This window comes from Eumetopias jubatus, unplaced genomic scaffold (assembly GCF_037043125.1).
Source record: "Eumetopias jubatus isolate StellerSeaLion01/CBP00866 unplaced genomic scaffold, mEumJub1_p1.0 scaffold_12, whole genome shotgun sequence".
NCBI lineage: Eukaryota > Metazoa > Chordata > Mammalia > Carnivora > Otariidae > Eumetopias > Eumetopias jubatus.
Genome location: NW_028274818.1, coordinates 94,237,096 through 94,373,778, shown reverse-complemented (window position 1 = coordinate 94,373,778; position 136,683 = coordinate 94,237,096). Strand labels below are relative to the sequence as shown.

The window sequence follows — 136,683 nt, the reverse complement described above, 5'->3', positions numbered from 1 at the left end:
AGTGTGCAAAGGGCTTGGGCGCACCTCGGACCTCACCCAGCGCCTGAGGACGCTTCGCCGCCAGAGGCCCCGGCCGCACTGGAGTGCGGGGTGGGCGCCGGGACCGCAGCGGCCACCTCCTCCCGCACCAGCGCGCCCACCCCCGCGTCCGCCGGCCTCCAGCCTCCCGCGACACCCTGGCCGGCCAGCCCTGCGGCCGCGTCGCCCCCAGACCCCGGGAGGCCCACGCACGCGCGGAGACCCTGCCCCCCCCAGCCACCGAAACCCCATCTCCGGCCCCAAGCCCCATCTCCACCCCCACCCCAAACCCCACCTCCCCCACCTCCTCTGCACCTCCCACCGCCACCCCAGCCTCACCCACGGCAGGCCCACGGAGGCCGGGCCGCGGGCAGGGTTACCTCAAGCACCAGAGGACGCGCTCCAAGAGCTTCTACCCGGTGCCAACCTCACCAGTCCCCTGGGAACCCCTGTGGGACAGAGGCCTTTCTGCCCTGGCCCCCGCCCGCCTCACAGCCTGGCCCCGCCGTCCTAGGCTAGTGGGGAGGGCCTGAGGCTTCTGACAGAGCCCAGAGACCTGGAACATCCTCGCCTGGAGAAGGCCAGGGACACATGAGCCCTGTGAGTGGTTCCAAGGGCTTTCACCAAGCTCTTCCTTCCCAAGTCCACTGCTGGGCTTGTCATATTAGGAAATTATGTCTCCCGTTTATTGAGAGCTTACTCTGTGCCAGGGATTGTGATTTACAGCGATGATCTCATTTAATCCTCACAACATCCCAGTGACACCGGCGTTCTCATTATCGGCGTTTTACAAATGGAGAAACTAAGTCTCAGAGAGGTTAAGGGACCTGCCCAACCTCACACAGCCAGTATGTAGGGAAGCAGCTCACAGCCCCGGGTGGGCCTGCCTGATTCCATGGCCCGGCCTGCGGCAGCGCCCCTGCTCATACAAGAGTTAAAGGTGCAGCTTTGACAGGGCATCCAATTACGGAGCAATTACATAAAACTGTATACTAAAATAAGCACTCTCTGGAATGAGATTGCATAAAATTTGAGCCTTCAGATAGTTCACACTGAGACCAAAGCTTCAGGCTCAGCCCATGGATCCCTGAAGTAACCTTTTCTCAGACCTCTGCCTTTAGAGGGATGTTGGCCAAGGAAGCTCTACTCCAGGACCTGCTCCTGTGCAGAGACTCCCTGGAAGCCAGGAAAGATGGACTCTCCATAGTTTGCCATCCCACTGGGCTGCTTGGGAAGTTCATCCAGTTCCTCTGGGCTAGGGTATCCAATTTCCCAACAGATACTCATCTTCAGGATTTGGAAATGAGAAATTGGAATTCTTGGGAATTCCTGAAATCATACTATCCTGTATTTTTCATAACTTTCTGTATTTTTTAATAAATAAGAGTCGTTACAAAGAACTGTAGGCTATAGCAAATATTAAAAAACCGAAAAATACCAGAGAACATTATTGGGTAGCATTTGAGTAACAAAATGTTTAAATCTTCAACAAGATATCTGTACCACACAGCAGTATGTGTTGAAATTGCCAATTTGAGGACTAGTTTGTTTCCAAAATTAGATTCTTGTAACATCATTCATAGGATTTGTATGAGATATATGATGCATGTAAACAGATTAATACTGTTTGTGAGAATGACTGTTTACAGCAGATAGGGCCACAGATCCACTTGTGATATGGCAACAGCTATGAAAAAGAATGATTAGACTGTGACCACTTCTCCTTTTTAAACAAAATATTTATTTATTTAAGTAATCTCTACACCCACCGTGGGGCTCGAACTCATGAAGCTGAGATCAAGAGTCACACACTCCTCTGACAGAGCCAGCCAGGCACCCCCACTTCTCTCCTTCTGATCCAAGTCCCCAACATGTTTACCTTAATCTTGGACTCCGTATATCATCATTTCCTTCTCATGCTTTCTACTTGATGTCAGTGATTCTTTCATACCAGGAATGCCTCTATGTTTACTGTTAAGCATGAATTCTCACAGGAGAATTATAACACTTTTCCCTATTTTCCCAATCTCTTGACTGATTGGTCTTGGGACTCAGAAAAACATAGATTTCCCAGAAAATGTCAGGAAGGACTTCCTGCATAGAAATACTATTCCGGGCTGAACAAGACTGGCAAGGCAATTCTGCTACAGAAATAATTACCTAGTATCTCCTCAGACCCAGTCACCAGTGCTTCCTGGTTTCAGGGGCCTCAGAGCCAGAAGATCCAACTGTGGATCTCAGCTCTGCCAGTTTCTGGGTGTGAGACTTTGGGCAAGTCCCTTTATCTCTCTGAGCTTCCATTCAATGGATAAGATGGTGCCTGGAAATAATATACTTGTTTTGTGAGGCGATATTGTAGAAGGGTTAAAAGTGTGGCTTTAGAGTCAGATGGTCTGAGGTTTGAATCTGTTACTTACTACCTCTTTGATTTGGGGCAAGTTCTAGCCACTCTGAGCCCCATTTTCCTCCTCTGTAAAATGGAAAAGCTGAGCCTACTTCATAGGATTTGGGTGAGTTTAAATGAGATCACGTATGGAAATGCTTCACACGGAGCATGGTACAGTGTAAATGCTTGATAAACGAGGAGCAGAGTAGTTATTGTCTGCTGTATCTACCTCACAGGGCCGTTGTGAGGACAAAAGGGGGGTTATGTTGTGGAGTTGCTTTCTAAGCTGTGAAGTGGTGTCCACGTTCTTTCCTTTCCTTCAGAGATGGGATGGTCAGAAGCTACTGGCAGATATTGGAGCTATCTCCAAGTAAGAGGCCTGGGGCTACTTCCTGATATCCACGGAAGATATCTGTATGGGGGAGAGGTGTTACCATGGTTACCTGAAAAACAGGGTTTAGTTGCGATCAAGCGGGCAAACTCTGGCATCATCTGACTTGGGGCACACTTGGGGGGCTCGGGGGGAGGATGATTTTCAGAAAGAGGCTTTGGAGAAAGGACTGTGTTAAATGGAGCCTGCCCACTATAGGTTTGTTTAATAGGGATTGGATCAGGGGAAGGGGACGTGGAAAAGAAGGTGGCAAGGGGGCTCTTTGACTATTGTCTGAAGCCCTGTCATTGACTAAACCCAAGAAACGATCCTATTAGCTGGAACCAGTGCATCCTGCCCCTGCTGTGCATGACCTATGATGTTCATTCATCCCTAAACGGTAGACCAAACATGGATCAAAGGGCTTTCCAGAGATGAGCTTCTGTAATCCTGACAGCAGCCCTGTAAAGAGAATACTAGCACTACTCCCATTTTGCAGACGGGGGCTCGGGGTCTGGGAAAGTTAAGTCCATTGCCCAAGGTCACACAGCCTATTTGTGGTTGAGTCAAGATTCCTCTTGTCTTGAGACAAGAGTCCAAGCCCTTAGTCCCCACCAGGCCACCTCAGCTCATGAGATGCCAGGTGCTGAGCTTGAACAAGGAAAAAGGAAACACAAATGTATGGAGTTTGGCGCCTAACTGGCTTCCTCGCTTATCTTCTGTGACAACTCTCTCTCTCTCCCGATATTACTCCTACTTTTCTGGACACTGTTTCTTTGCTTCCAGAGACATTTTTCTCTGCGCAGCCCTGAAGTCTGGGTCCTCCCTGCCCCATTCCCTGGACTCTTTTCTCTTTCTTTTGCACATACAGGTCTGTGAGGGATCTTCCTGTTGCCCACAGCTTCAACTACTGGTCATCTCTTTAATCCAAACTGCCCCTCCGAGCACCAGCCTGATCCAGCCAACCGCCTCCTTGACATCCCCCTCTGAGGTTCCAGGCTCTCAGCTGAATTCTTCATCTCTCCCTTAGCATAAGTCTTCCCTCTGAGTTCCCCTTCTTCCTTACCACGGCCTCTTAGTTTCAAGTACTGGTGTAGCGATAGGGAATCCAAGAAGCCTGCACAGACAGCCTCATGAATCTGTTCCTGCAGCTAGACGTGGACTGTAAGGTGTGTTCTCTGAGAGCTGCCAACAATTTAGGGGTGCACTTGGAGAGTGGAATTCATCATTTAATCCGCTGTGTCCTAAGTGCCCAGCAGTGTGTCAGGTCCAGTAGCGGGGTAGAGGATACATTCAGAGGTGAAACAGATGGGGTCCCTGGGTTTAGGGAGCTTTCAGGCTACTAGAGAAGATGGGCATTAGGAATCCTCCCAAAATACGAAATCTTACAAACTGTGATAAGTAACATGAAGGAAAAGTTCAGGGAGCTACGAAAGAATATAATAGGTCTGCATTAGGTTCGAGTGGGGGTCAAAGGCCATTTTGAGAAATGATAATTACTATATCCTTGAGAACTGAGTTGGGGGGAAGAGAATTCCATATAGAGGCAATAGTAGGTGTGGGCATGAAGACCCAGACGTGGGCAAGAACTTGGTATGTTGGGGAAACTGTAAGGCAGCCACGTCAATGGAGCTGAGTATGCTGGCCATGAGGACTGGTCAAGATAAGACTGGACAGTCTGGCTGGGGGTGGTGGCAGGTGCCTTGTGGGCCATGGTAAGGAGCCTGGATTTTTTGGTTTGACTTTTTATTTGGAAATAATTTCAAAGTTATAGAAAAGTGAATAGTACAATGGACATCTGTCTGTCCTCTATCCCAAATTCATGTGTTAAATTACTAATTCTTTATCTATATGAAGCGTTACAGGTGACTTATTCTGAACTATCTGAGAATAAATTGCATAGATCACATTCCTTTACCCCTAAACAGTTAACAAAAACAGTTATCCACTTCACTAAATTTAACATTAATGCAACACAGTATCTCATTTACCACCCATTTTGTCAATTACCTCAATAATGTCCTTTACATAGCATTTTTCCTCTAGTCCAGGATCCAGTCTAGAAATGAAGTGATGCATTCCACTGTCATTTCTGTTTAGTCTCCTTTAATCTGGAATAGTGTCTTTAATCTTAAAGATAAATCTGGCTTTGTCTTTTATGACATTAACATGATGGAAAAAATCAGTTTTCCCCATTAAGAGACTATTTCTCATTTTGGGGCTTGTCCTCTGTTTCTTCATCACACATCCCTGCTGGGAGATGACATAAATGTTATTGTGTCTTTCTCACTGAGGCAACAAAAGGCACACACTGCCTATCTCCTCCTCCTTGGTGATTTAAATATTGTCTGATTAATCTATAGTTACTGTTTTTCCCTTGTCACTGATGAGCAATCAGGGAGATAGTTACAGCCATGCAGATATCCTAGTCCGGAGATTACTAAATAGATGAATTTTATCATCCATCAAGTCCTCTTGCCTAAAGAAAACCAGTGTCAGGAGGGTTATAGAATGACTTAGCTCTCTCTCCCCTTGACATTCTCCTGCCTATTTATTTATATATTTATTATTAGCAGGAAATTTTGGGTTTCCATTTTCCAATAATTTTAGTTATTAACCTTAATTACTTTGGTGCTCAAATTATCCCAGATTTGGCCAGTGGGAGCCCCTTAAAACTAGAAGCCTGGATTCTATCCCAGCTTCACCGGACCGGCATGGTTCAATTTGCATATTAGACTGTGTGTGTGAGAATGCATTGTACGGGCACAGAGGAGGAAGTAAGGAGACCTGGCAGGTGGCTCTTGTGTAGTCCAGGTGGGAGATGTGGCTTAGACCAGGGAATTAATTTGGATGTTCAAGAAAATTTAGCGATACAATCAGCGGGAACTCGTGGTTCAGGAAATGTGCAAGCAATCAGAGAGGGATCAACCAGAGTAGCTGGGTGGATGGTGGAGATATTTACTGATATGGGGAAGACAAACAGAGTAAGGGGGTCAGGAGAGATGGGTATTTTAGACAGTTGAGTTTGAGATGTCTTTGACATCCAGGTGAAGATGTCAAGTAGTAATTAGATATGTTTTGTTCTGGAGAGAAGTTCAGACCAGAAAAAAATTTAGGAGTTGTCACATATGGATGATTTTTGAGTCCATGGTCCTGGATGAAAGGCTGAAAGGGGAGAGTGTGTGGTGAGGAATGAGAGGGGCCAGACTGGGAATCCTAAGGGAGTTCACTGTTTGGGGGCATGTGTGTGTGTGGCAGGAGATGGCAATGGAGAGATGAGGGGCCAGGTCATGGAGCCTGCAATGTCAGGCCAAATCCTGAGGGCTATGGGGAACCACTGAAGGGTTCTGAGTAGGGGAGTGAGTGCCAGGGTATGATCTGAGTTTTAGAAAGATTGTTCTGACAGCTAAGTAAGGATGATCTGGAGAGTCATGGAAGTGGCTAATGCCATGGTTCTTTCTAAAGTAAATCTGCTATCCTCTTGCCACTGGAGATTGCTCAGATGGATCCGTGTGTCTGGGATGCCCTCTCTTTACTCACCTGGGCACAAAAAAGATGATCAACACATCTGCCTCAGCTGCACTTACCAGCCTCCGGTAATGAGAGCAGACCCCATCTCCCTGCCTCATTTTAGCTGGAGAGGCACAGCTTGCTTCTGGAATCTTTTCTTTCTTTCTTTTTTTTTTTAGCCAGGTGCATTGTAGGTGGGAGTGTGCACGAGCTGGTCCCTGAGGTTTGTGAGAATCTGGCCACTGTGATCCTCTGCCCTCGCATGCTTTGAGTTCAGTGTGGTCTCTGCCAGCCAGGCAACTGCCCATTCAAAGTATGTTGTCCCCTCCACACCCCTGCTCATGCTAAGGAAAATGGGTTGAGTCTGGATAAACATTCTAGTGCATCTTTCACTTACCAGGGGTGGTGCTATGCAGGAGGCCCGCAATCTTGTCTAGAGCATGTTGACAGCCCATTGGAGACACAAGCAGAGTCAGAATTTCTAGAGACCACAGGGAGGGGCAGATGTTCTGGAAGCCCGAGAAGGCAAGACTGTTACTAGTTGGAGAAATGAGGGAAGGTTCCCTGGAGAAGGTGGCATTTGAACCAGGCCTTGAGGACAGAGAGGACTATTTTCCATTTCACAAAGGAAATATTTGATTATTCAAGCAGAAAAGAAAAATAAGGAAAAAAATTAAAGCCCCCCTTCCTCACATTTTATTGACATTGTCCACACGATCGTTGTTGGTTATGTGAATATCCCATTAGGGATAGTTAGCCCTCTTACTGTTAGAATAATTCATTTCCAGGCCTCAAGACATTGGCTTGGAGCCTGTGGCTGGGCAGTGGGGACAGAAGCAACCCCGGAACCAAACGCAACTCAGGAATCAGTGCTTGAGCCCATCCACTCATTCCTTCATTCAGCAAACGTTTATTAAGGACTCACCTCTCCCAGGCCCTGAGGATACAATGATGATCAGGACATAGTTCCTGTCTAGGAACTCAAGTCTAATAGCACGGGAACCACGGGTGGAGAGAATTTATTGTAAAGCACATGAAGATGCCCCAGGCAGGCGCATTGTGTTCAAGATGCGGTGCTGACATAGAGACACTAGCTGGGGGCACGGAAGCCTTGGTGGTAGAGGAGCGCATGCGCAGTGAGAAGGGGGAGGCTTGAGGACACCTGTCAGAGGACCAAGTTCCCGCGGAGCACCGCAGCATACCTCTGTCCACAGGCTGGAAGGCACATCTCTCCTACTCTTATGCTTCTGGGTGTTTGCTTTTTTCTGTTTTCTATTTTAAATATTTCCTTTCTCCTATTTTTATGGGGGGGGGGCTATTTTTATGCTCTTTTCCAAAATCTCAACTTCTGTGCTTCATTCATTCATTTTATTTTTCTCTTTTTGACCCTAAAAGCATTTAAGGCTGTTAATTTTACCTCTGCAGATAGTTTTGACTGTATCCTATTTTTAAAATTATTTTTTAAATAGTTTGTTTTTTACTTTTGGTTTACTTCTTGTCCTAAGGGTAATTTGATATGCTATTCATGTTTTCCCATTTCGAAGTGGCATGTTTTATATTACTGTCATAGCTGTATTGCATTTGATCAGAGACTGACTTTTAGAATTTCCACTTTTCAAAATTTACCAAAATATTCTCTGTAGCTTAATATTTGTTGAATTTTGTCACTGTCCATGGAACTTGAATAGAAGGTACACTGTTTGTTTTCAGGTTAAAAAATTTTGTATGGTCATATCTTCTATGTCCTTATTTATTTTTTGATTACTTGTTCAGAAGATGTGTTAGAATATTTCCAATAAAACCATTTTTCATGTTTCTCCTAGTATTACTCAACATTTTATTTCATGGATCTTTGGTATTTAACACATGAGAAATTAATTACATTGTGGAGTCAAGACAGCCTGGATTTAAACCCCGGCTCCATCATTTATTCACTTAGACTCCTTATCCAGAAAATGGAGATAATAATGGTATCTCCCTTGTATAATTGTTGGATTAGGTGAGGTGAATGTAAAGCACGGCACATGGTAAGTCCTCAATAAAGCTAGAATTTACTGTCCTGATCATTGTTATGGCCTGGCTGACCGTTGCTGGCATTCGAAGCCTCTGCTATGGAGGCAGAAAAGGCCTTGAAGAACCTCTTTCTTTTTCTCTAGCCAGTGCACATTTGGTAAACAGAATGCCCCATGCAGAACGTTAGAAGTCACTGTGGAAAACGGAGAAAGCTGAGAGCTTCCCAGCATGCGAACACAGAATGACACATATTAGTTTTGATGGTGGGGTCACTGGGTCAGCCTGTGCATGGACATGTGGGTATTAACGGCATTCTCCAGCCTTTCATGCGGGGATGGGGCAGGTGGGATGCCAGGAAGAGGGAGAGGGCCCAGCTTTCCCCAGATGTCATTTCAAACCCTGGGTCCTCCACCTCAGATCCTCAGGTCCCTTTACCAGCCCCGCGAGCTGGGATTCTGTAGGTTTCCCTGCCAATGGCTAACACCGGCAACCTTCAGAGGTTCACTCTTGGACACTGGAGGCATTTATCCATGGGAACTTTGATGTCCTCACACCCTCCCTGCTCCAGGGGGCCTTATAGTCAGTGATTGGTGTGTCAGCGCTAAAGTCCAGCTCTTTTGGCTGGAGCAGGACAAATTTTGCAGTGCTATTTATACTCCAGAGCTGCTCCCACACTGGCTAGTCTTCTTCCCATGCTTACCTTGTTCACCTACTTCATTCCCTTAATGGGTTTTCCTGAGAACACTTCTTTAATAAATCACTTGCCTGGATTAAGCTTCTGGGAGAATCTGACCTAAGACAAACTGCTTCACTCTTTCCTGGCAGGAGGAATTCTGATAAGGACTGAGCATAGTAGTGAGTTCACGTCTTATTCTTCTCCTTTTTTTTTTTTTTTTTTTTGAGTTTATGTCCTTTTGGTTGCAAGAGACATAAATCCAAAGGTGGTAGCTTGGACAAGAAGGTCAGAAGGATGTGGAGTCTCCCAAGTCATCCCAAGAAGGAAAGGAGTACCCCTGGGCCACAGAGCCATCTGAAATCAGGGCATTCTTTCCCCAGTTCTTTTGATGACTCAGGTGTGCTTTATTCCCTGAAAGCAGTATTTCCAAATAGCTGGTAGTAAGGCTGCAAACAGTGGCCCTACCTCATCTTCCTTAGCTCTTCCCTGCTTTGTTCAGTTTGGGACCAAATGGCCACAATTGGGGCAAAGGAGATATTTAGCACAATGGGGTGATTCCTGACTCTAGATTCTCTTCTATTCCTGGTGAAGGAGGGGCTGTGGCAGAAGGGAGGGGTGCTGGACAGAAAAAAAAAAAAGCTGATGATCACCACATAATTCCTTTGATGAAAAGAGCAGTGAACTTAAAAAGGCATGGCTTACTTTTACACCCATGTTCATAGCAGTACTATTCACAACAGCTAAAGGCAAAAACAACTCAAGTGTCCATCAACAGACAAATTGATAAACTGTGATATATATATACACACCAAATGGAATATTATTTGGTCTTTAAAGGGAAGGAAATTCTGACACATGCTACAATGTGGATGCACCATGAGAACATTATGCTGAGTGAAACAAGCCAGTCACAAAAAGACAAATACTGTATGATTCCATTGATATGAGGTAACTAAATAGGCAAGTTCACAAAGACAGAAAATAGAATAGAGGTTACCAAGGGATGGTGGGAACAGGAATAGGAGATTGTTGTTTAATGAGTACAGAATTTCTGTTTAGAATAATGAAAAAGTTCTCAAAATGAGTAGTGGTGATGATCGCACAACATGAGAATGTATTTAATGGTCAGTGGATTATGCACTTAAAAAGTGCTAAGTATTAGAATTCTCCAGAGAAACATAACTGATATATATTATGAAGAGATTTGTTACAAGGGACTGGCTCTTGCAATGATAGGGAAGCTAAGAAATCCCAACCCAGGAGCCAGGGTGATGTATGTTTCAGTCTGAGTCTAAGAACAAAGGAAGACCAATGTCCCAACTCAAAGAAGCCAGGCAGAGAGAATTCTTTCCTACTCAGCCTTTTATTCTATTCAGGTCTTCAATACATAGAATGATGTCCACCCACATTAGGTAGGGCAATCTGCTTTACTCAGTCTACCAACTCAAATTTTTTTTAAAAGATTAATTTGTTGGGGCACCTGGGTGGCTCCGTCATTGAGCGTCTGCCTTCGGCTCAGGTCATGATCCGAGCATCCTGGGATCGAGCCCTGTGTTGGATTCCCTGCTCAGAGGGGAGTCTGCTTCTCCCTCTCCCACTCCCCCTGCTTGTGTTCCCTCTCTCACTGTGTCTCTCTCTGTCATATAAATAAATAAATCTTAAAGATTTATTATTTATTTATTTATTTATTTATTTATTTGAGGGAAAGAGAGAACATGAGCAGGGGGGTGGAGCAGAGGGAGAGGGAGAAGCAGATTCCCACTGAGGAAGAAGCCCGATGTGGGACACGATCCCAGGATCCCGAGATCATGACCAGAGCCAAAGGTAGATGCTTAACCGACCGAGCCACCCAGGTGCCCCACCAACTCAAATCCAGAAAAATCCTCAGAGCCATAACCAGAAATAATGTTTAACCAAACATCTGGGCCCCCCAAGGCTCAGTCAGGTTGACACATACTAATTAACCATCACAATTGGTAAAATTCATGTTATGTATATTTTACCACAATAAAAAACAAAGGCATTGGCTTAATGTTGACCTGTGGCTGAAATGGAGTAACTGGGACCAGGTTACCCTCTTGCCTGAGATAACAAGGCAAAATACACAAAACAATGATTTTCAAGACACTGGACATGACAAGGAAGGACAGTGATCCTTGATGGCCTCACTGGTGAATTCTACCGAACATTTATTTGTTTATTTATTTGTGTGTGTGTGTGAGAGAGAGAGAGAGCACAAGCAGGGGAAGTGGCAGGCAGAGGGAGAAGCAGGCTCCCCACTGAGCAAGGAGCCTGATGTGGGACTCAATCCCAGGACCCTGGAATCATGACGTGAGCTGAAGGTAGACGCTTAACGACTGAGCCACCCATGCATCCCAGTCCATCGGACATTTAAAAAGAATTAACATCAATTCTTCTCAAACTCTTTAAAAAAACAGAAGAGGGAATACTTCCTAACTCATGAGGCCAGGATTACTCTGATACCAAAGTCACACCAAAACAACACAAGAAAAAATTACAGACCATTTTTACTTGTGAATATTGATATAAAAATCCTCAACAAAATACTAGGAAACCAAATGCAATAGTATATTAAAAAGATTGGGATGGGAGTGCCTGGGTGGTTCAGTCAGTTAAGTGTCTGACTCTTGATTTCAGCTCAGATCATGATCTTAGGGTCATGAGATCTAGCCCCATATTGAGCTTTGCACTGAGTATGGAGCTTGCTTAAAATTCTCTCTCCCTCTCCCTCTACCCCTCCCCCCACATGCTGCTCTCTCTCTCTCTCTCTCTCTCTCTCTCTCAAAAAAAGGATTGGGGTGCCTCACTGGCTCTGTCTGTGGAGCACGTGACTCTTCATCTCGGGGTTGTGAGTTTGAGGCCCATGTTGGATGTAGAGATTACTTAAAAATAAAATCCATAGATAAATAGATAGGTAGAGATAGATAGATGATAGATAGATAGATAGATAGATAGATAGATAGATAGGGAAATAGATTAAACACCATGACCAATTAGGATTTATCCCAGAAATGCAAGCATGGCTTAACACACAAAAATTAATCAGCATAATACAGCCCACTAATAGAATAAAGGGAAAAAAATACATGATCTTTTCAATTGATGTTATAACACATATGACAAATTTCAACACTTTTTAAGATAAAAACATTCAGTACACTAGGAATAGAAGGGATCTTTTTCAACATCATAAAGTGCAGTTATGAAAAACCCACAGGTAACATGGTGGTGAAACTCTGAAAGTTTTCCCTCTAAGGTAAAGGACAAGACAGGGATGCCCACGTTCACCACTGCTATTCCAAGTTCTAGCCAGAGCAATTAGGCAGGGAAAAGAAATAGAAAGCATACAAATTAGAAAAGAAGTAGAATTATGTCTATGCACAGATGACATGATCCTATACATGGAAAATAAATCCCAAAGATTCTACCAAAAAGCACTGGAGCTAATAAACAAATTCAGCAAAGTTGCTGGGTACAAGATTAACACCAAAAAAAAAAAATCAGTTGTGTTTCTATAGATCAGCTATGACCCATCCAAAAGGAAAATTCCATCTACAGTAGCATTAAAAAGAATAAAATACCTAGGAATAAATTTAACCAAGGAGATGAAAGACCTGTATGCTAAAAATTGCAAAACATTATTGAAAGTAATTAAGGAAGACCCAAATTAATAGAAAGACAACTTGTGTTTATGGATTGAAAGACTTAATATTGTAAAGATGGCAATGCTACCCAAAGTGATCTACAGATTCAATGCAATCCCTATAAAATGCCAATGGCTGTTTGTTTTTTGTGTGTGCATTTGTTTGTTTTTGTTTTTGTTTTGTAGAAATAGAAGAGCCAATCTCTAACTTATATGGAATTGCAAGGGGTCCTGGAGAGCCAAAACAATTTTGAAAAAGGAGAACAAATTTGGAGAATTCATACTTCCCAATTTTAGAATTTATTGCAGTGCTACAGTAATCAAAACAATATGGTACTTGCATAGAAATAGACACATAGGTCAATGGGATAGAAATGAGAGTCCAGAAATAAATTCATACATCTGTGGTCATTTGATTTTTGTAAGAGTGCCAAACCACTCAATGTGGAAGGAATTGGTGCTAAGGCAACTGGATATCCACATGCAAAAGCATAAAGTTGGACCCATACCTATATCATATATAAAAATTAACTCATAACGAATCAATGACCTAAATAAAAGAGCTAAAGTATAACTCTTAGAAAAAAATAAAGTGGTAAATCTTCATGACCTTGAATTTGGCAATGGAGTTTTAGATATGATACTAAAATCATGAATAACAAAAGAATAGATAAATTGGATATAATGTAGGCACTTATATCTATAAATTTCCCTCTAAAGCGCTGTGTTAGCTGCATCTTATATATTTTGTATGTAATGTTTTCATCTTCATTCATTTCAAAATGTCTTCTAATTTTCATTTTAATTTCTTCTTTAATCCATTGGCTACGGTGAAGAATATGTTCCTTAATTTCCACATATTTGTGAATTTCTCAAATTTCCTCCTGTTACTGATTTCTAATGTCATTTTATTTTTGTCAAAATTGTGTGATTCATTTCACAGTGTATACAAACACCAAATCATTACATTGTACACTGAAACTAATATAATGTTCTATGTCAATTATACCTCAAAAAGTTGTTTGATTCAATCTTTTTAAATTTACCGAGACCAAAAATAAATAAATAAATAAATAAATAAATAAATAAATAAATAATAAATTTACTGAGACTTTTTAAAAAAAGATTTATTTATTTCAGGGGCGCTTGGGTGGCTCAATTAAGTGTCTGCCTTCAGCTCAGGTCATGATTCCAGAGTCCCGGGATTGAGCCCCACGTCAAGCTTCCTGCTCAGCGGGGAGTCTGTTTCTTCCTCTGCCCCTCACCCCACTCATGCTCTCTCTCTCACACTCTCTCTCAAATAAATAAAAATCTTTTTTTTAAAGATTTTATTTATTATTTGACAGAGAGAGACACAGCGAGAAAGGGAATACAAGCAGGGGGAGTGGGAGAGGGAGAAGCAGTCTTCCCGTGGAGCACGGAGTCCGATGCAGGGCTCGATCCCAGGACCCTGGGATCATGACCTGAGCTGAAGGCAGATGCTTAACGACTGAGCCACCCAGCCTCCACCAATAAATAAAAATCTTTTAAAAATACTTATTTCTTTGAGAGAGAGAGAACATGAGCAGGGGGAGGGGCAGAGGAAGAGGGAGGGAATCCTGGAGCAGGGTCCCAGTTGAGCGTGGAGCCTGATGTGGGGCTCGATCCCAGGACCCTGAGATCGTGACCTGATTCCAATGGAAGAGTTGGATACTCAACCGACTGAGCCACCCAGGTGCCTTGAGACATATTTTACGACCTAATGTATGGTCTCTCTTGGACAACATTTCATACGCACTTGATAAAAAAATGTGTATTCTGCTGTTGTATGGAGTGTTCTACAAATTTCTGTTAAGTCTAGTTTGCTGATGGTGTTGTTCAGGTTGTCTATTTCCTTGTTGATCTTCTGTTTAGTAGCTCTATCAAGACTCCAACTATTATTGTTGAATTGTCTACTTCTTCCTTCAGTTCTGTCAGAAAATAAACTGTCAACCAAAAATTTTATACTTGGAAAAATTATCCTTCAAGAATGAAGGAAAAATTAAGACATTTCTAGGTAAATGAAAGCTGAAGGAGCTCATTATTAGTAAACCTGCCCTGTAAGAAATGCTAAAGGGAGTTCTTCAGGCTCTAATGAAAGGACACTATGACTCAAAGTCATTAAGAAAAAAATTAAAGTTTAACACTAGTAAAGGTAATTTCATAGATAAATATAAAAGCCAGTATTACTGTATTTTTGGTTTGATTTGTAACTTCTCTCTTTTTCTTGTATGATTTAAAGGAAAATGCATAAAACAATAATTATAGATCTATGTAGATGGCCATATAATGTATAAAGATATAAACTGTGACAATAAATAAATAAAAGCCAGGAACAGAGATGTGTGGGAGGAAAATGTTTGAATAGTATTGAATCTAAGTTGGTATTTTTCAAACTAGATTGTTATAAGTTTAAGATGGTAATTGTATGCTGTCTACAAGAGATCCCCTTTTTGGTGCCTGGGTGGCTCAGTTGGTTAAGCGACTGCCTTCGGCTCAGGTCATGATCCTGGAGTCCCGGGATCGAGTCCCACATCGGGCTCCCTGCTCAGCAGGGAGTCTGCTTCTCCCTCTGACCCTCTTCCCTCTCATGCTCTCTATCTCTCATTCTCTCTCTCTCTCAAATAAATAAATAAAATCTTAAAAAAAAAGAGATCCCCTTTTTTTCCTAAGATTTTATTTATTCATTTGAGAGAGAGCGAGAGCATGAGTGGGGGGCAGAGGGAGAAGGCAAAGAGGCAGAGGGAGAAGGAGATTCCCTGCTGAGCAGGGAGTGCAACACAAGGCTCCATCCCAGGACACCAGGATCATGACCCAAGCAGAGAGCAGATGCTTAACCCACTGAGCTACCCAGGTGTCCCAAGAGATCCACTTTATTTATTTTTTTAAAGATTTTATTTGTTTATTCACGAGAGACAGAGAGAGAGAGAGAGAGAGGCAGAGGGAGAAGCAGGCTCCCAAGGAGCAGGGATCCTGATGCAGGACTCGATCCCAGGACCCTGGGATGATGACCTGAGCCGAAGGCAGACGCTTAACCATCTGAGCCACCCAGGCGCCCGAGATCCACTTTAGATATAAGAACATAAAGAGGTTGAAGGGTGCCTGAGTGGCTCAATCAGTTGAACATCTGACTTTAATAGTTTTTTTAAAAAAGATTTATTTAGGGGTGCTGGGGTGGCTCAGCCGGTTAAGCATCTGCCTTTGGCTTGGGTCATTATCCTAGGTCCTGGGATCAAGCCCCATGTCTGGCTACCTGCTCAGTGGGGAGCCTGCTTCTCCCTCTCCCACTCCTCCCCACTCGTGCTCTCTCTCACGTGCTCTGCTCTCTCTCTCTCTCTCTCTCTCAAATAAATAAATAAATAAATCTTTTTAAAAAGGTTTATTTCTTTATTTTTACAGAGAGAGAATGTGTGTTTATTGGGGGGGGCAGAGGGAGAGGGAGAGAATCCCAAGCAGACTCCATGCTGAGCTCAAAACCGAGGTGGGGCTCAATCCCACTATCCTAAGATCACAACCTGAGCCAAAACCAAGAGTCAGAGACTTTAACCAACAGCACCACCCAGCTGCCTCGAGTGTCTAACTTGTTTCAGCTCAGGACATGATCTCAGGGTCATGAGATGGAGCCCCGTGTCAGGCCCTGCACTCAACACAGAGTTTGCTTGTCCCTCTCCCTCTGCCTACTGCTCCCCCTGCTTGTGCTCTCTCTCTCTCTCAAATAAATAAAAAAAATCTTAAAGAGGTTGAAAGTAAAGGAATGGAAAAAGATAATCCATGCAAATAGTAAACAAAACAGACCTGGGGTGGCTAAATTTCTATCAAAATAGAGTTTTTATTTATTAGACAAAATAGACTTTAAATAAAAAAAGATGGCAAGAGGGGCGCCTGGGTGGCTCCGATGGTTAAGCGTCTGCCTTCGGCTCAGGTCATGATCCCAGGGTCGTGGGATTGAGTCCCGCATCGGGCTCCCTGCTCAGTGGGGAGCCTGCTTCTCCCTCTCCCTCTGCCTACTGCTCCCCCTGCTTGTGCTCTCTCTCTCTCTCAAATAAATAAATAAAATCTTAAAAAAAGATAACAAGAGACAAAGAAGGATATTATGTATTGATAAAAGATTCAATACAAGAAAACATAATAATTATAAATGTATACACAGCTAATAAAAGAGCCTCTAAATATATGAAGCAAACATTGACAAAATGGAAGGGAGAAATAGACACTTTTATGGTAATAACAGTTGGAGATATTACCCTACTTTCAGCTATGGAAAACAGTTTGGTATTTCCTTAAAAGGATAAACATAGAGTTACCATATGATTCGACTATTTCTTCCTTCCAAACAACCTGAAAGCAAGGACTCAAGCAGATACTTGCATGCCAATGTTCATTGCACCATTACTTACAGTAGCCAAAAGGTGGAAATAACCCAAATGTCCATCAAAAGATAAATGGATAAACAAAATGGTGTATGCACACAGTAGACTATTTTTCAGCTTTATTAAAGGAATGAAGTTCTAATACATACTACAACACAGATAAACCTTGAAAACATTATGCATAAGTCAGATGCTAAAGAACAGATATTGTGTGATTCCACTTATATGAGCTATCTAGAATAGGTAAATTCATAGAGACAGAAAGTAGATTAGAAGTTACCAAGTGCGGGCGCCTGGGTGGCTCAGATGGTTAAGCGTCTGCCTTCAGCTCAGGTCATGATCCCAGGGTCCTGGGATCGAGTCCCGCATCGGGCTCCCTGCTCCTTGGGAGCCTGCTTCTCCCTCTGCCTCTCTCTCTCTCTCTCTCTCTCTCTTTGTCTCTCATGAATAAATAAATAAAATCTTTAAAAAAAAAAGTTACCAAGTGCTGAGCGGAGGGAGAAAAGAGCAGTTATTACCTAACAGTTACAGGGTTTCCGTCTGGAGTGATGAAAACATTGGAAATAGATAGTGATGATGGTTGCACAACATTGTGAATGCAATTAATGTCACTAAATTGTACATTTAAAAATAGATAAAAGGCAAATTTTATGTTATATATAACCAAAATTTTATTTTTTAAAAGATTTTATTTATTTATCTGACAGAGAGAACACAAGCAGGGGGAGTGGGAGAGGGAGAAGCAGGCTTCCCACTGAGCAGGGAGCTGATGTGGGGCTTGATCCCAGGACCCTGGGATCATGACCTGAGCTGAAGCCAGACACTTAACTGACTGAGCCACCCAGGCACCCCACAATTTATATTTTTAAAGTTGTATTCTGAGACCTTGCTGAATTCACCGATTAGATCTAGGAGTTTGTTGGTAGATTCCTTGGTATTTACTCTGTAAACAATCATGTTATCTGCAAGTAGTGACCATTTTGTTTCTTCCATCACAGTCTGCATGCCTTTTATTTTCTTTTCTTGCCCTATTGCATGAGTTAGAACTTCCATTATTTTGTTGCATGAGAGGAGAGAATGGACATTCTTTAAATTTTATTTTCCAAATGTTGCTAATGCTGTACAAAAATTACAGCTTAAAAAAATACAACTGATTGTTTTTATTTTTGACCTTGTTTCCTAGACAGAGCTAAATTCATTTATCAGTTCTAGTAGCTGTTTTACTGTTTCCTTGTAAATAATGTCACCTGCAAATGGAGACAATTTACTTCTCTTCTGAAACTTATGCCTTTCCTTTTTCTTGTCTTATTGCACCAGTTAGTATCTCCAGTATAGTGTCAAATAGATGTGGTGAAAGTGGTCATCCTTGGCTTGTTCACAATCTTAGAGTGAAAGTATACAATATTTCACCTTTAAGTATGATTTTGGCAATAGATTTTTTCTTTTTTAAAAAATTAATTATTTTTTTAGAGAGAGAGAGCATGTGTGAACAGGAACAAGGGAGGGGCAGAGGGAGAGAGAGAGAGAGAGAATCTTAAGCCGGCTCTGCACTGGGCATGATCTCATGACCTGAGCAGAAATCAAGAGTCAAATGCTTAACTGATTGAGCCAGCCAGGCACTGCAAATTCCCATCTATTGAGTTTTTAATTTTGGTTATTGTATTTGGCTATTTGTATTGTATTTGTATTCTATTTGTTTTTTTTTTTTTTTTCAAATCCGCTAGGTCATTTGGTGGTGGTAGTGGTGGTGTTTGCTGCTTCTTGCAATTATTTTTCAAGTTTATGTTTTATTTCTTTAAACACAATAATCAGGGCGCCTGGGTGGCTCAGTTGGTTAAGCGACTGCCTTCGGCTCAGGTCATGATCCTGGAGTCCCGGGATCGAGTCCCACATCGGGCTTCCTGCTCAGCAGGGAGTCTGCTTCTCCCTCTGACCCTCTTCCCTCTCGTGCTTTCTATCTCTCATTCTCTCTCTCTCAAATAAATAAAATCTTTAAAAAAAAAAAAAGAATAAAAGTCTAGAGTCTGAACAGGATGCTTCTCTCCTGGGCGCCTGGATGGCTCAGTTGGTTAAGCGACTGCCTTTGGCTCAGGTCATGATCCTGGAGTCCCAGGATCGAGTCCTGCATCGGGCTCCCTGCTCAGCAGGGAGTCTGCTTCTCCCTCTGACCCTCCCCCCTCTCATGTGCTCTCTCTCTCTCACTCTCTCTAATAAATAAAATCTTAAAAAAAAAAAAGGATGCTTCTCTCCAGTCCTGTCACTTGATGGCTGATTTACAACTTGGGGGAAATAATTGTTCTACAAGAGGAGCCCTTTACTAGAGAGTAGATATCCTTCCCGCCCTCCTCCTCAACCTCAGTCTCCACTGATGGACTGACCGCGTGCCCTATGGCAGCCACCGCTCCCGCCACCCCTTCCAGCCCCAACCAGTAAACAAGAGTTGGGGGAGTAAAGATTGTCTCAGTGATTTCATTCATTTATTTATTTATTTAGAGAGCACGCGCAAAAGCGGGTGGAGGGGTGAGGGTGGGGGAGGGGCAGAGGGAGAGGGAGAGAGAGAATCTCAAGGAGGCTCCAGGCTCAGCGCAGAGCCTGACACGGAGCTCGAGCTCCCGACTCTGCGGTCATGACCTGGGCCGAAATCAAGAGTCGGACACTTAAGCAACTTGAGTCACCCAGGCGCCCCTCTTAGTGGCTTCGACTGAAAAGATTTCCCAGGTGATTCTGATAGGACCCTATCACTCATTAGAGACTCACGGGGGTAACTCTTGCCCCTTACAGAGGTGAAAGGAAGCCTTCTTGACCTTTGACTAAGTTACCAAACCCTGTTCTGTGCTCTGGTCCCATCCGTGCTTCTCTGATTGAAACACTCTCCTTGTGAGGCGCCTGGTTGGCTCAGGCGGTGGAGCATGCGAACCTTGATCTCGGGGTTGTGAGTTTGAGCCCCACACTGGGTGTAGAGATTACTTAAAAATAAAAAAATCTTAAAAAAAAAAAAAAGAGGGACGCCTGGGTGGCTCAGTCGTTAAGCGTCTGCCTTCGGCTCAGGTCATGATCCCAGGGTCCTGGGATGGAGCCTCGCATTGGGCTCCCTGCTCAGCAGGAAGCCTGCTTCTCCCTTTCCCACTCCGCCTGCTTATATTCCCTCTCGCTGTCTCTCTCTGTCAAATAAATAAATAAAATCTTTAAAAAAAAAAAAGAAACACTCTCCTAGTAAATATTGTAAACATTTATTTTCCCAAGACCTCAAGGCTGCTCCGCCCCCAGCCTTTCTACCTCAGGTGATGGCAACTCCTCTTTCAGTTGCTCAGGTCAAAAACCTCAGAGTGATTCTTAATTCGTGTCTTTATAACCCATTTCCAACCTTTTGAGAAATCCTGGGGGCTCCACCTTCAAAATATATCCAGAATTGGATATCTTTCACCACTTTCATCACCACCACCATGGTACAAGCTACCATCATCTCCTACACAGTGGTATTGCAATAACCTTCTAGCAGGCATGCCTGCTTCTGTCCTTGTCCCTCTGGTTAGTTCTCAACCTAGCAGCCAGAATGGTTGTTTTAAAATGTCAGACGATGTCACTCTTCTGCTCAAAACACACAATGGCTCCCTATTTCAGAGTAAAAGCCAAGCATACAAGACCCAACAAAATCTGCACACTCTCTCTCCCCCCAGTCGCTTCCCACCACTCTCCCCTCACTCACAATGCTCCACCCACACTCTTCTCCTTGTTCTTCTTCAGTAACACCAGTCAGCTGTTCCTTCTGCCTGCCATGCTCTTCCACCAGAGAGCCCGTGGAAGCAGAACCATCTTTCCTCCTTCAATTCTCACTTTCTCACTTGTGTGTAATCTGGCCAGACTTGCTCCCTTTACCTTGCTCTACAGTAGTGCCCCCATAGCCATGGTTTCACTTTCCACAGTTTCAGTTACACACGGTCAACCACAGTCTGGAAACAGAGAATTCTTCTGAAGGTCAGTAGTAGTCTACATTGCAATGCCTACTCATTCACCTCACTTCAGCTCATCATGGAGGCACATCATCATAAGAAGAAGGGTGAGTACAGGACAATAAGATATTTTGAGAGAGAGAGACCACATTCACATAACTTTTATTACAGTATATTGTTATAATTGCTCCTTTTTATTATTGTTGTTGTTAATCTCTTACTATGCCTAAATTATAAATTAAATAGGAAAAAACGTAGTACATGTAAGGTTCAATACTCTCTGGGGTTTCAGGCATCCACTGGGGGTCTTGGAACATATTCACACACACACACACACACACACACCTACAGGTGAGAGGAACTACTGTACTTTCCCCCCCCCCATAGCCTTGTCCCATCTTCTAGCACACTACACAATGTCTTGTCTCCCTTGTCTAAGCTACAAGAAGGCAGAAATCTGTTTTGTTCACTGAGTCCAAGAACTTAGAACAGTGTCTGTCACAGTGGCAGGTGCTCAATAAATGTTAAACGTAAACTTTTTTTTTAATGTAAACTTTAAATGCCTGTATTCCTCGCAAAACTACAACTAAGAAGTATGACTAACAATATCAGGTGATAGGACCCAGGGGTTCTCCGACTCCCACTACCTTCACCCGCACCTAGGAGGCGGGCAGCTACTTTGAATTGGAAACACTGAATTTTCAGTTCACCAAAGCCCTTTCTCTGCTCGGCTTCTGCAAAGTGTGCGTCCCGGGCTCCCCTTGTCCAACCTGGGCGTGATTCCTCTTCTCCCAGCGCCAGGGTCATTCATCCAGCCAACCAATCAAAATCTCCGTCCTTTTGCCCCTTAAAAGGACTTCGCTTTCCGAAAGATTGTGCCAAGAGGGGCGGGACGTAGCAACTTTAGCAGGTGGGCAGGACGCCCGGGCGGTTGCCTACATCACCGCGGAGCCTCACCCCTCGGCGAAGAGAAAATGGGCGGGGTGTGGAAGCGGGCTTCCCGCCCCTATCACGGCGCCGCTTGGGATTGGCTCGCCACTATCGGGCCACGCCCCCAAGCGGGCTCTCGCCACTCCCCTAGCGGTTAGCTGCCGGGGGCCAGATTCCGAGGCTCCCGCCTGGCGAGGAAACCTCAGAGACCGGGACACAGGCGCCCTTCCCCGAGTAATCGCCCCAGGCCGGCGCGGGGAGATGTGCTTCAGCACCCGGGACCCTGCGATCACAGGTTCCCCGGTTATTCATTCAGGCTGCGGTCCAGCCCGTACCGTCTGGATCCAGGGCCAGGAAATTGCGAGAAACCTCGGCCCAGGGCCGGCATCTCGCCTAAACCGCTATTGAAAGAGGGATTGGATTCAGTAGATGATCTCCAAGGAGCCAACCCCGTCGGACAGATCCTTTTCTTCACCGAAGTCCCCGGGCTTCTGTGGGCTTTGGCTTCCGCAAGTGTAAATGAATAGGCATTGGGAAACCCAGAACTGGCCCCAGCTCTGGCACTCACTTGCTGGGTGACCTTGAACAAGTCACATCCTATTTGTAGGCTTGTTCCCTCATTTCGCTGTGAAGGGGATCGGACTCGATGTCCTCTAAGGTCCCTTTTCGTTCTTCCTAGTTACGAAGCAGCCTTGATAACACGTGTGAAGTTTCTTTGTAAATGTTCACCGTGTAGGGGCACCTGGGTGGCTCAGTCGTTAAGCGTCTGCCTTCGGCTCAGGTCATGATCCCAGGGTCCTGGGATCGAGCCCTGCATCGAGCCCCGCATCGGGCTCCCTGCTTCTCCCTCTCCCACTCTCCCTGCTTGTGTTCCTGCTCTTGCTATCTCTCTCTCTGTCAGATAAATAAATAAAATATTTTTTAAAAATGTTCACCGTGTATACATATTGTCAGCGATTCACATTGCTCTCTGCTCATCCTCCTTCACTTTCTGTGCCCAGAAGTTCCAGGAATGAAGGGAAAAGTCTTGAATGGCACCTAAAAATAAAATAGGGACTGTTAACAGATACTGAAGGAGTGAAAGCCTGCAGCTCAGGAGATGATGCTGGAGAGGAAAATGGAATAATCCTTTATACTTTAACCCCTTCACTTTACAGAAGAGAAAACGATGAGAGTAGCTAAGTCGGGCTGCTAATAGGAAGAACGCAGGTTGTCTGGTTTGACTGCATCATCAGTCCCTTTACACATAGTGCTGGCAAACAGAAGGCATAGCCATGTAAAAGCAGGTAAAGAAATTGTCCACAGAAATAAAAGCAATTTAGTTTGTAACTTTAACTTAATTCTTTTCAATTTAATTAGAAACTTCCCACTTTCGTTTACTTAAGATTTTAATCCTGCCTACATCTGGGGTGACCTACAAAGCAGAAACAGACAAGTAAAAAATAAAACAGAAACAAGTCATTTCCCTCTTCTGCTTTTCCTTTTTGTCACCCTTATGTCCCCAGAAGAGCTTCTCAACTTCTGATGTTCCCAAACCCCCCTCTGTAGTATTCTTCAGTGATCATCCACCTACCTTCCAAAAAAAAAAAAAAAAAAAAAAGCCAACTAAAGCCAAAACCCAGGTGTGACATTTATATGAAATGTCCAGACAAGGCAAGTCTTACAGAGACAGAAAGTACATTAGTGGTTGCCCAAAATACGTATGTGTGCGTGTGTGTGTGGAGATTGAGAGGAAACAAGAAGTGACTCCTAATAGATATGAAATTTATTCCAGGAATGATTAAAATGTCATAAAATTATGGTGATGGCCACACAACTCTGTGAATAGACTTAAAAAATCCCTGGATTGTGCATCGCACTATAAGTAAGTGTACAGTATGTGAATTCTATCTCAATGAAGCTGCAACGAGAGACCTACCAGAAAGCAGTAACAGGGGCGCCTGGCTGGCTCAGTCGGTGGAGTGTGTCACTCTTAATCCTGGGGTTGTGAGTTCAAGCCCCACATTGGAAGGAGAGATGACTTAAAAAATCTTTTAAAAAGGCATCGGCGGAGGGGGGATACACATGGCAAAATAGAGGTGAGTCTCACGCGATACTGAAGAAGTGAGATACTGTCTAAGAGAAAATCAGAAAGAAAGGGAATGTTGAGGAGGAAAAGAAATCAACGCTGATCTTTTGTGATTTTTTTCCCCTTCCTGGGCTACTTCAGAGATGGCAGACAGTGTGTGAGTAGCTTTCCTCCCGGTCTGGGCTGTCTTCTTCCTGGAGGAGTTCCTGGAGGGAGAAACACGTGGTGGGTTGTTCACATCTTAGAGAAGTCTCCCCTGGCCTCCCCATCCAAGATTTCAACACCTTCCCTGTCCTGAGCGCTTCCTCCGCTTGGTTTTTTCCTTCTTATTACTTGTCTGTCTTCCTTAGAATTTAACCTCCGTAAGGACAGGGATTTGGGGGTTTGGGTATTAATTTTTAGCGGTTTTGTTCACAAGTGTATCTACAGTGTCTAGAAGAGCCCAGAGTAAGCCCTCAATATTTAGTGAGTGAGTAAATAAATGAATGAATGAACTACAACATGGGGGGAAAATCTTAAAAGAGTATGTTGTAAGTCTGACAGATTCATAGCTGAGGCAAGGGACAGAAAAAGCCTTTTTTTTTTCCCCTCATTTGGACCCATCTTAAAGTGTGGACATGTGCGCGCGCGCACACACACACACACACACACACACACACACACACACACACACCCCTCTAGAGTTCAAGGAGAGAGGTCCAGAATGACATCTGAGTGGTAAGGGACTAGCATGATGAACTCACAACTCATAAGTTAACAGGTTTTTTTTTAACTGGATCATCGATATAGAGACAGCAGAGAGGATGAAAGCCATTCACCTTTTTTTCTAATATTTTATTTTTTAAAGTAATCTCTACACCCAATGTGGGGCTCAAACCCACAACCCCAAGATCAGGAGTCGCATGCTCCTCCAACTCAGGCAGCCAGGCACCACTGCAGTCACCTTTCTGACTACCAGCACTGGTTTCTGATCCAACTCCAGCTCTCAGAATCAGTTTAACGTCTGCAAAATTTCGTAACATTCTAAATCTTCACTTCCTTCTTTCTGCACAATAGGATAATACCTTCCTAGTTGTAAGAATTTGGTGACATAAATTATGAAAGCAGCTGTCAGTCCCTGGCAAGCAGTAGGTGTTTGATTAATTATTGCTTTCTCTCTCTGCCTTTTTTTTTTTTTAAACTACTTTTGTCTCCTGTGAATACGGGGCTTGTTCCTCAAGAGTTTAAAGCTACATTGTCAGTTTGATTTTTTTTTTTAATCCGGGTTTCGCTTTGGACTTTAAGAGTTTTGAAGATATATATTAATTCTAAAAGCATAATTTTTAATTTTTTTCCTTTTTTTAAAGATTTTATTTATTTATTTGAGAGAGAGGATGAGATAGAGAGAGCATGAGAGGGGAGAGGGTCAGAGGGAGAAGCAGACTTCCTGCTGAGCAGGAAGCCCGATGCGGGACTCGATGTGGGACTCGATCCCGGGACTCCAGGATCATGACCTGAGCCGAAGGCAGTTGCTTAACCAACTGAGCCACCCAGACGCCCGTAATTTTTGATTCTTTAGGTAGGGAGTTAAAGAAGGATGTGAGAGAAAGTTAGTGAATGGGGAGTTGGGTTTGGCATTCGCTTCAGCTCTACTACTTGGCACATTACCCAGAACCCTAAGAAGCAGAATTCAGAGTCCCTGGGCCCTGCCCCAAATCCCTCTTTAGCCTGAGTTTTGTTTTTGTTTTGCTTTTAAAAAATTGAATTAAAGCACACATAATATAACATTTGCCACCCGAATATTGTCCAGTGTAAAGTTCGGTGGTATTAAATACAGCCTCGGATGTTTGGAAGGAGTACGGAGCCAAGCGTGGGAGACTGGACTCAGCCCGCATGGACTTGAACTCCTGGCTCAGCCCATTACTAAGTGGTCTTAGGCAAGTAGCTCAGCCTTAGGGCCTCAGCCTTGTCATCCGCAAAGGGGAGATACTCACAGTATTGACTCCACAGCTGGAAGGAGGCCACGGGGATGAAGCCCTTGGCAGTGCTTGGCTCAGAGAGTGCCTCAGTACATGTGAACCATTGTTGTTATTTTAGAGCTTGGAATTCAGAATCAGAATTAGATTGGGTTTCACTCACAAGGGCACATGGATACAGCTGGGTCCTAGACGCGGCTTCAGCTGAGTCCCGAGCAGAGCCTCCAGGTTGAGGGGTCTGTGAAGTGCTCCTCACTGTCAGGACTGAGTAAGGCCTCTGTTCTCTGTTCTCTCGGGGCTGCCTCTCCATTCCTCTGCATCACTCAGGGTTGAGGGGGGAGCAGGGGTGCCGCCTCCAACCGCAGGACTGGACTGAAACTCGGCATCTATTGCCTGTCTGGGGCACCTCCTTATGGAACGTATTTCCTCAGATCCTATGTGCCAGGCAGTGTGCTGGTCACCAGGGCAGTGCCAAGATGGATCTGATCCGGACCCCTCCCTCCGAGATCTTACAACAGAACTAGGGGGATAAGATGGGCATGACTATGCCACTTACCTAGTTATTAAGTATTTATCGATCACCTGCCATGTGTATGACATTGTATAAGATATTGATTGAGTGAGAGTCACAGAAATCCACAGGAGGGAGAAATGATGGTGGTTTGGTCATAACACAGCTAACCCACAGCCTGGCATCCAAAAATGCTGATGCGATGGATGCAGGAATGGATGGAGGGATGGATGGAGTTGGTTAGATGGCTGGTTGTTAGGGAAGATTTTACATGGTAGGAGACCGAGCCAAGGACCTTGTGGAATGGAGGTAACTCACTGGAGAAGATGGTGCAAAGATACAGTCCTCAGGTTCATTTGAGAGTCTGTGAGGCCATTAATCTCTGAGGGTTCCTTTAGGGCCTGAGTGGAAAATTCAAATGGCTATGGGGTCCAGGAAAGAACAGGACGTTCGCGGAGGCTGGGTGCTTAGTCGCTGGTGTCTTTACACCCGAATGCCTCTTGGCTTACCTTCCATTTGTGCACTTTGATAGAGACACAGGAACCAAAACCTGCTTCTCTTACAGGAAAAACATCAGCACAAGCATGGCAGCTGATCCTCAGGCTCAGAGACAGGGAGGACTCGGGAGTGGAGGGTGAAGCAGGGGGTGCAGTCCTCCTAAGGGGGGGCACCCACTTCTCAGTTTGAACCAGTTGCCTAGTGTAAACATGAGCGAACTGTTTCCAGCTCTTCTCATGCATCAAAAGCTAGAAATGTGGTTGTTACTCTTTTTTTTAAGATTTTATTTGGCAGAGACACAGCGAGAGAGGGAACACCAGCAGGGGGAGTGGGAGAGGGAGGAGCAGGCTTCCCGCTGAGCAGGCAGCCCAATGTGGGGCTGGATCCCAGGACCCTGGGATCATGACCTGAGCCGAAGGCAGATGCCTAATGAATAAGCCACCCAGGCGCCCCTGGTTGTTACTGTTTTAAAACTGAAATCTCCCAATTCTAAAGTAAATATCAACTCGAATTTTTGAAAGAAATTGCCCGCCAGTTGAAAGACACTTTGGAACTGTAGCTACCAGTCTGTAACTTCTACTCAGGTCACTGAGACAGAGATCAAGGTAGGGAGATGGGCAGAAGCTAAATTTTAAGGGGGCTTGAATGCCGTGCTAAAGAGTTTTGACTTGAGCTCACAGCTTCAATTTGGCGCTAAAAAGGTTCTCTGAAGAAGGGTGTGGCTTGACGCAAAAGTTTGGGGACCGGTGGGGTGTAGAGTGGCATATGAAATAGCGAGGAAGCAGTCAGGGTTGAAGGTTTCTGCAGTAAGACAGGTTTGTGACAATGCGACTGAAAGACGGTGGCAGTGGGACCGGAAAGATGGAGCGGACAAGAAAAAGATGAAGGCCAAAAGGGTACGGAGAGGATGCGGGGAGCGGCGGGGAGCGGCGGGGAGCGGCGGGGAGCGGCGGGGAGCGGCGGGGAGCGGCGGGGAGCGGCGGGGAGCGGCGGGGAGCGGCGGGGAGCGGCAGGAGAAAAGATAAGCGCGGTTCCATCAGGCCCCGCGTCTCCCGCCCGAAAGGGAAGAAAGGGAAGGGCCGGCCAGGTCGGGTGGAGGGCTGCCGAGCTCACGGACGCCGGCCCGACGATCCGGCCGTCGCCCCGCATCCCAACCGGCCAGGAGCGCCAGGGCCCAGCCAGCGCCGCGCAGTCCAGCTCCGCTCCCGGCCGGCGGGGCGTCGGGGACCGGCCCGTTTACAAAGCAGGCGTCCTAAGCGAGTCGCCCATAAAACCGGGATGATGCCACCGGCTTCTCGGGGCGGCCGTGGGGACCGGGAGAGGCGGGCGCGCCGGCACCTGGGAGCGGGCGCTTTCTGAGCCGGGGCTCTGGAAGGCTCGAGGTCCCTCGGGGGAGCAAGCTGCCCGGCCTCCCGCGAGCACCGCCCGCCGGGCCTGCGGGGAGAGGCCAGGAGCCGCCTCCCCCCCCCGCCCGCCGGCCCCCGGCGATCACGTTCAGAGACACCTCTCCCCGCACGGCCCGGGGCGCCCCTGCCCCGCGCGCGGCGCTCGTTCTCTGGAACTCGGGACGCAGGTGCGCTGGGGCCCCGCCCTCTGCGCCCCGAGGCCGCCGCCGAGCACCGCGCGCCCCGAGCCGGCCGGCGGGATGCCCGGAGTCCGGCCGCGGCCGGAAGTGCGCCTTCCTCCCTCCGCCCGCAGGGCCTCTCTAGCAGCCGCGGGCGCCGGCGTCTCAGTGGGAATAACCCCTTCGGCCCCAGCGGGCCCGAACCGCCGCTGGCGGGGGGGGCGGGGGGCTTCGTCCGCTTTTCCCCGCCGAGGGCTGACTTGTCTTGTGTTCTCCCCGGGCGACGGTTCGGTGACCCTCGTGCCCGGATCAGGAGGACAGCGCCCAACTCGCTGGGTTCGTGTGCCCGCTCGGCTAAGGTGCTGAGCCGTCTCGGGCGGGTTATTGAACCTCTCTGAGCCTCGGCTTTCCGATCTATAAAATCACCGTATCTACCTCAAAGGCTTGCGTAAGGATTCAGTGAACATGTAAAGGATTTAGAAGAGGGCCTGTCGCCCAATAAGTGCTCAGTAAATGCTAGTCGTCATTGTTAGGATTTTTACTGCTTCCTTTTGAAAAAGGACAGGTGTTAGAGGGTCAGTTGTGTGACACGAGAATGAAAAACGTGATAGACATGATGGTAAGAGCGGCTATTTCCTGAGGGCCTTCTTTGAGCTAGGTTCCTGACACAGCCTTAGGGCCATTCTGGGAAGGCAGTATTATTTATTATTCCCATTTTTATAGTTGGAGTTAGGAACTGAAGGGATGTCAGCGTGGGATTTGAACTCAAGGCCCTCTGACCCCAGGGCACGTGCCTTTTCTTCTGCTCCACACTGCAGCACTGATTTTATTTTATTTTATTTTATTTTTAAAGATTTTATTTATTTGAGAGAGAGTGTGCATGTGCAAGTGCCGAGGAGCGGCAGAGGGAGAGGGAGAAGCAGACTCCCCACTGAGCAGGGAGCCCAATGCGGGGCTCCATCCCAGGACCCTGGGATAGCGACCTGAGCTGAAGGCAGACACTTAACTGACTGAGCCACCCAGGCGCCCTGCAGCACTGATTTTAGAAACCTTTTCTGGGAATTCTGAACTGAAGCATCAAAACCAATAGGGCTGTCAGACATGGATGTCCCATTAGTCCTGTGCAAAGCTACCCAATTCCTACACCAGGCTAACACTCAATAATGAACAACGCTGCCCCAGCATGGACGCTATCCTTGCTTAAAGACAAGCATCCTGTGACCTTCAAAAGAAGCAAGTTGCAGACAACCAAAGAGAGAAAGGCACTGAGTAAATATATATATATATATATTTGACAGAGAGAGAGACACAGCGCGAGAGGGAACACAAGCAGGGGGAGTGGGAGAGGGAGAAGCAGGCCTCCCCACGGAGCAGGGAGCCCGATGCGGGGCTCTATCCCAGGACCCTGGGATCATGACCTGAGCCGAAGGCAGACGCTTAACGACTGAGCCACCCAGGCGCCCCATGAATAAATATGTATTTTAAAGTTTATTTTTTAGCAATCTCTACACCCAACTTGGGGTTGGAACTTAACCACCCTGAGATCAAGAGTCAAATGTTCTTCCAACTGAGCCAGCCAGGCGCCCCTATTTTTTTTTAAAGATTTATTTATTTTAGGTGGAGAGAGAGCGCAGGGGTGGGGGCAGAGGGAGAGCGCTTGCCCGCGCAAGAGAGAGAGAGAAAGAGAGTCTCAAGCAGACTCCATGCTGAGCAGGGAGCTCCACGTGGGGCTTGATCTCACAACCCTGAGATCATGACTGGAGCAGAAACTAAGAATCAAAAGCTTAACCGACTGAGCTGGCCAGGCGCCCCCAAGCACCCCTATTTAAATAAAGCCATGTTTTCATGTGCAAAACCCATCACCAGTCCCACCTTTGACACAACCTGTGGAAACCTGGGGGACCGGTCCGGCCAGCCATTTCTCCCTGCCTCCACTCTCAGGGTCCCTCTGGCCAGTTTCCCCTGGGCTCCAGCGTTTAGTACTAAACGCCCTTCCTTAGAGTTCGTGGAGCCTGGAGGATACGGTCAGGCTGTCCTTGCCTTTCATTCCCTAGGGATTTAGCAACTGGACAATCATACAGGAAAGCAGCCAGGGAGAAGGTAGGCCCAGGACCTGTGAGGGAAAGGGGTGGGCGGCCACGGGAGACAAGGAACCAGAGACTTTCTCACCTCCCCACCCTTGGCCACACTGCTCCCTCTACCTGGTTTAAGCTTCGGGAGGGCAGGACCTTGTCCATCTTGTCTTCTGCACCCTAATGCCAAGAGAGTGTGGGGCTTTCCCGGGTCACTCCACAAGTTAGTGGTTCGGTCAGAAAAGGGCACTGGGCGTCTCACGTCATGTACCCAAGGGCGGGATGTGTGCGGCGCCACCCCGGTCTAATGACCATACACGCTTTCTCCAGCAAGGAAGATCATGCCCTTACAACACAGGGTGGAGGTTGTCTAATAAGACTTCTTTTACATTTTTCCCTTTCACTTCCTTTTATTTATTTTTTATTTTTTTAAAGATTTTATTTATTTATTCATGAGAGACAGAGGGAGAGAGAGAGAAAGAGAGAGAAGCAGAGGGAGAAGCAGGCTCCCAAGGAGCAGGGAGCCGGATGAGGGACTGGATCCCAGGACCCCGGGATCATGACCTGAGCCGAAGGCAGCCGCTCAACCTCTGAGCCACCCAGGCGCCCTTTCACTTCCTTTTATATTTGGGGGGAAAAATTCATACAGTATAAAAAGACAAAAAAGGAAAAGCAGGCTGCCCTCCTGTCTCTGCCTGGCCCCAGCCCCTGTCACCATGCCCTGAGCACTGTGACGGATTTCTTGTGTCTTTCTAAAGGTAGTCTATGCATGTGCAAGTGTCTCCTTCTAGGAAAACACAAATATGATAATGCACTGTAGTCACTTGCTTTTCCCCTTGCTTCTTTCATATAACAGCATATTTTGGAGAATGTCTCACATCAGTCTGTACATATCTGCTTCCTTTTTTTTTTCACAGCTGCTGAGTATTCTGTTATATGGATATGCCATAATTTATTTCATCGACTTCCTTGTTAGTGGACTTGTAGGTGATGTTCAGTCTTTTGCTATAGAAGGAATATTTGGCTGAAGAGCATTGTGCCCATGTGCCACCAGGCCTGTAGGATCTAGAAGTGGAGTTGTTGGGTCAAAGGGTGTGTACATTTTGAATTTGGATCAGTGTTGCCAAATTTTCCTTCCCCCCAAAAGACAGTGCAGATGTATGCTCTTACTAATGATATTGGAGAGTGCCTGATTCTCCACATAGTCTATAAGCAAACTGTATTTGCAAACCTCTTAGCTTAAAGATAATATTTCATGGTTTTTATTTGCATATGAGATTTCTTTTATAACAAACACTGGTAAGAAGAAATGGAAACCTGACATTGGAGGTATAAAAATTTGAAAAAACATCGTGCTACTTTGAATTGATTCTCACCTCCTCATCTGACTTGGAGAAGTAAAATGAGAAAAATTGCCAACGAGCAGTGCTCCAAGCCACCTAACTCATTGGAGAAGAGATACAAAATCTGGAGACAGACGAACGAAGTCCCAGTTTTCAAAACAAGGGAAAGATATTAATAACACAAACCAAAGGCCAGAAAACTTGATGCCTAACTCAACTGGAATCCTAAATCAAACCATTGAACAGATGATTTTCAAGATGGCTTGGTGCAGGGAAGAATAAGAGTCCCGAGTCCTTACAGGATGGCATTAAATCTCAGTTCTTACTAGCAGGGTGCCCTTGGGCAAGTACTTCATATATCTCTGAACTATTTTGTCAGCATAAAACAGGGGCAGCAATAGCCACCTGCCAGAGTTATGGGAAAACTATAAATTAACTCATGTCAAATGCTTGGCACAAAAGATGTTAGTTAAAACGGAAGGAAGAAGGTCAAATCCAAGCCCTCTGGGGTTACAGGTCCTAGACCACTGAGAAAAAGGAAGAAGGTGACCTGGAGACAGAACAGCTGGAAGCAGGCACAGCTTGATTGCCCCTGTATATCTTTTTTTTTTTTTTAAGATTTTATTTATTTAAGAGAGAGAGAGAGAGGCATGAGTGGGGCGGGGGAATCGGTGGGAGGGAGGACGCTGACATGGGGCTCGATTCCAGGACCCTGGGATCATGACCTGAGCCGAAGGTAGACACTTAACCAACTGAGCCACCCAGGCGCAGCCTTGATTGCCCTTGTAAAAGGCGGCCTTGCTCCAAGCGGAGTGGTCAGATCTCAAGGGTGAAAAACCAAACAACAAAAGCTCCTATATTAATCCCCCTTACAATGTTGAAACAAAGCAATCTTCTTGCTAGTTGTGTATTTCCAGAGCCACCCTGTTCCATTCTTTGTGAAGGGCTCCTGGAGATACTGTGTATCTACCAACCCCCAGAGCCGAAAGATACATGTTGTAGCTAAGCCCCTTATTGGGACTGCTTAAGGCTGGGATGTGTGATTTGTAACAGCGGCTTTAAAAGCGGACTGGCTGAGCTTAGGAATTTAGCACAGCCATGATCCATCTCCCACCACACTGGGGCTTTGCGTGCCCATCTGTCTGTGTTGGACTGGATTCAGAATTAGGGGATGGGGTTGAAGACATGGTCCTATGCATCACGAAATGTCATTTTGATGAGGACTCCCAGAACTTTCTCCCGGGCCTCCCATGAATTACGTAACCAACATTTGCTTGGGCCTCTAGAAAGCTCGGCAAATGTGTGCCTCGCTTTCAGCCGTGGTATCCACAGACCTTTACACCATATGTTTTGTGTACCGACCCTGGATTCATGTTATCATTTTCCCCTTTGTTTTCCCTTTGCCTTTTCTGTTTTTGGGGGTTTTTGTTTTTGTTTTGTCTTGTTAATGACACTTTACGACTGCGGCTATTATCAGTGATAGTGGCCAGTGCTGAGCAGCTGCGGGTCTTACTAGATGCCAGGCACCTGTTGTAGGATATGTGGCTCTGTAAAGGCCTACGGTCCTTTTTGAAACTAGGCAAGGCATAAATAAAGAAACAAACAAGCCCAACTGCCAGACTCACTCATCTCCTTTATGGTACCCACTTAAAGGTGTCTTTTTAATATCTGATTTAATATCTTTTAAATATCTATAATATCGTATATACTAGAGAAAGGCTGCACATCTTTGACTGCACAGTTCTCTTTACGGACCTGTATTTGAAAACGAACAAGTGTACAAAGCAAAACCGAACCTCTTAGCAAACAGAAACCATTAGTCAAGGGGCTCAGTCAGTTAAGTGCCTTCGGCTCAGGTCATGATCCCGGAGTCCCGGGATCGAGCCCCACATCGGGCTCCCTGCTCGGCAGGGAGTCTGCTTCTCCTTCTGCCTCTGCTGATCCCCCTGCTCATACTCAGTCTCTCTCTTTCTCTCTCAAATAAATGAAATCCTTATTAAAAGAAGAAGAAGAAGAAGAAGCCATTAGTTAAGGGATGATAACCTTACAAGAGTCAAACCCTAAGAGTCTGGTAAGGAAAGCAATGATCCTTAGAGGGCCCAGAATACTCTCGAATCCTTTACAGGGAGAAAACAAGAACAGGAATTGACTAGTCGGTCAGGGGCTCACTAATGCTGGGCCCTGGTCTGAGCGGTCAGGCCACGATGCCTTTAATCCGCACATCCACCCTATGAAGTAGGAATTATTTTCTATGGTTATAAGGTTACTTACTAGGTTCACAGACCAAGGACATTTTCTAGATTTCATTTAGTTGGATTTCAGCAAGGCATGTAATCAAATCTCTCCTCACATCCTTTAGACAAGACAGAGACTGAATATCCTGCACTTGGAGTCACAACTAATTACAAGGTTATGCATCACTAAAGCCAGGGAAAAGCTCCTAGATTTGACCCAGTATTTCTATTTCTGGGACTGTCTTTTAAGAAAACAGTCAAGGGTGCCTGGGTGGCTCAGTTGGTTAAGCGACTGCCTTCAGCTCAGGTCATGATCCTGGAGTCCCGGGATCGAGTCCCGCATCGGGCTCCCTGCTCAGCAGGGAGTCTGCTTCTACCTCTGACCCTCTTCCCTCTCGTGCTCTCTATCTCTCATTCTCTCTCTCTCAAATAAATAAATAAAATCTTTAAAAAAAAAGAAAACAGTCAAAACATCAGAGATATATACTCTGAGGTGTTCACCGGTTTTATTTATAAGAACAAAAATGGGAGACAGTGTAAATATTCAACAACAGGGAAATGGCTCAGCAAAATATGGTGTATGTAGAAAGAATTCTGTAGACAGCCATTAAAATTATGGCTGTGAAGACAACGAAGCACCAAAAACATATAACTAAGTTAAAAAAAAGAAGCTTAGAAAAAAAATACAGGAAGGAAATACAACGAAAGGCATAAATAGTTGAACTAGGAGTAGATGAAAAATGTGTAATTTCATTTTTTAATATTTTCGTTAGTATGGGTATATCATTTTTCTAGTGTAAAAAAAAAATGTATTTAAGCCAAAGATGAAAGCTGAAGCTAACTAGGGGGAAAAAAACCAACGGTCAGTGTGGGCACACACCTCATTCCGTCTTCACCCTCTGGAGGCGTTTCCCTATTTTACAGATGAGGAAACAGAGATGCAGAGAAGGTCCAGGAATTAGAACAAGGTCTCACAGCTGAATGTGATAGAAACAAGAACTGAGGGCGCCTGGGTGGCTCAGTTGGTTAAGCGACTGCCTTCGGCTCAGGTCATGATCCCGGAGTCCCGGGATCGAGTGCCACATCGGGCTCCCTGCTCAGTAAGGGAGCCTGCTTCTCCCTCGTCAGAGTACTCTCCCCTCTCATGTACTCTCTCTCTCTCATTCTCTCTCTCTCAAATAAATAAATAAATCTTAAAAAAAAAAAAAGAAAAGAAACAAGAATTGAAACAAAGTCTGACTGGCGGCTTTCCAGGTGTCTCACAACAGAGGAGGGCTGCCAGTCTGTGGAGCCTTCGGGTGATTTACGGGAAGGTGCCCGCCCCCACCCCCACCCCCGGACAAATTGCAGAAAGATCCCTTCTCTGGGCAGGTCACGTGGCCTTTGGCTAGTGGATTAAACCTGGGTTGAAATGCCATCATTTCTGTCCCTTGTAGCCCAGCACCTTTGCATATGATGTAACCTGCACCAGCACCCACACGGCAGGCAAGGTGGCGCCCAGGTGATGTCAGGGTCTCCGCCAGTGTGCTGAGACCTCACCAGGAGAAGGGTGGTCCTTCCTGTTCTCCTTCCCAGGAGAACCCTTTGAGTCCACCCAGGGGAGAGTCTCTGGTTGGTGCGAGGCCTTAATCACCTCTAAACGCCCGCTGTCTCTCTCTGTCACTCCTCACATACACACAAAATGAGCCCCTTAGACCCAGAGCCTTGTCCTGATTGTGCAATAATGTATCAGTGGCATTTATTAACATAATTTAATATTAGTTGAATTTTGAAAAGATGTTATTTATTTGAGAGACAGATTGAGCACAAGCAGGGGCGGGGAGGGGCAGAGGGAGAAGCAGACTCCCCCCTGAGCAAGGACTCCAAGGAGGGGGCTTGATCCCAGGCCCCTCTGGGATCATGACCTGAGCTGAAGGCAGACGCTAAACCCATTGAGTCACCCAGGCGCCTCTGATTGAAGTTTTTATTGTAAAATTCACATAACATTAATAATTTCAACCATTTTGAAGTATATAATTCAGTGCCATCTAGTACATTTACAATGATGTGCAGCCATCACCCCTATCTAGTTCCAGAACACTCTCATCACCGCAGTGGAAGTCTTGTACCCATTAAGACGTCACTCCCCATTCCTCCCTCCCCTCAGCCCCTAGCAACCATTCATCTGCTTTGTGTCTCTCTGGATTCACCTGTTCTGGATACTTCATATAAACAAAATCGTAAAATATGCAGCCCTGCATATCTAGTTCCTTGCACTTAACAATGTTTCCAAGGTTCAGGGCGCCTGGGTGGCTCAGTCGGTTAAGCTTCTGCCTTTGGCTCAGGTCATGATCTCAGGGTCTCCCACCAGCAGTGTATGAAGGTTGCAATTTCTCCACATTCTCACCAACACTGGTTACTCTCAGGGTTTTAGAAAGTATTATTATTATAACTGTCCCTGTGGGTGCAAAGTGGGATCTCACTGGGGTTTTGATTTGCATATCCCTCATGGCCAATGATGTTGAGCATCTTTTCAGGTGTTTGTTGGCCATCTCTAGATCTTCTCTGGAGAACTGTCCAAGTCCTTTGCCCATTTTTTAACTGGGTTGTTTGTGTTTTTTGTTGAGTTGTTACAGTTCCTTTTTTTTAAAGGGGGGAGGGGCAGAGGGAGAGGGAAAGAGAATCTTTTTTTTTAAGATTTTATTTATTTATTTGATAGAGAGAGACACAGCGGGAGGGGGAACACAAGCAGGGGGATCGGGAGAGGGAGAAGCAGGCTTCCCGCGGAGCAGGGAGCCCGATGCGGAGCTCGATCCCAGGACCCTGAGATCATGACCTGAGCCGAAGGCAGACGCTTAACGACCGAGCCACCCAGGTGCCTTAAGCAGGATCCACGCTGAGTGGGGAGCCCGACTTGGGGCTTCATCTCACAACCCTGAGATCATGACCTCGGCCGAAATAAAAAATCGGACCCTTAGCCGACTGAACCACCCAGGCGCCCCTACAGTTTTTTATATATGCTGGGTACTAACTAGTGCCTTATCAGATACATGGTTTGCTAAAGTTTCTTCTCCCGTTCTGTGGTTGTCTTCATTTTCTTGACGGTTTCCTTTGATGTACAAAATTTTTTTAATTTGATGAAGTCCAATTTACCTATTTTTTTCTTCTGTTGCTTGTATTTTTGGTATCATATCTAAGAAACCATTGCCAAATCCAAGGTCATGAAGATTTTCCCCTAAGTTTTCTTCTAAAAGTTTTATAGTGTTAGGTCTTTGAACCATTTAGAGTTACTTTTGCCTTGTATTTATTTTTACACTTATAATTAGCAATTTTCTTATTTTTTATTTTTTTAAAGATTTATTTATTATTTATTTTGAGAGAGTGAGAATGAGAGAGTACATGAGACGGGGGAGGGTCAGAGGGAGAAGCAGACTCCCCGCTGAGCAGGGAGCCCGATGCGGGACTCGATCCCGGGACTCCAGGATCATGACCTGAGCCGAAGGCAGTCGCTTAACCGAGTGAGCCACCCAGGCGCCCAGCAATTTTCTTATTTTTTAAGTCTTATTTGTTTAAGTAATCTCTACACCCAACGTGGGGCTCAAATTCACGACCCTGAGATCAAGAATTGGATGCTCTTCCAACTGAGCTAGCCCGGCAGCCCGGTAACAAGCAATTTTTAATTTATCACACTGACATTGAGTTTCCTTCTCAGATATGTTTCTTTCCGTGAAGAAAAGTGCACTGAAGAAAAATATCAGCACTATAGAGGGTACCCAAATGTGGCCAAGATGGCAAGTAAAACATAGAAATCCCTGGGCGCCTGGGTGGCTCAGTTGGTTAAGCGACTGCCTTCGGCTCAGGTCATGATCCTGGAGTCCCGGGATCGAGTCCCACATCGGGCTCCCTGCTCAGCGGGGAGTCTGCTTCTCCCTCTGACCCTCCCCGCTCTCATGCTCTCTCATTCTCTCAAATAAATAAATAAATAAATCTTTAAAAAAACAAACATAGAAATCCCTGCAGTCCGAGTGTGGCAAAAGGGGAGGGCGTTTCTCTAGGAGACAACGTCCTCTGGGAAGGGAGGGGTGGGATGTAGCGGGATTCTGAAGGGTTTCTGACCTGCCGTCCGCAAATCCAAGGTCCACAGATCCCAGGTTCTCACAGTTACTCTGTGACCTGAACGTGTCACCTGTCCGAAGTCCTGTTCCCTCAGGAGTAACGCATGAGGATAACTGCCTTGTGTCACGAGACACAAATGCCTTCATGTGAATGAAGGGGTATGTTATAAGACACTCAGCGGGCCTAGACTTAAGTTGGCTGGCGTTTGAACAGGACCCTGAAGGCCGACAAGATTTGCCTGTGTGGAGAGGAGACCGGGAAGCAGTCTAGAGGGAGGCACAGGGAGCCACGCTTGGTGAAAAGCCCGAGGAACAGGGCAGTTCGTGTTGGGGGGGAGGGTGGGGCTGGAGCCTGTGGCCTGCATGACAGTGGGGGTTACCTCAGGGGACACTGAGTGAGAAGCCAAAAGGCTGGTTTCAGACAGGACCTGGTGCTCTGTGTGGCGTATACACTTCTCCAGCCACAAGTCCTTGGGGTCCTTGGGGTGTGGCAACGGTGCAAATCAGGCTCCAAGTGTCTGGGAGCTTACCGGTTTTTTTTTTTTTTTTAAGTATTGTAACCCTGTGTGACAATATAATCCTCTCTTCCATCTGTCTTCAATCTCCTTTCCCATGCTTAGGCCGCCGTAGAGCACCTGTTCCAGGGGAAATGGGGACCTCTCTCGGAGGTTACTCCACGTGTCACATATGGGTAGGAAATCAGTTGAGTAGGATTTAATGTGACTTGGATCAGGACAAACCTGAAAAGGAAATCAACGTGCTGTTGATCTCCACTCCATCCTTATCTACATATTTACCGTTTAAAAAGGGATTTTTACCAATTGGAAATCAGCAAACAGAACCCAAGAATCCAAAGTTAAGCCTTCCTCTTATCTCAGATCCTCAATCCTCCCCAGAAGCCACTGTCCTTTCCAGGCACTTAAGTATACCCTCCCCAAATAGTCAGATAGACAGAAGAGTTTTCCATATGGCCAGACCCTTACTGTTGAGAACATTTGATCTGACGTGTCGTTTTGTAGATGAGGTGACTGGGCCCCAGAAACGTGATGACTAGAGCTATTTCAGTTCACACCTTCATGCAAATACTTGGTAACAAAACAGTATACATATATTTTATTTACTTTTATGTTTTATGTATTATTTTTTTTTTAAGTAGACTCCATGCCCAACGTGGGGCTTAAACTCATGACTCCTGAGATCAAGAGTCGCATGCTCTACCAACTGAGCCACCCAGGTGCCCCGACGCCATATTTACTTTTATTTTTATTTAAATTATACATATCTACATTTACTTAATACATAAAATTATTTTATTTACCCAACTATATATGTGGCTTTCTTTTTTTTTAATTTAATTAATTTATTTATTTGACACAGCGAGAGAGGGAACACAAGCAGGGGGAGTGGGAGAGGGAGAAGCAGGCTTCCCGCGGAGCAGGGAGCCCGATGCAGGGCTCAATCCCGGGACCCTGGGACCATGACCTGAGCCGAAGACAGATGCTTAACTGACTGAGCCACCCAGGTGCCCCCCCCTTTTTTTAAAGATTTTATTTATTTATTTGAGAGAGAGAGAATGAGAGACAGCACGAGAGGGAAGAGGGTCAGAGGGAGAAGCAGACTCCCTGCCGAGCAGGGAGCCCGATGCAGGACTCAATCCCAGGACCCTGGGATCATGACTTGAGCCGAAGGCAGACGCTTAACTGACCGAGCCACCCAGGCGCCCCATGGCTTTCTATAGCTTAATCAAAGTTATAGTCAAAATATAAATATATACAAGTTCTTAGTTTTCAAAAATTAAAAAAACAAAACAAACAAACAAAAACTTCTCTGTTGATGTTGAGGATGGAGGAGGTGTTCTGAGGGTGAACACATTGGTGCTTTTTGGAAGAATCACGGGGGACCAGACAGGTGAGAAGAAGCCAAGGGGGCTAGAGGCTGGAGAACCTGTCAGAAAGTCACTGTGGTCGTTCAGGGATGAGAACCAGGGCGTGACAGTGGCCTGGGGCAGGGCGAAGAGGTGGGCAGGCTCGGCAGGGGTGCCATAGGCCTGAGGACCTACTGACAAATGTGGTGCAGAGGAGGGCCCGGAGAGAAACAGAGCTGGTGAGCCTGGATGACTGTGATGTGGACAGGTCTGTTAGGCAAATGGACAGAAAGAACAAGGCCTCAAGGACAGGGACAAGGCTAAGCAGCTGACATGGAAGGATTTTTGGAACTGAGCACATGGAGCAGGAAATGTTTGAGGAAGAGAAGGTAAAGGAAGGACGTGGTTCTGAGCCTTAGGGACACGGTGGTTAGGAGGAACCAGGAGGGTAGGACTCAATGTGAGAAGTCTTAGGGAGCCACTGTAGGTTCTCGAGCAGAGGAGTGACTCATCCTGGACTCTCAGAGGCAGAAAGGATCGCCCAGTCCTGGGACCCTGCTCTTGTTCCACATCTGAGGACCACATTCCTAAAAAGCAGCCCCTAATACACCCTGTGGGCATGCACATCTCCAGGGAAGAAGGCGCATCCTGTTCTCCTGGCACCAGCAGGAACCCCCCCCACCCGACCCCGGCCCCCTCCCCTTCCTATCAGTAGGCAGCTGTCCTCATGAGAAGGGTGGGGAGGTAAGCAGCCTTCCCAGGCTGCACCTTCTCAGCTCTTGCATCCTGCCTGAGAGCGTCCCCCACAGAGCAGAGGGTTGCAGTCTCAGGTCACGGCCCCAGGCCCTCCCAAGTTACACACTCCCTGTGGCTCTCGGGACACGGTTTCCAGGCTCCTGGCTCTCCTGCCCACCGGGCTGAGGGCTGTGCGCTCTGATGAGAAAGAATGAGGCAGCCCCAGCTAGAGTTGGTCCACTCTGAACTCCCATATCATCTCATTTAACCCTCCTGTCTCTTTGGGAACCAAGGCTCATCCCCTTTCCAAAGAAGAAGCCAAATCTCCAAGAGGCAAAGTGAGTTGCCCAAGACCACCGAGCAGTGAGGACAGAGCAGAGTCCGGACCAGGGTCCACCTCTAGGACCTCACTGCTCTCACACAACCTGGGTCTTGGGACACAAGGGTCTGTGTTAAGGGGCCACGTGGAAGGCTGCCGTGCGGTGGCTGAGAGGAGCATGGCAGTGGGCTGTCTGTGAAAGCCAAAGGGGGGACAGTCCTCATCTTTCCAGGAGGGTCTCCTTTCTGGCCCCCGTGCCATCTGACTGTAGGCAACAGGACAGCACGCTGTCACCTACAGAGTGCCCTTTGCTTCTCTAGGAGCAGGACAAGCAAACAGTTGCTGGAGAATGGCTCAGCCTGAGCAGGGGCACTCCACCCTTGCCCATTCCTCTCTCCAGCTCCTGGAGCAAGATGAGGGAGAGGATGGCAGAGCGGCGCTCTCTCTGCCCCCCAGACACACATGAGCCATTCTGAGAGCTGTGCTTAAGAGCCGTGTGGCTCTAAAGGCAGGATGTCTGGATTTGAATCCAGCTCTGTCACTCTGGATTTGAATCCAGCTCCGTCACTAGTTGGCTGTGTACAAGTGACTTACTCTATCCTCGGGATGGTAACATTGGTGCCGTGAGTTGTCGTGAAGGTCCATGGAGCCCTTGGAACAGCGTCTGGCACATAGTAAATACTCAATAAATGTAACTACTCAGAAGACATCATCCTTATACTTGTTACCCTGAACCTGGGGGACACACCAAGGGGTACAGAATCAGTACTACCATTAACTGGGTGTTGGAGCACCCAGAGTGGATGATCACAGATATACTGAAACCACCTCTCAGCCTCAGGGTTGGAGACACAATAGAGCGACAGGGTCTGGCACACTGGAAACCCCTTGTAAGGAAGGAAGCTACAGCCCAGCCAGTGGCTGCCATGTGAAATTTGGGTCTTGTTGCCACATCTTTGGATTTTCCAAAGAAGTGGGAAATTTGGATTTGTATGTGAAATGTACTGATTTTTAAAGGCGGCGATTAATTCGGCTAAACACACACACACACACCACCACCACCACCACCACCACCACCACCAAAAAGGGTGTAGGCCAAATTAAACTCTTTTGTAAGCCTCCAGGGTGCAGTTTCCCTATCGTCCCCTCCCTGCCCCCCCCCCACCTCCCCCAGACTTACTGCCCCCAGGCCAGGTTAGGCTTTTGCAACCATTGCAGGGAGGAGACAGTAGTGAGGGCCGGGTCAGATCCCAAGTCTGCCTCTTCCTCATCTGTCCCTCAGAGTGAGGGGTGGACAGCGGGGGGTGTCTGAACTATGAATGTGATTACGCAGCCAGAGCCCAGCTTTGCCCAACTTTGCCACATCTGTCCCGCCTGGGGGTTGATCCAGAAATGGATGGATGAGGCAGGAGGATGACTTCATCTCCTGCACTGTGTGAACTGAGCACCTACTACATGCCAGTCTGTTCCAGGAGCTGGGGAGACAGCAGTGAGTCCAAGAGGCGCAGACATTAAGGTGTGTGCATGCACGTGAGGAAGGCACGGGTATAGGCAGACAGACGGCAAACATGCACATGTTCGTCAGGAGTTGATGCGTGCTGTGCTGTGAGAAACAGAGCAGAGAAAGGGAGAGCAGGAGAGACAAAGGCCCTGAGGTGGGAGTGAGGTGTCAAAGGTAATGGGAGCCAGAAATAAGACGGGGATATGTGTGGCTGGGAAGCTGGGTGAAGGAGACAGCGTTCTCAGGATTTTAAGGGTTTCTCCTGCTATGAGCCAGGTACCTCCTGAGCTGCCGGGAACAGCCGTCCCTGGTCAGGGAAACACCCCCCCCACCCCGACTTCCCTCCTGCCACCATGGCAGCTCTGAGGAGAGCTAATGGGGGAAGAAGCGTGCTACAAATCCATCCTGGCTGCACTGGTCCCCTCAGCCCAAACTCTGGCTGCCAGGACTTATTACTTCATTTAAGCCATTCTCAGTCTGTAGGATGTTCCCTCTCGGCACCTGCCCAGCCAGTCCCCGCTCCCACCCCACAACCCAGGCATCTGAGCCCCATCCCTGGGTCTCAGTCCCAACAAAGGCAGGCCCCAGGGGACAAGCAGCCACCAAATCCGAGATCAGGCTTGAGGCTGGCAGAGCCCCTTTGGGATGGAGAATGGCCAGCAATCCAGAGACCCTCCACTGGCATCTGGGCTTCCCCCCCGATGACCCGCTCCCGTGGGAGACCGAGAGAGGGGCGTCTCAGCCACCTCCCCGCTCCCCATGCTCTTTTTTTTCCCAGGCTGCGGGAGGCAAAGGGTTAAATCCCATAGAGCTGATGCTCTGACTCCAGGCTAGAGGGGCCCGGGAAGCTGGGGTCACTTCCTGCTCCGTCCCAGTCACCCTGAACTGGTCCCCGGGTCCTCAGCCTGGGATCACCCCTTGAGAAGGACCCCAGAGTCCTCGGCGTCCAGCCCGCCCCCCAAGGCAGGGCATTCAAGGGGTTAAGTCCCCTGGGGCTGACTGCCTTCCGGCCTTCCCCAGACCCCAGAGCCGTGAGTTGGGGACGCCTGGGTTCCTGGGGGGTGGCCCGGAGGGCCCGGGACGGCCGTCGGGAACAATGGGGCGCGGGAGGCGGGGGCGCGCGGGCCTGCGCCCCCTCCCCGCCCCGGGCGCTGGTGGGGTGGGGGCCGGGCAGGGGCCGCGAGGGGCCGAGGATTCTGGGAAGAGCGCGAGGGTCTGGCTGTGGGGGAGGGGAGGGAGGGCGTGAGCATTCTGGGAACAGGGAATTGGGCGGCCGGCGGGGCCGGGCCGCCGCGGAGCGCCGGAATCCTGGGGGCCCTGGGGGCGGGGGAGGCCAGGATGCGGGGCTCCGGCCCGGGAGCCGGAAGAGGGTCGCGGGGACCGGCCCGAGCAGAAGTCCAGGGTCTGCGCCGGTGCGGGCGTGGGGGGCGGGGGGGGGGGGACGGGGCCCGGGCGGCTGCATTCCCGCAGCTGCCTCCATGTCAGGTTCACCCTGGGCCGCTCTCCACACCTCTCTGCGAGGCAGCCTCCTCCTTCTGTCCTTCCCTCCCACCTTCCCTCCGCTGTGGGGCCGGCCCGAGGTCCAAGGCGGGTGCCCCGGGGCCTGTTCCTGGGTGGGCTCCCAGCACTTCTTGCCTCCCTCGGTGCTCCCACTTTCCTACTCCATGGCGGCCTTGGCTTTAACCCTTTCCCTTCTGCTCGGGACCGCTGAGCTTGAATTTCTCGGGACAGTCAAGGTACATAAGCTCTTACCTGTCCTAGGCAAGCCCAGCAGGCCTCTTCAGAATAGGCAGCCCCCAGCGCGGCGGAGGCCTCTGCTCCCACCGCTCCAAGGACACTTACAGATGGGGGAGGGGGCATTTCATACCTAAAGAGCTGCAGAGATGAAGAAATTAATTTACTTCCCAAAATCCAACTCCCGTCTCTCCTACCGCTATTTGGCAGGGTTCAGCTCACGCCTGCTTCACTTCGGTTGCTTCCTAGCTGCCTCCTCGTGAGTCTTGGCCTTGTCTTCCTGCACCACTGCCCCCATACACACGGTGCCCCTCCCACACAGCCGCTCGAAGCCCGGACCCTCCCCAGGGACTCTGTTAAGGCTCTAAACATCGTGGAAACCTAGAATTTAGCTCCTGAGGCCTTATTCCCTCAAGCTGGAATCCTATCACCCGTTTTGGAGTGATAGCTAGGTGTAGCTAAGTTTTACCAGGAGGCCACTCTGAATGCCTGTTCCTTTGGTGCCAGCCTCTTGCAAACTGACCTTTAAAGGCATTAGACCAGATGGGTTTTCCAGGAACGAGGGGCATCTCACTCATTCACCTTCATTCACTCAACAAAATGTGTAAGGCACCTCTTAGGTGTCAGGCACCGTCCTAGGCATGGGATATAGCAACAAGAAAATAAACGAAATAGAAGAAGGGGTGCCAGGATGGGAGTGTTAATGGGGGGCTTCAGCGGGGAGTACAGTTTTGAGGTCATCCGCGCAGACTGTTAGGCCTAGTCACTGGATGCAACAAGCCAAGGAAAGCGGATGGTCCTGGGAATTTCTCTGCCTCGTGACCAGCAGGTTCTGTCTGAGCTTTCCTCATCACCCGTCTCCTGCCAGCCGTCCACATTTAGGAGTTTCACGTGACTCCCAAGGTCATCTCCCTTGCAGAGGCTGGGGCGAGCCAGACCCAGAACCTTGCATTTCTGGTCACTTCCCAGCCTGTGATCTGGGAGAAATCTCCCTGAGTGTTGATTTCCTGATCTGTAAAATGGACAGCCTGATTCCTGGGTCCCCTCGCAGGCCTGTGAGGAGGATCGGGAGAGAGGAGGAGGACAGCATGTGCACCAAGCACCAAGTCAGCGGCTGGGCGGTCTCCACACACTTTCCCCTTCTCCCTTTCCTTTTCATTTCCCTCTCAAGGTCATCTCTGTAGAAGCCCCCCGTGGCTTCAAGCTGCCCCCCCCCACCCCCCGACACACACACCTCTGGCTTGAACTTCTTTCTGTGCTTGGATAACGGGAAAGTGCCCCAGTCCTTTTGGAGGGCCCCCATCCCCTCAGGGAAATCTGATTGCTTTCATGCTTTCTTTTTTTCTTTTTCCTTTCTCTCTCTCTCTCTCTCTCTTTTTTTTTTTTAACTCTTCAAGCGTTCCAGGCACTGTCAGCTCTCAGGGCTCATAAGGAAAGTTTATTGGTCCCAATTAGCAGCCCCATTAAGGAGGAAAATTAGAGTCTTAATGAGCTTCCTCTGATTAGCAAAATAACAGGTTTCCCAGCCTCTGGGCATCAGAGGGGTGGGGTGAGAGCCTCCTTCCCCTGTGGGTGTCAGATACTTCTCTAGCCCCCAGTCTGGGTTCAAATGGTTATGACTGATGAGCTTTTAATTACACACTTAAATTCACCTACTGGCTCAGTTGTGATCTTAAGATCTGGAGCGGGAATCAGGCCTGCAGGGGTAGGGGGGCCACGGTGAGAACTGATGCCCGGAAGAATGGGGAGGTGGGAAACTGAAGTTCACATGAGGAGGAATAAGGCCTGGGGCCGGCAGGTGAAGGCGTGGGGGCTTGGAGAGTAAAGAAAGGCAGATCAGCTCCCATTGTGTGTTCCTCTCTTCTCCCTCTCCGCCAGGGTCCCTGGAACACTGGGCAGTCCTGAGCTCTGGGATGGAGCCTGAGTCGGCGCTGTGGGGCCCAGATCTGCAGGGTCCTGAACAGAGCCCCAACGATGCTCACAGAGGTGAGGGGCACAAGAAGGGACTGCAGTCCTGACAAGACAGTGGCCCCAGTTCAGGGAGGGGCCCAGACTCTGGGGGACACCCAGGGGAGGGAAGAAAGACCCAACCCTGTGTTCTGAAAGGAGATGGGGGCTGGAGACTCCCTTTCTCTCTGTAGGTGCCGAGAGTGGGAACGAAGAGGAGAGCCCTCGGCAGGAAAGTTCTGGGGAGGAGATCATCTTGGGAGATCCAGCTCCGAGTCCAGAATTCAAGGACCCATCAGAGATGCCCCTGGAGACACCCTCTCAGGATCCCTCTGTCCCCCAGGACTCCCCAACCCCACTGGGTCACCCCAGCCCCTTGGACCACCAGACCCCTCTGGATCCCCCCGCCCCCGAGGTAGTCCCTACCCCGTCTGACTGGACCAAGGCCTGTGAGGCCAGCTGGCAGTGGGGGACTCTGACCCCGTGGAACAGCCCCCCGGTGGTGCCGGCCAACGAGCCCAGCCTGCGGGAGCTGGTGCAGGGCCGCCCATCCGGGGCCGAGAAGCCCTACATCTGCAATGAGTGCGGCAAGAGCTTCAGCCAGTGGTCCAAGCTGCTACGGCACCAGCGCATCCACACGGGCGAGCGGCCCAACACCTGCTCCGAGTGCGGCAAGAGCTTCACGCAGAGCTCGCACCTGGTGCAGCACCAGCGCACGCACACGGGCGAGAAGCCCTACAAGTGCCCCGACTGCGGCAAGTGCTTCAGCTGGAGCTCCAACCTGGTGCAGCACCAGCGCACGCACACGGGCGAGAAGCCGTACAAGTGCACCGAGTGCGAGAAGGCCTTCACCCAGAGCACCAACCTCATCAAGCACCAGCGCTCGCACACGGGCGAGAAGCCCTATAAGTGCGGCGAGTGCCGGCGGGCCTTCTACCGCAGCTCGGACCTCATCCAGCACCAGGCCACGCACACGGGCGAGAAGCCCTACAAGTGCGCCGAGTGCGGCAAGCGCTTCGGCCAGAACCACAACCTCCTCAAGCACCAGAAGATCCACGCCGGCGAGAAGCCGTACCGCTGCACCGAGTGCGGCAAGAGCTTCATCCAGAGCTCGGAGCTGACCCAGCACCAGCGCACGCACACCGGCGAGAAGCCCTACGAGTGCCTGGAGTGCGGCAAGAGCTTCGGCCACAGCTCCACCCTCATCAAGCACCAGCGGACTCACCTGCGCGAGGACCCCTTCAAGTGCCCGGTGTGCGGCAAGACGTTCACGCTGAGCGCCACGCTGCTGCGGCACCAGCGCACGCACACGGGCGAGCGGCCCTACAAGTGCCCCGAGTGCGGCAAGAGCTTCAGCGTCAGCTCCAACCTCATCAACCACCAGCGCATCCACCGCGGCGAGCGGCCCTACATCTGCGCCGACTGCGGCAAGAGCTTCATCATGAGCTCCACCCTCATCCGCCACCAGCGCATCCACACGGGCGAGAAGCCCTACAAGTGCTCCGACTGCGGCAAGAGCTTCATCCGCAGCTCCCACCTCATCCAGCACCGGCGCACGCACACGGGCGAGAAGCCCTACAAGTGCCCCGAGTGCGGCAAGAGCTTCAGCCAGAGCTCCAACCTCATCACCCACGTGCGCACCCACATGGACGAGAACCTGTTCGTGTGCTCCGACTGCGGGAAGGCCTTCCTGGAGGCGCACGAGCTGGAGCAGCATCGGGTGGTCCACGAGAGGGGCAAGACCCCAGCCCGCAGAGCTCAGGGCGACAGCCTGCTTGGGCTGGGCGACTCCGCCCTGCTGACGCCACCCCCAGGAGCCAAACCACACAAGTGTCTTGTCTGCGGAAAGGGCTTCAATGACGAGGGCATTTTCATGCAGCATCAGCGGATCCATATCGGCGAAAACCCCTACAAAAACGCAGACGGCCTCATCGCTCACCCGGCCCCCAAGGCGCCTCAGTTCCGACCCCCCAGGCTCCCATTCGGAGGCAATTCCTACCCAGGGGCTGCGGAGGGCAGAGCTGAACCCCCGGGACAGCCCTTTAAAATGCCCGAGGGGCAGGAGAGCTTCAGCCAAAGGCTGGGCCTGCTCTCTTCCAAGTCCTACATTTGTTCCCACTGTGGAGAAAGTTTTCTGGATCGCGCTGTGCTCCTCCAACATCAGCTCACCCACGGCAACGAAAAGCCCTTTCTCTTCCCTGACTATAGGATTGGTCTAGGGGAAGGCGCCGGGCCCAGTCCCTTCCTAAGTGGGAAGCCCTTTAAATGCCCTGAATGCAAAAAAAGCTTTGGCCTCAGCTCTGAGCTGCTGCTGCACCAGAAAGTCCATGCAGCTGGGAAACCCCAGAAGAGTCCGGAGCTGGGGAAGAGCTCATCTGTCCTCCTGGAGCACCTCAGGAGCCCCCTGGGGGCCAGGCCCTACACCTGCTCAGATTGTGGGGCCTCCTTTCTCGATCGCCTGGCACTCGCCCGGCACCAGGAGACCCACACCCAAGAAAAGTCCCCCACCCCTGAGGAACCCCCTGCAGAGCCAGCCACCCTGTCCACAAGCCAGGAAGGGGAGGGAGAGGCCCCCACCCCCACGGGGGGCAGCAGCCACAGGGACGGGGAGAACCCCAAGACCCTCTTGGAAGAAAAGCCCTATTTGTGCCCTGAGTGTGGAGATGGCTTCACGGAAGTCGCAGCCCTCCTCCTCCATAGGAGCTGCCACCCAGGGGTCACCTTGTGAAATGGGTCTGGAGACCAGGGGCCTCTCTCTCCTGAGAGGAACACTGGAGCTCCCCAAAAATCATATGGGGAAAGGAGGAGAACCCTATCAGGTTGTAGAGAAGCGGAGGATAAAGAACCCTGGGTAAAAATAGTGCTTTTACATCAGTGATGAGAAACCCTATAAAATTGTTGGTGGGAACCACTTAATAAGGCAGTAGAGAAAAACTGTTGGGTTAGAAACCCTATAAATATGTAGGAAAAAAAAAAAAGCCCTTTAAGTCTGTAGCAGAAAAACCCTATAAACCATAGTGGATAAAAGCCCTATTAATTGTAGGAAGAGGTCCCAATACGTCTCTAGACAGCCCTATAAAACTGTATCGAAATCCTTGTGAAACTATAGGGTCGGGGAAGTGCAGGGAATCCAATGGCACTGACTCGAGAGGAGTGACCCTCAGAAGGTGTAGAAGAGCCTCCCATGAACTTGTTCCACAGTGTTCTCTCCCCCTGGAGCTCAGAGGGAGCCTCTCTCCCAGAAGCCTTGGACAATGACACCGAGGAAAACGCTCAGCTGGGGACTAGTGTGGGGAGAGGTGAAAAATAAGTGATGAGGAGCCCCCAGGCCCACAGAGAAGAAACGACCCAGGGAACTAGGAAGAGAAAGTTCAGCTTGCTGCCCTGGGGGTTCCTTGGGGGATGAGGCCAATCTTAGGTGATTGTGTGTTAGAGGAAGAGGCCCACGGAATTCCTTATGAGGAAGAACCCAAAAATGGGGAAGGAAAAAGAAAAAGCGATGTCAAGCCCTTTTAAAGGCTGAAGTTTGGGGTGCATAGAAACTTCTAAAGAATCCTGGAGAACCATCACAAAAAATTAGGGGGCAGGGAGGGATTTCTGTTAGAGTGCTTTGAGGAAAGCAAACCAAGGTGGAGCCGTGTCCGGATGGAACCCAGCAAACTCGGGGCTGCCCAGTCCTCCCCGTTTCCAGGAGCTTGTTAAGCTGCAAACGCAAGCAGATCCCAGCTCAGGCCGTCAGGCCCCCCCCCCCAGCCAGGCAGGATGGGGGACTTCTACTCTGAAAGGCCTCCAGGGATGCAGGGTCCCTCCTGCCCATTCTCAGGTCTCACTGTCAGGAGGTGTCTCCTGCAATCTAACTGCCACCAGTCTTGCTGCCGTGGCAGCTCACTTCCTCGAATTCTGTCCTCAGTGGAGAGGGGGAACCGCTGCTAGTCGACCTCCAAAGAATAAAGCCCTTCAGAGACTCAAGGCCTGTGTGTGGTTAAATCCTCCCTAGACTTCTCTTCTCCAAGTCAACGAGAGCCACGTGTGGGTTCTCTGTGGCAACGAGGGACAACAAGTCGACAGAATAGAGTGCTCTGATTAGCCAGCAACCTGCTTTTCAACCTCACTCTTTCATCTGAGCTGTTAGCCAGGCTGCTGGCAGGCTGAGCCAGCTGGCACGTAGTGGCGGGCATCCAAACACCCCACAGACTGGGCCATAGGTCCCTGAAGAGCATCCGGAGGCCTGGCCACCTTCCTCACCCTGGTACTTGGAGCGCTCCGAGGTGGTGATGACCCAGCCCGATCATGGCCTTGGGAGGGGACAGATCCCACCCACTTGGCTCCCCTCCTCCTTAGCCAGAAACCTTCAGAGAGCAACGGAAGGATGAGAAACCCACTCCCCTGCCAGGCCCATCTCCTGTCCTCACACACCACACGGTAACACTCTTTCATTAACCCAGCCAAACCTGCTAACATGACTGGGTGTGTGTGGCAGGGGGGAGGGAGACTGCTGCCCTAGGAAATGGTTGAGTGGAAACTCGCAACATCTGTAACAAGAACCCCGCCCCCTAACCCGGGAGACCCTTAAAGGAGAGGACTCCGTCCAGTACTGGGTCCAAAGGAAGTGCCCATGGACCCCATGCACCGGTTGTGCACTGTGGTCCTCGAGTCTGAGAACTGAGATGCCGGGTGAGGGGGCCCTTCAGGAGTCGCACCCCTGGAGAGGGCGACCCAGATTCCTCAGAGCTGTGGAAGAGACCTCTAATTTCCATGATCTAAAAGCTCGAAAGCTGAAAGCCTTTCACCTTTCATCTCTCCTGCCCCCAAAGGGATGACCTTAAATTCAAAGGATCAAAATCTAGAATACTGTAGTAGGAGGAAAAGCCCAGGCCTGGGGAGAAGGAAAAGGCAGGCCTTGGCTAATTGTGGGGAGACCCTCGTCATCATCTGCATAAAAGCCCCAGCCCACCCAAGTGCCCGGTCAGAAAGCACTACTGAGAGGGGAGAAGGAGCCTGCCTGCTGGATCTCTACTGACAGAAGCATCAACAGAGGGGGTGTCCCTAGGAGACTGAGGAAGAGGAGACAATCCTCCACGTCAAAGCAGATTTTTTTCTAAGATGGTAGTAGAAAGAAACCAGTTGTAGAGACAAACCCCTTGTAAAGCTAGAAGCAGCTCCCCTCGGAAACAGGTCGGAGGAATCTGTCTTCAGAAGAGCAGTCTTTGGGGCTCTGGGGCCAGTCCAGGGCGGGGGGGAGGTGGTCAGTGTGGTCAAAGGCCAGCCGTTGGCCTATTGAGGACTAGGGTGAAGCATATGTAGTAGGATGCTCGCATGTGTAGGGATGGGTGAGGGCCAGCAGTCTTGGCTCCGGTACTGAATGGATGATGTGGACATGATTAGTCGGGGTCTGGGGTTTCGTAGCAGGAAAGGGGCAGAATCGGAGACCTTTGGGGCGTGACCTGTTCTCTCTTGCCCACCTCCCCAAACTTCTTTACCCAGGTGCTTCCCTCCCAGAGCGAGCTACATCTTGGGAGGTACTAAGCAGGGAGCTGGCTTGGGGAGGTGGCAGTGTCCAGAGTCCCTCTGACCAGATTAGGCAAAGGCCCAGGGGATGGTCATGGCACATGCCCACCAGAATTTAGTCCAGAAGGCACAGTGTAACCAAACTCTCTTGCCCAGCTCCACGCAGGCCTGACTTCAGAAGTGCCCTGGTGGAGGAGCCCAACAGACCGGTCACGGGGTCATCGGTGAAAGCAGAGGGGAGAGTAGACACTGATCTGAGCTTAGGGTGCAACTTGAAACCTCTATGGCTCTGGAGGTCACATGGGAACTCAACAGAGATGGGCATGAATCCGGAATGGTGGGGAAACTTGAAACCATCACAACCAAGAGGTGGGATTCCATGACACCTGCTCCTGAGGTGAGCAGCCCCCAGACTCCTTTGCCCCCATTAGGGAAGCCCCACTCAACCTGACTTGTCCCCGTGAAGAGAGGCCCCACTTTTGAGTGTTGTGTGTCAATAACAGTGTTGTGTCACCGGTGGTCATGTTGATTAGTTGAAGAGAATAAAGGGAATAAGATTTCCCAGATGTTTTCTGTCTTCTCTTTCAAGCCTGGAGCAAGCTGAAGGAGCTTGTCCTCTCCCAGAGCCAGGGTCTGTGTGTCACCTCCAAAGCTCAGCCAGGCCCAGGCTCCCCTTGTACTCTTCGCTCAGATGCCCTCAAATCCCCAAACGGTGCTTGAGGGTGGGAGCCCGAGGGTTTATGGATTGCTAAAATCCATGTCCTTCAGAGAAAGGGGGAGAAACATGCTGAGATGGTGGCAGAGCCAAGGTCTTAACCGGTGCCTGGCTTTTGCCACCAGCATGACCTGCTGACTCCTGGGTGGCTTCCCGGTGATTCTGGTGCTGGCTAGCTCCGGTCCAGCCGTGCAGCCCTAGGGAGGCCTCTCTGACCACCCCACAACTGCACTCTCCCCAGACTGCCACAAGGGAAAGCTCCGAAGATCTAGTTCCAAAAGCTGGTGGCACCTCCCCTGGTTCATCTGGGGGCCCAGTCAGTCCACCGCTGGACCAGAGCCTCCTAGGCCCTGAGGAAGCATGGGTGGAGATCTCACCGCAGGAGGCAGCCCATAAGCCCTCACTGTGTGGAGAGGCTTGGAGAAGGGCAGCCACTTGCACAAGATACACAGGAAGGCAGTGAGGGAAACCAGAACGGCCGGGAGCAGGCTCTGCACCCAACCAAACCTCTCCTCCCCCAGCACTGGGCCTGCCCGGGCCTGCCCTGGGCTCCACACTGTCTGGCCAGGCGGGGCTGCTCCTGCTGAATCCTCAGTGCCAGGCTTGCCTCAGCGCCATCTCCTGGGCCTAGACCTGGCCATGGCCCCCTGAACAGCCACTTGAGATCCACACTTGCTCTAACCTGTAGCCTGCCTCTGCCCCGGCTAGGAAGCTTTCTCTCCACTCTTTCTGTGCCTCCCTGGCCTAGACTCCCAGGGCAGGCTCGCTGTCTCTCCCTCCCCTTCCCCATCGGGAAAGCAGGGAGTGGGGTGGTAGGTAAGGGAGAAGGGACTTGCCTTTCCCAGGGAGGTGAGCAGTGAAGGCTATCCTGCCTTCTGTGTCCGCTGTCCTGGTCCCAGCGCAGGAGTCTTCAGCGAAATGAGGGGACTTCAGGGAAAGAACAGGCATTGGAGCACAGTGATTGGTTCAGAGACTTAGCAGAAAAGGCTGTGGACCCAGACGTAGTCCCTGCCACAGCAGAGGGTCAGGAAACTGGCCAGAGGAAGTGACTTGAGGCAGAGGGCAGGAGCCAGGAATGGGGTGGGGGATACAAAGTACATAACATTATACGGGGTGGGCAGCAGAGCACTGAGTAGAGACTGAGGTAAGGTAGAGAACAGAAGCCGAAGTGTGGGGCATCTTGTCTGAGGAACCTGGGGGTAGAGCACCACTGCGAGGAGAGTGACGACCTTGTCCCCCTCCCCCCCCCCCCCGCCCCCATGGTGGTGTCTTTGTAGGTCTGGAACTCAGGAAGGAGAACTGGACTAGAGGAATGGATCTTAGCAGCTTAGCTATAGCCAAAGCCATGGATAAAGACACAGGGAGAGTAGTGGAGAAGAAAGGAGAGGGTGTAGCTTAGGGTTGGAGGAACAGGGACAGCAGAAGATAGTATGAGAACAATCAGGAGAGTGTAGCACCACAGTCCAAGGAAGTTTTAAAGAGAGTGGTCAATGTCAAATGCTCTACTGGACTCTGTGGCCAACCACACAGCAGCCCTAGTTCTGGCTAAAACAGGCACCTTCACCATGAGGCCAACATCTGCTCACTCCCAAGGCCAGCTAAAGTCAGGGTTGGTCCAGGAGGAACTTTGGCCTGCCCATCCTAGGGGCCCAGGGTATCACAGCCGCTGAGGCCACTTGGGGCTACTGGGGGTTATCAGGAGTCAAACCTTCTGAGTGAAGTGATGTGAAGTTACTAATATTTACTGAAAGAGCCCGTGTGGAGAAGACTGCTGAGAAAGAGGACAGTGCTCACTGAAGATTGGCTGACCCTGACTGCTCGGCGCAGCCCTCCTCTCAGAGCCTGCCCGTGTCTCTATGATGCAATATGCTGCGTTTTTCCCAGCCTGGCATCCGCTGCCCTTGGGCGGTGGACTCTTCCTCGACGGCCCGATGCCATCGCCCACCGCGGCCCGGGTCTCGGTGAGCGTGCCCACCGCGGCCAGCCCAGCGCCGGAAGTCACGGTGGCCCGCGTCTCCGTCTCCACGCCGACCTGGTCCAGCCGCTGCAACCCTGCCGAAACCCTCGACGCCAGGTGGGGCCCGAAGGCGGACAAGGCCGCGGGCCCCCGCGAAGGATCGACCGTCGAAAGGGCCGCGGGGCTCCGCGAAGGCGCGACTACTGTCAAGCCTAGGGCCGCCACAACCATGCACCCGACTCCGGCCCCTAGCCCGGTCAGTACCGGCCCCGGCGCGAGCCCCGTCACCGCCGCAGCGAAGGCTCCGCCCGCGGACCCGATAGCAAGTTGAACCCACAGACACCACTCGACACGCGGTTCCCGAGAACAGAGTTGCAATGAAAAGAAGTCACCCGCTGCGCTGCTCTAATCTGTCCGCCCGCGGAGGGAGGGGCGGGTGAAGCCGGTGGGAAGGGTCAGTCCGCAGATTGGGTCCAGGCCTGCTTTTGGCCAGCACAACCCGGGAACCAGCCCATCCCACCGAGGACCTTGTTACCCGGGGCTAACAAGGGACTACATTTCCCGGAATCCAACACGAGGCTCCCAGCATCCCTGCGGCCAATGACTGCGAGGGGCGTGGTGAGCCCGCTCGGAGGGGGCCGGCAGCGCAGCCGAAATATAGGCAGGGTCAGCCGGGCCGGGTGGGAGCAGGAGGGGCAGGCTGGCGACGGTGGACGAAGGATGCTTTCTCCCTGCAGACATGCTCCTCCCGCGAGCACAGTCTGGGATCCGAGACGGCAGTTAGATCCAAATGTAACTAGATGCTGTGGGTGGGAAGGGTGAGGTTTCTGCGCCGGCCCTTGGGGGTTCACATGCCAGCCAGGGCAGCGACCAGAGAAGTGTAGCAGCTAAAATCTGGGACCACGTTTAGGGCAGGAAGCCTGGCTACTCGGAGTGTAGGCTGAGGGTTGGATGTTTATTCATAACAATTAACAGCCTATACAAGAGATCTCTAGAGCAGGGCCTATGGGTCTGAATGGACCCTTGCACCTGTCAGCAGCTCCACCTTCCAGGCCCCTGCCTGTGGCCTTCACAACCCATGGGAGTTTGCTTGGGCAGGCAGCACAGGAAGCATCTTGGGGACAGGCTCAGTCACAGGGCGTTAGATGAAGCTCCTCTACCTGGAATGATTGGAAGTTGGCCCAGCCGCTAGTCTGTCCCTTCCCCTCCTGGGAAAAATTCCGCCTCCACTGCAGTTAAAGCCATTAGGATGAACGCAGGGTCCGGGCTGGGGACCCACTGGAGTCTTGGGAAGCATGAGGTGGGGGGTGGGGGTGGGCTAAGTGGGCTTGGGAAAGAAAGAGATGGGGGGGAGGCTGATTAGAATAGAGACTGATGATCTTCGTTCAGCACTCCTGAGATGAGGGCAAGGTGACTGCAGCAGCCAAAGTTCTCCAGAAGAGGAGGACCGTGCCCCCCCCCCCCCAGGGGGTACCTCCTTCAGCCCTTAGCATAAGAGCCAGACCAAAGAGCCCAGGGAACTCCACAGGAGGGAAGCCCCACCCAAGCTGGGAAAGTCTCCCTGGGCCCCGGAGTTAAGGGCCTAGGGAAACTGGCCCACCCCTGGTCCTCACTTGTGGGTAAGCAGGTAGTGAACGCACCTCCTCTTGGGTAGGAGGTCACAGCCTAGGGGATTTCACCCTTTGGACTAGGATGGGCCCACGGAGACAGCTGCCTAGGAGTCAGCCTGTGGCCAAGGGTTAGGGCCAGCTTCCAGGGAGCTCAGCTGAGTGCTCCGCTCAGAGCAGACCCTTCCTGCAGGGCAGGTGCCCCTTAGGCTACAGCTCTGACTGGGGGGGAAAGATGGAACTGAGCTTGACGGATCTCACCCCCACTAGCACGCACTGGGACCCCCAAACCAACTAGGTGGAGTGGGGCTGGGCCCACAGGGTCTGGAATGGAGGGTAGGGGCCACTGAACATGGGGTAGGGAGGGACTGGAGGCACAGCCCCCAGGGTCCGTGGGTGTTCCAGAGTCCCCTGAGTTACAGGTTCAGCTGATGTAGACGCGATGGAAGTCGTGGGCACCAAAGGCCGCGTTGCACTTGGGGCACTTCCTCTGGCGGGCCTCATAGCGGCCCCGCACGCACTCGAAGCAGAAAACGTGGAAGCACTTGGTAAGGACTGCATCCTTCTTGCGGGTGTTACAGCAGGGGCAGGTCAACCGCGCCTGGGCCAGGCAAAGGCATCAGCTCGGGCACAGTCCCGATGGCACCCAGACCCCAAGCTGACAGTAGGAGGTGGTCCAGGCTAAGCCCACCACATAGCAGAATCCATCTAACTCTCCCCAGAACCCTGAGAGGTGGGGCAGAGCACTCTCCAGATAAGGAAACTAAGGCTCAGAGGCCGAGCAAGCTCTCAAAACTAGAAAGTAGCAGAGTCTGAATTCTACCCTGCTCAGTGGTGGCCAGCAGGCAACATGTCCCCTCCCCTCTCAAAGCTGACAACCCACAGGCTCAGCCCGGGCTCCTCTGCCCTGGGGCTTGATCTCTCACCCTGCTGGCCTTCTCTGGCAAAATCCCAACTGTCTACCTTCTCTTCATCTGCACCTGCTAAGTCACAGATGGGCATAGCAGTGCCACTAGAAATCTGCCGTCTCTACCCTCAACGGGTCCACCCCTGGTGCCATCCAGAGATCCGGCTGGGTCCCTGGACTCATTCCTCTCTATGAAGGTTTTGCAAATCTCTCCTATCCTGAAACCTCCCACAGGCCACCAGATCTCACCTCCAACTCCAGGAGTTCCCTCAACTCCAAATTCCCCAACATTCTTCCTCTGCCCTGCTTGAAATCCCAGCCCAGCCTACTGCCCCAGCATCGCCTCTTCCCTAGCTATCAAACCACACCCATCCAAGTCCATCTCTTCTGGAGAAACCTTCCTCTCCCTCCCCACGGCTGCCCCCCAGCTGCCTCTGCTCCTTCAAGGCCAAACCACAGGCTTCTCTTCCTCTATCACTTAAGCTTTGAGGTTCCTAAGGGAAGAGAATGACCTGTCCCATGCCACAGACCCTCCCTGCGTGACCACAGTTGTATGTAGCTCCCACTGCTGCCTCTACTCATAATCCCCCAAACCCCTGTCGTCCAGACAGTCCCTCTGCTTCAAGTGCCTTCCCAGCCAGCCTCCCACAGGTACCTCATTTTCAATATCCTGGAGACACAACACTGTCCACCAAAACCTGCTTCTCCACAGTCTTCCTAATCCCGTATGTGCCACTTGTCATCCCTCGTTTCTCAAATCAGGAATGCAAGCATTCTTGGTATCTCCCTCTCCCTCACTCCATCACTGAGTCCAAGCACTTCTGCCTCCTGAGTATCTCCTGACCTCCTCTACTTGTCACTAACACCCCACGCTAGCTCCCTGTCCATTTTTGCCTCAATGACTCCAATAGCCTAAAAAATTTCTCTGCCTCTAGTCTTCACCTCCTCTGTACCAAATCTAACAGCAAATCAGACCACATCACTCTCTGGTTTAAAACCCTTTGATGTCTCTATACTGCCTATGGGATGAGCCAACATCTCCTCACCATACCCTTCAGGATCTGACACTGTCCAAGGCCCCCAACCTTCCTGCTCCCTACAAAACCCATGTTCTGTCTTCCAACTACGGTGTCCAGCAATCTGTCCTCCAGCACACCACTCTCAATGAAGGGCCTCTACCTCTGCCTTTCCCGTTGCTGGAATCCTCTCACCCTCATTCCTCAGATTTTCCTTGGATGACATTCCTTCCAGGAAGCCTACTAGCCCCCAGAGCTGCCATGCACCCCTGGCCTCTGCTATTGCGATGCTCATCACTCAGAATACTTGGCTTCCTCCTCTAACAGGCAGTCAGTTTCAAGACATCTAAGACTAAGGCTCGTTCCTAAGCCCTCCCACACCCAGCGGGCACTGTGCCTGACACAAGTAGTGTACGATACTCAGTTAGTTGTTCGATTCTCCACAACCAGGGTTCTGCCCACTTTTTGCTACTTATTTCTGGGGCCCCCAGACTATCCACTACAGCTCTCACCAACTCCCCATCTAAGATTTCCTGGGTTGATGGGGCACAAGTCGGCCCCACAGCCCCACCTTGTACTCCTTGATCTCCTCCTGGAGGATTTCATCGGCATCTGCATAAACCTCCACCTTCCTCTGCTTCTCCAGCTTGCGCCGCAGCCGTGAGATGTCCTCCTGGAGCAGGAGAAGGGCTAGGCTAAGCACAAAGGTTCTCCTCTTGCACCACCCGCCCTGAGGCCACATCAGTGACCCTGAGCCACACTGCCCCTGCCCCACAGACACACCTGAGCTCTCTTGAGGTTGAAGCTCTCTTTCTCGCGAGCAGCCCGGCTCTCCGCCAGGCAAGGCTGGATCTCTCGCAGCCGTGTCTGCACGTACTCCAGTTGCACCTTTAGATCCTCGGCCAGCTGGGCCGCTTCCACAGCCTGAGGTGGGTGGGACAGGAAAGGGGGGGGGCGTTCACCTGAGCTTGGGGAGTCAGGCGTGTGGAGCCATGGTCCACAGATGCCTGTTCAAACGTTCCAGTGACTCTTGCTCTTGGGATCAAGTCCAGTATCTTCACTGGAGTTAGTCCTGCCTCCTGACTTCTCCACCTTCACCTCCTCCTATTCTCCACAGTTCCTGACACACTCACTTCTTCACCGGCACAATGCTCTCTCCTATCTTTCAGCCTCCACGGGGCTCTTCTCTCTGCTCCCCTCAACTCCCGCAACACACTTATTTCTTTCCAGTGGCCCCCTCAGGCCCCAGCTTATATTCAGCTCCCGAGGCAGGCTCCCCTGTTTTTCTCTCACAAGACTTATTGGGATCTGCAGTAGCCTATTTTACCTGTGGGATCGCTGGCTGGTTATCTGGCCCTCAAGACTGCAGGTTCCCACTTCTGGTAAGACCCTCCTGTTCCAGGTTCTCCCCAGCACTCAGTGACAGGGGTTCATAGCAAGGGCACGAATAATACTGCCTTAACTAATGAATTAAATGGGGAAGATAAAAAGCCCAACAGGGGAATGAAAATGAAAACCAACATTGATCTTAAGCCTCTGCCATGACCTAGACGTTCCTGAGGTTTAATACAACTATGTGACAGCGACCAGCATCCCTACTTCACAGCTAACCAAGAGAGTGGGTTCTGGAGCCAAGGAGATCAGCCCCAATTCCTGGTCCAATCTTTCTTGAGCAAGTCAGCTGCCTGCCCTAAGCCTCAATTTCCTCACTGAGAAAAGCAGATAATAACAAACACCATCTCATGATTGTTACGAGACCAAAATGCAACCCAGCAAAGACAAGACTCAGCACAGGAGGGCTTCAGCTGTGAGCCACTGTCCTAGGTTGCTTTCTCCCCTTGGGCCTGGCCTCACCTTCCTCTTGTTGAGCTCCAGGGCCTGGCTGCGCAGCGTCAGCTCCTTCTCCACACCCCCAAGGCTGCCCTGCAAGGCCCGCTCTTTCTCCTCCAGCTTCTGCACGGTCAGCAGCTGGGCATCCACCTGAGGTCAGGGGTGGTGACTCAGTGCTAGGGAGCCGCTGGCCCCTCCAGCTCCACCCTGAAAGCCCAGGGTGGCCATACCTGGGACTTCAGGCCCAGAACTTGCTCGCCCAGCTCATCCTTCTCCTCCCGCAGCAGCTTGTGAATCTGGTTGGCCTTGATCCGCTCAGACATCAGCTTGAAGTTGGCATCATCCTTTTCCCGTAACTGCTGTAGCAGCCTCCCATTTTGCTCCTGCATGTCTTCAAAAGCCTGACCAGTCACATCCATCTCTGACAGCAGAGCCTCCTCTTCCTGTGGTAAACGGGCAGGGATGAGGTGGAACATGGAAGATGATCATGGGGAAACCACAGGAAAACAGGGCTGAACAGAGTGGCCCCGGACCATCTGCTAGAAGCACTCAACAGGGAGTTAAGGGAATCCCAACATTCAGAAGCCAGGGGACCACAAGGGGGTCGGCACCTGCTTGGTAGCACCCAACTTGCGCTGCAGGTGTTCGATCTGCTCCTCCGCCTGCCGAATGCGCCGCAGGGCGTCCTCATCTGCAATTTTTTTGCTCTCCCTTCTGTCCCTTTCCTCCAATTCCCGAATACGGCTCCGTAGTTCATCAACCTACAGCCACCAGAGAGTTAGCTCTTGTCACTGCTCCCCACTGACCTAGGGCTCTGCTCTGGTCAGAACTCCTCAGGGCAGCCTCTGTGCATGCCCCACAGGCCCTACCTGTCCTCACCTCAGCCTTGGCTTTGCGTTCAGCTGCCATGAGCTGCACCTTATCCCGCTGTTCCTTGGGTGCTGACTTGTACATGTCCAGTAGCAGCTTCATCTCCTTCTGGCTCTCCTGGGCCTTCCTGGGGAGGCACAGGAGGAAGGCTTGGTGAATGGGGCTGGAGGCTACTTCAATAGGGGTGGGAGGGAAACAGGAATAGGGCCTCACTTGAGCTCTGCTCGGAGACCTTTGAGGAGTTCTGACTCCTTCCTCTTGGCCTCCTCCACCTTGGCCTTCTCCCGATCAGCCCTTGAGAGAGCTGAGGCTACAGATGGGGGTCCCAGGCCAGGCCCTTCCCGCTCTCGAAGCTCCCGCTTGGGCCTGGCCTCAGGTTCTCGGCCCCGGGAGGAGGGGCCCTGGGACCCAGGAGTTATGGCCTGGGCATCTTCCTCAGAGGGCACCAGCTCCTCCTTCTTCGCTGAGGAGGTAGTAGTGGTGGTGCCAGGCACTGAAGCCATCTCCTTCCTGCCATCGGGCGCAGTGACAGGGCCCGGCCCACCCTCTTCTTTCCCTGGGGCTGGGGCACTGAGCCCAGAGTCTTCTGGGTGGCCCAGGTTGGGGATGGAGTGGGTTGAGCCGCTGGCCTGGGCCCGGAGCTGCAAAGACAGAGAACAGGGCTGAGGTGAGACAGTGCTCACCCGGTCCAGCCAAAACTTTTCCCAGGCAACCCCCTCTCACCTTGCCAATCTCCGCCTGCACTTCCCGCAGCTTCCGCTTGTACCGCTGGGCATCCCCCTTTAGCTGGTGGTTGTGGTTTTGGAGGCTGCTTATCAGGTGGCGCATCTCACGGTTGATGGGCCCTAGGAGAGGGTTGGGAAGGAGTCAGACCGGCCTCTGCATGAAGGGCCCAACCCCTCAGTGGGGGAAGAAGGGGAGCCACAGCCATCACTTCCACTGTGGACAAGAGGGAAACTGAGGCCGTACATACAGTGTGATCTCATCAAAGTAATAACCGAGGCTTGAAAAAAGCTCACCCCAAACTAACTTGAGACTGCCTGTTTGTTACTTCTGTTAATGTAGATTTTTCTAGTATTTCCAAATTTCCTTTAAAGGAACATATAACTGTAATATTCACCAAAGTAAGTTAGTCCGCTTCTTCTGTATTTTTAAGCAAATGTCACTTCTTTCACCTCTCTAGCCTTCCCATCCAGAATCACAACCCCTTTCTCCCAACACTTCCTATCTTTCTTCCCTGCTTTGTTTTTTTGACATATTTGCCACTACCTAACATACGTGGTCTATTTCTCACTTTGCTGCCTTCCTTTACTACAATACTGCTCCACAGTAGCAGGGATCGTCTGCGTTTTGTTCATGGACATAATCCCAAAGCCTAGAAAAGAGCCCGGCTCATAGGTCTTGTTCAAAAATCCTTGTGAAATGAACGACTACCTCTAAGAGAAAGACACCGTAAGGCCAGAGAACCACGGGAGGGGCCAAGAGTTCATGTTCTGGCGGTGCGTGCTCGGTCAGCCACTTCAGCTGGTTGTGACCCTCACTGTGCCTTTGAGCCACGTGGTATGATCCCTGTTTTGGCCAGGGAGAGGAGGCTGTGCGAAAGGAAGGGGCTCAACCCCTCGCATCTGGATAAGCAGCAGCCCCACACCAGGGACCAGCAATCCCAGATAAGGCCCCACCTCCACCCTGTCCTCACCACATACCTGCCTGCTCATTGGCCGCCAGGTTCTGCTCAAACTCAATGCGCAGCATCTCGTACTCCTTGCGTACCTGCGCCAGTGTGTCCTCCAGCTGGATAACCTCTGTGCGCAGCTTCTTCTGCAGCCCCAGCTCATCGCTCTGTAGGTTGAGGCATTAAGGACCCACACAACCCCTCAGCCCCCTGGCAAACTCCTCTCCTCTTCCTCCCCCACCTCAGGCCTCTGTGGCTTAGGAAGAATTTATTCCCAAGGGACCCCTGGCAGCACACAGGGCCTGCAAAGGCCAGCAACACCTTGACCCTGAGGTCTGTTCTAGGGCCATACCTCCATGTGCTCAATGTGTCTTAGGTGGGAATTCTTGGTAGCCAGTAGCAGCCCCCGGGCCTCATCAAGCTGGGTCTTCACTTGCAGAGACTCGTTGTAGAGCAGTGAGAACTGGGCCTGCAGCATTCGGTACTCCCCTGTTTCCCTCACCACCTCCTCGGGAAGGCTCCTCAGGGCAACCTAGGACCAGGGTGCCCAAAAGCGATCAGCAAGAGGATTCAGGACCCAGCCGCTACACCTCGCAGGTTCAGGCCCTCCCAGTCCTAAACAGAGCCCACCTTGAGGCGCTCATTGGTCCGCACAGCCCCCTGAAGTTCGGCCTGCAGCTTCTCCAGCTCTGCCATACGGCTGTTGGCCAATTCCTGGTTTTCCTCCAACTCTGCATTCAGCATCTCAAACTGTGGAATGGGAGGAGCTGTGGGAGGCAGGGCCAGGCCAGGATGCCTGCTTCCCTCACATCACCACCACATGTGGGCAATGATGGATTCTGAAGCCCCACGGACAAGCCAAACCCAAGCACTTTCCTAAGGGCTCCCAGGTAAGTGGGAGAAAATACTGCATGGTCAGTGCTGGGAACCAAGGCTCATAACTGACAGGGAATCAGGGGAAGCCTTCTTGAAAGACCTGAAAAGGAACCTGAAATAAGGAGTTAACACAGAACAGTGAACCTTACGGTATCAAAAAAATGTGCAATGAACAAGAAGCGAGAGAGCCCTCTGTGAGACACCTCCTTCAGCCAGCCAGCTAAGAATGCCAGTCAGCTCCAATATACTTTCATTTGTCTGTCTTTTTTCTAAGATTTATTTTCATGTGTGAGAGAGAGCACGTGTGCACGTGTGGACGAGGGGGGGAGGGTGAGGGGTAGAGGGAGAAGCAGGCTCCCCGATGGGCAGGGAGCTCGACACGGGGCTCAATCCCAGGACCCTGGGAGCATGACCCGAGCCAAAGGCAGACACTTAACCAACTGAGCCACACAGGCGCCCCCATTTGTTTCTTTTCTATGCTTTTCCTTTGGGTCACCTGTAACCACCTGATGAACTATCTTACTTCTTGTTTGTTCCCCCCACCAGAACCTAAGCTCCATGAAACCTTTGCTTTTTGTCTCTTTTGTCCTCTGATGCTTACTTCCAAGCACCATGCTTAGGACTTAATGTTAACAATTACTTATTAGTTACACAAATGAATAAAACAGAGCATCATGAACGACAAGGAAGGGACTCAGACCATGCAGATGGTCTGTCCTTAATTCTGAGGGCACTTTCATGGGTGGGGCAGAGAAAAGGTTACAGGTGGGATTGGGAAGAATGGTGCCTGCTCACCTTCTGCATGCTGAGTGTAATCTGGCCCCCCTGGAAGCCGGAGGAGCTCCCAGACACATAGTAGCCAGAGTTGAGCTGTGGAGAGACAGACCGATGGGGGTGGAGGAGAGAAGCGAGGGCTCCACGTACCCAGTCGTGGCTCCATCTGACCCAGCACCCCAGCCCCACCTGCTCCAAGGCCTCCGCCAGGTGCTTATTAAGCTTCTGCTCACGCTTGCGCAGCTTCTCTATGTCCCACTGCAGGTCCTCCACCGTCGTCTCCATCTCCAGCACCTTGGTCTCTGCTGATGTCACTTTATCCTGGAGCTCAGAGTACTGGGAACAATGACAGGGTGAGATGCTTAGAGGAGGGGACTTGGCTCCCTGAGAGCCTTGGTGCATGTCTAACCCAAACCCTGCCCTGATTTTAATCCCACCTCCAACGAGATGCGATGGTGCTTCTCTTGTAGCTGGGTGGCCAAGTCCTGCAGCCGCCGGTTCTCACGACCCAACTCCCGCGTGCGTGCCCGAGCCACCTCACCGGGGGGCTCACTGTCCCCTGAGAAGGCAGGGCTCGGGTAAGAGCCAAGTCCAGGGCAATGGGGCAAAGTACTAACTCATTCTGGAGTCTGCTATCCACCAGCTGTCTTGTCAATTTCTCATGACAAAGCCAGGAGTCTGTGTCTCCACTGTACAAAGGAGGAAACCAGCTCAGAGAGGAGAGCCATCTGCCCAGAATGACAGGACTAGGGCTGGGAGAAGCCTGTCAGCCTGCAAAGCCTGGGCCCTTGCTACTGTGCCTTGTGGGTCAGCAACTGCAACCAAAATCTGTGCAAAGGGTTCTAAAGAGGTCTCCAGCTGGAAGCCCTAGCCCCATAAGCATCAACAACTCCTCCCACCCAGCTCTCTAGAGCTCAACCCCATGAACCAAAGGCAGAGCCCCATCTACAACCTACCCCTTTCCCTGAGTAAGTGGCTGATTTATTCCTTGGAGAATTATGGCTGCCTCTGGGCTCGGGCATTGAGAGGATATAAGCAGGACACAGACGGGGACAGACACCTCTGCGGCGGGACACAAAGAACTAACCTCGGCTGTATACTCGCTGACAGAGTTCCTCCACCTGGCGCTGTAGGCGGTCTGAAGCCTCTACGACACGGGACACGGCTGCCTTGGAGAACTCCATTCGGCCCTGGAGCTGCAGCTCCACCTCCTCACTACTGCTGGCGCCCAGTGCTACCACAAAAGCCAAGGCTGGCTCACTGAGGGGGGGCCGCAGCTGCACTGGCAGGGGCTCTGCGAGAGAGGGACAGACCCTCATGAAGACCTCAGGAGGAGAACAGCAGCAGTCACCACCACTCCATAGCAAGTTCCAGACTGAGCCCTTCGACACTCTATGGCCACTGAATCAGCACAAGCAATACCCACCATCAATGTGAAACTACGGAGGCTCAGGAAGCTAAAGTAATTTCAAGGCCACAGGGCTTCCAAATCATTCCTCACGGAAGACTTCTCCGCCTTCACAATCTAAATTAGAACCACACACGAGTGCACATACACTAATTCTCTTTCAAGGGCCCCTCTTCTTTTTACTTATTGTTTAAAATCACTTCCTCCCTGATGGTAGAGGCAGTATTTCTTTGCACTTATCTTTATCTCTTCCGAGGCTGTAACAGTACTAACTACACAGCTAACACTCGATATTAATACTTTTTTGAACCAAATGAGGGTCAAACATGACACGCACTATGAACCAAGTCACTCATATTCCACAGCCTGGGGCCTGGGTTCTTACTGCATTTCGCTGTCCAAACATGAAGTCAAATATGTGTGTGTGTGTGTGTGTGTGTGTGTGTGTGTGTGTGTGTGTGAGAGAGAGAGAGAGAGAGAGAGAGAGAGAGAGAGAGAGAGAGAAAGAAAGAGAGAGAGAGAGAAGGGTGGTGGGGGAATTCAGAAGACTAATATAAAAGTTCCCTCCTCTCCAGGACCGTTCCTAGGACTTAATTAAGCTCCCCAGATCCTAGGGCTCTGGCCCTACCCCTCAGCTCCGATGTCCCTGGCTCTGTGAGAGGGGTCTCATCACGTGTTGGCCCCTCCTGGGTCCCAGGCGCCTCTGTCCCTGAAGACAGCTCCCCCTGGCTCTCATGGTGTCGGAGAAGGGCTTCCACAGTTTCATCCAGCTAAAGGGAGAAAGCACCAAAAATATTATGAATCCCTCAGGTGCTTCCCAGCATGATACTCCTTTCCCAGCAGAGTAGTCTGAGGATTGGCAGCTGGATCAAGGCCAGGTCTTGGAAAGCAGAGGGGCATCCACCTGGGCCCAGTAGCGATTGACAATGAGGAGTGTGGCATCATCTGTGGCCTGCCGCTTCTCCAGCTTCTCAATTCGTTCTCGGAGTTCATCTTCACAAGCCTGTCGCTGTTCCAACCGCTCTGCCAGTTTCTTGTTCTTGAACTGCAGAACCTTCAGGTCCATCTCCTCCTACCAAGGAAAACAAAGGGGACGAGGAGAGGGTCAAGCAGGGCCCAAGAAACCAATCACAGACAGAGACAAAAGAAAGCAACTGGAATGGAGAAGACAGTATCCCCAGACTAACCACTAACAAGATTTAAAGAGATTCAGGCACCCACAGAGAAAGCATCTTAATTGTGAGGAGATTCAAGTTCTGCTTCGCTTTCTAATTCTCAAGTCTTTGACAAGTCACACGCCCTCTGGGAATCTGTTTCCCTATCTGTAAAAAAAAGGCAGACGTCATGTCCTCGGTTTCCTTCAACAGAGTGTTCTGTAAAGTGGATCCTGCTAAGCTTGGGGGAACTGGGAGTAAAAGTTCTAGACGATTTGAGCGGAGAACAGAGATGGGAGTCCGGCAAGTTGTGAGGACTGGGGCAGGAACCCACGAACCGTGGAAGAGATGCCCCCAAGACGGATGGGCTCTATAAGCGTGGTCGTGGTCTTCTCCTCGCGGCTCAGCTTCTTCTCTGGGGGCCCTGAGCCACCGTCGCCGGCGGCGCGTTTGTTGCCGGGTCCAGACATGGCCGCGGCTACGAGGAGCGGCGCAGGGTCTCCCGAGGGACGTCAGGCAGGCGTAAGCGGCACTTCCGTCACCTGCAGAAGACAGAGAGCAGATATGTAGAGGTGGCCAGCGCTCCGCAGCCCCAAGCCTTCCCCGCACACACCTGCTGGATCCCGACTCCGCCTGCCCCTGGCCCCTCACCGGCAGCAGGCTCAGCCTAGCGCCATCTTGGACTTCACCAGACGTCACCGGCCTCCTCAGCCCAGAGCGCAAGCGCCGCAGGCAATGCCGGATGTGGCGAAATTTCATTTCCTGTTTCTATTGGTCGCGCTTTGTCCCGCCTCTCGGGCCCCGTTTGGTTTCTTCCTGAACACCACCTCTTTCTCTCGGTGATTGGCCAGCCGACAGTTCCCGTGGCAACTGACACCACACTCACATCCTCCAGCCCCGAGGGCATCGCCTGCCTCCTGTTAGCCACTTTGAAAAGAGGGCACGGGGGCGGGGCTTGAAACTTATTGCGCACGCGCATTCTCTTCTCACTGATTGGCGAACGTCCTACACTTGCTCCCTCCCTCCTCCACGAGCTCCCTTAGCAACGGTCGCCGTTGAGACGGAGGGAGACGCTCCCTGCGGATTGGCTGCACGAGGCCTCTCTGCGGCGTAGATTGGCTGAGGCGTCGCTGGAGGGAGGACTTGACAGTCGAGGCTCAAGAACCGGCATTCCCAGGACTCGGGCGGGACACAGCCTGTGGTGAGCCGCGGCTAGGAAGAGCGAGATGATCCGCCAGAAGTCCAGCCAATTCATGGCACTGAAGATACAGTCGGAGCTTGAACAGCCCTCAGAACTGCAGCGGGAACCCCGGGAGGACCTTAGCTCAGTGGATGGGTCCGTCACGCGGATGGTAACAGGTGTGCGGACCGAGTCCAGAACCGCGGCCTCGATAGAAGCGGATGAAGATCCTGCAGCCAACTTGTTCCCGGTGAGGATGGGACAGAGTGGTCCGCTCATGAATGTTTATAAAAGGGCTGCGCGGCAGGGCGTCACCCGTCGTTATGTTTATTAACGTTCAAGACATTTCCTGGGTGCCTTGGTGAAGAGGCTGGGGTGTGTGACTCCGATTGTTAAATGCTCATGAATAGTACTTAGGGCCTTTTGAAGCCTGGCCTGCCAGTGTTGCTCGTACATAATCCTTAAAATGAGAAGGCAAGTTAGCGGGTTCTCAGGCCAGCTGGAGATTCCGGACGGGTCAGGGGCTGGGGCCCGGGACGGCACAGCTCCGCCTGCCCATTCCGTTTTCTTTCCGCAGCCCCCGTTGCCCCAGCCCCGTATCTGCATGTGGTGAGTGTGAAGAATCTTGGGGTTTCCTGCCTGCCCAGTCCAAAGAGGGAGGTTGGGAAGAAGACTAAGGATGTAAATGCAGTATCAACTCCTATGGAGCACTGTATAAAGGGAGACACTGAAGCCACAGGGGGAGTGGCAGAGACAAGAACTCAAGTTTCCTAATCCTCAGCTTTATAAATGAAGAGGATCGTTAAGAGTTCTTTTAAGCCATATCCCTTATTTAAAGATGGAGAAAGTTACACCCAGAGAGGAAGTGACTTGCCCAGAGAGGGCAGTGGAAGGGCTTAACCCTCAAACTCAGGTCTCCTGGTTCCCAGTCCAGTGCTCTAGCCATCACAGCCTTCTCATGAGACTAATGTCTGATGGCCACAAACACCTTTTCTCCTCTTTTCTTATGACAGGAAGTACCTGGACATCCATTCCATGCACAGGCTGGAGAAGACAGCCAACACTGAGGAGATGAGGGAGTATGGGGGTGGGACAGGGAAGAGCAAAAGCGCTGGCTCCTGGGGAAGGCTGAGGGGGCTGGGTGGGGAAGGCATGAATGCCCGGCTCCAGAGCACGTGGTGCACCAGTGTGGGGTGGTAAAGGGGGGCTGGCTCAGGCCTGCCTTCCTGTCTTCCCTCCCAAGGGTGCTAGCTGAGCTCTTGGGGCTAAGCTATCCTGAGCAAAGCCTGCGGGATGCCATCACCCTGGACCTCTTCTCCCACGCACTCCTCTTCTGCCGCCAGCATGGCTTCTCACTGGAACAGACATCGACAGTTTGTGCCCTGCTCCAAGATCTTCACAAGGCCTGTGTTGGTGAGAGGTGGCGGCTACCAAAGGGTTTGAGCCCAGGGGACAGTGGAAGCTGGGATGGCACAAGTGACCACAGGAAGCAGTAATGGATTACCACCTGGAATCTTTGTTCTGTCATTACAAGCACTATTGTAATGACACCCACACCGTAACTTGTGTGTGACAATTTGTGTGGTGACAGCACCAACTTTGAGATTGTTCTGAGGAATACTGTAGCTAATATACGTAAATATAAAGACAGTGCTCAATAAAATAGCTCCTCCTCCACCTCCCACTTCATTCCTGGAACTGATTTCCTGCAGAATGTTTAACAAGAGCTGAAATCATGTATTTCTTGTTTTATTGTATGTCACTTAAGGGCAGGACCTCGTCTGTCTTGTTCAGTGCCTAGAACAGTGCATTGCGGTACTATCTGTTGAGTGAGTTAATGAAACAAGTAAGGACTTAAACTTAGATCTGTTAATTTCCGAGGCTCATGCTCAATAAGTAGCTGGTGAGTGAGTGAAATGAATGATTATCTGGGAGGGGACTCCCTTGTCACATCTTGCTTTCCCTCCCAGCAACCCCCTTGGGCAACGTGGAGGAGTGTTACCGCTACTTCACCAGTGTCCTTTTTTGCCACGGAGTCAAGGTCAGTTCCCCTGAAACGGGATCTTCAGTATCCCACAGAGAAGGTCTAGCCCTGTCTCCTGTCCTCTCTCACACTCATCACCCTCATCTTCCTCTGAAGGCTGCAGGGCGTAATCCCTGCTCCTAAACGGCTGGGCACTTGGAGAAAAGGTCAGGGTGCCTGGAGGTGGTCAGTCGTCTAACTCCCACTCATCCCCGCAGCGGCCCCCCTTCAGTATCAACCTCTTTAGGGAGGAACAGCTGCTGGCCCTGGCAGATTATGTGGTCAACACCTACTTCCGCCATTTCAAGCTCTACAAATATGTCTTCACACCCCAGGTACGAAAGCCACTTTTCATCTCCCCAGTTCACTCACTGCAGATGTCCTCCTCTCAGCCTCTCTCCTCCTCCCTCTTCCCAGGTGCGGCTGGATCTATCTTTGACTTACGTGGGGCTACAGCCACCCAAGCTCTGGCAAGACGATGAGACAGGTAAGGGAGAGGGCTGGGGCTGGGGCTGGGGCTGGGGCTGGGGCTGAAGCCTCCTCCTGCTTCCGGCCTGCAGAGAAAGGCGGCGAGGAGGCGAAGGAGCAGGCAGTCACCCCGCAGGAGGAACCAGAAACAGCGGTCCTGCCAGAGCCAGAGCCAGAGCCAGAGCCAAGTGAGGATGGGTTAGGGTCCCCTGTGACTTTGGGCAGGCATAAAATGAAGGGTTTAGACCATATCAGGACTTCAGGTCTGTTTTAGGTACAGTGTCCTTTCTCCAAATGATTCCTTATGCAGAAGTCCAAGGTGACAAACAGGTAATAAGAGTGCAGCTGCTGGGGGTGAGGCAGGAGCTCCAGGAAAGGATCATTATAAAACCGATGACGGGGGCACCTGGGTGGCGCAGTGGGTTAAGCAGCCGATGCTTGGTTTCAGCTCAGGTCACGAGCTCACAGCTCACGGAGTCTGCTTGAGATTCTCTCCCTCTCCTTCTGTCCCTCCTGCTCGTATGTGCATGTGCGCACACTCTCTCTCTCTCTCTCTCTAATAATCTTTAAAAAAATTAAAAAAAAACAATGACAGCCGGCACATATTTGGCAATACTGTGGTGCCAGGCAGGCCCTGTTTTAAGCATTTTACATTTAATCTTCCTTCAGGCCTAGGCACTAGGTGCTATCACTATCTACACTGTACACAGGAGGAAACTGAGGTATGCAAAGATGAAATCACCTGCTAAAGTCACTTATCTGCTGATCAGCAACCCAGAGAGTCCAGCCTGGCCAGTCCCCCCCATCTCTCTCCACAGAAGGGTTAGCTGGCCTTTCCTGAACTGAAGCTACCCTGCCACCTGTGTAGCCCCACAGCATCTCTGCTCACCTGCCCCTTGCTCCCTGCCCCCGGCAGGCCAGGTCTCCATCCTGCAAGCCTACATCAGGACCCAGATGAACAAAGAGCTGAGGCAGCTCCAACAGCTGATGGAGGAGCGGCTCCAGGCCAGCGAGGAAAGGCTCAGCAGCAAGTTGACCACACTAGAGCAGCCCTTCCAGCTACCTTCCGGCAAAGGCAAGAACAAGACCAAGTGACCCCCAGCATTTTCCCCAATAAAGGGCGGGGGCAGAGCAGCCCCATCCCCGCCCCCCCCCCCCCCCCCCGCCTCCCGAGCACCTTCTGGGCTCCCCTGACGAAGCTGGACACCAGACACCAGGCACTGTCTCCCTCCGGCATGCAGATTTTATTGCAAATGCAGCAGAGGCAGCATTGACAAGGCCAGGCATGCTGTTGCGCGCGACTGCCTTCCCCCTCAGCTCTGATCCCAAAGTCCTGGCTGGTGGGGACAGGTGTACATGGCTGGTCTTTATGGTGGTATGAGCAGTGGTGGGCCTGGCCAGGCAGGGGGGGCCTGAGGCCAAAGCCCAGAAGGGCTGGAATGATAAAAACCCTCCTCCTGGAGAGTCTTGCACTCTGGGGTTCCCCGGGGCCGAAGTGCTAGCCCAGTGCCAGCATGGCATCCTCCTCAGTGATAGCAGCTGAGTCCCCCTCCTCTTCAGGGCCCAGGATGGGAAAAGGCCCAGGGGGCTGGTGCTGGAAGAGGGCGGCTCGGTTCTGTTGCTCACCTTTCTTCACCCAGTGCCCGTAGAGCCGGAAGGCACAGCTGTCAATGAGGCGCCGCACTGGCCGCAGTGCGTAAGGGTCCCTCAGCAGTGCGCTCTTGGTCAGTGGCCGGACACGCTGGGTGCTTAAGGCCACTCGTCCAGCAGCAAGCACGGTCCACACTGCCACCTGGGGGGGGGGGGGCGGGCAGTGTGAGCTCCAGTGGAGCAGCCACCACAGGAAAAAGATCGCGGGACAGAGGAGCAGGCCCAGACCCTGATGCTCTCAGGCTTACCCGGAACCGCTGGCGAGGGGTGAGGTTCCAGGGTTGGCTGCCTTCACAGCGCTCAAAGAAGGGGTGCTGGAGGGCTTGCTCAGCTGTCAGGCGCTCCTCAGGATCCACCTGGAGCAGCTTTGAGATCTAGGGGAAACCCCAGAGCATGAAAGGCAGCTCTTGGACCTCCTTCCTAGCCCTCTCATGGCCCCAGCTCACCAGGTCTTTGACGGTGTTGGAACGGTCATCCCACTCGGGCGAACTAAACTGGTATTGGCCCTCCATGATCATGCGTAACATCAGGATCTGGCGTCGGTGCCAGAATGGTGGTGAGCCAGCCAGGAGTGTAAACAAAATCACCCCACAGGCCCAGCTGGGAAAGAGAGCAGAGTCAGGCAGGACTAGGTGCCAGGCAGATGTGTTAAAAGATGGGACACAAAGGAGGAAGAAAGTAGGGAGACCAGAAACTCACAGGTCGACCTCCTTGCCGTAGCCGGGGTGGGTTTCATCCATGGAGCATTTAAGGATCTCTGGTGCTAGGTACCCTGGGGTCCCACACAACTCTGGGGAGAGAGGGCTGAGATTGATGGATGCCACCAGCTAACTCACTCCAAACCTCTGCTGGAGCCTCAACCCTGCCAGGGCCCTAAGTGTTCCCATTCTGTTCCTGCCCGCCCTCCCCTAAGGGCTGACCTAGCCCCTATCCCTGCTGAACAACTCAAGTATGCCCCAAGGTTCCTGGAGGCCTTCCTGGGAAAACCTGATTTTCAGATTGACTTCAAGGTCCTACCCCACCATATCTTTTGCCACCTCTAACCCACCCACCCACTCCTTACACAACCTTTTGTCACATTTTTATGTACATAATACACACAGAAAACAAATCTTCACTCTTTTCTGTTTCTTTCTGCCCAAATCGATTCCTCCGCTTATGATCGCTATTCTGTGTAGTGGAATCACCACTCAAACCCAAGGAGAATGAGTGGGAATATGGGATTTCTTAAGGCACACACTAGGTAAGTCCCTTATTTAAAACCTTTCCCTGGCTGCCCCCCCCCATATGGCCTCAGGCTCAAGTCTAGCTCCTGCAGCACAGAGCCCTCCCCGACTTGATCCAAGTGTGTTATTTGTAGCTGCTTCTACCACTTCAGGCACCAATTCTTCCATCCCAGCAATTGCTGAATTGTGGCATACTTCCAAGAAATCTTAATAGGCCTTAATAGGCCTGACTCCCCTGGGAAATTCATTCCTATAAAAAGTATTTAAGAATGCCCACCACGTACCAGGCACCATACTAGATGCCAGTGAATTAGATGTGCCCTTACCATGCTGTCTACCAGAAAGCAAACAAGAAATAATAGAGTATGAGGTGTGTCCTGAAGGGAGAAGATACAAGAAGAGAAAGCAGGGGATCTAACCCAACCTGGAGCTTTAAAGGGAAACCTGAACTCCTAAAGCCAAGGCCAAGGGTGGTGTGGGGCAGGGGCAAAGATGGTTCCAGAACGGGGAAAAGTGTATGGGGAAGCCCAAAGGGAAACAAAGCACAGCATCTGCAAGACAAACGTGTTAAGTCCATAGGTTACGAACATGGGCTCGAGTCCGACTGTCCAAGTTCAAGTCCCAGCTACCTGACTGTGGGCAAGTCCCCTTATCTCTTTAAGCCCATTTATAAAATGGTGATCCAGACACTCTCTCAGAGTTGTCGAGAGGATCTAGAGAACCCAGCTGTATAAAGATTTAGTGTGGTGCCAGTGAACGTTAGCTGTTAATAGCACAACGCAAAGCCACTGAGGGAGAGAAAGTAGGATGTTAACAGCTCTGGGGAGTCCAGCAACTTTGTGAAGTTTTCCATGTGCACTAAAAATATTTCTGTCACAACAAATGGATTAACATTGGGTGCAGCAGCTGAGCACCACTGTCTGGCCACAGAGGGCTCTTCCTAGCACCTAAGCAGCACGCTGTGGTCCTGTCTGCACCAAAAGCCAAACACACAGCTGAGGCCTGTTATCCCCTCTCCCCCATCTTCCTCAGGGGACAGGCCCAGCTCCGGAGCCCCGTCCTCTGTGGGTCCCTCCAGCTGAATCAGGTGCTCCTCCCTCCCGGCTTCCCCTTGCATGGTCCCTTGCCTGCTATGTAGCACGACCTGCACACTTGTCTCTGTCCCCTCCCCCGCCCAGACCAGGAAACCCACTCTGAGACGCACCCAAGGCTTTGCACACAGAGGGTACCTGGCAAGTGCTCACTGACTTCTTCCCTTTTCTTGGTACCTGGGTACTTGATTGTCAGACCCAGCTAACCAGCCTCAGGCCTGGGTCTCCTTCCCTCCCAAGCCTCTTAGGGCACGAAGCCCCCTCACCTCGAAGCTTCTCGCCAGGTTCCAAGTGGCAGGAGAACCCAAAATCTGAAAGTCGGATCTGCATATTGTCATCTAGGAGAATATTCTCGGGCTTCAGGTCTCGGTGTACAATGTTGTTCGCATGGAGAAAGCTCACTGCTTCCAGCAGAGACCTCATGATGGACCTGGGGGAGGCGCAGTCTCCTCCTCTGCTTCTCCCTCCCTACCCCGCCCCGCCCCCTCATCACCCCACGGACTGCAGGCTCAGTCGTTACCTGGTTTCCTTTTCTGAGAGGGCCACCTTCTCTGTGAGATAGTCAAACAGCTCTCCCTTCCGCATCCTAAGGGATAGGAGGGGTTGGGAGGTAGGTGTACCTTACATGGGGGCTGAGAAAATAAGCCAGTGCTCACAGAAAATACCACGGAAGAGGCCGGTGAAGAGAGAGTCCTCTTTGTTTTTTCTTGAGCGATTAGAGTGCTCCAAGAGTGAACTGGATGCCAGGGGCAGTTTGGCCCAGGGGGTTGGCAGTCAAAATATATGCACTCTGCCAGGAGGGTGCTATGTTAGCAAGATAAGTGCCTTCTTGGAACAATAATTTATAGGAGGTCCTCATTATTATCTGAGACTAATTATATTCAAAGAGGGACCTTTTAAAGTGCATCTATTTAGACCATGGACCAAAATTTCACAGTTAATAACAGCAAAAAAGTTGAATAGGACTTTATTTTTATCTTGTCTTTAAAAACTGAGTTTATAATTGCAACTCCACATCAATCCTTGAAATCAGGTGTTGTTTGGGGGCATATAATTGTTCTGCAAAATTGCATGATGAGGTGACAGACACTTCCTACCTCCCCCCCCACACAACTTTTGCAGAGGGTCATTCTGTATGCAGACTTTGTGAAATTTTTCTAGGGGTCTCTTAAATATTTGCTATTTAAACCATTCTCTTTTGAAGTACCTTTGCACTGGTTTACATTATATTGTAGAACATCTCACACTCGGATTCAGACTAACCAGGAAATGAACTGATGGGCAGAGACAAACACCACGTAGGGTGTTAAACAGCAAGAGACAAGGGAGCGAGAATCTGTTGGTAAGTGGTCAGCTCTTCAGTCTTCCCTGCCAATCTTATAACCGTGGGGGACTGGGACAGTGACCCCAGGGGGTCATGAAAACCCTTTTTAATTGGCTGGTCATGAACACTCTGGAAGAACTTGCCTCATCAGGGCACCTGGGGAGAGGGGCCCGAGCCTCGGGCACACAGGAAAGTGTGAGCAGGGTAGTCTTAGCCCACTGTGCTGTCAGGCTGGGGCCGTGCACGGAGGGGGAGGAGGAGGAAGCTTCTCAGATCAGGGCAGGGAGATACTCACAGGTCAAACACCAGGAACATGAAGCTAGAAGACTCGTAGGAATCGATGAGAGTGACTGGGAAAGAGGCAGAAAGGCAGAGATACGGAGATGGAAAGGAGCGGATACATGTTAAAGGGGCTTTCCACCCCGAGGTGGCAGTGGGCTGTTACTGGGAAGGAAGGAGAACCAAAAGGAGGCAGTAGGGACCCAAAGGCTGGCCACACTTTGAGGTGGAGTGGAGCCATGGCGAAGGGAGCAGAGGCATGGAGGCAGTGTTGGGGGAACTGGGCTGTGGGCAGGGCCAGGAGGTGGCTGTCAGCTAACAGGAGCAGGGAATGCAGCCTCACTGATGTGGGGGTGGCCGGCGACCTGGCGAAGGATGTGCGTCTCTCGCCGCGTGGCTTCTCGCACCTCCTCTAGCTGTTCAGGACTCAGTCGCTCAGCTGTCACCTCCATGATCTTCACCGCAAACTCCTGGCCAGTAGCTCGATGAACACAACGGCGTACCACGGAGCTCACTCCTCTGCCAGAGTCAGACCGCACCCGAGTCAGGGCCTCCTGCTCTCTCATTTCCACACAGAATGGAGCCCTGCCATCCTCATACCCACTGCACCATATTCTGAAGACCCTTGTGAACAACAAGGCAGCCTCCCAAGGCTCACCCTGGCCTACAGCAGCTTCACAGTAGCCTCAGCAAGCAACCTGGGTACCCAGCAAGGTGCAACACAAAGCTCACAGGGAAGACAGGTGGGGGGGTCCTGGGTTTGAATCCAATCTCTGCCATTCTCTGCATGGAGAAGCCTAGGCAGGTCCTTTCCACACTGAGCCCCAGAACCTGTCCCTCCTCCTGGAACCCCACAAGGAGAAAGCAGGAAGAAATGATCTAAGGCTCCCTCCAAATTTTACTCAACACTTCCCTGATTACGCCATCCAAATCCCAAAGTGCTCCTACAATACCTCAAGTGTAAGAGGGTCCAAATAAATATCAGACCATTGACTGGAAGATCAAAGCTGTGAATCAGGAGACCTTGGTGTAGGCCCCATATGTGCCACTAATTAACCTCCAAGTGACCCGCTGATATAAGGTCTCTGGACTTCCGCTTTGTTGGCTCTGAAAATGTAGACAACAACATCTTGAAGAGATGTCGAAAGACATGAGGCAGAGGCAGAAAAGCCCATTTGGCACGGTGAAGAGAAAGTCCTAGACAGGTATTTCCTTGCTTGGAATCTGTCACCAATTCCTTATGACCCTACAAGTACCTCAGGCTAAGTACAAATCTCTCCAAGATCAGATCTCACACCACATTTCCTGTGCTGGTTCCCTGGCCGCCCTTCATGGCTTCCTTGCCCTTACACAACTCCCTTTGCTTAGAATGCCTGTCACCCACATCTCTGGTTCCATCAAGAGATGTAAACCACTGACCCTCCAGCCAAACACAGCCCACAGATGTGTTATGTTTGGTCAGTGAGTTGTTCTTTTCAAATCTGAATTCCTATCTTTTTTTTTTTTTAAAGATTTACTTATTTGACAGAGAGAGACACACAGCAAGAGAGGGAACACAAGCAAGGGGAGCGGGAGAGGGAGAAGCAGGCCTCCTGCAGAGCAGAGAGCCTGATGCAGGGCTCGATCCCAGGACCCTGGGATCATGACCTGAGCCAAAGGCATGACTGAGCCACCTCCAGGCGCCCCTCTGAATTCCTATCTTAAGTGGGACAAGAACCTCGCAGCTGCTACAATGCTCACCACTTCCTACTGTCTTACTCTTGGCCACTACACAGTTTTAATTCCCTGATCTCCATTAACGGTAATACCATTCAATCAGACTCCCAAACGAGAAATCTTGGTATGATTCTTGGCTTTTCCCTCTCCATCAAAATCCACCACAACCAGCCAGTCCACTCCATTCTGTTTCTCAAATCTGTTTCCTAGTACTCCACCCCCATAGCCATAACTGCCTCCCCACTGATCTCCCTGCTGCCAACCTCAGCCACTGCAACCCATCCACCGCACTGCTTCCAGAATGAGCTTCTTATGACCGCCCCAATTATGTCATTCGCGGCTTAAAAACGTTCCAGCTTAAACACCCTACTAAGTTCTAAGTGTTGTGTTCCCTCATTCCTCAGCAGGACCCCTGGAGCAACTGTGCTCTTTTTAAGTGAGCCCTAATAATTTCAACCTTATATAGTTAACTATGGAGGGCACTCAAAACTGGTTTCTATCCATACTGTCTCCCTATTCCCTGTAAGATAGAAGTCAAATCCCAGTTCCTTCACCTGTTATTCAAGGCCTTTACCAAATGGTCTCAGTTTCTTTTCAGCCTCATTTTTGGCTATGTCCTGCTATTCAATCTTTGCTTCAGTGACTTACAACTTATCACCAATTTCTAGAATGCAGCAAGCTCTTTCAAGGCTTCAGACCTTTATACGTAAAGAAACTGGTACTCTGGGAATTCATGTAGTGAGAGTGGGCAGGTAACTCACTGTGCAGGAGAAACACAGGGAAAAGATAGAGACCAGGGATGATGCTACTACAGTAATGCTGGAATGATATGATAAAGGACCCTATCCCCTGACCTGCTTTCTCCAAAACTGATCTTTCTGTGCCCCGTGGAAGTGGAACCACTGTTCTTCCCTAAGGGCTCTCCTAGCCTCACCTGGTCCTGAAACCCTGCATCAGCTTAGGACTTGGATCTCAGCTCTCTTCTTTTCCAGATACTCTTTCCCCCGATGACCTCTATCCAGTCCCGGGGGATTTAAGTACCATTTGTACAAATGGCTCCTACTGCACTGCCTCAAACCTTGACTCCTCTCCAGAATTCCTGATCCCAAGGGCCTTTTTAACATCTCCATCTGAAAGGAGTCTGAACAAATCTAATAGTCATAGCCCTTTCTGCTTTCCTGGCCTCAGCAGCACTGATCACAGCAGACCATGCCAACCTTCTAGAAACACATTGTTTTTGTGTTTTTATTTCTAACTCAGAGATGCTCTCTCCTTAGTCTCCGTTGCTGACTCCTCCTTTTGTAACCCCTTAATGGTGACATGCCCCAGGGCCTCAGCTTGGCCCCTTCACTTCTCCCCATGTATTTTCTCACCAGCTACTACGTATATGCTAATGCCTCCCAAATTTATTGCTCTAGTCCAGCTCTCTCTCAAGTTGCAGACGCATGTACCTACTTGACAGCTCCAGTTGGAGATCTCAAAGTTCACGTCTCCAAAATTGAACTCTTGACTTGCTCGGCCCTCCCGGCAGTCCGATCCTCCTTGGCCTTCTTCATTTCAGAAAATGGTACTCAGGTGCTCAAACCCAAACCTTAGACATTATTCTTGTTTCCTTCCCTTCTTATGGCCCATATCCGGTCTCTCAGGAAATCTGTATCAGTCTCTCTTCAAATCATCACCTCAATCTATCCACTTCTCCCCATCTCTACCACCACCATTCAAACCTAAACCATCACCATCTCGTGCCTGAATCCATCAACAGCTTCCTAACTGGTCTCTACACATCCGTTCTTGTTCCCCTCCTATCCATTCTCTACGCAAGAGCCAGAGTGATCTTTTTTAAACGTAATAACACACTTGTGTTGAGCACTTACCATGTGCCAGGAAGTGTTCTAAGACTACCATACTAATTCTTCCCATCCTCACAGCAACCTACAAGATAGGGTCTATTTTTATTCCCAATCTAAATGGTGAAACTGGGGCACAGAACGGCTAAGTTCTTAGCCTCCAAATTACAGAACTATAAATGAGACCATGTTAACTGCCCTGTTTTAAACCACCAGTTTCACTAGAATAAAATCGAAATTCTTTATCATGGCATAAGGCCCTACATAATCTAACCTCTATTTACCTCTCCAATTTGTCCCACGCTTACTAGGTTCTAGTCACCATGATCTTTTTTTTTTTTTTATAAAGATTTTATTTATTTATTCATGAGAGACAGAGGGAGAGAGAGAGGGAGAGAGAGAGAGAGAGAGAGAGAGAGAAGCAGAGGGAGAAGCAGGCTCCCAAGGAGCAGGGAGCCCGATGCGGGACTCGATCCCAGGACTCTGGGATCATGACCTGAGCCGAAGGCAGACGCTTAACCATCTGAGCCACCCAGGCGCCCATAATCACCATGATCTTCTGCCTATTGCTTGAATAGGCCCTTTCTTACCTGTGCCTTTGCATGTGCTGTTCCCTCTGCCCCAAATATATCTTGTTCATTCCCATCCTTCAAGTCTCAGCCCCGTTAATCATTCTCATTCCCTCACCCAAGCAGATGATGACCTTTATCTTGTTTTTGTGTTTTATCGTCTGTCTCTACCACTGGAATACAAACTCTAGAACAGAAAACATGTGGGGCGTGTATCCCCAGTGCCTTGCACATTGCACCCAGCACACTGCATGTGCTTAGGAAACCTTGGATGAGTAAGTGTGCCTGCCACTGTCTCTACAGGTGAGGCCTTCCTGCCATTCTCTGCATGCTGAACTCCTACTCATCCTTCAAGACCCAAATATCACCCCTTGTGGAAAGCTGTGGTTTTCTGAGCCCCATGCCACAACCTGATACTACTTGAATGCTCATGGGTCTCCTTTAGTCACTTCACCTCCAAGGCATAAACATCTCTTCTACCCTCCCTGTGTTTAGCTTTGTGTCTGGCAGACCATAGTTGCTTTAACTATGTTTGTTGAACACATAAACGAGTGAACTTGGAAGAAATGGGGAATGACCCAGAGAAAGAGTTTAGTCACCAAATGTTCCTCCGCTAACCACTGTTCGTTCCCATTCAGAACTATCCAGCCCTCAGATGGAACATTGTATTCTGGCTAGGGCCCGACCTCTCTGGACCTGTTTCCCTGGCTTAAGCCTCACCTGCCAATGACGTCCTTAGGGTCGTACTTCTGGTAAAACTCCTTGGCCGCGACCCAGTCGGGCAGGTCATCCTCCGGCCCCACGTCCAGCGTCATTCTGAAGGTGGTGGGGGCCTGTGTGGAGGAAACGGAGGGCAGCGAGGGCAGTGAGGCCCACAGGCTCTGGGAGGACGCACATCGCGGCTCACGGAGGCGCAGCCCTTGCGGCTGGGGCGCCAGGATCCTCGGGGATGGGGACGGGGTGGGGGAAGGATCAGGGCTGGGGAGACCCTACGAAAGGGCCTAGGGGGCGGGGGAGGGGAAGGGAAAAGGTGCGGAGGAAGAAGGGAAGGGACAGACTGGTTGGTGGCTGTTGCTGCGCAGGCGCACTTGGGCGGGCGCTGGGAAGGGGCGCGGGGTCTCGCGCAGGCTCACCCGCGGGGGAGGAAAGAGAAGCCAGGGTCGACGCTAGGCCGCTCTGTCGCGGGGTTTGCCTCTAGTCCCTTACCTTACACCCGGGCGGCACCGGCAACGACCCCAGGCCCCGCCCCCATCCTATCCGCCAATGGACAGCGCCGCTTGAAGACTGAGGTTCAAAAACCCTTCCGATTGGAAATTGGTAGTCCAATACGAAGCGGAGAGTCCCGAGGCTGGCGCGGGCGTTGGAGCTCGGAGTTACCTAAGGCTGAGACGCTGGGGCGGGACTTCAGATGCAGCCAATCAGCGCACAGCATCTGCAGAGGACGGCAGGGGCTGAGCTTGTTGACTAGTGGGCTCGGAGGCCCGGAACGGGACCCGGAAGTTAGGCTTACCCGGAAGCGTGGCTTCTAGGTATCTAGGACGCGGGACTCGCTGCGCCTCCAGTTCCCTGACTTGGGCATGGTTCCCGCATTCCCCTCCTAGCATCACTATCCAAATCCGCTCTTTTTAAAATTGGCATTCTGGTCCAAAGTGCATGCTTTGAGGGGCCGCCTTCAGCTCTTAAAACGCTCGGAGCCCGCAGCTTGGACCGCAACTTGCTTCCTGGTGTGGACGAACCACGGCCCGTCAACCAGCAGTGTATTCTTAGTCCTCCGGCTGCTCCGATTCTTGAATACCTCCAAAGCCCTCGCGCTCACCATCTAGGGTTATATGTTTTCCCAGTCTTCCACCACCGCCTCCCATAAGCCTTGGGGAGTATCGCACTCTGTTCTAAGCCTGCCGAGTTGTGAGATATTGCCAGAAGCGACTTACTTCATAAGCCTTTTCAGTGCACAGCTTAACCCTGGCATTCACCTACTCATTCAGATAAATATTTGCCGAGAGTCTAAACGCTAAACTATCAGCAGGGGGGCGAGGCGAGTCCTTACCCTTGTGGAAGTTATGTTCCAGCAAAAGAGGCACAGAATGAATTCATTTAACCTTCTAACAACTATCTTAGAAATGTCACGTTGGGATCACAATCGTAAAAGAAAAACGAATCCAACAGAGTATTTTGACTTTATACCACCAATCTAAAGACAAAATAATTGCAAGAAACCTTTAGCTTTACTTAGTAGGCTTATCGTTTGGTAGTATAATGGGATAATTATTCAGAAATTGAGCAATATATATTTATATATATTTGCAAATGAATAAACATTTGATGTATTTGGCAGCCAAGGTTATTACTGTGGGACTATGGAATTTGAGATAGGGAGAGAAAGAACCTTATGACTGATTGAAACTGGAGGTATGATTTTAAACACAGATTTAAAATAGGTATTTTCTAGCTCTAACCTCTGAAAGGGCCTAGAAGCAGGAACATCTCAGGAGAATGAGCACAGCTAGTCTAGATACTGATTTCAAAGTAACAGTCCCCAGTTCAAGGAACCAGGACTCCTTGGGAGAAATGGCCAGTTGCCAGGCTGGAGCAGAGAAAGTGTAAGATGAGCCTGGAATAATTTATGCCAGAAAGCAAGTGAAGAAATGTGGGGACTTATCAGGACACAAGAACCAGGTTGATGCAATTTCCACGGGTCAAAATCAGGAACAAAAAGAATAATGAGACTGAGAGGGCCATGGGGGAGCCTTCTGATGTGCGAGAAATGTTCTATTCACCTAGGTGGTGATTATACAGTTGGGATCTTACGAAACATTCACCAAGCCACACGCTTAAGATCTGTGCACTTTACTTCATGTAAATTACACCTCAAATATTTTAAGAAGGATGACAGTAATGGATAAAACAAATTGAACTAAAAAACAATCTGAGACCATACTGACGCTGAAAATTGTAAATAAGAATTTAGGAACAAAGGGCCTTCTGCTTACTCTCAAATGGCTCTGCAATACCAGTATGTGTATTCTAGATGTAAAACCACTGTGGTAAAATGTTAAAAATTATAAACTTAGGTGAAGAGCACACATGAGTTCATTGTACCATTCTCTTATTGTTCAGTAGGTTTGAAAGCTTTTCAAAATTGAGTTTAAAAATAGTGAGACCCAGGTCGCCTGCGTGGCTCAGTCGGTTAAGCACCTGCCTTCGGCTCAGGTCATGATCCTGGGGTCCTGGGATGGAGTCCCACATCAGGCTCCCTGCTCAGTGGGGAGTCTGCATCTCCCTCTGCCTGCTGTTCCCCCTGCTTGTGCTCTCTTTCCCTTTCTCTCTCTGACAAGTAAGTATTTTTAAAAAACAGTGAGACCTAAAAAAAACAAAAATAAAAAAAATAGCGAGACCACATTTAATCACTTTGGAGGAATGGGATATAGTCTCTAGTAACCTAAAGCTGCTGATTAATGAAATATTAGCTTTAAAAAAAGGTTTCTGTAAAAAAAAAAAAAATCTAAAATGTGTTTCCCTGATGCCCAGGCAGGCAGCACTTTACACCAATTAAATCGGAATCTGTAGGGCTGAAGCCCAGGCATAAGTACTTTTTATTTTTTTAAAGATTTTATTTGTTTATTTGACAGAGAGAGAGGGAACACAAGCAGGGGGAGTGGGAGAGGGAGAAGCAGGCTTCTGGCAGAGCAGGGAGCCCAATGTGGGGCTCGATCCCAGGACCCTGGGATCATGACCTGAGCCGAAAGCAGATGCTTAACGACTGAGCCATCCAGGCACCCCCATAAGTACTTTTTAAAGCTCCCCAAGTGGTTCTATGGTGAAGCGGAGCTTGAGAGCCAATGCCCTAGGTGTGGCTTCTAACCAGTGTTGTAACTCTAACCTCTGGGACCAGCAATGGATACTCTTCACTTTTCCTTCCTGGGGCACTTTGGAGCACTGAAGACAACCATCTTCCCCTTTAATCTCTCTTCAGAGTGCAACAAATATCTCTTAATTCCTTTAGGTGCTCTGCTGGTCTCTGAATTATGGTGAAATAACCCAAAAATTCAATTCCCAGGGCACATGTACTCCAAGAGACATGTATAAGAATGTCCAAAGCAGCAAGATTCATAATATCCCCAAAATGGAATCATCCCAAAAGTTCACCAACAGAAAATGGATAAATTGCTAATATATTCATATAATGGAATACTACAGAGTAATGACAACTACAGGTACACCAAATATTGATGAATCTCACCAACAATGTTATGTAAAAGAAGCCAGACATAGGGCGCCTGGGTGGCTCAGATGGTTAAGCGTCTGCCTTCGGCTCAGGTCATGATCCCAGGGTCCTGGGATCGAGTCCTGCATCGGGCTCCCTGCTCCTTGGGAGCCTGCTTCTCCCTCTGCTTCTCTCTCTCCCTCTGTCTCTCATGAATAAATAAATAAAATCTTAAAAAAAAAAAAAAAGCCAGACATAAAAAGAACACATAGGATTCCATTTATATAAATGTTCACATGCAGGCAAAACTGAACTCCATTGTTAGAAGTCAGAATGCTAGGTATCTGTGTGAAGAAAGGAAGGAGCAGTGATTGCGAGAGGTCTAAAGGAGGTTTTGGAGTGCTGTCAATGTTCAATTTCTTGACTGAATGGTGGTTTTCAAATGTCTGCTTTGTTAAAAGCTATTCTCATTTTGGACATTTTCCTGTATATGTGATATACTTCACAATTTAAAATATGTTTAAAATATTACCGGGAGGCCCAAGATAAAGGATATGAAAATTCATTATAATCCTACAGAGCTTCATATCCAGGGTAGAAATTCACTGCAGCTGCCATCCAAACCTTTCATTCCTTTCTCAACTCTGGAACCAAAACGTCTGGGTTCAATGTCAGCTCTGCCTCTTACTAGCTGTATGACCTTGGGCGCCTGCTTCCTCAACTATAAAATGAAAACACTGGGACCTCCTACTGAGTGGCTGTGAGGGCGGAAAGGGTTAGGTAATAGAAAGCACCTAAGACCGCAGCCTGGGACACAAGAAGCACTCCATGAAGAGTAGCTGCTGCGGCTCCTCCTCCTATCTGGCCGCAGGGTCTCTCTGCTGATGTGCAAGGGAGAAGCTGGGGTCTTTCCAAGAAGGGAAACTTGCAAGAGAAGGAAAAAAGAAAAATCCTCTTGGAGCTCCCAAGTAAGGGAAAACGCAGACTTTTGCCATCAGTCAGATGTCCAGTCTGGCTCTTGCCAAGGGCCCGGGGAAAGTAGGGGAACAACAATTAGACAGGAACATTTCACCACTAAAAAAGATTTTTATTACAAAACAAATTCTAATAAAATCAGGCCTGGTCTTCAACCCCACCTCTGGGTTGAGGCCCCTAGGATGTAGTAGGCTGGGGGAAATAGGGGATGGTGGGCACTGAAAGAACAGAGCAGGCTGGCCTCCCCTCAACAGTTTCAGCTGCTGCCTCCTTTTAGAAAGGTCTAGAAGAGCTCTTCCAAAGACCTTTGAGAGAGGCACCATCCTTCCAGCCAGGAAGGACCACTGCCGGCCTCAGACCCTAGCAATGCCGCACTGCAGGATCCAGGAGGTCTCGCTGACTCTCAGCAGAGGCCACCCAGGGTCACTCAGCCTGGGCGATGGCGTAGGAGAGCAGCCACAGAAGCAGGGGGCCCAGAATGAGGACAGCAAGCCAGATGGCAAAGCTGGCCAGGATGAAGTTCCGGGCCCGGGCCCCCCAGTGCACTGCCTCCTCGAACCGGCCTGCCTTATGCCGCTCTTCCGCCTGTGGGGGCAGGTTTTTGGTTAGGTTCTCCCCCTGCTTCTGCCCCAAAGTGCCCACTGCCCCACACCAATCCTCCATCCCTGTCATGGCTCAAAACCTGACACCCAAACCCCCTGCCCTCCCTTTCCAATGTCTATTTCTCATGCCTCATCTGCCAAGTAAGGTTCCCACTCAGCACTGTGTACTTTTCCGAGTAGCCACTGTTAGCTCATAAGATCACATATGGGAAAGTACTTTTCAATCCTTTTAGCCCCCATCCTTTTCTACTCAGCCCACGCTCATTCAGAATTTGGAATCCTTGGCAAGAAACCGAGAGCTATCTTGGAGTATTTCCCTCCCGTCCAGCCAAACACCACCCCCTTCTCATTAGCCCAATGGGCCTCGTCGCTTTCGTTATTAAGGATTCTTTTTATGATTTTGACCTGACAAAACCAGAAATTCTCACGCTGATAAGAATACAGTTTCTGATTGTCAAAATACAACCAGGGTTGAGAAAATTCCAGCATGCTATTTAAGTTAGCCTGTGTAGCCTTTCCAAAGGTACATGTGCAGTCCCGGTGTTTGGAAATGGTGGAGCCCTCTCAAAAACCCCAGAGCTTCTTCCCGACTGCTACAGATTGCTCTAATCGCTGCTCAACTGCCTCAAGTCCTGCCACTTCCAATCCATCCTCCAGGTAGGCCCTGAAACACAGACCTGACCATGTCACTCTCCTCTGCAAAAACTCTTGAAAGTACTCCCCAGTACTTTCAAGATGAAGTTTAAACTCCAAGCACAGCATTGGGAGGCCCTTAGGAATCTGGACCCTCTGGCTTCATCTGTCACCATTCCTCACTGGTCCGGTCATGCGGAACTAATAGTCCAGGCCTTTGTACACACTGCTCCCTTTACCGGGAATGCGCTTTCAACCCTTACTCACTAATCGTTTGTTACTTTCCTGTCACCTACTCTACATACACATGTATGTAATCACACATACATAACCTCCCTAGCTTCCAGAATACCTTGTGTTTCCTCCATCACAATACTGATGAGCTACATTCCATTAATTACCCATTTTCACAGTTCTCTCTTTCATTAGACTGTGGGCCCTCTGAGGGCAGGAACCATGTCATTCTTATTTTTGACACCAGGCTCAGAGCCAAGCTCTGACAGGTACTTAGTAGCTGTGGGATCAATGTAGACAGATCATTGCCCAACTACACCCAGCCCCTGCTCCCATAGGAATTGCATTCCTCACCTTGATGGCAAACACAAGGGCCACGACTCCCAGGCAAGAGCAGCCACAGATAATGCTAGTAGCTGCCAAGTAGCGGAGGCGGAGCCAGCAGCAGCGGATGGGGGATGGAGAATGAGCAGCTCCCATGTTGCTCACCAAGGTGTCCACTGCCTTCTCCTCGTCCTCCATCACCTGTGGGCGATAGTCAACGTAATTGTAAGCCCAACAACTGAGCCATTGGCCTGGCTTGGTCAGACTCCACCCCTCTCTCTGATGTGTCCTCGTGACCTAGCCCAACTCTCAGGAATGCTGCCTTACTGGGGAATTCCCCTGACTCAGAGACCAAAGAGAGGAAATGAGCAGCCGGAATCCTTTTTTCTCAGCCTAAGATTCTGAGTCTTCAAAGGCAAGCCGGCACGAATACAGTATTATCTGTATTACTTAACCGTTTTGACAAGTAGGGAAAAACAAAATGACAGGTGCACACTGACAAGCAGGAGAAACACAATCTCAAAAGCTGCTAAGAATCAGACTACACAGATCAGTGATTTTAAACTATTTCAAAGGGCCTTAAAATTCTCTGAAGTCCCTCAGGAGCTGCCCCTGAAGATTAAGGAGGGGTCACAAAATGGCACCCTAAGCCCTCGTACCCCACTTCAAGCAAAGCAGCCACTTCATGTGAAAACACAGTGGATGAAAACACAGGGATGGGGGAAAGGAGGAAGAAAGGACCCATCTAAGCTCTCTTCATAGTTGAGGAAGCTGAACATCAGAAAAAACTTACCTCCCCAAATTGGGCCTCCTTCACTATGCTGACTCCCTGCCACCTCTTCTCTCCGTTTTAATCCAGGCCACACAATATATTCAGATTAACACTATGACCTCATAACCCACACAGAAACCTGCTTAATCATGCATCTCCCTAACTTCTCAAGTCCTCTGAGCTGTGGCATTGAACCACCTTCCCACCCTCATCTCCAACCATCCCCCTACATGCTACACAAAATGGAGCCATTTACAGTTCTCTGAACACAAGCAATAAAGGACAGAGTGAAAGGAGGCAAGAGAAACAGAGCACAAAGAATCTCTGCCACAAGGCTGCAGGAGAGTGGGTATGAGGAAAGAACTGATGAGGTAAACATAGATACAGTCATTAGGGGGAGAATGCAAGGGGAGGGTCCAGGGAGTTGAGACCAAAGAAAATGTAAAAACGAACAGGGGCTCTTACCTGGCTATAGGCCTCGAGGGACTGTGAGTTTCGGCTCCTGCCTCAGGTTTGATTTGGCTTGGGTGGAGTTGGAGCTGACTCAGGTCTCCAAGCCAAGCCTAGGGGTGGGGTTGGGTGGCCAGCCACCACCCAAAAGGCCCCAGGAGCTCAGAAGGGGGGTGTGGCTGACTCAAACTAGTTTGGCAAGATGGAGGAAAGCAAAGGGGTGGGGGGGGGGGAACAACTGGAGGTGGGATGCCTGCCTTCTGGAAAAGGAGTGAAAGCACCTGAGCAATGGGGGTAAAAGCAGGGAAAAGTCTGAGGCATCAGAGAGCTCTGAGGGAAAGCCCGGGAACTAAGGGAATAGGAAAGAAAAAGTATGAGTTGGAGTGACTTAAAACTGAAACTTTAAGGAAAGGCACCCTACCAGATCAGATTTGCCAAATCTTCCTCCTCTTGGGTGATTTCTGCCTCAAAGACACATAATTCTGGGTTAGAAATCAGGTACCAAGGTGTTGGCAAGAACAAGAGAGGAGGAAAACGATGCCCAAGTTCCCACCCAACCCTCCACCAGACCAGAAAATCAGAAGCCTCCTTACGCGGATGCTCATACAGAAACTAAGTTTATTATTTTTTCTTCTTAAAAAAAAAAGAAAAAAAAAAAAACTCATGGTAGAGAGAAGCCCCTCCCCCTTCCCCTAAGGGTGGGGGGCTGTGAAAGATAGCTGGGGAATCAAGTACAAGGGGGTGGGGACAGAGACTATCTTGCCACCCTTAACACTGCCCAGCCATGTGGGGTGGAAGGGAAGGGGGTATGTGAAGAGCCCCATTTCCAAGACAACCAGTTGCCTACCCCCTACTTTGGTGGAAAGAAGGGAGAAGGCCCCTATGTCTCCCTGGAGGCTTTCCCCCTCAAGACTTCAAGTAGTGGTTAACAGAGTCAGGCCTGGTTGTGGAGGAAGAAGGGGCCATGGCAGAAAGCCTAGGTGGAGGGGCAGCCCACTCACGTCTTGGCCTTGCGGCCTCTGTGACTAATAGTAGGGCCAGCCAGGTGGGGAGGGGCACTGCTACGCAGGATGCGCTGGTCCCCTTGGTTGGTGGCCCCACCAAGTCGGCGGGGGCCAGGCCGGCGACGTGGGGTCCCATCCCCTTCCTCCTCCTCACCTGAGGCTTCAGCCTCAGACTCCTCTACTGAACCTTCAGGTCCCAGGGGACTTGGGGGCTGTAGGCGGCCCCGCTTTGCCAGCCCAGGACCACCAACTGGGGCCCCTGCCCGTTTGCGAGGCACCTTCTCAGTCTCTAGTGGGGGAACTAGAGACCCTGGACGCAGCCGGGTCGAGCGCAGTTTTGGAGCTAACGAGACCACGGGAGGTGTCAATTCTAACCCGCCTGGCCCACTATCTGCTAAATCCAGGTCATCCGGAATTACAGCCACCACCATGGACCCTTCACTCTTTCGTCCCCGCATTCCCTCTGCTTCCAGCCGCAAGCGGGCCAGGCGGGTGAGGGGGCGGCTTCCGTCCTCATCAGAAGAACTACCCTCACTCTCCCCCTGGCCCTGGGGTTGCCGCCGCCTCCCCAATCCACAGCTCTCAAGGACAGAAGAGCTGTCACGGTCCAAGACAGGGAGCTGGCTGGGCCGAGGTGACGGTGGATTCTTGGGAGGTCGGCCCCGCTTCCGCTTGGGTGGGGATGTTGACATGGTGAGATTGGTGACAGTGTTGGCGACAGTAGCAGTGGGACAGGCTAGGAGTGGTGGGAGTGGTGGCAGGGGAGGTGGCAGCGGGAGTGGCTGTGTCCGGCTCTCTAAGTTGCCATCCCCTGGAGAGGAAATGGTCCCAGGAATGGGCAAATCTCGTGCCTTAGGGGGCCGCCCACGCCTTCTTTTCTCCACAGGTGAGAGGATGATGGGCTCGGGTCTGTGAATTGGCTGGGGTCCAAGAGGCTGGGGCCCAGGACTAAGCTGGGGTCCCAGGACAGGCTCCGCAACAATAAGGGTCTCAGCCCCAGGGACTGGGTCAGCCCCATTGGTTTTTCCCTTAGAGGTGGATGAAAGTACCTCATCCACCCCTCGCCCAGCATCTGCTGGAGACCTGTTCTTCTTGGGGGGCCTCCCCCTCCGACGTTTCACAGCTGGAGGGGTGATGGCAAGCAGTGCCCCTTCTCCATTCTCTGGGCTGCCCCCACCAGTCACCCCCAGCTCAATGCGACGGCGAGCTATGAAGGGCTGCTGAGTTGGGGTGGGCAGTGTGGATGGGGGAGCAGCTTCACAGGGCCCACTGGTGGGAGGTGAGGATTCTGGCCCCGACATGCTGCGGGCAGATGGGCTTCCGGGGCTGGCACCAGTCTCAGAGACCCCAGGCACTAGGGTGCTGGCAGTTCCCCGCTGCTGTCGCCGTCGCCTCACCAATTCCTTCTCCTCAACCACAGTCACCAGCCGTCCTGGCAGCTTGCGGAGCACTTTGGGGCCTGGAGGCTGCCCCGGGCGACCAGCCCCCTGACCCCTAATTTCTACATCAGCACTGGTGCGACGCCGAGGGGGCCGGGCAGGTGAAGGACTCTCAGGCGAGGAGGTGGTGGAGGATGAGGTTGATGGGGCTGTGACCTCTGCTGAAACAAGTTCCTGTGTCTTCTCTGGGCTGGAGGTTGGGGTCTGGGCCTCCACCAGCTCTTCTGAGCTCTTGTCAGCTTCCAATGGCTCCGGAAGTAGCTCATCAGATGCTGCTGAAGGTGGGAGATCCAGCCCATTGCTCTCACTCAGACACGAGGGCACCTCCTCACCATCAGGCAGCACTGTGAGGATGGTCCCCTCAGCAGGCTCTGGCACTTCCTGCTCTTGACCGTTGGGGACGCTGTCAGCCTCCAGGGTTGGGCTAGGTGCAGAAGAGGCGAGAGAAAGGTTCTTCTCTGATATAGGCAGGATCTCAACAGCAAGTGGCAACAGATCCTTAGGGGGCACAAGAGTAAGCGGGGAAGTCTCGGAACTGGCCATATCAGCCAGCTCCGGGGACTCGGTAGATGCCAATGCTTGTGCACACAGCTCTGTCTCAGGCCCCAAGCCAAAGGGGAGGTTGGTGACTGGGGGGGAGATGGGTACAGAAGGTAGACCAAGCAGGAGAGGAGAGGAAGGAGTTGAGAGAGAGGTTTGGGTGGGAGGTGGGGTATGAGCTGGTGGAGGGGTACAGGCAGGAGGAGGGGTACAGGCAGAAGAACAAGAGGGAGGAATCTGTGAAGGAGGAAGTGGGGGAGAAGGCAAGATATGAACAGGAAGCATGGTTACTGGATTTGGGGCTGAAATGGGGATCGGGGCAGGGATTGGAACAGGGATTGGGGCAGGAATTACAGCAGGAGCTGAAGCTGGAGTGGGTCGAGACCTAGGTGCTGGCCGGGGAACTCTCTCCCTGGCAGGGCTGCAGCGTGGGGGTGTGGAAGTGCTACGGGTATGATGGGTGGATGTGAAAGGAGTGTGGTTTGCCCCTTGAGTCTCAGCCCGGGCTCCACGAAGACGCTCACTGACGCGAGTCCCTGGCCTTTCAGGGGCCTTGGCCTTCTTACTGCGCCGGTGACTGCCTCCACCAGTCCCACAGGAAACCTCATCCCCAGCCCCTGGCCCCTCCTCCTCCTCTTGGGGTAGGCGGAACACCTCCTCCTTGGCTTGGTCCAGGTCCTTGCGGGCAGCTTCCACTTGTTCCTACCAACAAGAGAGCCCAAACAGTGGGTGGTCAGAGGGAAGCAAGCAAGGTGGGAAGTGGGTAGAAAGCAGCCACTTTTCACTTCCGTCCCCACCCCCTAGAAATACTCACTTCTGCCTGCTTGAGCTCCTCTCGGCTCACCTCCTCCAGTGAAGCTTCCAGGAATTTCATGGCATAGCGCTCAATGGGGGTCAGCTGTGGGAAGGAGCAGTGGTGGTGAATGTAGGGACTTGGTAACCAGGGCCCATCACCCTTAGTTTCACCAGAGAAGATAGAAGGAGGACCACAAGGTCCAGAGGAAAAAGTGAAGGGTGAGGTTGAGAACTAGTGGGTACAACACTGACCTGTTCTACAAGGGCAGCGATTTCCTGCTCAGCTCGGGACATCTCTTCATCCTCAGCCCCAGGCCGGCTGGCCTCCTCTCCCTCACCAGCAGGAAACCCATCATTCTCATTGAATTCTGCAAGTTCAGCCACTTGTTCGGCCTTGGCCTGGGTGGCCGCACGGATATCCTCTTCATCCTCTGCCCGACACAGTGCCTGCAAAGATGTGGGGAAGAAAAACCAGGAGAATTAAAGAACTCTACATCCTGTGGTTTGATTCTGACAAAAATTTGAGGCCACTTTTATAACCAACCAGGTATATAACTGAACTCAACTCTCTTCTGAGCCCTCAAAGTTATCAAAGCAATGCAGTATTCCGCATAGGATGAACTAGATTTCACTCGGAAGACCATCAGTGTGAAAGTAACTGTTTTAGAAACCTCTAGTTCTGCTTCCTTTTCCATTCAAGTCAGTCTTAGATCTCCTCAAAAGAGCAGTCCCAGAAAGCCTTAAATACAAAAAATCCCTAATTCTTTTTTTGCACTGAGATACCTCTTGACAACAGACTAACCACCTCTGATTGTCCCCTGTGATTAATATCCAGAAAGTTCACACCAAAGTCACCAAGGAATGCAACCTAGAGTGTGCTCAGCAATGAGGGGATGGCACCTGGTAGGGAAAAACACCTCCATGGTACTGTACCCTGTAGTTCCCAACATCTACTCCCCCCACGGCCCAAGATTTTATTTACATATTTGCCTAACATCTACTTCTGAAAAAATAATACAAATGCCCAGCCTTTGCCCCCCAAAGTCATAATTTAGTAGATTCTCAGATCAGGTCCCAGGAATCAATCCTTTAAAGAAAGCTCTCCAGGGGCACCTGGCTGGCTCAGTCAGTAGAGCATGCGACTCTTAATCTCAAGGTTGTGAGTTCGTCAAGCCCCATGTTGGGTGTGAAGCCTACTTAAAAAAATAAAAATAAAAAGCCAAAAGGTTCCCCAACTGATTCTATGCATCAATCAGTGTTTGGAAAACAAGAGGTTACACCACATAAAAAGCACTTCTTAATCCACTATTCCCTTTCATCCTGTTACTTCCTTTCCATTTAGCAGTTCAGAAAAGTGAAAAGTAAGATTCCAGGCTCAGAAGATTAAGCAGACTTGCTTAACAAACACAATTAGTAAGAAGTGCTATTAGAATTCAAACCTGTAACTGAGGATTCCAAATCCTGTCTTTCTTCTATGAAACCTTATGAACCAATAAGCAATCTACTCACAACTATTAAAGGCCAACAGTCATCTGGGAAGCAGCAGAAACGATCTTTCCCCCTGGAAAACCCACACAATAACTATTAGCTCTACTCTAGAGAGACTGCCTGCTCTTTCTTCACCTGCTCCAGGATATGGGTCTGCTTGCTGGCCACAGTCTCTTCTTCCTCTTCAGGGGCAGAGGGTACGGATGAGCCAGATGGCTCTTCCAGGGGCATATCAAACAGCTCTCGGATGGTCTGCTTTGGAGAGAACAGGAGAAGTGTCAGAGCCCATGGAATGCTGGGCCCCAATCTACTATGAGATAATAGCTCTTAGAAATAATCAGAAATTGCCACTAGTTGAATAGGCAGATCTGTGAAGACCAAAGTATCTTCATTTTTTTTAAAGATTTATTTACTGGGGCGCCTGGGTGGCTCAGTCGGTTAAGCGACTGCTTTCGGCTCAGGTCATGATCCCGGGGTCCTGGGATCGAGCCCCGCATCGGGCTCCTTGCTCTGCAGGGAGCCTGCCTCTCCCTCTCCTCCCCACTTGTGCTGTCTCTCACTATCTCTGTCTCTCTCTCTCTCTCTCAAATAAATAAATAAAATCTAAAAAGAAAAAAAAATTTAAAGATTTATTTATTTATCTTAGAAAGTGAGAGAGAGCACACACACTTGAGGGGAGGGGCACAGGAAGAGAATCTTTCAAGCAGACTCCTTGCTGAGTGTGAAGCCCAGTGTGGGGCTCAATCCCACAAAATCACAGCCTGAGCTAAAACCAAGAGTGGACGTTTGACCAACTGAGTCACCCAGGCGCCCCAGCATCCACTTTAATAAGCAGGAGCAACTCCTCTGGGCATACAGTTCTATCCTGCATAGACTGGAAGATCTTAGTACCTGTTTAAAATAGGCTGTGGTGAAGTTGCCTCCCTCAATGGCCATGTCTCCCAACATTCTCTTCTGATTTGCCTTTTTTAGGATGTTCTCCTCCACTGTCCGTTCACTGATAAGTCTAGGGAGTGATGAAGGCCATGTATAAATAGCCAAATACGTTAATAAAACCGTATCAGTAAAGAGGATGCAAGGTGAGGAGAGACTAGGCAATACCTGTAGATGTGGACATCTCGGGTCTGGCCAATTCGGTGACAGCGATCCTGGGCCTGAGCATCCATGGTGGGATTCCAGTCGCTGTCATAAAAAACAACAGTGTCTGCTCCTGTCAAGTTCACACCCACACCCCCACTCCGAGTTGAAAGGATGAAGCAAAATATGCGTTTGTCTGCATTGAATCGTTCCATCAAAGCCTAGAGAGAAAGAAAAAAAGACAGTATCAGGAGATGTATCCTCTGAAACAGACTGAAGCCTTAGTGGTGCTCCTTCTGGAACCCTGAGGTCTGGAAAATGGAGATAACAGCTGAGGTGGGCCTTGAAGGGCTGCAGATGCCTGGGGTTACCTGTCTCTGTTCAACTCTAGTAGATCCATCCAGACGCAAGTAGAGGTGGCCATGGTAGGTGAGAAACTGTTCCAATACATCCAGCATCCGGGTCATCTGGGTGAATATGAGCACCCGGTGGCCCTCCGCCTTGAGCTGTCGCAACAGCACTGCCAATGTTTGCAACTTTCCTAAAGAAGAATGAAGGGTACAGGGAGCTTGTTATAAGCTGCAATAGGAAGAACACTTAGCACTGAAAGACTCTGGTTGAAGAATAATAAAACCTATAGGTGACAGTTTCAATTAGCCTGGGAGACCAAAAATATTTAACTTTCGGGGTGCCTGGGTGGCTCAGTGTCTGACTCTTGGTTTCAGCTCAGGTCATGATCTCAGGGTCATGAGATTGAGCCCTGTGTTGGACTGTGCTCAGCGCAGAGTCTGCTTCAGATTCTTTCTCCCTCTCCATCCCCATCCCCATCCCATGCCCATAAATGTCCTCTACTTCTAAAATAAATTAATTATTTTTAAAGAAATATTTAACTTTATTTTATTCCCTTAGGGGATCCCCCTCTTCAGTCTGCTCCTGTCTTGGATCTATCTTCTGTGTCTAACCAGGGGTAGGATAACATATAGACCCCTTGGAAAAAAGGGAACCCTCAATGGTGTATGAGCAGGAAGGAAATCCTTAAGAATTACACTGAATTATGCCAGCTAAAACACGAAACAGATTCACAGGACAGACATCAACAACATCCACTGGATGTCAGGACTTACATACAAGAATTGAAGACCCCTGGGATCAGAACCACGGAGAGAGGATCTTAGGAAGTTATCTAGTTCAACCTCCCATCAAACACAGAAATACCTTCTATGTTTCTGGTTAATCAGTTTCAACGCTTTTAACAAAGACTTTCAATTCATCTACTCTAAATGGTTTGAAATGTTACACAATTGTTTTTTTATGAAAATGCTTTTTGAGTATATGTATTAATAAAAAATTTGCTGTCTTATATTCTAAGGCCATTTAGAAAATCTCCAAACATGTTACTACAGAAATATCTCTGCTGGGTTGTGGCAGAAACAATTCACTACTGTCCAAAAGATATTCTTGATTAATAGAACCTGATTTACACTGTAGACACCCTGGCAGAGATTCCTTGATTCCAGGGATGATAAGCCCCAATCCAACCCCAAAAGATAAATCATGATCGGTCTAAAAAAGCCATAGTTCCTCTTTGCCATTTCCCTTTGTCAGTGATTATTCTAGGGATGGGCATATGGACCAAATTAAGGCAGTGAGCTATGAAGCACAGTCAATAGGGAGAACTTTCTCCCCATTCCCCAAAAAGAGAAACTTGCTGAGAATATTTTATCTCAAGCCCTGCTTCCTGCTCACAGCATTGCTGTGCTCCCTGGAGTTGTGTGACAGCCATGATAAGACCATCAAGAAATAAACATGAGACTAAAAAGACAAAAGCTAAGGATGCAGAAAGACCAGAAGGTCCTGGGTCCATGAAAACATCAGTAAGCTGTACCAGTCATATACCACTGTTCTCCGAATTTTTCATTAAGGAAACAGTAAATGCTTGTGGTTGAAGCCACTATTGGTCAATTTTCCATTACTCACAGCCAAATGCATTCTCACCAACAAGATTCTAACCAAAGACAGGAAGATCCTTGTGTTTTCCCAAAACAAAACTTACTATTTACTGTGCAGTCTTGTACCACCTTGCACCTTTCCCCACGAATCTGAAAATTCTCTGCTGTGCTATCTTATTTGCCACTGTATCCCAAATGATTAGCAAAATACAACAGATACTCACAAAATAATTACTGAATGAATGAGTTAGCACACATTTTCAACTGTCATCAAAGTCAAATTCATGAATACCAAGAATCCATAAGGCCTACACTTCTCCATCTTGCCTATAAGCACAGCCTGAAAAACTGTCTAATTTTTAATGAAATTCACAAAAATCTATGTATAGCATCCCTTTGATATAGTGCTACTAACAGAGGAGAAAAAAGAGTCAAGGGATCCTCACTGATCAATGAACTTACCACAATCATACTGGATGAGCCTCAAGTCAGGAAACTGGGTGCGCATGTTACACACAATACGGTGCAAAGGACGAGCCCGGGGCCAGAGCTCACAGGCCAACTGCTCCTGGAAGGCTGCCTGACGTGGGGCCAGCCAAGGAGGTGGGTGGCAGGCATGCAGGGAAGGGGGAGGTGCCTCCACAGGAGGCATGACAAAGATGAACCTGTGAAGGAAGAAGGCAAGCAGTATAAAAGATGGAATTCTGAAAGGCCCCAAAAGTGCACCTTCACCAGCCCTAACCACTACATCCACTCAGAGGCCCCAAGACCCGCTTCTGCCAACCTCTCAATGATTTCTGACAGCTGGTCTAGTCGTTGCTGGGGAAACAGTACAGCCTGGCGGGCAGCCTCGGTATAAGTCCAAAAGGTGGGGTGGCTGGGGCCAGGAGAACGAGGGCCGATGGGGCTGGCAACAGGTTGGGGCAGGGTACAGAAATCCAGGACTTCAGTCCCATACACAGGTGCCAGGGCCCCATGAGCCTCACTAAGTTGGAAAATCCGTTCCAGGCGTTCAGACCGCTGCCGCTTCCGCTTTTCCTCCAGAGAGTCCTGGGGATGAAAGAAAAAAAAACAAAACAAAAACAAAAACACAGAAAAAGTAATCAGTGTCCTCACAGAAAACCTGACCATTCATCCCAGAATTAAACATAACCTATGGAAACCGCAGGATTTGAACCACAGGATTCAAAACTACATTACACTTTTAGTGGTTTTCAAGTTGTCAATAATGAGATTTACTCCTTTCATAATGTTATATGAAATAACTTCTCTGCAATGTATGCTACCAAAACAGATAGCCTGAATATTCAAATTTAAGATCTGTGTATCTAATAAGTTTATAAATGATTTCTGGGAATTTTCTTAACACTTATTCCACAACATTCAAGTTAATTTGCCTTCTTGAAGTGGATCCAAAACTATTATTAAAAGCCCTCCTCCAATCACTGAGCAGGACAGAGTGGCTAATCAAATCCATGGCAGGTTTCTGCCAACAGCCAAACTGGAATGGGGTAGGATGGGAAAAGCTAATCAGACATCTAGATTTCATCACCCTAAGAGAGAAAAGGGGCAGATAGGAAATCTGTAGGACTTTGACCCAGTCTTTTCCCATCACTAGCACTTCAGGTATCACAGGCTATAAAACTACCTCTTTTTTTGCAGCACTTACCAGATTGGTACTTTTACATCTGTATGAGTCTTTGACTAATGTCTTCTATCCACGAAACTAACCATAACACGAACCGGATCTGATCTTGCTCACTATAACCACCCACTATGCAGCTCAGTTAACTGGCACCAAGTAGGCTCTCGGTAAATGGCTGCTATTAGAATGAACAAACGAAGGAAATGGACCCTAGGAGATGGTCCTGAAACAAAGCAATGTCCCAAATCTCCCTTCCTGACTGCTCCCTTAAACTTGACCTCTTAAGCTCCTGGTGATCAAGGTAAAAAAGGAAAGCATCCTAGCAGAGCAGGCCAGCTCTCAAAAGTAGTAGCAAAGGAGAAAATATCTGCAAATCATGTATCTGAAAAGGTATTTGTATCCAGAATATATAAAGAACTCTTTCAAATCAGGAAAATAACCCAATTAAAAAGGGTAGGGGCGCCTGCCTGGCTAAGTTGGTAGAGCATGGTCTTGATCTTGATCTCAGGGTTGTGAATTCAAGCCCCATGGTGGGCGCAGAATTTACTTAAAATCAAAAAAATTCTAAAAATAAATTCAAAAAAATAAATTAAAAACACAAAGGATCTGAATATCATAACATTTCTTCAAAGACACACAAATGGCCATCCCCTGAAAAGATGCTCAACATCACTGGCCATTAGGAAAACATAAATCAAAACCACAAGATACCACTTCACACCCACTAGGATAGCTATAATCAAAAAGACAAATAATAGCAAGTGTTGGCAAAGATGTGGAGAACCTGGAACCCTGATGTAATGCTGGTGGGAATATAAAATGGTATAGCCACCTTGGAAAACAGTTTGATAGTTCTTCAAACAGTTAAACATAGCTACTTTCTGACTCAGTAATTCTGCTCCTAGGCATACATCCAATGTAACTGGAAACATATGAAGACACAAAATCTTACAAGTGAATGTTCATAGCAGCATTATTCATAACAGCCAAAAAGGAGAAATATTCCAAACGTGTCCATCTACTGATGAACAGATACATAAAATGTATATCCACACAATGGAATGTTAATCAATAAAAAATAAAATTCCAACACATGCTACAATGTGGATGAACCTCAAAAACATGAAAAAAATGAAAATGAAATGAAAAAAGCCAGTCACAAAAGACCAAATACCGTATGATTCCATGGGCAAATCTAAAGAGACAGAAAGATTAGTGTTTGCCTAAAGTTAGGAGAGATGGAAGGGTTGGAATATGATGGCTAAGGGTGTGGGGTTTCTTTTCAGGACCATGAAAATGTTTTAAAGTTGCTTACAGTGACGGCTGCAACCTATGTGAATATACTAAAAGCCACTAAATTACACATTTTACATGGGTAAGCTGTATGGTATGCGATCTTTTACGTCAAACTGTTTATAAAGAAAAAAAGTGTTAAGAAGCTTCTACATACTGGGGCACCTGGGTGGCTCAGTTGGTTAAGCGACTGCCTTCGGCTCAGGTCATGATCCTGGAGTCCCAGGATCGAGTCCCGCAACCCTCCCCCCTCTCATGTACTCTCTCTCTCTCTCTCATTCTCACTCTCTCAAATAAATAAATAAATCTTTAAAAAAAAGAAACTTCTACATACTTGCAAAGCAACCAAAATTTAGCACAGACCATGGAGTTGCCACTCTTGGGCTAGGATCTAGCTCTCTTCTACTTTCAACAAGCCAGACCAACCTGGCAGCATTAGAAAAAGACCAAAGGTGGAGTTAATGGCACTGCTGGAGTGAGGGCCTGGGGCTGAGGCAAAAAATAAGCAGCAGCTCCCTTTATTTTAAAGGGAGAAAAAGACAGAGAGCCTGGAACAATTCTCTCAATCTTTCTTCCTATTACCTCCCAGATTATTTACTCTAATTTGAGATGTAAGTTTAACTTAACCAAACATATATGCAGCCATACGTGTAAAAGAAAAAAAAATGGCTACCACAAAGTTCATGGAAGGACAAGAAACATAGTTCTTTCTATTGCCCACTTAATCACCATGGAGATTAAAAAAAAAAAAAAAGCCCTACAAGAGATAACCATCAGTCAGAGGCTCGTGATCTTTAGAGAACTGTAGTCTATGTTGTCACCCCCCCCTCAGAAGTTCAAATACTTGACAACTGTGATGGTTTTAGCAACTGAGAAAAGCCTTCCTATCTCTGAGGAATACCTCTTGTGTGGAAGAGGAGAAAGCAATGCAGTCAACGCGTTTGGGTTCTCACAAGTTGTGTCACCTTTATAACATCATTTAGTGGACTAGGTTCTTCATCTGTAAAATGAGGCAATTAGATGCCAACACTGACTCAAGAATAATCAAGTACCAAAAAGACCAACAGTAACAAGGCAGCCTTGAACATATCAGTAATTCTTCATAGTTTCAAAAGCACATTAGGTCCTCAATTACTCCTCTGAGAAAGGCAGAATATAGATTATTATTCCCATTATACAGATAAGAGGACAGGGCTGGGGAGAAGGGACTTGTCCAACTGCACACTCAAGTTATCGGGTCCACAAAACTAGGCCTTGTAATTTACCAAGATAAAAATAACATTGTTCTGTTCCCTCCACTCTACCAACACTCCAAAGAAACCCAACTTCCTGTTCCCTCTCTCTGAGAGAATAAAACTTACCAGATAGAAAGGGGAACGAGGTGGTGGTGGGGGCTGGCGTCGAGGCCGGGGACCACTGAACGAGGTAGCAGTGGATGGAGGACTGGGGGGACCAGGGCGCAATGTCAGCGTCTCAGGCTCATCCTTGGAAACAGGCAGCCGGGATACCATGGTGACAGGCAAGGGAGCAGCGCCAGATGCCGAAACCATAAGGGAGGATGTCTGGGAAGCTGAGGCCTGTGTTGAGACCGGGGCCAGCGCCAGAGTCTGGGCTGCAGCTGGACCCAGGGTGGACACCGGAACTGGGGCAGGGCTCAAGGTCAATGTTTGCACTGAAGCTGGGGTCAGGAGTGAAGCAGATGACGATACTGGAGCCAAAGTCAGCGTGTGAGCTGGGGCTGGGCCCATTGGAGAAGCTGGAGTCAAAGCGGGTGCTGGAGCCAGAGACAGCGTCTGCGAGGGACCCAGTGGTGGTCCTGGCGCCAAAGACAATGTCTGGGCTGGAGCTGGTACTAGGGATGACGCTGGAGTCAATGACAACGTCTGAGCTGGAAAAGGCCCCTGAGGGTTCCCCGTTCCCAAAGAGAGGGTCTGAGATGGAGACGAACCACCAAGAGTGGATGCTAAAGCTGGGGCTAAGGCCAGTGTCTGCGTAGAAGCCGGGCTTGGGAGAGGTGATGGAACCGGGGCTGGTACCATGGTCTGAGTTGATGATGGAGCCAACACAGGAGTTGGGGCTGGCACCAGTGAAGAAGCTGAAGCTAAAGAGGTTCCTGGAGTAGATGGAGAAGCCAGAACTGGAACCGGAGTCTGCGATGGAGCCAGGAGGGGAGCAGGACCTGGCGATGGAGCCAGAACTGGAAGAGGAGCCAGAGAAGGAGCTGGAGAAGGAGCCAGGATTGCTGTCTGTGGAGCCACCATGGGAGCCAAAGAAGTGGCTAGAGCCTGAGATGCAGAAGGTGCTGGAGCCAGAAGGGAAGCCTGAGCTGGAGCTGGATTTGGTGCTGCCGGAAAAGGATTGGCCAGAGCAGAAGCTGGTACCAGGACAGGTGAACATGTTGGGGCCACAGCTGAGTTCAAGCCTGGAACATGTGAAGAGGCTGGAGCCAACAATAGAGGGTGACCAGGTGCCTGAGATGAAGACAGGGATGGAGTTGTGGCCAAACCTAGAGTCAAAGCTGACGGTGATGGGGAAGCCCCAGCTGGTGCCAAAGAGGGAGGTCCAGGAGCCGCTGAGACAACAGGTGCCAGTGTTGGAGTCACATTGGTCAACAGAGCTGGGCCAGAAGCCGAAATAGGCAAGGGGGTTGAGATGGGGATGGTGAGTGAAGCTGAGGTTGGGGCAGGAGGTGTGGTGGAGACAGAGATGGGAAGTGAAGATGACACTGGAACGGAGACTGTAGAGGACACAGGACTAGCAAGGGGGGAGGAATTGGGAACTGGCATTGGAGAAGAGGCTGGCCCAGGGAGTGAGGACTGCACAGGGAGAGGAGAAGAGATGGTCAAGGGAGCAGCTCCGGGTGCTGAAGCTGTGGAGACAGAGGATGAGTTAGCCCCAGAATTCTTTTCTTGCTCTATTACCCTGCCCCACCCTTTCCTTTTCCCCCATGCTTCATCCCTTTCCCAGAAAAACTTCACTCCCACCCCGTGAGGTCAAAGATTCAAAGACTGACAATTTAACATTTCCTTTCCCTCCAAGATTCTAAGAAATATATTCTAAAATAAGGCAAAACCTCGGCAGCCTAGTTCTGGGGCCCACTACAAAGCGAGTCAGTATGCTGATAAACCAGCAATCTTTTGTGACTAAGAAATCCTCCGGACCACCCTATGTCCATTCCTGGCAAAAACATCTGCTCTTAGCCACCTGGACTCACCACTGACTTCGGGCGAAGGACTGTGGACCAGCTTGAGAAGGGGCCTCACCAGAGTGGACGTGGGGATGGGGGCCCGGGCAGTACCCAGAGTAGGTGTGGGTAGCCGGCCAGGGGTTAATGTGGGGCGTGGAGTCAACACAGCTGGAAGCCCAGAACTCGGAGGCCGGGGTGCTGGGGCCAACGGAGGAACAGGAGTCAGTCCATCCCGAGGGGCCTGTCTCACTACAATCTTCACCACGCCTGTATTATTCACCATGGTTGGTGGCACTGCAAGAGGAAGCTACATTGAGGGGAAGGTAGAAAAGAGACAAGAGACCCAAAGGATGGAAATAGTCCAGGGGCAGGAGAGGGTAGCAGACAGATACTGAAGATACCGGCAAGGGAAAACAACACTGAGGGAAGGCCGGACAGACAGTAGTCCAGGGCATGCCTGAAGGGACCAAGGCCAGCAAGGGCTAAGTAAGTAGGAAGGCCAGGAGCCTCACCCTGGTTAGCAGCAAGCGGAAGGCTGAGGCCAGTGGGGGCAAGGGTGGTGCTGGGGGTCGAAGAAGGCAGCACAGAGACAGGGGTGGGGCCAGGGGTCGGGGCCACGGCCTGGATGAGAGCCACATGGGCAGGCTGGCTGATGAGGTGGTGCTGCCCCCCTGCTGACACCAGGTGCACCACATTCCCTGGGTTAAGGGAAGAGAGAGAGAAAGACAAGCAGCTATCAGCCGGAGGAGGACAGAGGCAAGGGCAAGAGGAAAAGGAATGAACAGAGAGAGAATAACTTCTCTAGAATGACCTCATCCCTAACTTTTCCAAAAGACCCCCTCCAAAGATTCCCTTTGGCCCCACCCACCAAAAGCTAGGGAAAGAAACATAAAGACTGTGTCTGAAAAGAGCAACAAAAAGAGAGACAAGGAAGAGGAGAAAAAAGGCAGGACAGGGGGTGGGTTTTACCTACTTTGCAGCGGGCGGGGCTGCCCCACAGCAAGCTGGCGCACCTGCGCACCAGTCAAAGTCAGCTTGTTGCCCTGGATCTGGAAGGTGAGAGGTTTGCTTCCCCCTGCGCTAGCCACTGGACGTTGTGCCAGTGAGGCCAACTGCCCGATGCTAACCACTTCGCCTGCTAGGAACAAAGAAGGGGCTGAATGTACACAGGGATGACTCTAATGCCCCTTCGCCCCACGAAGCACAGGTCTCCAGTTCCTCCAATCCTCCCCCCTCAATTTACCAGATTCTAACAAACTCAGCCTCTGAGCCTTTGATGTGCTGCTACTTCCAATCCCACTTATTTGCCTAGCAATCTCCTTTATATCTTCTAATGGCCTGCCACTGTACGGAGCTAATCACCACCCCCAACTCCATGCTGCCCTTTGCCCCAAATAACTTTCTACTGCTAGGTTTACCACTCTTTACTCATCTCTGGGTCATCTCCCCCACTAGCCTGAGAACTCCCTGACAGCTCTTACTTGATTATGAATTTCCAGCATATGCCAAAATACTTCACGTACGTTAACTACCCAGAATTTTATGCTTTCACATTCCCGAGCTTTTCTCCAGCCCTATAGCATATAAACCTTCCTCCCATCTCAGAGCCTTCATTCACAGACGCCTGAGAACTTACAGGGCAGGCGAGCCTGCATATCAGGAGACAAGATGAGACGCTGCGGTGCAGGAGTAGAAGCTGGCACTGCCGTGGTGGGAGCAGTGGCCGTGGTGGTAGAGGTGGTGGTGGCAGCAGAAGGGAAAGTGTAGCCTGGCGGCACCGTCAGGGGCTTCAACAGGCTGGAGGAGCCTGGAGGCGGGGCAGGGCTTAGGCGAACAGGAGCAGGTGGGGCCGGTTTCAGGGACAGGGTTGGCGTAGGAGGCCGTGAGGTCCCACTAAGGACCCCCAGGGGGGATGGCAACACTGTAGACACAAAGCAAACATCTGTCAGATATACCCTGATTAGAGCCTTAGCCTGCTCCCAGAAATCTCCATACAAGCTCCCAACCCATCAAACACCACACCTCTGTCTCCAACTTAGCTCCCTCAACACTCTAATTTCATTACTTCTTCCCTAATCTGAACAATCTGCCTGAGATAACCCCCAAGCATGCTGGCCCCCTTGTAACTCACCCTGGGGCAGAGGCCCACTGTTTGGCTGCAGTGGGGGCAACAGAACAGGGCCAGGAGGCCGGGACGCTGGAATAAGCGGGGGCCCAACAGGCGAGGCCGACACCATCAGTGGTGCTGGCAGCACTGGGGGGGTTGGGCCAGGGGTGGGCTGGGTGGAGAGCTCAGGGCCTGGAGGGGGTCGGACCGGGACAGGGCCCATGGGGGTCCGTGGGCTGTTCACCACCACTACTGTACGACCTTCCTGCTTGGGCACTGGCTGCAGCATCCTATAAGGACAAAAACAAAAGGGCGGGTAGGGAGAAAAGGAGAGTAAGGAAGAGGAAAAGAAAAGAATAAGGAAAATGAAGCAGAAACATAAGACAAAGATTAACAAAAACCAAGGGGGTAAAGGAAAAGGACACAAAGGAGAAAAGAGGGAAAGAAATCCAAGATAACCGAAAAGCACCAAGCGGAAAAAGGGGGAAACAAATCAGTGACAAACACAAGGGGCCCTCCCAGGACCCTCTTCTCTCCCCCAATTCCACCAGTACTTTGCATCCATCCCATATAAACATTCTAGCCTCCAACTCTCTCCTTTCCACCCCAATTTCTGCTCCCAGCCAGCTGTAGCCAACTTTTCTAGGAACCCATCCCTTTACCCCTCAGCCCTGGTACCTGTTGACCTTCATCTTGACTGGTTTGGGCCGGGGTGGGGGGTCAGGAGCAGTAGCCACCTCTAGCAGTACCCGACGGGACAGGCGGTGCCGGGGTAGAAATGTGTCAGCCTCATATCTAGACACACGACCCTCCAGGCCAATAAGATCAAACCGACCCATGTCTATCCGCTGGTACAAGAAGGAACACAAAAGCATGGTGTCAAAGGGACCACTATGGCAACGATTTCTTGGATATGACACCAATAGCACAGGCAACAAAAAAAAAATCATTGGACTGCATCAAAAGATACTACCAACAAAATGAAAAGACAAGTCACAGAATGGAACAAAATATTTGCAAATCATGTATCTGATAAGAGATTAATGTCCAGAACATATAAAGAACTCCTACAACTCAACAACAAAACCACCCAATTAAGGGGCGCCTGGATGGCTCAGTCAGTTAAGCAGCTGCCTTCGGCTCAGGTCATGGTCCCAACGTCCTGGGATCGAGCCCCACATCAGGCTCCCTGCTCATCGGGGAGTCTGCTTCTCCTTCTCCCTCTCCCCCTGCTTGTGTTCCCTCTCTCGCTGTGTCTCTGTCAAATAAATAAGTAAAATCTTAAAAAAAAAAAAAAACCACCCAATTAAAAAATCAGGCAAATATGCCAAATAGATATTTCTCCAAAGAAAATATACAATAAGCCCATGAAAAGATGCTCTACATCACTAATCATTAGGGAAATGCAAATCACAATCACGAGCTACTGCCATCTCACACCTTTTAAGATGGCTATTATAATAAAGAAATGTGGAGAAATCAGAACCCTTGTGCACTGCTTGTGGCAATGTGAAGTGGAGCAGCCACTATGGAAAATACTACGGCGGTTCCTAAAAAAATTAAAAATAAAACTACCATATGATCCAGCAATTCTGTGTCTGGGTATGTACCCAAAAGAATCAAAAGCAGGGACTCAAACTGGTATTTGTACATCCATGTTCGTTGTAGCATTATTTATAATAGCCAGAAGGTGAAAATAACGCAAAGCATCCATTGATGAGTGAACAGATAAAAAGAACACAGTACATATACATGTATAAGTGTGAATACATACGGATACATAGACAAATATGAAACTGCATCACTCAAACTTAACAAGGAAGGAAATTCTGGCACATGCTACAAGATGAACCTGGAAAACAATCTAAGTGAAATAAGCCAGTCACAAAAGGGCAAATACCATATGATCCTATTTATAGTGAGTACCCAAAATACTCAAACTTAGACAAAGTAGAGTGGTGGCTGCCAAGGGCTAGGGGAAAGGGGAGAATGAGGAGTTATCATTTAGTGTGCATGGCGGTTCAATCTGGAAAGATGAAAAAAGTTCTGAAGACGGATGGTGGCGGTGGTCACACAACAATGTGAATGTACTCATGCCACTAAAACATATGCTTAAAAATGGTTAAAGTGGGAAAATTTGTGTATTTTACCACAACAAAACCAAAAGTTTGGTGGGGGGGAAAGTGGCCAAAAAGAAGGAACAGGAAAACAAAATATTATTTAAGTATCACTAACATGCCAGGCACTTTCAAAAATATTAACACAATTTTCACAAACATATTGCAGATAATAGGGCCTTTATAATCCCTACTTCCAAGGGCAAGCAAACTTAGGGTTAGAGATCAATTAATAATTACGTTGCCCTAAGACACACAACTAGAAAATGATGAAACTAGGGGAACAGTGCTCAGTTTACAAGGAGGGAAGGATGGAAAAGGTCGGACTCCAGCCTAAAGAAAAGGATGCAAGGTTGGGGGTAGGGCCAATAACCTTGGGAACAACTTACCTGGAGAGGGTGGACATCAGTGGCCCTTAGCACCAGAGAGGCGGTGCTGAAGCAAATTCCTGGGGTGATGAAAGGGGAGGTAACAGGTCGAGGGTCAAACAGGTTTGGATGATTGCAGACTTTTCGCAGCTGCATCAAGATGTTGATGACACTCATGAAATGGCCTGTGGCTAGTGTCTCCTTAGTTCTGGGAGAGAGGAAAAATAAATGGGCCATCCTGACAATCACATCTGTTCCAATATAGGGCCCCAGAACCCACCCTCGGTCCTCCCTTACGTGGTCTGCGCCATGAAGTCATCATAGAGACAGCGCTGACGCTTGGAGAGCCGGCAGCGGATAACATGCTCATATTTTTTAGGCATCTGCTTCTCAACATCCACCTTAACTCGGCGCAGCAAAAAAGGCCGCAAAACCTAAAAGTAAATAAGCAGGAAGCTGACAGGAGAACGATGGGCACTGAGCCCCAGCCTAGCCCTTCTAGCTGGGTCATGGCCTGAGGTCCAGCAGAACGCTGGCTCAGCCCTTTAGTAAACACTCATGAAGCCATGAAGCATGCCAGGGATCAATCACACGAAGAGCAATCAAATGTAAGCCCTCCTCTCAGGACTTTACTGTCTGTTGAAGGAGACATATAAAGATGATAATACCACTCCTTAAGAAATGCTTAAAAAAAAGGGGCGCCTGGGTGGCTCAGTTGGTTAAGCGACTGCCTTCGGCTCAGGTCATGATCCTGGAGTCCCGGGATCGAGTCCCACACTGGGCTCCCTGCTCGGCGGGGAGTCTGCTTCTCCCTCTGACCCTCTTCCGTCTTGTGCTATCTCTCATTCTCTCTCTCTCGAATAAATAGTAAAATCTTAAAAAAAAAAAAAAAAAAGACACCGAGGGCAGAGTAACTATGCAAAAAAGATGACTCAAATTACATTCCAAGAAGGAACTGTAAATTTATAATATTATGAAAGTAAATCCAGGAGAGAAGCTGAGAACAAAAACTGTGGCAGTGACAGCACCATAGAAAACAAAAGGCAAGTCTGAAATCCGAAGAGGTAAAATCTGATAGGACACAGTCTTTATGACATGCAAGAAACAGAAAATAGAAATATAATGAAGGAAAGAGACATAGCTAAAGACTCTGGTTTCTAGTTTGATGTACCAAGGTAATGGTGTGATTGAACAAAATGGAGCAAAAATAGTAGGCTTTAAGACTCGAGATGTTTTGGGTGCCTGGGTGGCTCAGTTAGTTAGGCGACTGCCTTCGGCTCAGGTCATGATCCTGGAGTCCCGGGATCGAGTCCCGCGTTGGGCTCCCTGCTCAGCAGGGAGTCTGCTTCTCCCTCTGACACTCCTCCCCCTCATGCTCGCTCTATCTCATTCTCTCAAATAAATAATCTTTAAAAAAAAAAAAAAGACTTGAGGTGTTTGGCTTAGTGTATTCAAGACAATCTCTAAATTAAAAATATCAAGTGAGAAATTTAAAATACAGGTTGACTGGTTAAGAGTAAAAATACAGGGGCGCTTGGGTGGCTCAGATGGTTAAACGTCTGCCTTCGGCTCAAGTCATGATCCCAGGGTCCTGGGATCGAGCCCCACATCGGGCTCCTGGCTCAGCAGGGAGCCTGCTTGCTTCTCCCACTCCCTCTGCCTATCCCCCTGCTCATGCTCTCTCTCTCTCTCCCTCTGTGTCTCAAATGAACAACTAAAATCTTAAAAAAAAAAAGAAAGTAAAAATACAAATCAGAGCGTCTTTAAAGCCTTAAGACATATAAACTAAGACAAAAGAGTTGTCTCATCAGAATGCTGAGACATGTTACTTAGAAGCTGGACAAAGCAGTTGAGTGTCTGACTTTTGATTTCAGCTCGGGTCATCATCTCAGGGTCGTGGGATCCAGCCCCGCATCACACTCTACACTCACTGCGGAGTCCGCTTGTCCCTCTCCCTCTGCTCCTCCCCCTCCCCTTCTCTAAAATAAGTAAAATCTTAAAAAAAAAAAAAAAAAAAAGCTGGACAAAGGAAGAGGAGCCAGAGAAAACAAAAGAAAAAAAAGAGAGAACCCAACGAAAGTTGAGGAAATCCTGGTAAGAAGAAATCTAAGCAAGGACTGATCAGCAGTATCATTCTACTCAGAGAACAGAGACAGAAATATCACTATTAGAAAAAAACAAGTAAAACGATGACTAAGATGAGGTCACTCAATTTGGCAATGGGTCAGTCACTAGAACACTGCCACCTGACAACTGAGTGAATTCAGCCCAACAATGACATCCCTCTCCCTAAAGCTTTTTTAGGTACTGCCCTTAGTTTGCCACTACCAATACCCCTGCCAAACTGTTACAGGCCCTACCTTGTGGAGGCGTTTGACTAGACCTTCATTGTACTCTTGGCTGCCCTCAATCATGCCAGTTAGGGGGTTAGAGAACCATTCTTTAAACTCGCGATGAGACTGGAAGACATGGGGCATCAAAAAGTGCATCAAGGACCACAGCTCCATGAGGCTGTTCTGCAATGGTGTTCCTGTGAGAAGCAGGCGTCTCTGGCTGCAAAGAAACAGAGGGAATTAGAGGGAGGATGATCAGCAAGGTCCCAACCTTCGGAGTATCCCACTTTTCAGGTCAAGTCAACCCTCCTCCAGATGCCCATTTCCATCTCCACCTGTTGAAGTTGAGCAGTGACTGCCAGCGCTGTGACTTGAAGTTCTTGATGTTCTGAGCCTCATCCAGAATGAGATAGCGCCAGTTCTTGCGACGGAAGGCCTGGTGGTCCTGCAGCACCAGCTTGTAAGACGTGATACACACATGGAAGGCATTGGGCTTGGTCCAGCCCTAAAGTATCAGAAGAAAGCAGCAGACGATGGGGTGAAAAGAAAAGAAAGGATAAGAAAAGACATGCTAAGGTCCTCGAAGGATATAAATCAGGTATGGAGAAGAGAGAAAGTCCCAGGAGCAGAAGGCAGCAACAGAGAGGAGAGGAAAAGGAACTCCTCTGAGGAAAGGGCCTAAGAGTAAAAGAGGCATCAGTGGGAGGCGGGGAGTGATCGATCACATGGAGCGCGAACCTGCCGCTTGAGCTTCCTCTCTTTCTGGGCTCCATAGTAAGTGAGGATTTTAAAGCTGGGGCACCACCGTTTCAGCTCCATCTCCCAGTTCAGCATCACACTGGTGGGGACAATGATCAAATGGGGACCCCAGTTACCTGTTTAGAAAAAGACAGAGAAATGTACAGCATGGTGACTATAATAATACTGGACTGCATATCTGAAAATCATTAAAAGAGATGTTAAAAATTCTCATCACGAGAGAAAAAAAGTTTTTGGAACTGAGTGGTAGTGGACGTTAATTAGACTTGCTCTGCTAATCATTTCACGATGCGTACTAGTATCAGAACTTTATGCTGGATACCCAAAACTTACATAATGTTGTCAGTTACACCTCAACTTAAAAAAACAAAATAGAAAAACTTTAAAAGAATTAAAAAGAAAGATACTAAGGAAATACAAACTTTGGGGCTCTGTTCTAGTTCCTCAGGCAGAACGCTGCCCACTCTATCCCAATGCCCCCCCTCCCCCCGCCAAGAATCCTAGCACCTACATTGGCATCTCCACAGTTCCTGACCAGAGTCAATGAAGCTACCAAGATAGCACAGAACAGTGAGTGTTTCACCATCCCGAAGCTAGTCACCATTAAACAGGCTTCGCAGGGAGCTGGCCAAGGAGACCCAAGAGGGAGGGCTCTGCCTCGTTACCTTTTTCACAGGCCAAGTGGGCAAGAAGGGAGATGGTCTGGATTGTCTTGCCTAGCCCCATCTCATCAGCAAGAATACCATTAAGCTTCTTCTCATACATAGTAACCAGCCAGTCCAGCCCAATGTGTTGGTACTCCCGGAGCTGGCCCCGCAGGAGCAGGGGGATGGGAGTCTTCACCTGGTAGGAAGGAAGAAAGGTTATCACAGCAGAAATGAGGCACTAGTCACTGAGAAACAAAAAAGTCAAGACATGAGAAAGCAGAAGCTGGTGTCTGGGGTTACCTGCGTGGTGGCCAAGGTATAACCCTTGGGCTGAAGACTTTCAGCTGCCGCAGCGATGTCACTAATTTCCTTCTTAGGGCCTAGAGTAGTGGCAGGTCCTGGGGTGGGAGGTCCACTGCCCCCATCTGCCTCACTCTGCTCTTCATCCCGGGCAAGCAAGTACTCCACCCCAAAGTCATCATCTTCCTCCTCCTCCTCCTCCTCTGCTTGGCTCTGTGAACGAGACTCCTCAGACTCATCAGACTCAGATTCCTCGGATTCTGAACTGCCACTTGTTTCTTCCTCCTCTGAATGCTCATCTTCCTCTTCCTCGCTCTGCTCCTCAGCAGATTCTAAAGCAGAAAACCAAGGGTTAGCACTCACCATACCTACTCCTCCAGTGTCTCCCCTCCAGTGTGCCCATGACCACACATTCACCTGACTGACTGCTACTATCCTCTTGAGGAGCCTCTTCGGCTTCCAGGGCCCCCTCTGGTTCACAGTCAGAGCTGTTAGCCTCAACCTCATCTTCGTCTTCCTCTTCACTACTCCCAGAGGCATCAGAAGCATAGGCTCCTGCATACTGCTGCAACAGCTCCTCCATAGATAGCTCACCTGGAGAAGAAGCAACGGATAAGCTTCTGGGTGCTTCAAGGGAAAGGGGGTAAAGGAGAAAGAGAGGTCTGAGTGGTGCCAGTTCATTTTATCTAGGTTTCTACAGACACTACTGGGCTTATGTCTGAAGGGAGACAGAAGAGTTTGCTTTCAGCACCAGGCACTACAGCCAAGCCCACAGCCTGGGCTAGAACTATGGATGATGCTGCCTTCCACTGGGAAGGACAACATCAAACTAAACCTCTCTTTAAGGTACAAGTCAAACATGGCCAACATCCTCTTGCATTAGCTCCACTAAGCTGTCGTATCACTTTGTTCAAGCTTCCATCGTAACCGATCATCATATTCTATTTATAATTATTTATTTACATCTTCGTCATTAGACCTGGAGTTCCTCCAAGGGGGACAAAAGGTGTCTTATTCATCTCTTTATCCCTAGCATTCTGCACAGAAGAGACACCAAGCGAATGCTCAGTAAATGTCTGGTGAATGTCACCTTCTCGAGCCAACTCGCTCAGCTCCATGGCATGATCCACCTCCCCTTCCAACTGCTCCTCAGCTGCTATAGTATCCTCTTCATCCTCCGCTAGGAAAGAGAACGAAGCAAAATCAATGGCAACGGAATCATAGGACCCAGTCCAAACTGAGGAGAGGAGAAAGCATGAAATGTTAGGTCCAGATAATTTAAAGGAAAAGGGGCAATAGGATAAAGAGAACAAGCCTGACCTTCATCCTCGTTGGCAGTAAACTCTTCGTCATCCTCATCCGGATGCCAAGGCTGTTTGTTGCGCTGTGTGACAGAGGGTGGGGGCTTCACCTGTATGGCAAAGGATGAAAAGGGAGAAGACCTAAGCTTAGAGCAGCAGGAGAAAGGTACAATGTTGAACACGATGTCACAGAACAGCCTCTCTGTCCCACTGAGTGACAGCTGCCACTGGCACAGTCCCAGGGCAAGGATGCAACCAAGGGTTTTCTTTCAGCACCAGCTACCAAATCCTGGCCCCACTGCCTGGAGGAGGATCTGTGAAAGTGCTAGATAAGAAACACAGGCCCCCAGCACCATCCCCACACACTCATACACATGAGAAAGAGACAGCTTAGTCCCGAAAAGACTTCAAGATTATCATCCCAGCTCCAAACCTACAAACCAATAGGGAATATTAGGACCATTTCACAGAAATGGCCAGAACCAGATTCAAGTATTTTGTTCAAGGCCAGCCACATAGCAATTAAAGAGTAGAGTACAATACGCTCTTCCAGTACAGCATCAGAAACTACCCGCCTCAGAATGCAACTTTCCCCAAACCCAGATTCTTCCCTATCCATCCCTAAATGAGAGCCAACTGCCCTTAACCAGAGAGGACTCCTGAAAACCACGACCGACCTTATCAACCAGAACTGAGCCCTGGAACCTCTACCTCTGCTCCCACTGAGTCCTCCCTCTACCCATTCCCCTTATACCTGTAACACCTGAGAGGGCTCTTCTTCACCACCTTCTTCAGGCCCATCTCGGGTGTCACTGTCACGAGATGAGGGGGTTCTCGAGGGGCTGGAAGGCCCTCCTAGCAGCTGAGGGGGGAGGGAACGGAGCAGCTCTTCCAATGGCAATTCTCCCTCACGTCGAAGCAGTTCAATCTCACGCCTCTGGGTCTCTGCATCGTTGCCTTCCTGTTGTTCTTCAACCTCAATCGTCTCCTCATCATCCTCTTCCTCCTCCTCTTGGGGTTGGAAGTCCCCATCTATAGCAGGAGAACAAGGTCACAAAGTCCACGGGGCCCTGCAAGCCACAGGGTGGGTTTTCAGCTCTGGAAAGGGTACATGAGGAAGAGTAACAGAGCCAAAGAGGACACACACCTTCATCGTCCAGCCGGGAAACCGGGGGTGGAGGACTAGAGGCAGCTGAGGAAGAGCCAAGGCAAGGGGAAGAGCCAGCTTTGCTGGATGCTAGCGGCTGGTTGAGGCTCTGAGATAAAAGGTCTGAGTACTTTTCAGTTTGCCCCACAATGAAGTCCAGGTGCAGGTCCAGAGCTTTTTTACGTTTTTCCTCAAGCCGGGACTGTTGCTTGAACTGCACCACCTGCCATAGCATGAAATGGATGGGTCACTAAGATAATATTTCATTTATTTTTTGACTTATTTATCTGAGACAATGGGAGAGAGAGAGCGCATGGGGGGGGGAGGGTCAGAGGGAGAAGCAGACTCCCCGCTGAGTGGGAAGCCCGATGCGGAACTCGATCCCGGGACTCCAGGACCATGACCTGAGCCGAAGGCAGTTGCTTAATCAACTGAGCCACCCAGGTGCCCTAAGATAATCTTTTATTCATGTATCCTTTTACCCAACATTTAGGGAACCTTCCTCTGTGCTAGCCTCTTGACTGGCTTTTCTTTTTTTTCTTTTTTAAAGATTTTATTTATTTATTTGACAGAGAAAGAGTTAGCGAGAGCAGGAACACAAGCGGGAGAATGGGACAGGGAGAAGCAGGCTTCCCGCCAAGCAGGGAGCCGGATGTGGGGCTTGAACCCAGGACCCTGGGATCATGACCTGAGCCGAAGGCAGACACTTAACGACTGAGCCGCACCCCTTGACTGGCTTTTCAAGAGGGAAAAACTAAATGACCTTAAAAGTGCTTCTGAGGAAAGCACAAAGGGAGGACACGAAAGAGAAAAGCCACTTTAATTTCAGGCAGCAGAGAAAGATTTACAAACGTATCTGGGGCTGAATCTTAAAGACTAAGTAGGTGTTCCCTAAGTGGGCATGCGGAAAAAGGCATTCCTGGCAGCAGAAAGAACGTGGGTAAGTTACCAGGGAGGTGCAAAAAAAATAATATTTGAGGTAGAAAAAAAAGGAACTGGCAGGAAACAAGACTGAAAATACAGACAGAAACCAGGTGGTACTTGAGAAATAAAACTTAATATATGAGAACAATTTGATTACTGAAAACTTCGATGGTATTTAAACAGGTAAATGGCACTGAGAGGTTTTAGGAAAAGCATGCTGAATGCCCTGCAGACGACAGAGGGCCTAGGGGGATCAAGAAGTCCTGTTAACAATCCCCAAAGGCAGGACCGTATTTTTCCACTGTATTTCTTTCTTCTTCATAGCACTCAATGCTAGAGATCCAATGCACAACAGAAGTGTCACTAGAGTTGCCTGAAGTTAGAATATTCATTCTCTCAAGATTTTTTTTTTTTAAGATTTCGTTTATTTGACAGAGAGAGACACGAGAGAGGGAACACAAGCAGGAGTAGTGGGAGAGGGAGAAGCAGGCCTCCCACGGAGCGGGGAGCCCGATGCGGGACTCGATCCCAGGACCCTGGGATCATGACCTCAGCCGAAGGCAGACGCTCAATGACTGAGCCACCCAGGTGCCCCTCAAGATGTTTTGATCATTCCTGCTACCATGCTATCCACTAAGCAAACCTAAGGCATTTCCCTTTCCCAATCCCTGCTGCCTACCTTCTCCACATTGCTCCAGAACTGCCTGACGTCCTTGGCCATGGTGGAGGCGATTCGGCGTAGCTTGGCCTGCTCTTCTCTCCGAGCCCGTTCCTCTTTCTGCCGTTGCTCCTCGTGGTGCCGGATGACCATGCGCACAACCTGTGGGAATAAGGAACCAGAGTGAAAACACTCCAAGGCCAGTCTCCTACTCCCTCCTCAAATCAAGAGCAAAGAGAATAATCAAGTCCAAGAAATCCGAGAAGTCAGAGCTTGCTTCCTGAGACTATGGGCATTAGTATGCACCCGATACTGTTTGTTCTGTTTGGTTCCCTTCAAACCAACTCACTTATCGAGGAAAAGGAAACCTGGAAAAGAAATATGGAAGGTAGGTCCAGTTGCTGACATACCTTACGGGCCACACCCCGTTTCCAACGTCGCTCCTGAGCAAAGTCAGCAGAGAGCCACTGCATCTCCTCACATAGATAGTCCCAGTGGCCTTTGGGGCGGGGAGGCTCGGGCACTTTAGGCAGCCTCTTCAGTGACCAGAAACCTTCCTTCCGCAGCTCAGCAATCCGAGTCTCAATCTCAGCCTCCTAACGAGGAAGAGCTAGGTCAATCAAGTTAATGCACACATATGCTACCTCATGAACACAGCTGAATTCCTGGGCACTGATTATATACAGACACTGTCTGGACTAAGTATTTTATGCGTCTTAAGTCCACATACCAATCCTGCAAGTAAGTAGGTATTATAACTTTTTCAAGTGAGGGGGGAAAATAAAATCAGGGAGATTAAGTGATTTACTTGAGATCACACAACCAGGAAGTGATAAGAGCTGGGAATTAAAAATAGGTCTAATGACTCCAGACACCAGATTTCACGTTCTTTCTGTTATTTCATTCAATCTCCATGCCCCTTGAACGTAGGAAAGACTGAGGAAAACATATTCCAAGGGAAACCTCCAGAGAAGCAGGGAGTATACCCTTCCTTATATACTGGATACAAAGGATCTTCATCACTGTCGAATTCCGCTTGAGAAAGACTACATTCATGCTTGGAAATATAAAGCCCAACATACACCATCTGATTTGTTTTTACAAAACAAATGTATGTTTTATAAAAACATACATTTTGGTGAAAACACTGAAAAGTTACCCATAAAAAAATTAAATAGTATGATAAAAGGTAGTATGTTTCTACAAAGGTTAAATTTCATAAGCAGAAAAATAAAAGCATTTGAAATCAACAAAAGTGACTTAAAAACTCAAGACAACTGGGGCGCCTAGTGGCTCAGTCAGTTGAGCACTGGATTCTTGATTTCTGCTCTGATCATGATCTCAGGGTTGTGGGATCCAGCCCCCCTGTCAGACTCCCCACTCGGCTTTTCTCCCTATCCCTGTCCCTCCGCCCCCTGCCCTTCTCTCTAAAATAAGTTAATCTTTTTTTTTTTTTTAAGATTTTATTTATTTGAGAGAGAGAGAGCTAGCATGCATAAGCAGGGGGAGAGGGACAGAGGGAGAGGGAGAAGCAGACTCCCCATTGAGCAGGGAGCCTGACGTGGGGCTCGATCCCAGGACCCTGGGATCATGACCCGAGCTGAAGGCAGATGCTTAACTGACTGAGCCACTCAGGTGCTCTTAAAATAAATAAATCTTTAAAAACAAACTCAAGATAACCGCCTTCATTATTCTTGTTCTCTCCTGACAAAAACTAAATCAGAGGAAATAACAGCCATAGATAACGCAGGGAACTAAATGACCTGATGAAGAAAAAAACCAAGATAGACAAGGGTATTAGACTAATGACTCTCAAATTTAAGCATGCATCAGAATCATCAGGAGTGGGGGTGCCTGGGTGGCTTAGTCAGTTAAGCATCTGCCTTCAGCTCAGGTCATGATCCCAGAATCTTGGGATCGAGCCCCGCATCAGGCTCCCTGCTCAGCAGGGAGTCTGCTGCTCCCTCTCCCTCTGCTGCTCTCCTTGCTCATTCTCTAAGTAAAATCTAAAAAAAAAAAAAATCATCTGGAGTACTTTTTAAGACAGACTGCTGGACCCCACACTCGAGCTTTAAATTGTTGAGTGGAAGAGGGGTACGAACAAACTTGCATTTCTAACAAACTTCCCAGGTGATGCCAATGCTGCTGGTAAGGCAACAGAGGCTAGAGAATAGAAATGAGAAGTAGAAACCAGTAAATATTAAGAACCTTACAGTTTACAAAGCACTTTCATGTCTATTTTTTCCTTTAACTTAGACCTCACAACAGTCTATAGACTACTACGCCACCTCTACCTCACAGAAAGGAAGGCTCAGAGATCAACCAACTTGCTCAAGACACGTTAAGGCACAGCCTATACTCTAAATCCACAAGGAAAGAAATGTAAAATGCTCATGGGACTTAGAAGTTGAGGAAAGAAGAATCCTCATAGGCCTTCCCAATACATACATGCTTGGCCTGCTCTGCAATCTCAGCATGGCTCTTCTCCCACTTTGGGCCCTTGTTAGCCAGGTCAGAAGCCTGGGGTAAGCTGAGCCCCTCCAGGGGCACTGTGGCACTATCTGGGGGCCCTGGAGGTCCATCCAGAGAGGAATCTTGAGCTATATGCTGGGGGGAGATGCCGCCTGCCCCACTAGAGGCTGGGGAACTGGATGAGGCAGGGGACACAGGATTGCTGCCTGTCATGCCGTCCGACACCATCTAGAAAAACGGAAAATGATAGAAAAAATGAATGCTTAGCACCATGAGAAGTTCTCATCATATTATTTCATTCTATCTTACAAGAAAAAAAACTCCAGAGTAAATGACCAACCACGTTTTTATACACACAAATTTTTGGGTAACGTTTTGATGAGGTGTTCAAGATAACAGACCCAAGTTTATACACGGTTGGCATGCAAAAAGAGTTACAGCCTGACATTTACAGTTCCCAAATTCAAGAATAATACCATAGCATGTGATTTCAAACGCTAATGATCCTTTCAGAAACTCAAGAATTCCACTCACATAAACAACTCCCTATTCTTCCTTCCTTTACACAGCAAGTATGGCAGATTCACCTATTAGAATAAATTTGTTATCACCGAATTCAAAAAGCAACAATGACTACCACCAAGATCACTTAAACCTCTTTATGTTCTTCATCAATCTTGGTAGTTTCTTTTACTAGGAAGGTGGGAAGGGGCGTGGGGTTGGTCAATGTTCTCAAATACTCACCTATTTACAAGGTACTGAACGAACAATAATAAGTAGAGAACAAAGTCTCACTTGAATGTAGACAGTGAAGAAACTCATAAAAATCACTCCAGCACACTACCCTCACAGGCGTGCCACTGAAATTCCTACCTCAGTTAAATGACAAAAGACCGTATGTCACAAAATTCCCCAGCTGCTCAGGAAAATTATAAGTATCAAATCCATACCGGTCAAAAGCCTACTCTTTGCAAACCTATGTATAGATATACTCTCAAAAGCTGCATTTTTTCTACTCTTACAGTTCCTTAGTATAAGAAAAGTATCAACACTACACACCATCCATAACGTTTATGTTGCTCCAATTCCTAAAGAAACTGAGCTACTCTCAAAGCTCACAGTCTTAGGCAAGTTGTCCCAAACTCCTGGCCTAACTGAACCCTTTTCAGGTAACAAGGAGTTTCTACACTATCAGTGATCAATATCATATTACTGTCAAAAAGAATGTGAGTATCTCATAGGATTGATGCTCCACCTGAGCACCAAAAATTTTCTAAACACAGATAGCTAGGATCATGAAAATGTGGCTAAAACTTGCCACATTTTTTTTCTGCCTCAGACCCAACAGCTCACAAAGCAAAGCAGAGAAAGAACCCTCCCCACTTTCAAACCTGTGTCTGCAGGATTGGGAGCTGAGGGTGAGCAGGGGAGGGGCTGCTCTGCATGGTCCCACTCCCAGGCTCCTCTTTGGACGCCTGAAGAATGACTGGGTCGTTATCACCACTGCTGCTGGCCGAGGGGCTGGCGTCCGGCTGCAGGGCATGCTGGGAGCTGGCCTCATTCTGGGCCACCGGCCACCGGGACCCGCCTTCCAGGGCCCGGGGCCCACTAGGGCGTCCCAGCCTCCGCTCAGGTCCACCGGCCTCTGGAGCACCTAAAATAGGGTAAAAAAGTAAAAATGGAATTTAAAAAGATTACTGAATCTTTAAAAAACAAAACCAAACAAGAACAATGTTAAAGAATAAAGATAACGAACAATGATAATAGCCTACATTTCCTGAGCTTCCACTGTATGTCATACTTTACTAAGCATCAACTTGATATGTTCTATAATCCTCACACCTACCCTGTAAGTCAAGTACTTTTCACACCTTTAACAAATGTTTATTTAGTTCCTTCTATATGTTAACGATAAAGACAGACAAAAAATATCCCTAAACTAAATGAAGCATGCATTCTAATACTCTATTTTATAAGTTAGAAAGTCAGCACACACAGAGACCTAAATGCCTTGCATAAGGTCACACAGTAAGGAATTGACAGACTGAAACTCAGGTAGTCTGATGCCAAAACCATGGAGAATGTGCTACTCTCCTTGGGAGAACCAGGGTGATCAGACCTTTCTCTATCCACACGTCTAGTTTTGTTCTTGCACCATGATCATCAAACCAAAAATACTGACTTATAATTTCCCTCGTTATCTCAAACAACTCTCCCATTAGCATCAGTACATGAAACAGTATCTGAACCCTCACCTGTGTGAGCTGAGACCACACCCCCTGTGAAAGTCTGTACTTCCACGGTGCCGCCGTACTGAGGGAAATCACACCTGAAACAAACAGAAGGGCAGGAAAACAGCAGTGAGGAACCAATCCGCATTTACCAACATCTATCAAAGCCTTCTTTACAACAACTTTTGAGGTTTTTTTTTTTTTAAGATTTTATTTATTTGAGAGAGAGAGTGAGAGAGAGAGAGCACACGAAAGGGGGGAGGGTCAGAGGGAGAAGCAGACTCCCCGCTGAGCAGGGAGCCCGACGCGGGACTCGATCCAGGGACTCCAGGATCATGACCTGAGCCGAAGGCAGTCGCTCAACCAACTGAGCCACCCAGCGCCCACTTTTGAGGCTTTTAAGTATACCCAAATCAAAGGCTGAAAAGAAGAGAGTTACAGTAGTAAGAAAAGCTCACATTTCAGAAAAATAAAAGCAAATCATGTTTTTCGAAAACAGAATTCCCTAGAGACCTAAGATTCTGGCTGGAGGAGAAGCACTGAAGTGAAGCAAAAAAAAAAAAAGTTTAAAAAGCTTAAGTGTAAAAAGCTCCAACCATTGAATGGAGAGCAAATAACAAAGCAAAAAGAGCTGTCACATCCAGAAGCTCAAAGATGTTGGCTCTCCTTTGCAGTGAGGGCTGCACAAATCACAGGAGAATTCACCCTTCCTCTCAGGGCAGGGCCCTGTAACTCCTATACCTGAGCCCTGAGACACTTCCCCAAACACAAGAACTGCAGCAGGAAACATTAGAGGATAAGTCAGAAGTGAGAAAGACCGCTCAGCAAAGAACCATGCCCCGGAAACAGGTGGGGTAAACCCACCAAAGGCCCGGAAGTGTTTCCCCAGTGTTTAAGGAAATTCCTTCACTACGGTGCAGCCTTTGATTCACTCCTTCCTCCACAACAGATTCACAAGACCCGAGCTAACCAGAATCCAAGACGCCTGAACTCTTGACCGCCCCCCTTGCTTCACTGCTCTCTCCCAACTCCTTCCAACAGACTGACCCGTCGTGACCCCTGACCTCTGCCCAAGTTGCCACTAACCCTAAGCTAGCCCCGCCCCCTCCTAGACTCCCACCCCACCCAACGTGCGCGACAGACTGGGGGAGGGGCCCGCGCGTGCGCGCCTGAAAGTGGAGAGAGCCGGCTGCGCGCACCGCCCGGGGGCTCCCGCCAGAGCCCAAACCCACGCACACAAGGGTTGCAGGCTGGGAAGTCTCTCATCCCTACCCGTCAGGGAGCCCCCCACCACCAGACCACGAAGGGCTGACATAAGGGAGGGTTCGTGCCGCCAGGTCCTGGTTACTGACTGGATATGGTGGGCGCGCGCCCCGACTCCTCGTCCCACGCCCCCCTTCCTCTTCCCGCGCGCCCCTTGGCGGGGGGGAATGGGGTTGGTGGGCGGACAGGAGCGCACCTGGGTCCGTCCTCTCAGGGCTCGCTCGCTCGCTCAGGCACGCGTGCGCAGACGGGCGGGAGGGGAGAGGAGATGCGCCCGGGCCCTGTGCTGGCCGGCCTGGCCCCCCTCAGCCTGTCTCTATGGGCGCGCGCCGACAGCCTCGCGCACCGGCCCCGGGGCCCCGGCCGAAGGTGCGCGCGCAGCACCCCGGGAAGGTGGGAGGAGAGGCGGTGGCGGAAAGATGCGCGCGCAGTCACCCGTCAGGGGAGGGGGAACTGTGGAGCGTCCGCCATCTTGTCTCCCTCTCCTTACCTGCGTCCTCGGGGGCGTGCGCACCACCCCCCCTCCCGCCGAGGAGGGGGGAGGGCCCCCTCTTGGCTGCCGCCTTCGCGGCCTTTAAATTCCCCTGGGGCCCGCGGCTACTGCCACCGCCTTGCTTCCACTGCCTCCTCTCACGGCACAGAGATGCGGGCGGTGGGTGGGAAAAATGGAAGACGCTACTCTCAGCGAGCCGCCGCCGCCGCTTCCGAGGCCCCACCAAAATGGCCGCCGCCGTCTCGGCCGCCACCACCACCACCAGCACCACCACCACAGCTCACTATCGCTACCGCCGGCGCGGCCCGTCCTCTCGCGAGAGACAGTAACTGGAGGTTGGGGGAACGAGGAGGCTCGCGTGCTAGCGTAGGGCGCTGCCTGAAGCGCAAAGCAGGCTGGGTGATGTAGTCCTCTTGGAGACTCCGCGCTTGCCCGGCGGCAGAGCGTCTTTATCCTACACCAGCGAAAGTGCCCCTGGAGCTGCATTGCGGCTGCCAATTCAGACCAGTCCCCCGTTTTTTAATACATCAGCCGGAGAACTAAAGCAATTTGTCAGGTCCTATCAGCAAGTTAGCAGTAGAGCCTGGGCCTCTGGATTCCCCACGGCAGTCCACTTACATAGAGAGCTGCTTCGTTTTACGCAAGGAAGTTATTCCTGATAGCTCCAAGCACCTATATGCCATTTATTGGCCAACTTTCTAGGTTAAGAACTCCTTTGAGATGCCCTCACCCCAGGAAAGAATAATAACAGTTATCTTCTACTGAGATCACTTTGTGCACTAATTCTTTTAATCCCAACAAGCTCCATTTTACAAATGAATTGGAGCTCATAGATTAACCAGTGACAGAGCCCAGAGCCAGGATTCATAGCCAAGCAGTCTAAATCACAAGGGTACACAGGCAAAATTTACCAACTAAAGCCCACCCTGGGAGTCAGGTTAGGAAGCCCTGATAAAGTTCTCATTCAGGTCCTCTTCATCCACTCAGTTTAGTTCTTATCTGGTTTACTCAAAGAGTTGATCCTTCTCTCGGTGTCACTGATTTGAAGATCTGTTTTTCTTACAGCAAAGATCAGGGTTGAAAACTCAAAAACGTGTACCCGTGAAACTAACATAACATTGTATGTTCATTATACTTCATTAAGAAAATAAATGTAAATAAAGAAAACTCAAATACCTAAAAGAGCCAGGAAGGTAATATAAATAAAATGAAGAGGGTCGGATGAGGAATGTGAGGGACTGGAGACTATATGATCTGTCCCGCCACTGTTCAAACCACTGTTCCAGTGGTCACCTCGCCGGCCAAAAGGATCAAATTCAGCCACAGGTTGCCAGTTTTCTACCTCTGGCCTATGCTGGGGCCTCGAGGCATACAAAAGCACCCAGGACAGATTGTTTGATTGAAAAAGTGGTTGAATGCCTATCCATTTAAGCCCAGTTCAGTCTTTTTTTTTTTTTTCCATACCAAGCTTACATATTTCTGAGACCCCATCATAGAACCTCACTAAGCTTCCAAGAGATCTCACATCTCTTGGCCTTTCCATAAACCTTTTCGTCCTTTTTCAGCTATTCTTCCTTCAAAATTCAGCTCAAGGGCGACAACCCCCAGGTGATCTCTCTCCTTTGACCACACCTAGGCTGGTTTTCATACTGTTGGCTCCCATAGCCTCCTGGGTTTCATAAAGCACTGATTGCATTATATCTGGATTCATGGTCTGTCCCCTCCACCCCAAAAAGTATTATTAACCCCTTGAGGATAGGAACATTGTTTATACATGAAAATCCACTAAGCCAGTCTCAGATTATTCAGGAAATTTATTAGTGTGAACTACTTGTATTATAATACTTGGTTAAAAACAAAAATAACTGGTATTGGATTCATGAGCTCAAACTGAAAATAAACCCCAAATCTCTCTTCTATTTCCATGACTATCACCCTTGAGCGAGCCACCATCATCTCTTGTTTGGATTACCCCTGACTGGGTTTCCCACATCCACTCGTGTTTCTCTACTCCATTCTCCACATAGCAACCAGAGTGACCTTTACATATAAATCAGATCATGTTGCTCTCACACCTATGACCCCCTAAATGGCATCTTAATTCACTCAAATAAAAACCCAAATTATGTATCATAACTTAAAATCTCCACAGGACAGACATGTTGAGCTGAAGAGCCAGGCACAAGAGAATATATATAATCCCATTTTTTTTTTCAAGGTTTACGTAGACTTTATTGTTACAAGGAGGGCCATACCGAGTAGGGGGCCTTATAAACCAATATATGTGGTCCCAGGATGTCACCATGGAGAAATGGAGAGGTCATGACTGCAGAAGAGGTCACTGTAATTGAAGGACATGATCCGGGGAAGACCAGCCAGGGATGCAGCAGACATGATCAGGAGAGGCCGGGGGTGGTCAGGTCACAGGGTGAGGGACAGGACAGCCCCCTTCACTCCCGCTTCTTGTAGCTCTCCAGATGCGACAGGACCCAGCCCGATGGCAGGAGGAAACACAGGAAGCAGGAGGTGAGCCCAACGGCAACATCCATGGTCCCGAGCTCCTCCCGCGGAGGCTTGGAATGGATCTGGGCACGCTGCACCGGGAGCCTCCGGGTGAGACCTGTCAGGCCCCTGAGCAGCTGCGCGGTCAACAAAGACATGACCACAGGGAATGACGGCAGTTACCAGCTCCTGCCCAAGGTCGGGAAGTCCTATATAATCCCATTTATATAAAGTTCAAGAGCAGGTGATAAAAATAAAAATAACAAAAAAACTAAATTAAATTAAAAATAAATAAAAATAACCATTGAGAGACAGGGATTTTACCCGGGAAGAGCCACAGGGCTCTACTAGAAATGTACCCATTGATTTACATGACATCTATGGCTGCTTCCCTACTACAGTACTAGAGCTGAGTAGTTGCAACACAGGCCCTAGGCCCACAAAGCCTAAACTATTTTCTGTCTGGTGCTTTACCAAAAAATGTCTGCTGACCGATGTTCTCTATCTTGATCTGGATGAGGTCATTTCCATGGTTATATACAGATGTAAACATTCATTGAACTGTGTACTTAAAATCTGTGTACTTTGTGTACCTCAAAGCATGTATTTTATACTTAAATTTTAAAAATAAATATCCTACAGGCTACGACCCCTCTCTACTTTTTTTTAAAACTTCATTTACCCCTTGTTCACTGTACTGAAGCCACCATGCCCTTCTCCAAACCATCCATCAAGTTCTTTTCTGCTTCCAGAGCCTTCATTTTTGTTGTTTCCTCTGAAAGTTTTTCCTGAGCTCTTTTCATGAAGGTCTCAGTTCAAATGTTGCCTCCTCAGAGGAGTTCCCTGGTATTAAATAACCCTTTCACTGCCAGTCACTCCCTATTCCATGCTTTCTTCACAACACTTATTTGAAGTCACTGATTTATTTGTATGCTTGTTTATTGTCTGCCCCCTTCCCCTCTAAAAGATAAGCTCCCTGAGAGCAGGGACATTGTCACAGGGTTTACAGTACTCTAGATAGTTACTGAATGATGAAAAACATTTCAAACAATCCTGTGAAAAGGAAATTGTTCCATTTGACAAATGAAATTTCAGTTGAATCAAAAGTGAGTGATGAAGACTGAATATTGTCAAGATGTCCATTCTTCCCAACTTGATCTATAGATTCTGTGCAATCCCAATAAAAATCGCAGCAAGTTATTTTGTAAATATCAATAAACTGATTCTAAAGGTTATGCTGAGAAGCAGAAGAGCCAGAATAGCCAAAATATTATTGAAGGAGAACAAAGTTGGAAGACTAATACTACCTGACTTCAAGACTTATTGTAAAGCTGCGGTAATCAAAACAGCGCGATGCTGGCAAAAGTATAGACAAATAGATCAATGGAACAAATAGATCAATAGAGAGCCCAGAAGTAGACCCACATTGATATAATCAACTGATCTTGACAAAGGAGCAAAGGTAATACAATGGAGCAAAAATACTCTTTTCAACAAGTGGAACTAGAACAACGACATGCACAAGCAAAAATATTAACCTAGACACAGACCTTCCACCCATCACGAAAATTAACTCAAAATGGGTCACAGACCTAAATGTACAGAGCAAAACTGTGAAACACCTAGAAGATAACATAGGAGAAAACCTAGATGACCTTGACAGTGGTGTTGATGCCTTTTTAGAAACAATACCAAAAGGATGGTCCATATAAGAAATAATTGGTAATCTGGACCTCATTAAAATTAAAAACTTCTGGGGCGCCTGGGTGGCTCAGTCGTTAAGTGTCTGCCTTCAGCTCAGGTCATGATCCCAGGTTCCTGTGGGCTCCCTCCTCCGCAGGAAGCCCGTTTATCCCTCTCCCACGCCCCTGGCTTGTGTTCCCTCTCTCGCTGTGTCTCTCTCTGTCGAATAAATAAATACAATCTTTAAAAAAATTAAAAACTTCTCTGTAAAAGACAGTGTGAAGAGAATGAGAAGACACGCCACAGAATGGGAGAGAATATTTACAAAAGACATCTGATAAAGGACTGTTATTCAAAATATTCAAAGAACTCTTAAAATTCAGTAAGAAAACAACCTGATTAAAAAATGGGCCAAAGGGGTGCCTGGGTGGCTCAGTCGTTAAGCGTCTGCTTTCGGCTCAGGTCATGATCCCAGGGTCCTGGGATCGAGCCCCGAATCGGCTCCCTGCTCCGTGGGAGGCCTGCCTCTCCCTCTCCCACTCCCCCTGCTTGTGTTCCCTCTCTCGCTGTGTCTCTCTCTGTCAAATAAATAAATAAAATCTTTAAAAAAAATAAAAAATAAAATAAAAAATGGGCCAAAGACCCTAGCAAACCCCTCACCAAAGAAGACATACAGATGGCACATGAACGTATGAAAAGATGTTCCACATCATGTGTCATCAGGGAAATGCCAATTAAAAAACAGTGAGATACCACTACACATCTATTAGAATGACCAAAATCTGGAATACTGACCACACCAAATGCCAACAAGGGTGTGGAACAATGGGAACTCTCATTCATGCTGGTGGGAATGGTACAGCCATTTTGGAAGATGGTTTGGTGGTTTCTTACAAAAGTAAACATACTCTTACCATACAATCCAGCAATCACACTCCTTTTAATTCCCAAAGGAGTCAAAAAAAACTTATATCCACACAAAAATCTGCAAATAGATGTTTATAGCAGTTTTATTCATAATTGCCAGAACTTGGGAGCAACCAAGGCGGCCTTCATTGGTGAATGGATAAACTGTGATACATCCAGACAGTGAAATATTATTCAGCACTAAAAAGAATGAGCTATTGAGCCAGAGAGAAACATGGAGGAGGGGCACCTGGTTGGCTCAGTCAGTTAAGCATCCAACTCTTGAGTTTGGCTCAGGTCCTGACCTCAGGGTAGTGAGATCAAGCCCCGCATTGGGCTCTGCACTGGGTGTGGAGCCTACTTAAGATTCTCTCTCCCCACTCCCTCTGCCCCTTCTCCCCCGCCACCGATTCCCTCTCTAAAAAAAAGAAAGAGAGAGAAACATGGAGGAAACTTAAATGCATATTATCAAGTGAAAGAAGCCAATCTGAAAAGGCTACATACTGTATCATTCTAACTGTATGACATTCTGGAAAAGGCAAAAACTATGGAGACTAAGAAAATCAGTAGTTACCAGGGGTCAGTGGGGGAGTGATGAATAGGAGGAGAGGACAGAGGATTTTTAGGGCAGAAAATTCTCTCTATGATACTCTAATGGTGGATACATGTTCTCATACATTTTTTTAAACCCATAAAATGTACAATACCAACAGTTAACTAAAGTGTAAATCATGGACTTCGCATGATTAGACTGTGTCAATGTAGGTTCATCAATTGTAACAAATGTCCCACTATCGTGAAGGATGTTGATAATAGAGAGACTCTGCATGTGTGGGGACCAGGTATGTATAAGAAATCTCTGTACCGGCGGCGCCTGGGTGGCTCAGTCAGTTAAGCGGCTGCCTTCGGCTCGGGTCGTGATCCCGGGGTCCTGGGATCGAGCCCCGCATCGGGCTCTACTGCTCGGCGGGGAGCCTGCTTCTCCCTCTCCAATCCCACTTGTGCTCTCTGTCTCTCTCTGTATCTCTGTCAAATAAATAAAATCTTAAAAGAAAAGGAAATTGCAAATTTAAAAAAAAAAAAAAGAAATCTCTGTACCTTCCTCTCAATGCTGTGAATGTAATGTTGCCCTAAAAAATAGCCTTAGTGGGGCGCCTGGGTGGCTCAGTTGGTTAAGCGACTGCCTTCGGCTCAGGTCATGATCCCGGAGTCCCGGGATCGAGTCCCGCATCGGGCTCCCGGCTCAGCAGGGAGCCTGCTTCTCCCTCTGACCTTCTCCCCTCTCATGCTGTTTCTCTCTCTCTCTCTCTCTCTCAAATAAATAAATAAAATCTTTAAAAAAAAAAATAGCCTTAGTTTTTTTTTTTTTTTTAAGATTTAGGACTCTCAGATTTTTTTTTAAGATTTTATTTATTTGACAGAGAGAGACACAGCGAGAGAGGGAACACAAGCAGGGGGAGTGGGAGAGGGAGAAGGAGGCGTCCCGCTGAGCAGGGAGCCTGATGCGGGTCCGATGCAGGGCCCGATGCGGGGCTCAATACCAGAACCCTGGGACCACGATCCGAGCCGAAGGCAGACAGACGCTTAACGACTGGGCCACCCAGGCGCCCCAAAATAGCCTTAGTTTTTATTTATTATTTATTTATTTGTAAATTTTTTAAAAATATTTTATTTATTTATTTATTTGAGAGAGAGAGAGAGAGAGCATGAGAGGGCGGAGGGTCAGAGGGAGAAGCAGACTCCCCGCTGAGCAGGGAGCCCGATGTGGGACTCGATCCCGGGACTCCAGGATCATGACCTGAGCCGAAGGCAGACGCTTAATGACTGAGCCACCCAGGCGCCCCAAAATAGCCTTAGTTTTTATTTTTTTATTTATTTTTTAAAAAATTTGTTAAAGATTTTATTTATTTATTTGAGAGAGAGAATGAGAGAGAGAGCGCATGAGAGGGGGGAGGGTCAGAGGGAGAAGCAGACTCCCCACTGAGCAGGGAGACCCATGTGGGACTCGATCCTGGGACTCCAGGATCATGACCTGAGCTGAAGGCAGTCGCTTAACCAACTGAGCCACCCAGGTGCCCTAGCCTTAGTTTTTAAAAAGTGAATGATACCCATCTTTTTAGACCCTCTTCCCATCACCTTCAGAAGACAGGAAGCCAGGCCAGAGTCGGAATGGGTTGGACCTAGGCTTGTGCTACTAATTCCTTGCTATGTCATCTTAACCAGTACCTCACTTCAGGGCGCCTGGGTGGCTCAGTCATTAAGCGTCTGCCTTCAGCTCAGGTCATGATCCCAGGGTCCTGGGATCAAGCCCCACAGCAGGTTCCCTGCTCAGTGGGAAGCCTGCTTCTCCCTCTCCCACTCCCCCTGCTTGTGTTCCCTCTCTTGCTGTCTCTCTGTCAAAAAATAAATAAAATCTTTTACAAAACGAAGTACCTCACTTCTCTGAACCTCACTTTTCTCACATGTATAAGGGAGATAGAGTTGCTGATGTAAAATTGCTTTGAAAGCTCTAAAGAACTGCCTAAATAGAGGGGTGTACTTTGGACCCATATTTCAGAGCCTCAAACTCATGACTCTCCTGGTCAAGTTTAGTTTTCAGATATGCTTTACAGAGTGTTTTAATGTTCTGAGTGTTATTAATACTTTAGGCAGAAGAATGAAGTCTCCTACTTGCCATAGGCCCTACCATTCCTAATTGTCTTGCACTGGGCAACTTTGCGCATTTGTCATATTTGTCTGGCTCCTGGGGGTAGTTGAATCTGTGACTTCTTGTTCCTACATTTGGGTGGTAGTGGGTGTTCTCTCCTGACCAGCATTTCCTCTGCCACTGAGTGTCCGGCCCTGTACTGGGTAAAATGGGAGAGACAGCAGAGAAGATGACACAGTCTCTACTCTCAAGAATTTAGTCTCATTGGGGGTGATCTGTGAGCTTGTGAAAATCAGGGCAGTGTTTTGATGTCACAAGAGAAGGTGGTCAAGGGTCAGATCAGATCCAGTGGGCATCAGGGAGGGCTTCCTAGATAAGATGTCATTTGAGCCTGACCTTGAAAAATTTAGGCATGAAGGGTGGGCAATTCAGGAAGATGACCCAGCCACAAAAGGTGGAGGGTTGTGGGGATAGTGAATAGATCAGCTTATCTTCTTTATGAGGGAGCAGAGATAGATAATTCACCTGAAACCAGGCGGCCAAAGGTCCAGCATACCAGGCTGGGTAGTGGGATTAGTTTGGAGGTGACAGGGATCTCCTGAGAGTTGTTGAGGAGGGATGGGCCCCGTCCAGGCTCCACTAGAGGCTGGAAATAGAGAAGCCCGAGCAGTTGTAATGAGGACTATTGGCCAGGAGGTGGCAGTGGAGTTAGAGGGAGAGACACGGCAGGGGAAGCCTCAGCAGAACTTGGCAGTTGATTGCTAGTGATGATGATCCTCTAAACAGCCATTCTTCTTGCCTTCTGTGAAGCCTTTCCCAGTCTCCTCCTACCTCCTACCTCCTACCTCCCTGGATGCCCCTTCTCAGACTCCCTCACAGCCCACTTCTCCTGGACCCGTCCATCAATTGTAGGCATTCCTCAAGATTCTTCCCTCAATTGCCTTCTCTCATCCAACACATCCACAAGGGCAGAGGCAGATACCCTGAAGCTAAGGAAGTTTAAGCTTCTGGACCCCTTCTTTACAGGGACCCTCCATTGCTAGAAGTATCTGGGGGTTGTAGAATGGTCTAGATGAAGTGGAGAAGCCCGTCTGCAACCAGAAAGCATTTGCATGTAAACATTTCTGGTAATTTGCCTAAAGAGATCTCAGAAGAAAAAGGCATTTTGTCATGATTTCGTTGTGCATTCCAATTACCATCTCTTAAGCCAAGCATTTTCCCCCAGCTCAGAACTTGTGTTCCCATCAGTCTAACTCCTGGATTCCTCCAGGCCTCCCAGTTGCTCTGAGCAGATGACAACACCATCCCCCTCCCCCCGTTGCTTAAACTAGAAACGAAGCCATCATCCTCCCTTTCCTTCATGCCCCACATCCGGCCACCAAGTCTTGTCCATTACATCTTAAAGATTTCTGTATTCTTGGGGCACCTGGGTGGCTCAGTTGATTAAGCATCTGCCTTCAGCTTGGGTCATGATCCCAGGGTCCTGGGATGGAGGCCTGTAGGGCTCTTTGCTCAGTGGGGAGTCTGCTTCTCCCTCTACCTGTGGCTTCCCCTGCTCATGCTCTCTCTCAAATAAATAAATAAAAGATTTGAGACAGAGAGAGAGTACAAGCCGGGGGAGGGTGAGGAGAGGGAGAAGCAGACTCCCCGCTGAGCAGAGAGCCCCACAGGCCTCCATCCCAGGATCCTGGGGGATCATGACCCAAGCTGAAGGCAGATGCTTAGCGGACTGAGGCACCCAGGTGCCCCAATATTTCTATATTCTATTTCTCTCCAGCCCCACACTTGATCCTTAGCCCTTGATGACTCAAAATCAGTGACAGTACCAAGAACTGGCTTGTTGGGACTGCTGGGACTTTATTTCCCAACTGAGCCAGCCAGGCGCCCTAGGACTGCCGGGACTTTAGTCCCCCTTCCTCACCACCACTATCTCCATTGCCTCCCCACTCCATTCTTTGATATGGACAATTGCTCTTTTCTCAGTCTTGCGTAAAATGCTATGCAAATGAAGCTTCAAGCTGTCAAGTCCTCTAGCCTCCTGCTCTCTACCAGCCAGCTAGCTGCTCCTGACCCTCCTAGCAAATCAAAGTTGTAAAACTTGGGCCAACCCCCTAACTGGTCTTCCTGTGGCCAGTCCCTCTCCTCCTCCCCAAAGTCCCAGCTCTTTCGCAGGTTCCATTCCAATGGAGGTGGTGACGTGAGAACAAGCATAAGACAGTGTGATAGAGGGGCGCCTGGGTGGCTCAGTCGGTTGAGCGTCTGCCTTCCGCTCAGGTCATGATCCCAGGGTCCGGGAATCGAGCCCCACATCGGGTTCCCTGCTCAGCAGGGAATCTGCTTCTCCCTCTACCCCTCCCCCCACTCATGATCTCTCTCTCTCTCGCTCGCTCGCTCGCTCAAATAAATAAATAAAATCTTAAAAAAAAAAAGAGAGTGTGTGTGATAGAATGCCAGGGCTCATGATATAATAAAGCAGAGGAAGAGGGGCAGAGGTGGGGGCGGCAGGGGAGATGCTGTTTTAGACAAGGTGGTCTCCGGTGGCAGTTGAACAGAGACCTAAAGTGACAGGGAAAACTTGGCTAACTGCTTAGCGGACAGAATCAGGCTCCAACTCTGAGTCCTTTCACAGCTCCTGTGAAACTCCTGAGACCACCAAAGCCCCGCCTGGTGGTCCCTCCAGATTCTCCGGGTTTATCTCCCCAGCCCTGCACTCCTGCCACACTGGTCTTCCCACTCTACAGGCTCTTTCTCCTCTCTCAGCTTTTTCACACGTGGCTCTCTCTCTCCTCTCCACCAGGTCAGAACCTACAGAGTGGAGGTTTCCAGGATCTCTTGCTGGCCCTCAGACTAAGTTATATCTCCTGAAAAATTCTGTGCTTTGTTGCCTCTCAACACTTTTAACACTAGCAATAATTATTTGAGTTCCTGAAGACTCGTGGTAAGGGAGGGGTCACATCTGTCTTGTTAATTTCTGTGTGGGTGTCTATGCCCATCGTCTGGGGGAGTGACAGGCACATACTAAATATCAGTAGATCGGGGTTGGGTGACGTTTGCATGTGTGTATAATAGTAATAATCCGTCGGTGTTAAATTCGCTCAAAAACTGTAATAGTGACAAACACTAAACACCAGCCTATGTTTTCACATGGATTAACTCATTTAATTCTCACAATAACCCAATTAGGGCGCCTGGGTGGCTCAGTCATTAAGCATCTGCCTTCACCTCAGGTCATGATCCCAGGGTCCTGGGATCAAGCCCCACATCAGGCTCTCTGCTCAGCGGGAAGCCTGCTTCTCCCTCTCCCACTCTCCCTGCTTGTGTTTCTGCTCTCTTGCTCTCTCTTTCTGTCAAATAAATAAATAAAATATTTTAAAAAAATAACCCAATTAAAGTAGATTGTCATCCCTGTTTTACAGACGGTAGAAAGGATGGTTAAGGAACTTGCCCCAAGTGACACAGCTGGAAAGCACCAAGCAGAGCAGGGGCTTGAACCCAGAAAGACTGACTCACCGCTGTGCCCTTAACTGCTGTGCAGGACAGCCTGTCAGATCCAGGGCTGAGAAGTGCCAGGCATCATCCTAGGCACCAGGGAGATAATATTGGAAAAACAAACCAGTAAAACACTTTAAGTTCCAGCTTTTATCAAGCTTACATTCCTGGTGAGGGAAGACAAAGAACAAACACATTAAGCAAGTCGAAGTATAAAATAATGACGGGTAATGTGTGTTAGGGAAAAGTAAAGCAGGGTTGGGGCAGGGGAGGTGCTGTTTTAGACAAGGTGGCCTGGCAAGACCTCTCTGGTGTGGTGACATTTGAGCAGAGAATGCTTGGGGGAGAGAGCATTCTAAGCAGAGGTAAATAAGTACAAAGACTCTGAGGCTGGCCCAGCTTATCCTAACAGGAAACAACCAGGAGGCCCAGGGGGCTGCAGGGGACTGGGGAACAGTTGGCAATGAGGTCTGAGAGAAGGGCCAGGCCTGTATCTGGCAGGGCTCTGAAGGCCAAGCTCAGGAGTTTAGATGGGATTCTAAGTGTAGCAGGAGGGCTATGAGCAGAGGCTGGTGTCGAAAAGGGCTGTAGGGGTGAGACCCGGAGGTGACCGCTGCACTCTAGGTGAGAGGAGTAGAACGGGAACCTGGGGGTAGTGTTGCCAGATTTAGCAAATAGCTCTTCCGGGGGGGGGGGGACCTCTGAGAAGAGCCTCCGGAAGGCAGTGGTCAAGTGGCTGAGGTCCTAGGAGGCTAGGAGAGGGTGGCGAGCTGCTAGAACCCCTCTCTCCTCTCTAGGACACCCGGGAACTTTTGAGAACACAGCCAACACGGCACAGGGACTTTACAGGTGGAATCCAGCACATCTTAAGCAAACACATCCCCAATCAAAAACATCCCCAACCCTCAAAGAAGGAAACTAAAATCATGACACTCAGTTCTGGGAAGGGTGTGGGAAGATAGGCACTCACGTGCTGCTGCAGGGGGGAGTGTAGATGTACACAGTATTTTTTATTTGGATTTCTATTAAGACTTTATTTATTTATTTGAGAGAGAGCACAAGTGAGTGGCAGAGGGAGAGGGAGAAGCAGAAGCCCTGCTGAGCAGGGAGCCTGATGCAGCTCAATCCCAAGACCCTGGGATCATGACCTGAGCCAAATGCTTAACCAATTGAGCCACCCAGGTGTCCCTTTGATTTGGATTTTTAAATGATTGTTTCTTAAAAAGAAAAAAAGTTGTAAATTTATTTTTTAAAAAGATTTTATTTATTTGACAGAGAGAGACACAGCGAGAGAGGGAACACAAGCAGGGGGAGTGGGAGAGGGAGAAGCAGGCTTCCCACTGAGCAGGGAGCCCGATGCGAGGCTCGATCCCAAAAAGTTGTAAATTTAAACTATATCCTTTGCCCCCGACATTCCACTTTTAGAAACTTATGATAAGGAATGAATCAGAAAAATGAGCAAATGTGCATGTGTGAAGTTGTTGATCACAGCACTATTTATAAAAGCAAAACAAGGGGCACCTGGGTGGCTCAGTCGGTTGAGCGTCTGCCTTTGGCTCAGGTCATGATCCCAAGGTCCTGGGATCGAGACCTGCGTCAGACTCCCCGCTCAGCGGGAAGCCTGCTTCTCCCTCTCCCGCTCCCCCTGCTTGTGTTCCTGCTCCCACTATCTCTCTCTGTCAAATAAATAAATATAATCTTAAAAAAAAAAAGGCAAAACAATTTGGACATGCCATGGAAGTTTTAACAACAGGAAAATGGACAAAGAAGCAGCAGTTGGGAAACAAGGAAACTCAAATAGCCAATAAATAGATTGAAAAGATGGTCACCCTCTTGAATAATCAGGGGAAATGTGAAAGTGATAAGAACCATTTCACAGAGCAAAGTGGACTTCATCTGTATCTGTAAAGCTGCATTTATTTTGACAGTTCTGCATCCTAACAAAGCATCTTAGCATTCAGATCATAGTCTCTAAAAGGAACTAGGTAGGGCTCGTTGCCAAAAAGACCGAGTCTGTGACTAGGGCTGAAAGGTACAAGGTGACCCTGCAATATCTTGTTGAACCAGGAAGCAAGGAATTTTTCTAAGATTAATGAAGTCTTGGGGCGCCTGGGTGGCTCAGTCATTAAGCGTCTGCCTTCGGCTCAGGTCATGATCCCAGGGTCCTGGGATCGAGCCCCGCATCGGGCTCCCTGCTCTGTGGGAAGCCTGCTTCTCCCTCTCCCACTCCCCCTGCTTGTGTTCCCTCTCTCGCTGTGTCTCTCTCTGTCAAATAAATAAATAAAATCTTTAAAAAAAAAGATTAATGAAGTCTTGTTGGAAAGACGCAAGAACTGGGCGCCTGGGTGGCTCAGTCGATCAAGCGACTGCCTTCGACTCAGGTCATGATCCTGGAGTCCCAGGATCGAGTCCTGCATCGGGCTCCCCGCTCAGCGGGGAGTCTGCTTCTCCCTCCAACCCTCCCCCCCTCTCATGTGCTCTCTCTCTGTCTCTCATTCTCGCTCTCTCAAATAAATAAATAAAAATCTTAAAAAAAGAAAGAAAGAAAGATGCAAGAACCTTCACTCAGGGCCAACTCTAAGACTACTGAAACCTCAAAATATCGAGCTGTCAATATTGGCCTTGGTCCATTGAAGTTTTCACAAAAGAGTGAACATAAAGTACTGTATGTAAACAAGGTGTAGGATAAAATACATTCTGTTTTGCCATCTTGTTAAATAAAAAAAAGGAGGCAAAAAAAGAGAACATGTATTTGTTAATTCTAGGAGAGAAGTACACAGGTGTTTTTTATACTTTCCTTATTTTTTTTTAAATTTATTTATTTATTTATTTTGAGAGAGTGAGAATGAAAGAGAGAGAACATGAGAGGGGAGAGAGTTAGAGGGAGAAGCAGGCTCCTCACCGAGCAGGGAGCCCGATGCAGGACTCGGTCCCGGGACTGCAGGATCATGACCTGAGCCGAAGACAGTTGCTTAACCAACTGAGCCACCCAGGCGCCCTATACTTTCCTTATTCTTTGGAAAAGTTAAAAACAATTTTATTTTTAAAAAAGATTTTATTTATTTATTTGTCAGAGAGTATGAGCACAAGCAGGGGGAGTGGCAGGCAGAGGGAGAAGCAGGGTCCCCGATGAGCAAGGAGCCCGATGAAGGGCTAGATCCCAGGACCCTGGGATCATGACCTGAGCCAAAGGCAGACACTCAACCGACTGAGCCACCCAGGTGTCCCAAAAACAATTTAAAAATAATGTTTCTAGGGTAGAGGTAACATAAATGTTTGCTTTATAATTACTCTTTTAAAAATACATGTACTGGGGCGCCTGGGTGGCTCAGATGGTAAAGCTTCTGCCTTCAGCTCAGGTCATGATCCCAGGGTCCTGGGATCGAGTCCCGCATCGGGCTCCCTGCTCCTTGGGAGCCTGCTTCTCCCTCTGCCTCTCTCTCTCTCTCTCTCGTCTCTCATGAATAAACAAATAAATAATCTTTTAAAAAATAAATAAAAATAAAAATACATGTACTTAGGGGCACCTGGGTGGCTCAGATGTTTAAGCATCTGCCTCCAGCTCAGGTCACGATCTCAGAATCCTGGGATAGAGCCCCAAATTGGGCTCCCTGCTTAGCAGAGAGTCTACTTCTCCCTCTGCCCCTCCCCCTGCTCATGATCTCTCTCTCTCTCTCTCTCAAATGAATAAAATCTTTTATTTATTTATTTATT

At 49.2% G+C, this 136,683-nt stretch overlaps 7 protein-coding genes, 1 long non-coding RNA gene and 1 other non-coding gene across 15 annotated transcripts; 2 read left to right on the top strand and 7 right to left on the bottom strand.

Moving 5' to 3' along the window:
- Positions 1-22,846: 22,846 nt before the first annotated feature.
- On the bottom strand, positions 22,847-27,814 carry LOC148162863 (uncharacterized). The gene is made up of 3 exons (XR_015766508.1): positions 26,092-27,814; positions 23,824-24,179; positions 22,847-22,943 (listed from the first exon to the last, which is right to left on the bottom strand). It is a non-coding gene; the product is annotated as an uncharacterized LOC148162863 (long non-coding RNA).
- A 15,712-nt stretch (positions 27,815-43,526) lies between these two features.
- ZNF629 (zinc finger protein 629) lies at positions 43,527-50,313 on the top strand. Its single transcript, XM_028109953.2, has 3 exons — positions 43,527-43,694; positions 46,276-46,383; positions 46,539-50,313. Exons 2-3 carry the CDS (start codon positions 46,311-46,313, stop codon positions 49,070-49,072), a joined length of 2,607 nt encoding a protein of 868 aa, XP_027965754.1. The 5' UTR covers positions 43,527-43,694; positions 46,276-46,310; the 3' UTR covers positions 49,073-50,313.
- Positions 50,314-55,458: 5,145 nt separating this feature from the next.
- On the bottom strand, positions 55,459-67,375 carry RNF40 (ring finger protein 40). Of its 2 annotated transcripts, none has more exons than XM_028109952.2 (20): positions 67,290-67,375; positions 66,977-67,180; positions 66,389-66,556; positions 66,113-66,254; positions 65,164-65,370; positions 64,514-64,635; positions 64,266-64,412; positions 64,098-64,172; positions 63,057-63,176; positions 62,779-62,958; positions 62,458-62,593; positions 61,478-61,599; positions 60,968-61,395; positions 60,764-60,881; positions 60,496-60,645; positions 60,115-60,327; positions 59,909-60,034; positions 58,838-58,978; positions 58,626-58,727; positions 55,459-56,732 (listed from the first exon to the last, which is right to left on the bottom strand). In XM_028109952.2, the coding sequence occupies exons 2-20, from the start codon at positions 67,106-67,108 to the stop codon at positions 56,556-56,558; spliced, it is 3,006 nt and encodes a 1,001-aa protein (XP_027965753.1). In that variant the 5' UTR covers positions 67,109-67,180; positions 67,290-67,375; the 3' UTR covers positions 55,459-56,555. The 2 variants fall into 2 exon arrangements, with proteins under 2 accessions (XP_027965753.1, XP_087885216.1); XM_088029090.1 differs by having other exon boundaries at positions 67,252-67,327.
- Positions 67,376-67,698: 323 nt separating this feature from the next.
- CFAP119 (cilia and flagella associated protein 119) lies at positions 67,699-72,118 on the top strand. Of its 3 annotated transcripts, none has more exons than XM_088029089.1 (9): positions 67,699-68,068; positions 68,396-68,427; positions 68,832-68,897; positions 69,062-69,231; positions 69,789-69,859; positions 70,060-70,176; positions 70,259-70,328; positions 70,402-70,507; positions 71,226-72,118. In XM_088029089.1, the coding sequence occupies exons 1-9, from the start codon at positions 67,865-67,867 to the stop codon at positions 71,581-71,583; spliced, it is 1,194 nt and encodes a 397-aa protein (XP_087885215.1). In that variant the 5' UTR covers positions 67,699-67,864; the 3' UTR covers positions 71,584-72,118. The 3 variants fall into 3 exon arrangements, with proteins under 3 accessions (XP_087885215.1, XP_027965888.1, XP_027965889.1); XM_028110087.2 differs by having other exon boundaries at positions 70,402-70,497; positions 71,226-71,442; XM_028110088.2 differs by lacking the exon at positions 70,402-70,507 and having other exon boundaries at positions 71,226-71,442.
- On the bottom strand, positions 71,535-81,345 carry PHKG2 (phosphorylase kinase catalytic subunit gamma 2). 2 transcript variants are annotated; one of them, XM_028110038.2, is made up of 10 exons: positions 81,218-81,345; positions 80,732-80,844; positions 76,223-76,398; positions 75,896-75,950; positions 74,797-74,862; positions 74,543-74,706; positions 72,659-72,749; positions 72,406-72,559; positions 72,208-72,333; positions 71,535-72,101 (listed from the first exon to the last, which is right to left on the bottom strand). In XM_028110038.2, exons 2-10 carry the CDS (start codon positions 80,824-80,826, stop codon positions 71,808-71,810), a joined length of 1,221 nt encoding a protein of 406 aa, XP_027965839.1. In that variant the 5' UTR covers positions 80,827-80,844; positions 81,218-81,345; the 3' UTR covers positions 71,535-71,807. The 2 variants fall into 2 exon arrangements, with proteins under 2 accessions (XP_027965839.1, XP_027965838.1); XM_028110037.2 differs by having other exon boundaries at positions 81,145-81,226.
- A 3,936-nt stretch (positions 81,346-85,281) lies between these two features.
- TMEM265 (transmembrane protein 265) lies at positions 85,282-88,716 on the bottom strand. The gene is made up of 3 exons (XM_028109787.2): positions 88,221-88,716; positions 87,014-87,184; positions 85,282-85,775 (listed from the first exon to the last, which is right to left on the bottom strand). The coding sequence occupies exons 2-3, from the start codon at positions 87,179-87,181 to the stop codon at positions 85,614-85,616; spliced, it is 330 nt and encodes a 109-aa protein (XP_027965588.2). The 5' UTR covers positions 87,182-87,184; positions 88,221-88,716; the 3' UTR covers positions 85,282-85,613.
- Positions 88,717-88,803: 87 nt separating this feature from the next.
- On the bottom strand, positions 88,804-122,032 carry SRCAP (Snf2 related CREBBP activator protein). Of its 3 annotated transcripts, none has more exons than XM_028109783.2 (33): positions 121,740-122,032; positions 120,011-120,084; positions 119,147-119,409; positions 117,732-117,983; positions 115,694-115,879; positions 115,305-115,445; positions 113,702-113,924; positions 113,309-113,586; positions 112,574-112,664; positions 112,344-112,433; positions 111,671-111,847; positions 111,254-111,585; positions 110,972-111,149; positions 110,286-110,422; positions 109,883-110,052; positions 109,575-109,767; positions 107,512-107,648; positions 107,236-107,422; positions 105,408-105,577; positions 104,754-105,019; positions 104,259-104,543; positions 103,596-103,760; positions 102,650-102,916; positions 100,797-102,304; positions 97,282-97,547; positions 96,960-97,162; positions 94,920-95,089; positions 94,573-94,769; positions 94,363-94,477; positions 93,607-93,726; positions 92,236-92,430; positions 92,003-92,086; positions 88,804-91,890 (listed from the first exon to the last, which is right to left on the bottom strand). In XM_028109783.2, exons 3-33 carry the CDS (start codon positions 119,198-119,200, stop codon positions 89,203-89,205), a joined length of 9,525 nt encoding a protein of 3,174 aa, XP_027965584.1. In that variant the 5' UTR covers positions 119,201-119,409; positions 120,011-120,084; positions 121,740-122,032; the 3' UTR covers positions 88,804-89,202. The 3 variants fall into 3 exon arrangements, with proteins under 3 accessions (XP_027965584.1, XP_027965586.1, XP_027965585.1); XM_028109785.2 differs by having other exon boundaries at positions 103,596-103,757; XM_028109784.2 differs by lacking the exon at positions 121,740-122,032 and adding an exon at positions 121,446-121,603.
- Positions 112,755-112,883, bottom strand: LOC114214582 (small nucleolar RNA SNORA30/SNORA37 family). The gene has a single exon (XR_003610457.1). It is a non-coding gene; the product is annotated as a small nucleolar RNA SNORA30/SNORA37 family (small nucleolar RNA).
- Positions 122,033-123,946: 1,914 nt separating the features above from the next.
- On the bottom strand, positions 123,947-124,447 carry LOC114214435 (cytochrome c oxidase subunit 8A, mitochondrial). The gene has a single exon (XM_028110086.2). It carries the CDS (start codon positions 124,400-124,402, stop codon positions 124,193-124,195), a length of 210 nt encoding a protein of 69 aa, XP_027965887.1. The 5' UTR covers positions 124,403-124,447; the 3' UTR covers positions 123,947-124,192.
- Positions 124,448-136,683: the final 12,236 nt, after the last annotated feature.

Coding starts and splice junctions, on each gene's coding strand:
- ZNF629 (XM_028109953.2), top strand. CDS start 46,311: ATGGAGCCTGAGTCGGCGCTGTGGGGCCCAGATCTGCAGGGTCCTGAA. Junction 46,384..46,538: donor CCCCAACGATGCTCACAGAG/GTGAGGGGCACA, acceptor TTCTCTCTGTAG/GTGCCGAGAGTGGGAACGAA.
- RNF40 (XM_028109952.2), bottom strand. CDS start 67,108: ATGTCTGGACCCGGCAACAAACGCGCCGCCGGCGACGGTGGCTCAGGG. Junction 60,882..60,967: donor GGTCTCCGAGCAGAGCTCAA/GTGAGGCCCTAT, acceptor GTGCCTCCCCAG/GAAGGCCCAGGAGAGCCAGA. Junction 58,979..59,908: donor TGGAGCTCAACAAGAGGAAG/GTGAGGCCAGGC, acceptor CACCCACCTCAG/GCTGTGGAAGCGGCCCAGCT.
- CFAP119 (XM_088029089.1), top strand. CDS start 67,865: ATGATCCGCCAGAAGTCCAGCCAATTCATGGCACTGAAGATACAGTCG. Junction 68,428..68,831: donor CAGCCCCGTATCTGCATGTG/GTGAGTGTGAAG, acceptor TTCTTATGACAG/GAAGTACCTGGACATCCATT. Junction 70,508..71,225: donor CCAGAGCCAAGTGAGGATGG/GTTAGGGTCCCC, acceptor TGCCCCCGGCAG/GCCAGGTCTCCATCCTGCAA.
- PHKG2 (XM_028110038.2), bottom strand. CDS start 80,826: ATGACGCTGGACGTGGGGCCGGAGGATGACCTGCCCGACTGGGTCGCG. Junction 74,863..75,895: donor ATGTTCCTGGTGTTTGACCT/GTGAGTATCTCC, acceptor CCTATCCCTTAG/GATGCGGAAGGGAGAGCTGT. Junction 74,707..74,796: donor CTCTCAGAAAAGGAAACCAG/GTAACGACTGAG, acceptor CGCCTCCCCCAG/GTCCATCATGAGGTCTCTGC.
- TMEM265 (XM_028109787.2), bottom strand. CDS start 87,181: ATGGAGGACGAGGAGAAGGCAGTGGACACCTTGGTGAGCAACATGGGA. Junction 85,776..87,013: donor CCCTTGTGTTTGCCATCAAG/GTGAGGAATGCA, acceptor CTGCCCCCACAG/GCGGAAGAGCGGCATAAGGC.
- SRCAP (XM_028109783.2), bottom strand. CDS start 119,200: ATGCAGAGCAGCCCCTCCCCTGCTCACCCTCAGCTCCCAATCCTGCAG. Junction 105,578..107,235: donor CTGATGTCCACCCTCTCCAG/GTAAGTTGTTCC, acceptor TTCTTGTACCAG/CGGATAGACATGGGTCGGTT. Junction 92,087..92,235: donor TCGCTGCCCTTGTAGAACAG/GTCAGTGTTGTA, acceptor TCCTTCCCACAG/CTGACCCCCATTGAGCGCTA.
- LOC114214435 (XM_028110086.2), bottom strand. CDS start 124,402: ATGTCTTTGTTGACCGCGCAGCTGCTCAGGGGCCTGACAGGTCTCACC.